Genomic DNA, 144,179 nt, shown 5'->3' with positions numbered 1-144,179 from the left:
TCGGCAACAGACAAACCAACCTCCTGTTACAACTAACGAACAAAAGAAACAACAGGAGGAAAGGCAAAAGAAGCTGCAGGCAGAAAAGCAAAGAAAAGAGCAAGCTGAGAGGCAGAAGAAGGAACAGATAGAAAAACAACAAAAGGCGCAGAAGGATCAAGAACAGAGAAAACAGAAGGAGATAGAGGAACAGAGGAAGAAGGAAGAAGAGGAGAGACAAAAGAAAGAACTGGCCGATAGGCAGAAACAGGAATTGGCAGATAGGCGGAAAAAGGAATTGGCAGATAGGCAGAAAAAGGAATTGGCAGATAGGCAGAAAAGGGAGCAAGAAGAGAGACAAAGAAAAGAGTTAGAAGAGCAGAAAAGAAAAGAGTTAGAGGAGCAGCAGAGGTTAGAACAAGAAAAAGAGCGGAGCAAATCCCAGACATAGCAACATAAACAGACCTCCATTGATCCCGAATTGCTTAAACAATGGAACCAATTCGATTCCATTATCAGTGGAAAGGAGGGCTCCAAAGACTCAGGCACCTCTAAGGCAAGCGATGCACCAGATACCACTTCTTCTCAGGTTCTAAGTGGAACCAGCGGCCCACCCATCTCAAACGATGTCGAGGTAATTACTATAGACCCTTCTGATCAAATTGTCCTCCAGGTGGAAGATATTCCTCCCCTAGATGTTTTCTACAGTCCAAGGCATAAAGCCGTTGTTAAGCGCTCAAGGAAGAGACGAAGGCTTGATCAACCTTCTATCTTTCCTGAGCAAATAGTCACGGGCAATGTAGTCTGGAAGGAGGAATTGAACCCCTCCGATGATCTAACCAAGCTATCGCAGTATGCGGGAGCTTATTCTGCAGCAACGATTGATAAGGCATCGGAGGTAAGTCTTCTGTTGAAGACTAAGGACCAGGAGATTTGTGCATTACAAGCAGAAGTAGCCGAGGCGAAAAATAAGGCAGCACAGGTAGAAGAGCAGTTGTTGGCACAACAGCAAGCAAACAATGTATTAACCCAGCAACTGCAGACTGAAAAACAGAGAATCGACCAGAGCGCAATCCAGAAGCAGAAAGAATTGGCGTAGGCATTGGCACAGTTGAGGGCGGCGAATGAGCTGATGATGAAATCAAAAGACTAGCAAATAGCTCAACTATTAGCGTAGCTTGAAGGCATCAAGGGCACCCAGAAAGTGGAAGATTTCAGAGCAGAGGCAGCTCAAATAAATAGCGCATTAATCTCTCAGATTAGACTCTTGTGCCGACAACTAACTGAGGCTGAGCCATTATGTGAAGTATCTACAGCAGTATGTCAGCAGATAGAGAAAGTCAGAAATGAGCTAGATCAAGCCGAAGAAACCATAGCCACATATCTTGATTGGCAAGATATTGATGTGGGGAAGGCAGCGAACTTGCCTAGGATCTATGAGACATACAAGGACATACTCTTCACGGAATGGAACACTCAGGTGATGAAAGCGGAAAGGGCAGCTTCAAGGTGTAAAATGATTGCCAGCAATATGATTGATTTAGTCAACAACACACTCTATTTGGAAAACATGATTTCCCAGTGCACACCTGGAAGCATAACAACAACAAACATGATTGAACAAACAAGTTATCATGACTTGGAGGAAAGGGGAAGGTTAATCGCTGGAGTCAATACTTTAACCTCCGAGGCATATTGGCTCTTTCTAATCAAGCCACACACTCAAAGTTCGGCCCTCAAATGTTTAACAGATGCTCTCGGATGCCTGATCCCCGACATTCAGGATGCCACATATGATGCCCAGCTCACTTCCCGTCTCAACACTCCACCGGAAGTAGAGCCAATGCTGGCGATATGTCAGCTAAGATTTAAAAGCAAAGAGGCCACCTAATGAAGCATTGCCGCCGACTGCCAGATCGCCAAGGAAAATGGAAGAAATACTTATTGATGCCATTTTAATAGCTTTTCAGTTTCTTAGATATTTAGTGTAGCTTAGTATTTATAGACCCTTTCATTGTTTTGGAAAGGGTCGTAAAATTTTGTAATAGACTTAAAGGCTGAAGTTTGCACTATTGTGCTTCAGCCTATATTCTTTTGTGAAACTCGACCGATAGTCCTTAATTTAACGAGAAGGCGGTTTTATACAATTGCGCACTATTGTCTCTTGTTTGGAATGCTTTCTGGTTTGAAGGAAGGACTGCGACATAGCGATTTATATAATGGATTGTTAAGCGGCTTACATGGTAATTTTATCTGCATCCGTGCTCTTTATTATTATATGAATTGCTGTGTTATTATTTTTGCTATTGTTGAATACATGTATGCGCTATAACAGCAAATCTTCATTTCGTTCCACTATTGGATGTTTTGTGATATGCCCTCTCTTTTAATCATGCATGTAGCAATGATATGAATGACAAAGTGTAGTAATTTGCTATTATCGCTCTGCATAACTAATTATGCAGAGCAATCTTAAATGGTTTAAACATCTATGCCTTAGCATTAGAGTCATCTATATGCCTGCCTTAAAGCACAGATTATCAAACGCTACGCTCCAAAAATCGATAAGTCCCGGGATTAGATTATAGTTAGTATATTTCGCCGATAATTTTAGATGTTCGCTTATCACCATCATATATCATAAATCACTCATCTATCCCTTTCACTTATAATTCTTGGGAAACTGGTCCCATTATCCCCAGTCGGAGCCACTATTCCAAACGGAAAAGGAGCTGTACTAAGGTCCGCACCGGGTGGTTTCCCCTTTGTTGTGGCAGCGATTTTCGAGGCCTCAACAGTACCTTACCAAATGGAAAAAACTTATAAAGGAAGATTCATCATGGGAGATAAAATGTTTTCTTCAACAACACCCAACATTGCCTATGCTTTGAGGACAAAGAATTTTTAATGGAGAGGCAATGTTTTATATATATATATATCTATATATATATATATATATATATATATATATATAAGATCCCACCTTACCAACCATCAATAGTATAGAGAAGTAAAGGTCACATTGAATACTATTACTCAATTTTTTTTTTGTTTTGTTTTACTCATAATATGACTAACTTAGCTATCATGTAAAATCATGTTCCTTCAACTATTTCAACGAAAGAATATAACATAAGAAGTCAGGGATAACTTTCCCTTAATATCAAAAAATATATTGACCCAACAACATTTCCAAATTCATCAATTAAAATACTCAATCCCAATTATTAATCTAATGCTTCAATCGTGAGAATTGTATAATGAATGTTGCAACAAGAGAAATTAATGTTACCAATTCATAAGCAACATATTCTTCAAAATGTGTCAAGTAAAACATTGGACCTACATAAATTGGGCATAATAGTTGTTTTCTACAGTCATTGAAGCACAAGAATGCACCCATGAATACATGCAACTCATACAAAACTTATTATGCTCATCTGCAAAAATTCCTACAGAATTAGTCACTGTAAATTTTTTTCCAACAACAACCATTTTTTTATGAAAGCTTTAGATAATAAAAATAACACTTGCCTTATTCTCTATTCACACTTCAACAAATTATTAAATTAAATTTCACATTCATACAAAAACTTGCAGACATAGGAAGCTACATCCATTATATAATATATTCATAAATTTTCTAGTGCATAAAAACTATAGTAAGTAGGACATTTACTCTAGCCATTTGTATGCACAAAAACTACATCCATTGCTTTTGACAAACACTTTGCAAGCATCCAATCTACAAACTACAGTCATTAAGGCCTTTTGACAAACGCTTTGCAAGCATGCAATCTACAACCATTGAGGCTTTTTAACAAATATTTTGCAAACAAATCTGCAGTCATTGAGGCATTTTGTCAAACACTTGGAAGCCACAATATCTTAAGGAAATTTGACATGAATAACAACCTAAAATTAAATTATAATTACTTATGTATTGTCAAAATTCATTTCAAAATCATTTCATCATTATTTTCATTCAATCATTCCTACAAACCCATGGCAAGCATCTTGAACTATTGCAATACATAATGATCGAAATTTACCTCAATGGTTCTCTTTAAAACTCTTGTCATACATCTTGATTTTTTTAACATTGTTATTTGAACAGTTGATCTAATGAATCCTCTTGGTATATTTTAGGTATGCATCCATTTCCTGCTCTGGTAGGCTGCAATTTAACACTTATTCATGAATAATGATAAAAATAATAATAGCATTTCTCATTGACGGATTTTTTCAAACACTTTTCAAAATATCTTGAAACCCTTTCTAAAACACATCTCTAATTGCATGAAACAAAACCATAACTCATGAACTCTTACCCAAGTCCTTTTGAATTTCTTTATTGCCCTTACCTTCAGCAATATTTTTCTTTCCTTTCTCAAACGCTACAATACCAATGTTAGTACAATAGACTACACCAATAATAATTCCATAACATCTTGAGATCTAAACATCCATTCATATAAAACACTCTTAGTCTTCATTTTCAACTATCCAATAAGATTCCAAATAACATAAGCTTAAACAAAAATTAGATTGTTACAATAATTTAAAATTCTACTTTTTTATTTTATGCTCAATCTATACTATAATTTTAGGAGAATAAAAAAAAAAAACCTGAAGAGATATTCAACTCCAATCGCTGAGAATATGATCCATCTTTGATCCCTTAACCAACTCATTTGAACCATCCGGTTTTCCACCTAACCATATCCAGGGAGAACTTCTCCCCCTGGAACCCTCGAGCTGTAAGAGCTCACAAATAGTACCAAAATATAGCAGTAGAGAGATATCCAAGGCAAGTTGAGGAAGATAAGTTTCACTTCCTCCCAACACCACTCATGGTCAGCTCCACCAGGTAGAGCTACATAGTAATTTAGTTTAGGAATTTCAAAATAATTTCAAAATAAATTGGCTAATCTCCAAGTCTCTCACTCTCATAATATTTTTCAAATCTCTCCAACTCTTTGTATCACAATGCACCTCCCTCCCCCCCTAAGTGAGAATACATGAAACACATATATAGGAGGAGTAAAAAATTCTTGTCATAAAGGAGGAGTAATATGCATGCATTGTATTCCATTTAGAGGAGTGTAACTCATGCCGTTAAGGATAGATATGCATGCCTTAGTTAAGGATAGTGTAACTTATGCATGAAAGATAGTGTAAGAGGAATCTTTTATGACATGTATTTAATGAGTGTGTTGACGGGCCAAAATGTACCGCCAACGACTAAGGGGGCTCCCCAATGTGAAGTCCCAATTAGACCTCACACCGTTTGGGATAGGAGCCCCATCCGGTATGTGGGCTCGGTTGCCACCATGAATGTTTTTTGCTCTTGGTTATCAAATGAGAAGGTGCTAGAGTGGGGCAGGAATGAAGTGCTCGGGCAGCGAAACAAAATCAGACCAAGATTGACAAATTGCATAAAGAGGTTTAAACAAGTCACAACAACGATAAGAAGAGATGAATGATGAGGATGATTAGTTAGCTAAAACCCCATCAGACATAATAAACAAGAACATGCCGGAGGTCAATTGCGAAGTAGTTCACAATAGGTCACTGACATGGCAAGGAACAAGTAAACACAGATTCTAAAGCGAAACATACATGCAACCACTATGTATCAGTACATAACATCTCACGTATATGAAAGCACTCATACAGATATGGTGAGGTACCAGACAGCTAATACAACCACCATGAGTCAGCATGGGAATCAATGCAAAGGGAAAAAGAAAACATCTTATTAATATTGCTGCAACTTCAAATACATATCATGCAACTAGTCAATACCCAGTAGTGGAACATGGACTATTCATACCATCGCCCATTGTCAAAACCTTAGCCCTGCTGTAAACCCACTCTCCTAGCTGTTAGTGTTAGTCTTTCCAGCCTTCCTTCAGTGATCAAACATGCTTTTACAAAGTGATTTTGAAGTGTCAAGGTCAAATTTTGTCATTTCAAAGAGTTTTCAAGCAAAATTTGGTCACTAGGCATTAGGTCTAGGGTTTGCTTTAACTCCTTCTAAAGTTGTCAAAATGTCGGTCCATGTCATTATTCAGCTGAGTCTATCATCATTCAAAGGGGTTTTCATTATCATGTCAGTATCTAATGAGTCATTTTACATCTTGTTCATGCTTCAGTTGCGCCCAGGCAAGGTCATTTCCCTCTCCTAGGGTTTTGAAGCCAATTTCTCTTGGACGGTCAAATCATTAGCAAAACTTGTATCCAGATGTTCATACACCTTCCCCTATCCTTCATGTACCTTATTAAACACTTCCCATCACTGAGATCCCCCAAATTCCTCATTTTTGCACAAACCCTAGTTTCTAGCTACAACTTGGCAATTTTCTAGGTTTGGCTTATGTTTTGCCCTTTTGGACCCCTTCCCCTCACTCAATCTCTGAGATTCCACTTTCTCCTGCTTCCTAACATCCCTCCCCACTCCCAAAAATTTCCCCAAGAATTTAGAAGCCCCTTATCCCCTTCATTTCGCTTCATTTCGACAAAATTCCTTGTTTCACACATCGGGACAAGTCGCACTCAAATGATGTTACAGAGCAATAAAAGATGAATTTTGGAAAACTGAGAGAGGTTTTTGTCCATAACATGCCAAAGAAGAAAACCCTCCTTCACTTTTTTCACAGGTGTCATGGTTTTAGAGAAATGTCAAAATTTCAATCGCTAGATCCAAGGAGGTTGGCCAAGGCACTAAAACGACGGAAAAGGCCCGATCCACTCCAAATTTTGGCCAAAGCCTCTTTGACTGAGCATGGAACTAAATAGCTCAGACCCAGCACAAATTCCAAAAAAAATTGAGCATTTTGGGTGCTTTTTGGTTTTTAAGGCAAAAAACAGGTTTTTCCGCTTGACGGGTCTCACCCCCCGCGCGACCCTTTCAATTGGCAACTCTATTTTCAAAAAACTCAGCATTTCTAGATTTGGCATGAAAAGTTACACATGCTCACCCATTTCCAAGAGATTTTATGAAGTTTTGGGCCTCCTGAAAGTCAAAAAACAAGCAAAAAATGACTTTCTGCCACATTTTTGACACACAAAAAGCAGTCTTGGGAGATTGCAATTTTGGAGGGTAAAATGACAACCAAATTCAGAAATTCCAGTTAGGTTGGAAAGTAGACTCATAGACCTTTCCAAAAAGCCTACTCTTGCCTCATTTGGACACCTAAAAGTGCCCCAAAAGTGCTCTCAAATGCGCGTGACCCGTCAGGATTTGGCACGCGACCCGTGAGGCAAATTGCTCAAGATTTCAGCCTACAGCTCAGCAAAACGCAGTTTTGACTATGTTTGACTTTTTGGAGTTGATTTTTATCCTCCTTATTGTAAATGATGTAATTTTATGACACTTTTACACTTATGTATCTCTTCTAGAAGATTCATTCATGAGATAGGTGAAAATTAAATGAATGAATTTGTTTCCTAACTTATAGAGGCAAGTTGTTTTGACTGCCTAGATTTTAGTGCTCAGTTTAGAATTGGTTGAAACAGCTCCTAGAAGGATGAGCTCGACCCCTAGAGGCAAGGAAAGATGTTAGATTGCCTATATTATGTATTCTCTTAGTCATTTTCAGGGGTTGGAGGGTTGGACTCTTGAGGGAGAAGCTCTTATTGTATTATTCACTGTATCTCTGCAATTTTTGGCAAAGGAAGACCAGGGTTTTGCAGTCCTTTTTGGGATTCTTGTGGTCACATGTATTGATGGTGTGTTTCTCTTTGTACTTGTAAGTGTGTTATGTGAATCATTTCCTTACTTTTCTTTCTACAAATTATGCAAATGAAGTGTTAAAGTAGAATTCATGACTGTCATGCTCTGCTTTTAAGTTTGCTTAATATCAATGTTTTCAACTGTTTAAGGGGAATTCAAGGTTATTGCTTGCTCTCCTTAACTCCTCACCAGTCATTCTCATCCATCCATCTCTATCAAAGGCATCAATATTGTTTCCTACCTCGCCCCAAAGAACTCCCTGCGAAAACTGTGTCCAATCCCCGCACCCAAAATTGCCATTCCCCAATTTTCCACCAAAACTTAAAAAATCCCAAATTTAAACCTCTTGATCAGTTTACTAGCCTAAAATCAGTGTTTTCCTATTGTTCATCTCGCCCATTGAAGATCTTTACTGAGATAGACCGGAGAGAGCCCTCTCCTGCCCCGTAGGGCTAGCTACGAGGCTAAGTGGTTTGATGTTGCCTTGAAGTTTACCTTTCTCAGCCTGAGGTGAAATTTCAAGCGCTAACATACTGGCGACCATACTAGGGAGAAAAAAATTGTCTGTGGTTTGATGTGTTTGTTTCATAAGTCTTAGACGGAGCCTGAAGTTATGCCAGGTAGCCTTCGAAACGCTTTTGCTTTGCATTAGCGGAAGTAGATAAACGCTGCTTCAGTCAATCTCCGTGAGCTTGTGAATACAACACTTCATTTGCATTTTACCCCAGTACATGTATCAAGTTCAGATCTGATTGTTGATGGTGGACAACGATCAGACACTTGAAAGGCTGAAATCATTCACTTGGCGACTCTAAATCATTTTCGAGATCAGATCCAAAGACTCCACTGGAGGATGATCCCGACCAGCAAAAACATGAAAGGACAATATGGACAGACCAGGTATTCAAGTTGGAATTTCATCCAAGACATTTTGTTCTTTGTCATAAATTATTTCTTCTCTTTTCCCAAGAATGTCAAGAAGGCTTTGCAAAGTATATTGTATTTGAGAAGAGATCCTCGGCCTGCAGTTGATTCTTTCCCTTTGAAGATTGTGAATACCAAATATTTGCATGCCTTTGAGCTTGATCAAGATCCTTTTTCCAAATTTTGTGATGACCATGATTATAGTCCTCACAGGCTATCTTATTTTGAAATTCGTACCGTGGCACGAGGGTGTTTCAAACCTAGCGTCCCAGGCCAGCCTCAACACGTTGTGTAGCAAAAAAAACATAGGTGTAAGCGGTGACACGATGAGCTGTCTTGTTTCATAGGACTGCAAGGGCAAAGGATATCAGCGTCTAGTGGAATTGGAATCAAATGGCGGGAGCCGCAGACTCGCAATTACAAACGCTATCGGAGAGGGACAGCACCGCCAACTTCAAGAATTTGCACACCAGAGAATAACGCAGCCATGGTCAACGCTGTTATGTATACGCAGTATAACGGTCGTGGAAACTCAACGATGTCATGTATACGCAGAAGAACGCATGTCAAAAGCAACGCAACTACGAAGAGCCGCAGTCATATATGGAATGCAGTCTATACACGCATAGCTGGAGCACTCAGCCGCTGTCCACATGGTAGCCGCATTGATATGTTGACACGTTGTAACCGCAGTCATATATGATACACGCACAGCTGGATCAAGTTGAAAGCTACAGCCAGGTTCATGTCATGTCTTGACACGCTGTTCAGGTATCCGGAATGAAGTGACACGGTCTCGGCATAATGGTTAGTGATCCACGCAACCATACATTGAGATGCACGCTGAACAGTAATACGTTGTATATTCACTGTTAATATAACGCAGTCATGACTTATATACGCTGGCAAATGAATACGTTGGGCATAGAAATTAATACGCAGGCATGGAGACTCAATCATGGGACAGTCATACGCAATCTATGGTGACACTCAACCCTAAGCCGCAGTCTCAAAGGAACAAAGAACAGCAAGCCACAGTCAATAGGAGTTAAGGAGTCATAGATCAGTGGGTCGAAGAGATTTAAGGTATATGAACCCAAGCCGCAATATGGTATATAGAACAGCTGAAAAGGAAGAACCGCAGATAGAGCCGCAAGAACCAAGGCTCATACAAAATATATATACGCTACACTGGGCAATATACGTTGTTCAGGAAACAAACCCTAGCATAACAAGGAGGCCTTACGCAGCATCAATGGAAGAACACGCAGTCATATGTAATACGCTCTCCGAAATCCGCGTACAGTTATACATTATAATGGAAGGACATTATATATGGAACGTTGTTAGCCGCAGCTAATATATATGAAGCCCGCAAGAACAGAACTCAGGTTTCATTTCTAGAATCCACGTACAGGTATACGCTAGAAACACTGCACAGTCAATACGCTAGGAACTCACAGAAATATATATACGCTGGGCAGTTATATAATATATCACGCAGTCAACGTTGGAGACATAAACGCTGTAAAGGTAAATGCAGTCACGTTATATTGCAGTTGTAACATGTTCTCGTCATAATTGTGATGACATCGCAAATCCTACAGGAGTACGGAGAGTACCGTAACACAGTCTCGACATAACCACAATTGACCTCGGTGCAATGAGATATTAGTTACAGTCTCAGTTAAAGATCAGATGCTGCCCTAATTTCTTATCTAAGGATATCAATGATTATCACAGTCTCAGATTGATGAGAAGGAATAGTATCACAACCTCTGCATACTTCCTAAACTCTGCCACAGTCTCAGCATACTAATGGTGAAGAAGATCCACGTGATATCTTTGTATTAGTCTTTGTATTAATCTTGGCAATAACTGATGATCTCTGAGGTGCTGCAAGGATGATGATCCCAACAGCATGATGATGGGCTTGTTGATGAGGAAGCAACAGTGAAGGTCTCAATGATGATGAAGATCATGGGCAGCACAATGATGCATGGAGCATGGACAACATCATGATGAATGTAATCATGAGCATGGGCAGCTTGGTGATGATGACGGTTGCGAATGAGATCATGCAAATGAAGGGTAGCATGATGATGGACATGGGCAGCATGAGATCATGGAAATGAAGGGCAGCATGATGATGGATAAGATCATGGACATGAGCAACGTGGTTAGTGAAGAATGGTGTTGCTGAACGCAAGAATAGGACTATTGTGGAAGCTGCCCGTGCCATGCTATGTGACCAGGGTCTTCCTAAGTTTCTGTGGGGAGAAGCTGCAAATACTGTTGTGTACATTCAAAACCGATGCCCTCATTCCGCTTTGGACTCCAAAACTCCCGAAGAGGTTTTCTCTGGTAAGAAACCTGATGTCTCACATTTTAGAATTTTTGGATGTCCTGTCTATTTTCACGTGCCGAAAGAAAAGAGAAGTAAGCTGGATGCTACTGGGAAGAAAGGAATGTTTGTGGGCTACAGTGAGACTTCTAAGGCATATAGAGTCTATGTACCTGGTCAAAGGGAAGTAGAGATAAGCCATGATGTCACTTTTGACGAGGATGCTTCCCTGAAGAAAGTAGTATATCTTCCTAGATCTGAAGAAAACCGTGAAGAAAGACCTGGAAATCTGGAAGAACCCCAAGATGAGACTATGCCTGATGTTGAAGGGCCAATGGACCCTATTGATCCTTCCCCTTCTCTAGGAAAGAGGCCATCATGGCTTAGGGACACCCTCGAAGATGCTGAGGGTCATGCTGCCCCAAGGGGAACATTCCGAGAAAGCAAGAAGCCGTGTAGATACCAAGGGTATCTAGCTGCCATGAGTACTATTATACAATCTGAACCTGGATCTTTTGAGGAAGCCATCAAGCATCAAGTCTGGAAGGATGCTATGCATGAAGAATATGAGGCTATTATAAAGAATGATGTCTGGGATGTGGTCCCGAGACCGAAGGACAAATCTGTTGTCACCGCTAAATGGCTCTACAAGATTAAACATGGATCTGATGGGAGTGCTGAAAAGTTTAAGGCAAGATTTGTTGCCCGTGGCTTCTCTCAAAAGGAAGGAATTGACTATGACGATATATTTGCACCTGTGGCTCGATATACCACCATCCGATCCATCATAGCCCTTGCTGCTACGCAAGGATGGAGTCTTCATCAGATGGATGTCAAGACCGCTTTTCTGCATGGTGCAATAAAGGAAGAGGTGTATGTAGAACAACCTCTGGGATTTGAAGTTCAAGATCGAGACACTTATGTCTGCAGGTTGAAGAAAGCCCTCTATGGGTTAAAGCAAGCACCCAGAGCTTGGTATGAGAGGATGGATAGTTACTTGATGAAGCTGGGCTTCACTTGAAGCAATGCTGATCCAAACCTTTACTTTAATGTTGAGGAAGGAAAGCCTCTCATTCTAGTGCTGTATGTGGACGACCTCTTCCTGACAGGTGATGACCCTCTCATTCATCAATGTAAGAGGGAGCTTGCTGCTGAGTTCGAGACGAAAGACCTAGGACTGATGCACTATTTCCTAGGCCTGGAGGTCTGGCAGAGACCTGGAGAGATTTTCCTTTCTCAAGGAAAGTATATTGTGAAGCTTCTGGAAAGATTTGGGATGGTGGACTGTAAGTCCGTGTCGACACCAATGGAACTCAACTTTAAGAAGTTGAGTGGCAGCGCTGCAGGGCCTATCTTGGCCAATCCTACTGAGTATCGTCAACTCATAGGAGCTTTGATGTTCTTAGTGAACACCCGTCCGGACATATGTTTTGCAGTGAATACTTTGAGTCAACAGATGGTTGAGCCTCATCATTTTCACTAGGTTGGTGCCAAGAATCTTTTGAGATATCTTCGGGGCACGATAAACCATGGGTTGAGATACACTTCCGGGAGTGTGATACTCCGGGGATATACTGATGCCGATTGGGCTGGCAGTGTGGTGGATCGTAAGAGCACATCTGGATGCTGTTTCAATCTTTGTTCTGCTTCGATCTCATGGATGAGCAGGAAGCAGAAGTCGGTGGCTTTGAGCACCGCGGAGGCCGAATACATTGCTGCTAGTATGGCCTGTTGTGAAGCAGTTTGGTTGAGGAAGCTCTTTAGTGAGATGTTCCAACATGTGCTAGATACCACTGTAATACTCTGTGATAATCAGAGTGGGATTCGTATGACTGAGAATCTTGTGTTCCACGACCGATCCAAGCATATTGATATCAGGTACCACTTTATCCGGGATATGGTACAGCGAGGCGCCGTAAGGCTCGATCATATAGGAACTGATGAGCAGGTCGCGGATATTCTCACTAAGCCCCTGGGGAAGGTCAAGTTCCTAACCTTCCGTGAGAATCTTGGTGTCGTGGAAAGACCCTATGATGTGGGTCCTGTTGGACGATGAGCTCTGGGAGCTCTAGGGGGCTTTGGGGATAACTTCTCGGAGCTATAAGCACTCATAATGCTTCTGCCCCACCCTTGTGATTATTGAGCTGGTTCGCCACTCATTTAATCTGTGCCCCGTATGCATCCTACCCATTGAGTTCAGGGCTCATGGGAAGTACCTCTCATTTGGCCAATGAGGTGTGGAAAAGCTAGAGACTATTAGCAAACACTGATGGACGCATCAGAGATTGCCGTACTCTCTATCTAGGATGGCATGGTCCAACCACTTGATCTGGGATCAAGATTTGTGAGGTCTGGGACCTCTGGACTGATTATGTCAGTCGGGGAATGATGTCTTTGTGACTGACCCACTTCTGTTCTGAAATAAAGAAGCCAGCAAAGCAAGTTTCGGCGGGATGACTCACGATGTTAATTGCACTAATAGATGGAGTTCTCCCTAGTTGAGAGGGAGTGTTAAAATTGGACAACTAGGTCCAAACTCCATGTTCTGATGCTCAAATTAAGAGGCTAATATTTTTGTTGGATTCCTCTTTCTGAGAGGTGTAAAATCCATATAAAAATAGTCTTAATCCGATGAGCAGAACTTATATTTTGAATTTATTATTCTTAATAAATTATATGTGCAAGGTCAACCAGTTTTGTAATGTAGGTTCACATGCCCAACAGATGTGTCACACACCCTCATTGATGGATATATATACAGGAAAAGTTGGAGAGAATTTGAACACAACACAACTCACATCTTCCTCTCTCATCCTAAAAGTACGAGCTACTTGGAGGGTTGTTGTGACACATGCTGGGCTGGCTGACCAAAGGAGACTTTGCTGGTTGAAGCATCCTGTTGACCGCCGAAACGAACACATACATTTTTCTTGTTTCTGATTTGTCTTCTGTAAGATCTGCTTATATGTTCTATCTGCATTTTGCTTATCTACTTGTATGATTGCTGTGAGAAAAGTGAAATTGCTCTTAGCATAGAACATCCACTCATGCAGAGACCTCCAGTAGGGGGAAATTTCAAGCCAAGTGGGCAGAGGGATCACATGCATCCATACCTCCAGGTGGGAGGTGGGGCGATGTGGAGTGATAGTCCCAAGAAGGCTTAAATAGGAGTAGGATCCTTGAGGTACCCAACCTCTTTGATTAGACCTTGCTACGGGAGACCCGACGAGGAGTAGCAGGATTGGATGAGTGGGTAAAGATAGATGCGGATGGAGCGGCAGAGGAGAAATAATGTGGGACAACCATGTTCTCAGCGCAGACAGAGGAGGTCACCTGAGCGATACACTAGTTACATGGCTCTGGTTGGGGATTGTGTAAAGACCGAACCATCTTCCTTCGAGGAAGAAGTGCAACAACCAGTCTGGGTTGATGCTATGGTGGAGGAGTATGACTCCATAGTTCGGAACAATGTTTGGGATGTTGTTCCAAGACCGGAGAACAAGTCAGTGGTGAGTTTCTGATGGCTTTACAAGGTAAAGCAAGTAGTTGATGGTAGTGTGGATAAACATAAGGCAAGGTTTGTTGCCTGTGGTTTCTCACAGGTCGACGAGATCGACTATGATGAGAATTTTGCTCCTGTAGCAAGGTACTCATCTATCAGATCAATGATGGCACTATCAGCACAGATGGGTTGGAAGATCCATCAGATGGATGTGAAGACTGTGTTCCTCAATGGAAAGATTGAGTAAGAGGTGTACATAAAGTAGCCTAAAGGATTTGAGACCTTCGATCATGAGTCACATCTGTGTTGACTCAAGAGAGCGTTGTACGGGCTGAAGCAAGCACCTCGTGCCTGGTACACCAAGATCGATAGCTATTTCACCAGGTTGGGCTTCACAAAAAGAGAAGCGGATGAAAGCCTATACCACATCATGGTAGAAAGTAAGCCATTGATCATTGTTCTTTATGTTGATGATCTGATATTAACAGGTGATGATCAGTTGATCAAGTCTTTCAAGGAGGACCTTGCAAGAGAGTTCGAGATGAAAGACATGGGTCTCATGCACTACTTTCTAGGCATGGAAGTGTGGCAGAAGGATGGGGAAGTGTTTGTGTCTCAAGGCAAGTATGCCAATGAGATACTTAGGAGATTCCACATGGATAAGTGCAAGCCCATGCAGACTCCTCTAGCAGGTAACTGGAGGAAGGAGGATGCTACTTTAGGTGAGGTAGTAGCTGCTACTGTGTATCGACAACTTGTGGGTTCATTGATGTATTTAGTGAACACACGACCAGATTTGTGCTTTACGGTGAACCAGCTGAGTCAAGCTATGGTTCAGCCTACCAAGCTATTTTGGAAGGTAGCAAAGCATGTGCTGAGATACCTTAGAGGCAAATTTCAGTATGGATTATGGTAGTGACGGATAGAGGGAGTGAAGCTTCAGGGATTCATAGATGCAGATTGGGTAGGGAGTCCATCAGATTGGAAGAGCACTTCAGGAGAAATTTTCAACCTTGGTTCAGCTACAGTTTCTTGGTACATCAGGAAACAGAGGTCAATTGCACTTAGCTCAACAGAGGTTGAATACATGGCTTCCAGTCAGGCAGCATGTGAGGCCATTTGGATGCGGAAAATTCTAGTTGCGTTGTTTGATCAGAGGATGGATCCAACTGTGATCTATTGCGATAATCAGAGTTGTATCAAACTCTCTGAGAATCCAGTATTTCATGATAAGTCCAAGCACATCGATATCCAGAATCATCATCTTCGAGACTGTGTGGTGAAGAGGATCATGTTGTTGCAGTATGTTTCGACCGAGGAGAAAGTTGCGATATTTTGACCAAGGCATTGTCAAAATGAAAATTCGAGTTCCACAGAGACAGGATCAGGGTGACAGATAATCCCTTTCTTGTTGAGAGGGAGTGTTGAAAATAGCAACAAGAAATGCTAAATATAGAAGTGCTAAAAATAGAATTTGGGATACATTCCAATTTTAATTAGTCCGTAAATTAAAATTCGAATTTGATCTCAACAGCTGTTTGAAAAATAATTATTTAATTCATCTTGAGTTAATTAGTTAGAGAAAATCAAACAGGAAGCCTATGTGAAGACATGCAACAGTTATCCCTTTTATTCAGGAAGTTATCCCTTAATCAAGGAGATAAGGATGATTTGTATTTGGGTTGTAATTAGTTAGCTTAGTTAACTGATTTAAGTCCAGTTAAATTAGTTCCAAACAATTTGTGGAACTAATTGTGAGTTCAATCAGTTAATGCATGCATGCATGCAACTAGTGTTCTCCAGATAACTGGCTATTCTCTCATAAATAACTCATGCATGTTAGTTCAGTCAGAGACCCAATTGAGATCAGAGGAAGGGACAATGTACTATGAGTTGGAGGAATTTTCCTATATAGGAAACTCATCAATTCAGAAGGAAATATCTCCTTCAAGATTGCGCAGTTATTTCAGAGGTCAGTGTTGTGTGTGACGTGATTATCACACAGGTTGCAACTGGAGGACTCAGGAGAAACTACGCAAGGAAATAGGAGGCTTGGAGGACTGAAGGAAGGCATATGTGTTGTTTATTCTATCTATGAGCAGTAGTGAGGGATTGTACTGAGAGCTGGATAGCTTGAGAGCTAAAGCTTTGGGTAATCCTGAGATATTCCCACTTGTATGATAATACAGATAGCGGGGTTTTTAGCTAAGGCTTTCCCCAGAGTATTCTTCTGTTTTTCATGTGTATGATTTATTCTTCTTTGTTATATGTGTTCCAATTGATCTTTCTCAAATTGATTAAGCTTCCGCAAAGTTTGATAATAGAAGTCGATCAAGTATTTTTCTTTAGTTACATTGCATTATCAGGTGATCTATGGTGAAATTTCTAGAGATCAGCCCTCTCCTAGCGAAGTTATATGGTATTACTTTGGAAAGGAAGTTGAGAATATGGCTTGAAAGTGAAGGTAAGCGGGCTAAAGGCCAAGCGGGTTTTAGAAAGTAGCACTCAACAATAGACCACCTTGTTACGCTTAGGATCATTGTGGAGGAATGTCGCAATGATAAATCCAATCTCTTTTGTTTCTTTGTGGACTTTAGAAAGGCTTTCGATACGGTTCCTATAAAGAACCTTTGGAACATATTAGAAGAGCTAAAGGTTCCTTTTGAGTTGAGAGCTGCCGCTATAAGGTTATACGAGAATGTAATTGCCAAGTTAAAGAGAAATGAGGGGTGGTCGAAAGATATTAAGTGTAATATCAGAGTTAAACAAGGTTGCCCCCTCTCCCCTGCCCTATTGGGCATTTACATCGATAAGCTAGAAGGTTGTTTAAAGGAAGTAGGATGTGCTGGCACGAACTTAGCTGGGATAGTCATTATCCTTCTTCTCTATGCTGACGATATTGTTCTTCTCGCAAGGTGCCCATCTAATCTTGATAAGCAACTTATACTTCTTAAGGATTTCTGCTCTACCATGGGTATGATTGTTAACACTGAAAAAACAAAAGTTATGATTATCAAATCCAAGAAGGACACTTATGCTAATTTTATGTATGACAATAGTAACTTGGAGGAAGTGTCTTCCTACAAGTACCTAGGAATTGATATTCATCACAAGCTCAACTGGAACTATAGCATTGAGAAAAGGATTAATGGGGGATGGAAAGCTTATTTTGGTCTTGAAAATAATTGTAAAATGGAAAACCTCGTAATGTGGGATAGAAAGAAGTTCCTCTTTGAAACTTTAGTCACTTCGGTTATCTTATATGGATGTGAGGTTTGGGGTTGTAGCATCTCTAGATAATCCTGGAGAAAGATTGAGCAAATCCAGAAGCGTTTTATAACGTATAACCTCAAAATTAAAAGCAACACACCCTATCATATTCTCCTTATAGAAGTGAGTCTTTCCCCTATCGAGAGCCTAGCTATGACTAGGCTTATGTTGTACACGCACAAACTCAATAACATAGGAGACCATAGACTTCCTAAGCTAGCTTTAAATTCCAGCCAAAACCACCTAAGGCTCAAACGAGGTTGGTATAAAGACACCAGGGCCTGGTTAAACCATTGGGAGATCGACGAGAATGCTGCATTGCAAAACGTTAATAACATTAAAAATATTGTTACTTCTAAGTTCAAAGAAAAGATGTGGTGTGAGAAATATTTAGCAGCTAAAAGAAAATTAAGATATTATAAGGAGGTCATCAACCCCACCCTAGAAGATCAAAAGTATCTCTCTGTTTTAACTAGCTCAAAGAAGAAAATTAATATGGTCAAGATTGGAACAAGCTCTCATGAGCTCCATAGTGAAACGGGTCATTGCGTAGTTCCTAAAACACAATGGATGGAAAGGTTCTTCCATCTCTATGAGAATACAAACATCGAGGATGAAAATCACTTCCTCTTAGAGTGTCCCGCATACAACCACATTAGATCTCAGTTTCAAAATCTTTGTTGCAATACTGACCTTCCTAGCCTTCTACATTTTCAAAATTACAATGAGCTCGGGAGGCTTCTCTCCAAGCTTTTTTGAGCATAGGAATAAAATCTTAAATCAAACTAAATAATTCGTTTCTTTAGGTCCGATAGACCAAAGTTTGGTATCAGTGGACGTTAACCATCATCATCATCAATCTACGAAAGTTGATATTTTGTTTAAAAAATAATAAATATTAGAAATTAATGTTGATTTTTAAAATTATACAATGATATTGCCATGATATTATTTATTATTATCATTTGGTATAAGATAGTTTTAAAATTGTTGAAATTTTAATGCCTCATTAAAAAGAACACTTCATTTTGATGGTTGATTTTTAGGTTTTTCTTACAATAGGATAAGTTGTCTTAGGCTAAAATTTGAAAAGAGCTATAGTTTTAGCCTTTGAAATAAAAATTACTCTTGGAATAATGAATCTTTCATTTACTTGTTCATTTTTAAAAATTGTTTTAGTCATATAATTTGTCCATAATTTCATGGTTGAAATGTGTTACAAACTTAGGGTTTTTAATTACAAGGTTGAAAATTTGTCAAAATGTTAAGGTGTTTCTGAATTATGATATTTTATCTTTAATGGTATGGTTGAAAACAATTACAATTTCAAGGTTTTTTAGAGTCAAGATATTTTATCTTTAACAACATGGATGGAAATAGTTGGAATTATTAGGATTCGAGACATGATATTTTATTTTTAACATCATGTCCGAGAATTGTTGGAATTTTATATTTTTTCAAGTCCAGATATTTTATCTTTGACTCCATTGCTAAAAATTACTCTTGGAATAATGAATCTTTCATTTACTTGTTTATTTTAAAAAATTATTTTAGTCATATAATTTGTCCATAATTTCATGGTTGGAATGTGTTACAAACTGAAGGTTTTTAATTAGAAAGTTGAAATTTTTTCAAAATGTTAAGGTATTTCGAAATTATGATATTTTATCTTTAATGCTATGGTTGAAAGCAATAAAAATTTCAGGGCTTTTTAGAGTCTAGATATTTTATCTTTAACAACATGGATAGAAATAGTTAGATTTATCATGATTCTGATGAGCCTCATTATTGAGTAATTATATGGGCCTTAATTCATCTCCTAGCTTAGTCAAACCAACTATTCTCACAACTATTGCATACTTTTGATTATATTTTGTTTATGAAATGAGTTATAGTTGGATATTTGGCTTTGTGGTATAATGTGCATGTAATGCAGGAATAAAGGGGTAAAAGCAAAGAAAAATGTAGGTATAAATGATAAAAGCAAAGAACTATGGCAAAGACCTTGGAAAAGACTCGAAAGGGACAAGGGAGAGTAACTATAGGAGGTAAATCCTCCTCATTTACCACCCCTCCATTTGAATATTCCTCCACTAGCTCAGAGTGCAAACAACCATCACTTTGAATACTAGAAGACAACAGAGCAAGTGAAAAGGACAATTTTTTTTTTATCAAATGTATAAGTAGAAGAGGCTTAGGACCTCATTAGGATTCAGACTTCATTTGTAAAACTCTGTTTTATTTCTGAACTGCAAAGACTTGTGAATTTTCTCTGTAATCCATGGTTTCTGTAATAAAGATGAGTTCTGTTTAAGCCAACTCTGAGTTAAACTTCAAGGGCTGAAGCTCTTGGGTTAGGGCCCGACCCAAGCAGCCACAACTCCTCTTTACATTATTGTTATTCTAGCATAGAGTTCTGTTCTGTTTATTTGTTAAGTAGTTTCATGGTTTGTTGATTCATTTGCTTAAGTAGTTTCATGGTTTGCTAATGCATTTTCTCAAGAAGTTTCTAGTTCTGATTCATTTTGTTAAGCAGCTTTCTGGTTCTGTTCATTTATTTGAATAACTTCTCGTTTTTGTTCATCTATTTCAGTAGTTGCATCTACTCTAGGTTACTTTCATTTGTGTTTTTAATTCACAGGTTGGATTAGACGAAAAGATTACTATCAGGTTGTGCGCAGGTGTCTCAGCCTCATCTCCTCCCTCTGGGACCATGACTTGAGGCAGAGACCCTCCAACAACACCAAATACGCAGTCTCTAGTTCTCGCATGGGGTATGGAGTTCGTTGTTTAAGTACAACTAGTTGTTTACTTGCATTGGTTTTAACTGTCATTTTCCTTTGAAACTGCCTCCAGCACATTCCCCCTCCATCGCTTCGTCGTCGTCCGATCACCAAAAAACCTTCACAATCACCATTCGATTCACTATTTTCTTCAACTGCCACCTCGCGTGGAGTCCACCATTCACTTTATGAACTTTAAGTCCCCACCGTCAATCTGCCTTGCCTGATCCGACAGTTGTCGCTTCACCCGATCGCCAACTAGCTTGGCCGATCTCCACCATTGATCAGCCTCGCTCGATCTGACGGCCATTGCGCAATATCGTGTGGATTTTTGTCTGACCGTTATCCACCCGAGAGCATGCACTAAAAGTGGTTTCTCCATGCTACATGTCACCCAGTTAGGCTAATCGTGTGAAATTTTAGAAAACAACTTATAGCTTTGAGGGCACGCAAAATACAACTTACCGCCCTCTAAACTCGCTCCACCATTTCCACAAGTTTCTTTTGCCCACGAACTAATATCCTTTGTTCATCTCTGGCCTTCACCCACATGATAAGATCTTAGCCATTCATCCCTCCTGTTAGCCTCGCCTATCCATCTCTTGACCTCACCAGCGTGATTAAATCTCAGCCATTCATCTCCTTTGTTCCCTTATTCATCCATCCACTCACCTAATCCCTCGCGACATGATCTCCGCCATTCATTTGCCTTACTTCCTTGTTCATCCATCCCTTCACTTAAAACCTTCGCGATAACATCTTAACTGTCCATCCCGTTAGTAACCGTTTTCGCCCATCTACCTACGTAACCTCCTGCGATCAAATCTTCGTCGTTCATTACCTTTCACCCGATTGATCCAACAGTTCTTATGCGTTGTTTCTCCCTCACATCCTCCTTTCACTGATTTCGACCTCCGATAACTTTTTCCACCTAAAACCCTATTTAGCCTAAGTTTCTTTGTTACCTCTTAGTCTAGTTTTAATGTTCTTACTTCTACAACATAGATAATTAGCATTGGTTAATGTTAAATTAGAAATTCTGCTTAGCATAGTTGTTTGATTGATTAAGTTAGGCTATGGTGCAAGTTTAGCATTTCATGTTATTTTCTTCATTACTTCAGTAGAAGTAGCTCTCTCTTAGAATAACGTTTTCTCTCCTTCCATCAAATAATTATAGCTTCTTCTGACTCTATAAATAGTGACAACATGTAGGACCTTCACTTATATTTGTGCATATAGCACTATCAACTCCAAGTTTGTACGAACCCCGGGTTGATAAGTAAAGTTGGTAGCCCTGGGAGTTGCAACATTATTGTTGTAATACCTAGGTTCATCACTTTTTGGCGTCGTTGCCGGCGAGGTGTCAGAGTAGAAGTGATTTCTTCTCTTTTCTTCTATTTTCTAGTTTCAACTTTCTTCCATTAGTTTATTTCCGCACAAGTAATCTGGTTTCTTCCTTTCTTTCAATTGTCATTATCTATTTTCCTTTCCATTCTGCAAGTAGGATTTCAATCATAAAAACAAAAACAAAAATCTCCAAATACCAACCCAACCTCCCATTTGATCATGTGGTGCAGTAAGAGCCACATCACCATTCACTCTTGCAAGTAGAAGAAGAAAATGGCAAAGAATGTAGAAGAAATGGATGGAGATGATGACAATGAGGAAGATCCTCTTGGATTTCCCATTCAAGATACTGATGATAGTGTGTACATAAAGAACATCCCTCCATCTTTTCTTCCAAAATTTCATGGTCTAAGGACAGAGGATCCAGAAACCTTTCTCTTTGAATTTAAAATTATTTGTAGACGTTATGGTTACCTATCAAAAACTCAAAACTTGAGATTGTTTCCAACAACTTTAAAGGATAGAGCTCTTATATGGTTCATGAGTTTAGGGACTAATTCAATAAGATCATGGAATAATATGCAAAAGATATTTCTAGACAAATATAAATATCATGATCTTAAAGAAGAAATATTTAGAATGAATCAAAGAAGAGGAGAGTCTAGAGGATCTAGATAGAGAGGTTCATGGACAATGTTAAGAGGGAAAAACTACATCGTTTAGGATTTGACACACTAAAAACCCCCTTACTTAGAACAATTAGGGATGAATGGATTGATATCCTTAATATCATGAGTAAAGGTGATGTATACCAATTATCATTTGAGGAAATATGTGAAACATGCAAACACATATCAAGAGGAAAAGCAAGAGTAGGTAAATCAGCATCAAGATCAGTAAGTCAAGCTAAACTTGTAAATTTGTTTGATGATTTTAAAGCAGAAATTATTAGCAATCTAACAAAACAAGTAGAAATGTTAAGAATGCAAGATGAAGGAAAAGAAAATGTTGATATTTGTGTTGCAGAATCATAGGATGTTAGACCTTGTCCATCATTACCAAGGTTGAAGAAAGTTCACAAGGAGGACAATGGACCAAGTCCATTGCCAATGCAGCAAGGTTATGTAGCTCCAAGAGGACCATGGTAGCTTATTCAGCCTGATATGATGCAAGAGCCTAATTCAAAATTTTAGGCTTATGCACATCCACCTACAAGTAGTTGGAACACACCTTTTCCTTGGAAACATTGGCCATCACAACCCCAAAACCAATCTTGGCAACAAGGTTGGCAAGGAACTTATGGGAGCCATCCACAATATCCTCAATATCCTCCATACCAAACTCCATGTTATCCTTACCATTCACCTCCACCACAACCACAACCCCATCCACATCCATCTCAAATATACACTCCCACTCAACTACCTGTACCACCATTTCCAAACCCACACATTGAAGTAGCTCAACCCACTTACAATGTTGAGATACAACAATTCCAAACATCTCCTCTTGAGGTCAATAGTATTCACCATAGCTCATGAAGAGTATTGCAAAAAAGAGCTTCTCATGATATCATTGAAGGACAACATAAATAAGAACAAGATTCAAAAGAGAAGATCAAAGAACCATGGGCTGCATTTGATGGAGAGCAGACAGCAAAATCAGAGATTGAGAAAGCTCCCTCATGGTTACCATCAAACCCTCCATACGTTCAAGAGAACACTCATCAAAAAGAGGAAGATCGAAGGTCATGAAAGAAGAAGACATCCAAGATTATCCAAATCAGCAAGAGGACCAGGGATATCACAACCACATTGAAATATGGTTCTAGATAGTCACTAAGTTGCAACATCACTCTCTTCCTCAAATATGCTTGATCCTTTCAAAGTCAAATCATTTGGTCTCTGAAATCTAGGTACATGTCAAAGCATACATTTCAAGTCTCCACATCATCTTGTATGTCATCTTGATGTGCACCTGGCTCCATTGGAAGTATTCTTATACTTGAAAGTTATTTTGTTTTTCAAATAGGGTAGGGTAAAAAAAAGAATAAGAAGATCCCTGGGTGAAAACCTTCCTTGAGGCGCCCAGGGCAAATATCTAGGTTGAAAACCTCTCTGAGGCATCCTAGCCATTTTTCAAAAAAATAATAATAATAAAAGTAAAAAGAAAAAAGACATAATTGTTCTTTGCAAGTGGGTGAGAAAGACAATCAAGGAGAAAAGAGAAGATCCAAAGGGAACGCTGCCTCACATATATTCATCTCCTCCACTCCTTACCATGCATCCCTCCATCAGTTCCATTGTTTTTCACTTCATTGCTTCAATCCAGGTGAAGATTGTGTTTTCTAATAGAATCACCTCATCCATTACCATCATCCCTGCATCCACACACACTCCTACTCCCTCCGTCCATTCATTACATCATCCTCACAGCACCAGCCAGCAACATGATCAAGAAATTCTAAAGGATGCACCAAACATTGCCAAGTGGTAATCTAGGAGCTCCATAGCAGTAGCAACATCAAATCCAGGAGTTCCACAGTAGCAGCAACATCCGATCCAGGAGCTCCACAACAACAACAACAACATCATATCTTCAGTCACAGACACCTGCAAAATCTAATAAACCATCAACAGATAGTAGAGGAGGAAGAAGAATGACTATCAATAGCACCTGTGATCTTTGACAACTGCAGCATGGCATCAAGACCACAGGTAAATATCCCACTCACTCACTCATATGCATCATTTGATCAAAAGTTGTAAAGGTTAAGAGGTAGTTGGTTTATAAGTGAAAAGGTGGCAGAAAGGAAATTCTTTAATAAGTCAAAAGAGAGTGCAACAGTCCATAGATACAATGTTGTTATGGAAACCTTTTGAGAATGCTTGAATAATTAAGATTTGGGGTAGAAACACCAGTTCACCAAAGACTCAGCATACCCTATTTCTTGATGAAATCACTCATATAGTCCAGCAACAAAGTAAAGGAAGGAAATTCCCAACAGTTAGTTCACCATGGGTTGATCAGAATCCTCATTAAGGATGCCCTCCAAAACCTCAGGTTCACTATAAAATGGTCAGTCTTCAGAGACTTACCAGCAGAGGATGACATCAAAACCCTCACCTATGATGTTAATCCTTCTATCAGTGAGGAGGAGGAAAAACAAGAAGAAACTAATACAAAGGAACACGCTGAAACACACGGAGGATGATGCTGAAACGAAGGAAGAAAATGATGGAGATGAGAAAGAACAACAAAAGGAAGAAGATAAGAAAAACGGAGAGGACAACTGTAGAAAAAGGAAAACCAGCTAGCATGTATGGCCAACCTCTCCTTAGAGGCCATCCAATGTCGGATGCCAACTAAATCCTATGTTTTTTTCCTCAGAAAACAATGGCTACAATTCATATTAAAACACTAGCACAAAGGAGCACCATGCCATTTCAGGACTGCAGACAGTTTATTGATCTTTGTGATCAAAGTGCACTAGAAGATAGGGCCAAAATGGTTGAGTTTTACTTGCACAACATGGCCCTCACATACATGAATATTTGGGATCCTAATGCAGAGCTAGGAGATCTACAATTAATGGCTTTGGCATCATGGATGAACCATGAAGAGTCAATGGCTACATAGATGAAAAGAACATTGGCCAGAGAGCAAAATAAACCTCTTTTCATCAGAGTTGAACAATCAAACCCAAGGCCCTAATCAACACCCATAATCTAATTACAAATAACCCTCAGCTAGCAATTAGATAGCTTGCTACTGAAGAGTAAGAAATTTCACATTTTGAGGATATGTTTAGGCTGCTAAGATGATAATATACATGCCTACTGAAGGAGATGGAACACATTGCCACACAGCTTGAAGATTAGAGAATATCACTCCCCTCAAAGGCTGAGAAAAGCACTCAACAGGGCACCTATGTATGAGAAATCAATGCAAAGGTTGAAGGTCAATTGGATGGACCTAAAACTCAATCCACCACTACTCTTAGGGATGCTAGAAGGGAGAAAAGAAGAAGAGGAAAAGAGGTAGTGGGAAGAAGTAGAAAGGAAAGAATGCTTCTGTAAACAAGAAGAAGAGACCACAACAGAAGAATGGGATGTCAAAGAGGCTACCAGAGCCATGAAGGACATGAACGTTTACTAAGTTGCTCAGAGGATGAGCAAGACCTTCAGTAGGGGGGTGATGATGAGCCTCATTATTGAGTAATTATATGGGCCTTAATTGGCCTTAATTCACCTCCTAGCTTAGTCAAACCAACTATTCTCACAACTTATTGCATACTTTTGATTATATTTTGTTTATGAAATGAGTTAGAGTTGGATATTTGGCTTTGTGGTCTAATGTGCATGTAATGCAGGAATAAAGGGGTAAAAGCAAGGAAAAATGCAGGTATAAAGGATAAAAGCAAAGAACTATGGCAAAGACCTTGGAAAAGACTCGAATGGGACAAGGGAGAGTAACTATAGGAGGTAAATCCTCCTCATTTACTACCCCTCCATTCGAATATTCCTCCACCAGCTCGAAGTGCAAACAACCATCACTTTGAAGACTAGAAGACAACTGAGCAAGTGAAAAGGACAGAAAATAGTTTATCAAATGTATAAGTAGAAGAGGCTTAGGACCTCATTAGGATTCAAACTTCATTTGTAAAACTCTATTTTAATTATGAACGTCAAAGACTTGTGAATTTTCTCTGTAATCCATGGTTTCTGTAATAAAGATGAGTTCTATTTAAGCCAACTCTGAGTTAAACTTTGAGGGTTGAAGCTCTTAGCTTAGGGCCCGACCCAAGCAGCCACAGCTCCTCTTTACTGTATTGTTATCCTAGCATAGATTTTTGTTCTTTTTATTTTTTAAGTAGCTTCATGGTTTGCTGATTCATTTGCTTCAGTAGTTTCATGGTTTGCTGATGCATTTGCTCAAGAATTTTCTGGTTCTGATTCATTTGGTTAAGAAACTTTATGGTTCTGTTCATTTATTTGAATAGCTTCCTATTTCTGTTCATCTGTTTCAGTAGTTGCATCTGTTGTAGGTTACTTTCATTTGTGTTTTTAATTCACAGGTTGGATTAGAGGAAAATATTACTATTAGGTTGTGCACAAGTGTCTCGGCCTCATCTCCTCCCTCTAGGACCAAGACTTGAGGCAGAGACCCTCTAGCAACCCCAAAAACATAGTCTCTAGTTCTCGCATGGGCTATGGAGTTCATTGTTTAGAGTAAAGTTAGTTGTTTACCTGCACTGGTTTTCTCTATCATTTTCCTTTGAAACCACCTCCAACACATTCCCCCTCCATCGCTTCCTCGTCATCCGATCACCAACAAACCTTCACAATCACTCTTCGATTCACTATTTTCTTCAGCTACCGCCTCGCATGGAGTCCACCATTCACTTTATGTACTTTAAGTCCCCACCATTGATCTACCTTGCCTAATCCGACAACTATCGCTTCACCCGATCGCAAACTAGCTTGGTCAATCTCCACCGTTGATCAGCCCCACCTGATCCGATGGCCATCACACGACATCGCGTGGATTTCTGTCCAACCGTTATCTGCCTGAGAGCACGTGAGAAAAGTGGTTTCTTCGTGCTACGTGTCACCCAGTTAGGCTAATCGCGTGAAATTTTAGAAAATAGCTTACAACTTTGAAGGCACGCAAAATACAACTTACCGCCCTCTAAACCCACTCCACCATTTCCACACGTTTCTTTTGTTCGCAAACTAATCTCCGTCGTCCATCTCTGGCCTTCACCTGCCCAATAAGATCTTATTCGTTCATCGCTCCTGTTAGCATCGCCCGTCCTTCTCTTAACCTCACCAGAGCGATTAAATCTCATCCATTCATCTCCTTTGTTCCCTTATTCGTCCATCCACTCACCTAATCCCTCGCAACATGATCTTTCGTTCATCTACCTTACTCCCTTGTTCGTCCATCCCTTCACTTAAAACCTTCACGATAAGATCTTAACCGTCCATCCCGTTAGTTACCCTGTTCACCCATCTACCTACGTAACCTCCTGCGATCAAATCTCCGTCGTTCATTACCTTTCACCCGACTGATCCAACAGTTCTTATGCGTTGTTGCTCCCTCACGTCCTCCTTTCACTGATTTCGACCTTTGGTCACTTTTTCCACCTGAAACCCTATTTATCCTAAGTTTCTTCATTACCCCTTAGTCTAGTTTTAATGTTTTTACTTCTGTAACATAGATAATTAGCATTAGGTTAATGTTAAATTATCAATTCTGCTTAGCATAGTTGTTTGATTGATTAAGTTAAGTTATGGTGCAAGTTTAGCATTTCATGTTGTTTTCTTCATTACTGTAGTAGAAGTAGCTCTCTCTTAGAATAAGGTTTGCTCTCCTTCCATCAAAGAATTAAAGCTTCTTCTAACTCTGTAAACAGTGACAACGGGCAGGACCTTCACTTCTACTTGTGCATATAGCACTGTCACCTCCAAGTTTGCACGAACCCCGGGTTGATAAGTAAAGCTGGTAACCCTGGGAGTTGCAGCATTATTGTTGCAATACCTAGGCTCATCAGATTCGAGACATGATAATTTATCTTTAACATCATGTTCGAGAATTGTTGGAATTTTACAGTTTTTCAAAGTCTAGATATTTTCTCTTTAACTCCATTGCTAAAAAATGTCAAAATTGTAAACCGTTTTTTTTGTTATTCTAGAATAAACACTTTTTTTAAGGGTGTTTTTTTCATCCATTTTTCAAAACAAAAATGGTTTTTACTTCCATTTAAAAAAGTGTTGAAAACTTACCCTAAAAAAACATCGTTCTGGCATAAATAATTTTCATTTTGGGTTGTTTTTTCATGTTTTTTTGGGTTTTTTTGGCTCGAGTACCCGTTTTGAGGTAATAGTTCCCATTTGATCGGTAACTATGTTACACCCTCATAAAGTATGACACTATTCCTTCTTCTCTTTAGTTCTTCATCTTGTAGAGTTCTTGTTTTAACGAGATCACTTCTCTTGTAGTGCTTATGGAGAATAATTCTACAAGTTTGTCATATATTTCTTTTGATGTTTCTAATTTTGATACATAGAGAATGAGGAGATCCTTAATGGATTGTACGAGAATCGTTTGAGCCCTTACTTCTCCTTTCATGAATTTTGCATGAGCTTGAGCTTCTTCCTTTAGATGTTTAGTGATTAAGCCCTTAACATGTTCCATATCATTTTCTACGAGGTTCATGTTTGTCCTTTTCTTCCATACAAGAAAGTTTGAAGCCCTAACCAACTTGTTGCTTTCCTTGCAAAAAGACATTTTGGTAGATTATGATGTGGATATTAAAGATAATTAGTTGAGAAGATGTTCTTTGATGACAATCTCTTCAATCTATTTCCTTCTTGAATTTGATGATGATGATAATGATAGAAGATGTCTTCAAAAGTGATTCTTCAAAGAGAGGGAGATCACCTTGGCTCCTTGATGATGATGACAATGCCTTCTCTTGCTTCCCTTGTAAACTTCAAGATGCTTCAAAGTCCTTCCTTTCATGGAGGTGTTTAAGGTCTTCTTCTTTGATGATTTAGTGAGGTTCCCAAGAATGCTTTTAAGTGTAGAATCCTTCTTTGAACGAACTAGGGTTTATAAGCCTCTTCTATTAACTTCCTTCAAGATGATGATGTAATCCTTGACCTTGAAATGCCGTAGAGATGAGAGGAGCATCTTGATGATTTGATGCCTTTAATAATCTTCTAGAACTTCGGTCCTTGAATGTCCTTTGTTGAGTTTCCCTTACTTGACTTGTCACCTTAGCTTTGATACCATGTTGAGAAATCTAGGGGCAACAAGTGTAGGTGGTTTCTCTTTCAATGATAACTGCTTGTGAAGACTTTTTACTTTTCTTAATTAGGTTATTCTTTAGCTTGATAAATATTGTGTTCTCTTCATAAAACAACTACCGAAACATAATTAACAATGAGACAAAATACACAAGATATAGGCGATCAACCAAGGCCAAAACCTCTCCAATCTTGAGAGGAAAACCCACATAATTCTTCTTCTTATAGAATCTTCAATTTACGAATTCTAATAGATATACCCTTAACCAATAACCCCTCCAAGGCCAAGTCAATCATTTCTTCAAGTCAAAGTCAATTTCTTCTTGATATTGTTGAATCTTTGCTTCGTCCTTAACCCTTGGCCTTGCAATCCTATTCTAAAACTTTTGGCATTCTTTCCTGTAATTCTTGACCTCCTGCTATTGGTTTTCATTTTCGCACATGTGACAAGATTAGGGCTCTTTTAGCCCTTTTTCTCTTTCACTAGACTTCGGCTAGTTTCTTAGGGACTTTGGCCTGAAATATAGATCATTTCCTTGCCTTAATTCATTCTTCTTGAGATGACTATATTTCTGATTTGTAGCAGTAAAATGTACCCTAACTTCCTTGTACATCTAGAGAGAAAATAACCCAAAACCAATTCATAAATTCATCCTTTATTCTCTTCCTTCGTCCTTCTCTTCTTTGCTCCCTTTTTTGCTTTTTGTGATCGAGTGTCAAGTGTGAGAAGTGTGTGTTAAACATATATATGGAAGACACATATGATGAATGATAAGCATGAGAATATGTCTATTATTGACATGATATACATTTATAATACATAGGAGTGACCCTTGGTTTCATATTCCAAGTGGTCCCTTGGACTCCCTTTGGTTGTTCAGCTTCCACACCAACCCTTAGAGGATTAGGTGTCCAGCATTCCCCCCCTTAATCTGAAGGGTTATGTATGAGTCCAAGAAGAGCGCTGCAATACAAAAAGTTCAAAAATGCATGGAAACACTAGGCTGATTGTGCTCTATGAAATGTTGGTATCAAGGGAGGTGGTTTAAGGATGACCACCAACGCTAGAATGCTTAGTGCAGTTCTCAGAACTCTTGCAAGTCTGGCAAGAAGTTGAGGTCTTCTGCTAGAGGAAGTGCTCTTGATGTTTTGAAGAGGGAAACCTTCAACCATGAAAGGGAGGTCTCACCCCGCATAAAAGGGAGAACTCAACCTGAAAATGGAGGTCTCAACCAGTGATGGTTTAAGGATTACCACCAACTCTAGAATGCTTAATGCAATTCCTGGAACTATTCCAAAATTGGAAAGAAGCTAAAGTCTTATGCTAGAGGAAGTGTCCCCAATTCTTTGAAGAGGCATCACCAACTGAAGGCATGCTCAGGGGCATCTTTGTGTATGGCTACAACTCTAAATCTGGTATGGTAGGTTGTGGCTTAGTCTCGTTGATGTGGCTTTGAAGCTTGTTGATGACCATCACTTACCCCCCTGTCAGATACAAGGTGAGAAGATGAAGTGATCTCAGCTGCAAGACTTTTCAATATTCGAGAACAAATCTTGTTGTATGAGTGAAATATCTTCTTGGTTGTTGAGGCCCCTTGCCAAGAAGCGATCCATCCAAGATGAATCTTTGTTCTTGCAGGAGGTTTGTTTCTGAAGCATCTATTTGAAGAATGACTGGTTTTATGACAATGCTTACATGGATGAAGATCAAAATAGTGATGTTTCACATGGACAACTCTGTCACAATGTTGGCATTTAACAATCTGTTGTTGTTGTTGTGGAAGAGGAATATAATATGAAAAAGTTGAAGGTAAACTGTTATGAAGAAATCCAGCACTCTAAAACTGGATGGGCTTTGAGTAATCTAGAATATGAAAGGACACGTCCTTTTCATATCCAAGACCAGTTCTGTGATTGTTGTGGACAAGCTCTTCCCAAGGTCTAATGATTGGCTTGGGAAGTGTAGGCTAGACTTCTAGATTTTCATTCACATCTGCTCTTGAATCAGCCTCAACTTTACTGTCTTGATTAGTTTTTGCATGTTGATAGGAGTCAATTTCTGACACAAGAAGAGAATTGTTTTGAAAAGAAACAAGTTCATAATGACAATTACATTGTTATAGCTCATCTTGTTGTAAGTGTGATTCAAGCTGCAAAAATTCAATGTTTTCTTGTGCATATTGTAGACAGGTTCTAATGTCAGCAAGAGTGTCGTTGTTGATGTTTACCATCCTATCAACAATGGAATGAATTAATGTTTTCAACAAGTCCAATGCATCATCAGTTCAATCAATTTCACAATAATTGAAGCAAAAAAAATGGTGTTGGCTTGCACACATAAAAATAGTTCCCACTGCTAAATAGATGTAACTATAGGATGAATAACAAGCTTCTGACTTCTATAGAGATTTGATCAAATGTTGTATCCAAAAACTACAGTTTACATGCAAGGCAGTTCTACTTGGTGACTGCTTCTTCCAATCTTATGATTGCAATTTTTTTTAGGAATGCAAATCTTCTGCCTTCAGTTTACTAGAGCGATGTTGTTCCACTGATGCCCGATAGGAAGGTTTCGTCATAAATAATACACTTTCTCCAGGCCATAACCTAAACAAACCGAACTTTTGAAGGAAATTCTGACATAACCACAGGAAATCACATATGATGTGGTGGTATGCCGAGTTGAACAGGTGGTTGTAGTGGAATGATGACTGGACCGGAGCAACAAAAGCATGGCAGTCGATAGTGTTGTGAGAGGTATTACAGTGGGCAACGGATTTAAAACTGGGAGGATATTCTGACTAGCATATTCAATGCAGAGTCCTCTAGGGATTTGATGTTGAATGCATAATGGAATGACACGGTTCATGTAGTTATTTAATGCGATGTCCAGCGACCACAAAGGCTCCTAAACATGATTAGCATCAGCCTCCGGCTAGGCATTCGTGCCACAATCACAATGCTCCTTGCAGATGCACCATCTCATCACTCGGTCTTCACTGTACTAGCCACACCATGCCAGAATCTTCTCCTTATGATAATGTGCCCAAATAACTCGGAGTCGATTCAAACATGCCGTAAAAAGTGGAGAAGAAAGATTAGTCTGCCAATGCGTTACAAAATTTCAGCGGATTAAACACAAACAACAAAGTTTTGTAAGTAGTTTTCGTGAGCAGAGGAAATGCTTCTGACAGGAGAAGAAATGTCAGAACTAACATGCAGAAAGGCCACTAAACAAAACAAGTGGCTCAAATATGAGCAGGGAAGGAGAATGTCTGCTTTGATACCAGGTTAAACATATACATGGCAGACACATAGGATGAATGATAAGCATGAAGAGTACGTCTATTATTGACATGATATACATTTATAATACATAGGAGTGACCCTTGGTTTCATATTCCAAGTGGTCCCTTCGACTCCCTTTGGATGTTCAACTTCCACACCAACCCTTAGAGGATTAGGTGTCCAACAATGTGTCCTTGAAAGAGGTCAAGTGTTCCCTTATATAGGCTTCTTGTCCATGATTTGATGTCGACTTGCAATTGTCTCTAGGAAGACTTGTTCATTTGATAGGATAACTTGATTCTAACACATTAACAAGGTCTTGGAGGGTCCTTTTGACTTTTTCTTTGATTCAAAAATTTTTCTTACAATATGTAACATGCCCAAATGGATCTTCAATACATAACAATGACTCAATTGACTTTATGACAAACCTACAAGCACTCAATGGTTGCTTGACCTAGAAATAAATTTCCCTTGAGTATGAAACCCATGCCTCAAGAATAACAATAATAAATTTATTTTTCTTATTAAATCATGATTACATATGTCATTATGAAGACCAAACCTAGTTACATATTTCAACAAATATGAAGTTTTAATTCTAGGGTTGGAGCTAGCCAGGAAAATGAAAGTTCAAAGATTATCAGTGTTTGGTGATTCAAAATTAGTGGTGAAACAAGTTAGAAATATTTTTCAAACAAAACATCCCAGATTAAAAGCTTACAGAAATGAGACATGGGATTGTATAGAAAACTATTTCCAACCTTTTAACATTGAATCTATACCAAGAGAGGATAACATGCAAGTAGATTCTTCGGCAGTTTCTGCAAATACTTTCAAAGTTCTAGAATCTTTCCAATTGCAATACCAAATTGAGGTTAAATACAGACCTTTGATCTCTGATAATGTAAAACAATGGCAAGTATTTGAAGATGATGAGAAGTTGAAAAATTTTATGCAAACAATTGAAGAATTTTCTTGCCTACATATTGATGAAGAGAATAATGAAACGGTCACAGAAAATAGTGTTGATTCAGAAATAAACTTCAAACAATAAATAGTTTACCATGATATTACTCAATTATCTAACAATAATATTCCTAACAGATTAGTTCCCCTTGAAATATTGTTTGACCAGAATGATGTTATAAAAACTTTAGTGTTGAATTCATCGCAAAATGACGTCCAAGACTGTAATATTCGTACAAAAAAGTTAAAAACATTAAACTTTCAACAACATTGCCAACGGATATTAAAGACAAATATCTTCAGTTATTCGAGGAATGTAAATATGTTTTTGCATGGAAGTATAAATATTTGAAGACTTATGATACATCTATTATTGAATATAAGATCCCTTTGAAACCAGGGGCTAAACCATTTCAACAGAAATTGAGGAGGATAAATCCAATCATGCTGCTAATAATAGAAAAGGAAGTAAAGAAATTTCTAGATGCAAAAATCATAGTTCCTTTAAGATATTATGTGGATGGCTAATTTGGTTCCTATCAGGAAAAAAATGGAGAAATCAGATTTTGCGTTGACTTTGTGGATCTAAACAAATTGTCATTGAAGGATAAGTATCCACTACCAAAGATGGACCAAGTAAAACCTGATTTCAATGTTAGATGATTTTTTTGGATACAATCAAATATTGGTCAGTAAAGAAGAGAGGGAAAATACAAGTTTTATGACACCATGGGGTACCTTCATGTATGTTAATATGTATTTTGGCCTAATAAATGCAAGGGCAACCTTTCATAGGGCCATGGAGTTGGCATTTGTTGGAAAAGTAAATAAATTCATAGTAATTTACCTTGATGATTTAAATGTATTTTCAGAATTTGATGCAAAACATATAAAACATTTGAAGAAAGTTTTTGAGAGATGTGGAAAGTTTGGGATTTCTCTTAATCCCAAGAAATCAATGTTTGCCTTGAAGGAAAGGAAATTGTTAGGCCATAACATTTCAAAGGAAGGAGTTGATATAGATCCCAAAAGAGTATCAACTATTTAGTTAATCAGTTTGCCAGAACAAAAAAAGAAATTCAAGTATTTTTAGGAAAAATCATTTTCTTGAGAAGGTTTATACCTAACTATGCAGAGATTGTAAAGGATATTACTAATATGCTTAAGAATAGTCATGAAGTTAAGTGGAATGCACAGGCTATATTTTATTTTTTCACAAATCAAAAAGGCACTTTCAAAAGCCCCAGTGCTACCCAGTCTAGATTATTCAAAGTCTTTCAATATTTTCTCTTTTGCATCAGATAGTATAATAGCAACAGTCTTTACAGAAAAATGATGATCATTATGAGAAACCATTTTCTTTCTTTAGTGAAGTTATGAGGGATGCATAATTGAAGTATGATATAATTCAAAAACAAGCTTATGCTTTAGTTCAAGCTTTGAAGTGTTGCATTCTCCAATAATAACTTTGGCACCCATTAATGTAGTAAAAATAGTATTAACTCAATTTAATACAGATGGGAAAAGAGGGAGATGGATAGCCAAAATCTTGGAGTTTGATTTGGATATCAGACCAACAAAGCTAGTAAAAGGACAAGGATTGGCTAAGTTGTTAGCAAAATCAAATTGTAAAGTTCTGGGCATAAATTCAATTATGCAGATTTCAGGTACAATAGAGGAGAAGAACCCACAAGAACCTTCTTCTATTCCACATGAGAAGAATCCATAAGAACCTTCTTCTAGTTCAATACCTCTCCAAATTCCTTTGCATATTGATGAATTTTTTTTATTATCAGACTGGTATAAAGATATTGTACATTTTTTGAGATATTTTGAATATCCTCTTGAGTTCAACAAAAATCAATGTATGTCTCTTAAGCTTAGAGCAATGAAATATTGTATACTTAATGCAAATTTGTATTGGAAGGATCCATTGAATATTATTCTATTATGTTTGACTGAAAGTGAAATAGAGGGTGTAATTGAGCAGTTTCATGAAGGAGTATGTGGAGGCCACTATGCTTGGAAAACAACTACACACAAAATATTGAGAACAAGATTCTATTGGCCTAAATTGTTTGCCCAAGTTGGTTTGAAAGTATGGAGTTGTATTCCTTGTAAAATATTTGCAGGTAAACAAAAATTATAACTCTCCCTCTCATTCCAGTATTGGTAGAAGCTCCTTTCGTACAATGGGGTCTAGATTTTAGTGGTGAAATAATTCATTTTCCCATCAATCAACATAGATGGATCCTGACAGCAACAGAGTATTTCACAAAATGGGTAGAAGCCATCCATGTGAGAAATGCAATTCATTATGTTGTCATGAAATTTATTGAAGAAAACATTTTATCTAGGTTTGGTTGTCCAAGGCAAATAGTTACAGATAATGCTCAAGCTTTCAATTCCATTAAAATGATTGAGTTTTTTCAAAAATACCAAATTTCTTTACATCACTCTACACCATACTATCCACAAGGGAATGGACTAGTAGAGTCATCAAACAAAAGCTTGATTAAAGTTATTAAGAAGGTGTTAGCAAATCATAAAAGAAATTGGGATAGTCATTTGAAGTATGCAGTTTGGGCAAACCAAGTTTCACCCAAAAGATCTACTGGTAAATCTCCATTTCAACTAGTCTATGGTATTAAATCCATTTTTCCTACTCAATTGGTATTCCCGGTCATGAAACTCTTATAAGAAAATTGATGATTTCTAAAAAAGAATTAATCATATTATTGAACTTAATCAAGATAGAGAAGAAGTTCAACACAAACTCCTACAATATCAGGATAAAATGAAAAGTTTATTTGATAGGAGAGCTAGAGAAAGAGATTTTAGACAAGGAGACCTAGTATTAAGATGGGATGCAAGAAGAGAAGAGAAAGGAAAGCATGGGAAATTTGATAATCTTTGATTGGGACCTTTCAAAATAACATAAATCAAAGGAAATAATACTTTCATTCTTCAAAATTTACAGGGAGAATATTACTCATTGCCAATCAATGGGCAATATTTGAAACACTATATTCAATACTGAGCAAATTTCTTTCATTATCATTGTAAATGATCGGTGTGATTTATCTTTTCAGAGCAAGTGTGAATTTCTACAACAATGACTCTATAAAATGAGGAGAAGGCACATGGAGTTGCATGTTCTCTGCATCCCGTAGGGGGAAGTAGTCCCTAAATGGAGCCAATGTTCTAACTTGTTTTTACCTCATGTTTTTATAGACAAAGAAAAAATTTAAAAATGGTATGATAAGATACTTTGTAAATAAGTGGACATCATTTTATAAATGTCCACTTAGGAGTTTTAATTATCACTATTTAAATTTTTAGTTTCCACCCAATAAAAGCGTTGATTAAAAATTGAGTCAGTTTCAACAATGGCGATTAGCTCCGTCGCGATCAAAGGATGAGGATCAATTGCGGGACCCACCACATTCTCGAAGTTTAACCGGGGGTCTACAATTGATCATTTTTTAAAACCATGTGTGGCTATGTGTCATGTGCGTATGCATTGTTGACCCCAACGCCACCCCCACTCCTCTCACCTATACCACTTACCATCATACCCCCCACCCGGGCAAACTTCCTACCGACTAATTGTTTGTCCCTTATTTCCCCGCCATATTTCCACTATCTCTCTGCTAAATTTATGCCGCTAATTTCCTGTTAATGCCACACTCCGCTAAATTGTCCAAAACCAACTCCGTTGCTAAAAATGGAAAGTAATGGTTACATGGTGTATCATTCCCGCTAACGTTTGAATTACCGGTTAGACGCGCCAAACATTAAATTCACTAACGGTAATTCAAATGTTCTCTAAATCCATATCATTCCCTATTTCCCTTATCATTTCATTCATGCTAGTAGTGTTTACAGGAGCGCTTTGAAGCAGAAAAGTTCTAGAATTTCACAATCAATTTTGTCAGGAAGCAAGAATTCACCGAGTATTCATAATCTCTTTCTCTCTTTTTAATTCAAAATGAGTAATCAGAAGGGAAAGAGTAAGGCATTAATTGAGAACCCAATGATTCCCATAGTCCCAAACTTAGATGAATCCCCTTGTAGATGTAGATTTTAAAATCATTGAGCCCAAATGTGAATTTGATTTACTTGAATTACACAATTGGGAATTCTAGAAATATAAAGATGCAAGTGATGAATTTGGTATTTGGGAGTCCATGTTACCCCAGTTTGTTTTTCCTCAGACATACCACTTTCCCGAATTTGTTTCCTGGTGTGAAAATAAATACCTTCCTAGTCAAAAAGTTGTAGTAGCTAGAAATGGAGAAATATTGTTTTATGTCACACCAGAATCTATTCTCCAAGCCTCGCAAGTCAATCCTCCAGCTTCCCAACCTGTTTTTAGTCGAATCCCTAATGGAAATATATCATAAACTAACCTTCTAAGAAAGAACCAACATCTTTGAAGCATTTTTACCAGAGGGAGTCGAATTGCCTCATCAATCCACCCTATTCTACCACTATCTTTCCTAAAATGACCAAACAAATCATTTCCATGCTTTGTTGTTTATTAGGTTATCCAAGTGACAAATGGGTTGATGAATTTGTTCTAGGTTTTCTATTTGTGTTTTCATCTGGGAAGAAGCCTTCAATTTTGTTCAACTTTAGTCAGTATATTTCAGATCAAATTCATGAACAATTTATGAAGTTTAGTGCTGAGAGAGATTTTAAACACTAGTCTGTATTAGTCTATTTGTTTTTATATCACCAAGCTGAGAGATTCAAACTGTCACTCCAAAATTTAGATTCACGGGGAAGGCAACAATCTGTCATCCATTGGACTTCACTGGTCAGAAAGAACTCAGAAGATTATTCATTTAGTGACTTTGTAGACTAGTTTCTTTATTTATCAGTATGTCTTCTCAACAGTGATGCAGTGCCAAGGATATCTTCAAAGATTAAGATGATTCTACATTTGAGTGAGCAATCAAAAGTAAGAGATTGGTACTTATACCAGAAGTTTACAAAGATCAAAATCTATGGTTGTGAACTATCACCTTATAAATTACCTGCATTTCTTCCAATCAGAATATTTTCCTTGGAGTTTATAAGAAAGTCTAAATGTAGATGAAGTACATTTTGTATCTAGGAAACAAAAGGCTCAATTCAAACTGAAACCTCAAATTGGTCCATTTATAGTAAATCAAAGATCAATTGATAAGGAAGCAGAGATTTTATTATCCCAAATGAAGTTCAAACTAAGTTTCAGTTGGACATATGATCCTTTGGGGGTGATCTCATCTATTAGACTTGATCAGAAGTCTGCTCCTTACACTCATTTTTCCAAACTAGAGATTGAAAAATATGCTAATATGGATGTTTGGGAAGAAAATACTTTGCAGGAAATTGAAAAGCAGATCCGCGGTCAAACAACTGTTGAAACACCTAAACCTACAGAAAAGGTATTAAAAAGAATAAGTGAGAACATTTCTCCTGTTGGCTCGAATTCAAAATCAGCAGAATTCATAGTTTTCGAAAGAAGAAAGACAAGTCAAGCAGAGGAGGAACCATCTGAGGCTAGAAACACAGAGGTATCCACTACAGTAAGGGTATCAAACGAGTTTGTTTTCACTCTTCAGCAAATTGAAGAGATAGTCATTGATAGTTTTTATTCCCCTTCTTCTGATGGACATAGTACTTTTCCCAAATTTATAAAAATGAAGAAGAAAAGTGAGATGCTCGAATTTGCCAAATATTATCAATTCTGGAAACAAACCTCATCCACCCATAACGGGCTATTATCTACACTAGATCCCGATAGAGGGCAATTTCAGTTGGCTTTCCTTGAGCCAAAGGTTCCAGTTCCAAAAACAACAAAAGATTATAAGACTTCACTATTTTCTTTTGATACCAAACAAATCCATCCAATAGATCAAATAGATATGCACAAACAAATAGGTGAAATGATCTATTCTACCCTTACAAGTTCTGCTATGGTTGTTTCCAGGTTGCAGACATCCTTGAACAATATACATTCCCAATTGAAATTAGAAAATATGTCTTCCCAATAATGTTAATGCAACTCAAAGAATCATAAAAACAGAAACGCAGATATTCAGTGACTAAGGAAAATATTGAAGTTGCCAACTATAGAGCATCCTAAAGCTCAAGTGGTAGGAGAATTGGAAAAAGAAAAGGAGAACATGTTTAATATGATTGTGGAACAAAATCTTCAGATATAGAAAATGGAGACAGAAATGGAGAAACTTCAAAAAGAGAAAGAACTTTCCAGTGCAGGGATTTCAACGGTGGAAGTAGGGTCAACCAGCGAGGATTCAACAGAACAATTATCAAAAGTAGTGGTTGATTTGTCATTAAGAAATGTGGAGATTGAAAAGTTAAAGGCAACACTATAAAGAGCAGAAGAAAACAAAATAAAAACAAATAATGCATATACTGCTGAAGTGCAGAAAAAATTTAAGCTTATGAAACAGATTGAAAAGTTTCAAGATGAATCAATTAGTACCCAGAATTTGTCAAAAGCAAAGGAACAAATCTGGATAGATATTAATTCAGTCATTTCGTATTTTTGGACCTCTATTGAAATTATTTTTGAATACGAACAACTGGTGAATAAAGAAAAAACAACCATTGAAGAAATCAAAGAGGAATTGGATCACAAGCTTGGCGAAGCAACCAACTTTATTAAAATTTTAAACTAAATAACCAAAGAAGAATTAGAATGGATGGGAATTGAAGACAAAATAAATGTAGTTCTTGAGGTGAGAAATGTGCTAACCAAAAGAAAATTGATGCTACAATTAGAAAACAAATGTGAAACTTGAATAGTCAAATCAAAAAGTTTCGCAAGAAGTTTTATATTCTCCAACAGAAAGGGCTCCCATCATTGAGTGTTGGGACTCTGGACACCACATATCTCCACAATGGTATGATATTGTCCACTTTGGGCCTAAGCCCTTATGGGTTTGTTTTTGGGCTTTACCCTAAAAGGCCTCATACCAATGGAGATATTTGTTCATCCTTATATACCCATGATGCTTCCCACTTCTACCATTTCTAATCAATGTGGGACTTTGTTCGTATACCCAACAATCCTCCCCTCGAACAAAGGACCATCGAGCCTCCCCTCAAACCATCCGCAGGATTCTCCCCTCTCTACCAACCAGGATTCTCCGCTCCAATGCGTTGGAAGCACACGCCTTACATGGTAGCACCACCTGTCTCGAGAGCTTGCTCCATCCCAGGTCAACTCCTCTTCACCGTGTTGGTAGACAAGACACGTCCATGAAGAATCCGGAGCACACCGCCTGTTTAACCGAGCTCATCCACAGGCTTACGGGGGTTCACCATCTTTGTTCGGCATTCCGAGGATTCATCCACTTGGGTAACTTCGAACTTGGCTCTGATACCACTTGTTGGGACTCTGGACACCACATATCTCCACAATGGTATGATATTGTCCACTTTGGGCCTAAGCCCTTATGGGTTTGTTTTTGGGCTTTACCCCAAAAGGCCTCATACCAATGGAGATATTTGTTCATCCTTATATACCCATGATCCTTCCCACTTCTACCATTTCTAATCAATGTGGGACTTTGTTCGTATACCCAACATTGAGGGATTCTCACGGTCAACTAATGAAGCAGGAGGATTATCAAAAAATGTTAATTGATATAGTAGTAAATAAATCAATGTTTGCTAAAGTAAAAGGAATTCTCGGCGGTCATAGTTTGTTACAATACTTCGCAGACGATTTTTCTTATTTTACGTAAAGTTCATCACTTTTTTGTTACCAAGCCAACTTTTAAAAAGTATATGAGGTAGATGAGGCTTATAGGAAAGTAACAAAATTTTCATGTCCAAATGATGATTGGTGGGATAAGTTCCTTGAATTTATCAAGTAAACATAACACAAATTTGGAGGCAGGATTTGGGCAAACAACATGAGCAAAATCAACAAAGCCAAATTTAAAGCCAACAATTAGAAACAAGAGCCTCCAATAGTGTGAAAACTCCACTAAATCAGTTCCAGAATTTCAATTTTGAGTTATATTAATTAGATGATTTGGATAAAAATTTATTTTTCATGTAAAAGATTATAATACATTAGATATTTTGAGAATACTCTATATATACTTTGTAATTCAAAGTAAGAAGGGTTGGGACTTTGAGAGAACAAAAGACATTATTGTAATTTTGACATTTTGAAGATAATCAAAGGCTTATGGCTTCAGTTATTAGCAGCATGTGTGTTTATGTGAGTTTTCCTTGTGTAATCATTGATCTTATTCTTTATATGTCTGAGGTAGAATATAAGTACTGGGTAAGGCTAGGTCAAGTTTTGATCTCCCTAGTAGCCTTTGCAAAGTTATTATCTTTACTAAGATCAACTAATTGGACAATTTGTTTAAATTAGTACCTTGCATCATAAAATTATTGTCTTTTTTCATCTCTCAAATATATAAGTGTTAGCTATAGAAATTTTTCTATACGCCTCTGATTTATTTGATAATGCAAATATTCAGGAAGGATATTTAGTTATCAAATATCTTCTTTTTCATCTATCACAAACATTTAAAGATTGTATGTTGTTAGTACTGGAATCAACAATTTGAGAAATCTTTGGAATCTCTGGATAATATACATGTGAATGGACTAAGTCATTGATCATCCATTTAAATAAATCCTCATTTAGATGTTTTTGCACAGTTCCCGAGCCTAGAATTGTCTACAAAGAAACAACACTTGTCGAGTTTCTAGGAGGGAATTTGGAGGCAGGAGTTATTATCCTGGTTTTGTACAACATTGGTTTTTGATTGGTCAAATCAAGTAAGATGCATGGAATTGAAAGTGTTCAACGGTAACAAATATTGCTACTCAGTGACGGTTGACATGACTAGGTGTAACCCCTTCTCTATCATGCTTACTACCAAGACACATAACAAAAGGTGATTGATTTAGTCCATCGGACATACAATGTCTCATAGACAGAGAAATCAACAAAATTTGGCATTTACACCCTGCTATCCATTTTTATTCTCACCAAACAAACGTAGATTTTAACACACTACCCCCCCCCCCCCCCCCTTCTCCCCCCCCAACTATGCATGCTCCAATTTGAATCTTGCTTGCCCTCTAACGCAAAGGTGTCTCCTCTCAAGCTTCAATGATAACCTAATATGAAGAGCCTAAGCATATAGTTTAGATAAAGTGTGGCTTAACATGATTGTGCTCCTACTACCCTAGTGGTAGGTATGATCTTTGTGAGATAAACCGCTACCAATAAGGTCATGGCATTAGCATGTGCTCTTTAAGGCAGGGTTTGAAGGGTCGGCTAGTTGGCCAATGTAAGACTTGCCACATGAACAAGGAATTTGGTAAACACCAGATCTTAGCAAGGGATCAAATTTGCCTTCGTTGAATGAAAAACTTGTTTAAGAGTTTTATGGGGTTTAAAGATGGTTTTAATATTCCTTTTTGCTAAAATCTTAGCGATAAGATTAGTGGTTCCTTTTATGTAAGGAAGAGAGACTTGGCCTAAGGGGGGAGAGGAACTAGAGTGTTTGGATTTAGGATTAGAAATGGCTTGGAAAGCTTTAGTAATCTAAGAGGAGGTGTAGCCATTAGCTTTGAATGCTTAAATTAGGTGGGCTTTTTCAAAGAAAAGGAACCGGGGAGAAAAAAATTTGAGGGCTTGAGAGATAAGACTTTTAAGAACAATAGATTTCTGGGAAGGGTGGTGGTGAGACTGTGCATGAAGATAATGGTCAGTGTGGGTATTTTTTATGTAGACTTGATGGGTAAGAGATTTAGTAGGTAACTGGTTGACAAGAACATCTAAGAAATGAAGGGAATTATTAAATGCAGTTTCCATATTGAATTGAATATGAGGGGAGATGTTGTTAAGATGGGAAAGGAAGGCATTGAAAAAAGGAAGTCGTGTTGCTAAATGATGAAAGTGTCATCCACAAATCGAAACCAACTAAATTCCTCTCCTCTTTCCCTGATAGTTTTCCTCCCCTTTTTTCCTTTATGGTTATCCTTTTCATTCTTGATTTCTCATTCATATCTTAATTTAATAATTTAATATATTAAATGCACCCCTTTCTTAATGTACTTTTGATCTTAGATCCTAATGATAATTAAATAGATTTCTTCTCTTTCGGACCTTTAATCTTGGAATCTAATAATTATTTCTTTTCATATTTAGAACATTTAATTCCAATTCATTTAATATTTTGACCCTTTATTCTAGTCATCATCTAATTATTTATTTAATTAATTAATTTCATCTCTCTAATGGTCATCTAACTATCATTTAATTAATTTATAATATTTCTCTAACGGTTGCTTAGTAGAATTATCTATATAAAGGACTCTTTCGCACTTGCTTATACATCACATAGCTTACTAGTCCGTAATGATGGGTGGAGTTCGACCTGAAACATTGGACAAACTAACTATTATACACAATTCTCTTCTAAAATTATGTCCAAAAAAAATTTGTCAATACAATAATATATATAAATAAATTTTTAGGAAATATTTTATTTATTTAATTAATTTTAAAAAGATTTTTATTTAAAATATTGTTAAAAAATACTACAATTTAATTTAAACATATATATAACATTGTTATATATATATATATATATATATATATATATATATATATATATATATATATGGGTTGTAAATATCATTTTGGGAAGTATGGATGCTCCACATATATATATATATATATAGGTTGCAAATATTATTTGAGACATATGGACGCTTGTGGATGGTAATAAATAGCTTATACATGATTGCTTTGGGAGTGCAACTCATGCACATTTAGAATGTAATTTTCACCCTTATGAATGAAAGTTACAATTTTTTCTTCGTGTGTATATATGTGTGTGTAGGGGGGATGTAATGTCATTCCCCTAAACTTTGACACCGTCAAAATAAAATAAAATAAAAATATCCCTTTGTTAAAACAAAATTTCTACATTATTATTTTTTTAATTAATTTTTGTTGGGTAATTAAGGTAAATTTGAAACTAAAATAAAAATAACATTGTTAAAATAAAAATTCTACCTTTTTGTTTGAGTAGTTAAGATAAACTTGACTTGGTCAAGTTATTGGTGGTTTTTGAGCTCTAGGTTTTTTTTCAGAAAGAAAAGCTTTAATATTATATTGAGGCAATATATACAGCATATGCTTGTTGAGCACACATGGAGAGAGTAGACTGCCTCTGTGGAAGAAGCAGATGAACCCCAAAGAAGGAAAAAGATAGTTAAACAAGATAAGTGCATAATTGTCTCATGGAAGAACACATATAGCCCATACCACACTGCCATACAAAACTGCCAAAACAAATATATCGGCATAATGACCATCAACAAATTATCTCATGTGGAAGGTATTCATGTGGAATATACCCTATTTAAAGGGGAGAATTAAACCAGCGCCTGGAGCGATCAGGGCTCTTGAGATGCAAATATCTTAAAATGCAAAAGGATTTGATCCCTCTCGATGCTTGGTAGATATGGGTTTAAGATGGATCTAGGCTGGTATCTTTCATATGAGGACTATACATGTATTGTTAATATTCATGTACATCATGTTACTTGCAAGAATTGAACCTGGGTGGGGAGGATTCCATTTCTTCCTCCCAACCACTAGAAATAACACCAATTGACTACCTTATTTACAAGTATATATATAAAATTTTAAGAAATTTCAATTTAATAAAATTTGGAAAATATTTTATTTATGTAATTAAGTTAAAAACCATATATATATATATATATATATAACCTTCTAAACAAGAGGTTATATGATGAATTAAAAGTTTTAGATTAGCTAGTCACTAGAGAAACCCGACCATATCCAAAAATGTACCCATATAAGAAAGGCAAAAAACAAAAAGCTAACCATAGATACAAAATTCAAAATACATATATTGATAGTCGAGCCTTCAAGGACATGAGAGAAAGACAAATAAACTAAAAACTAATAAACTGAAAACATGATTATATTTAATAGACTAAGAGGAAGGCTCTGACTCTGATGTTGCAGCGTGGATTGACTCCTTGTTGCTACCCAGTGAGCAACCAATAGTAGGGGGATGCCAAAATACTTGTCGATACACTCCAATCAGTGCTCTAGGTCTATCTTATGTCAATGTAAGTGTTCCATGGAGAGGAGGTGGTCCTCTTTGTTCTCGTGTGGGTCCAGTAAGACTTTTCCGAGTAGAAACTTCATGTGCCAATAAAGGTCCACTATGTACATATATTGATTATATTGTCCACGTGTGTGACCTATATCAAGCAACCCAATAAGCCAATTATGCCAATACCTTTGCGTTCGAAAGGAAAAACTACTAGTTGACTCCTTCCCTTTTGGCACGTAAGAGTTCTTCCTTAATAGGAGGCGGGGTGAGTTTCTAAAAACATGACATCGAGTCTTCGGGTCTAAGTTATGTCTATGTATTGCCTCGATTGTTGCACTCTTGATAGTCCACTGCCCCCTGATAGACACAAGCTCTCTAACGAGGCATGGTGCCAACAAGAGGAGGAGAGTTGGGCCAAAGAGCGAGGGGGGTATCAAAGAAGAAATGGTGGTGCGCAAGGGTTGAGATATCTATAAGAAAGCGTAGCCAAAAAAGTGTTTAGGACAAAAGGAAGCGAATAAACAAGGGCTAGACTAACCAATGATTTGTCAAGAAATGATGGGTCCAAAGAGGAGCACCGCAAATATCAAAGGGCCAAGAGAGAGTGAGGTACCAACAAAAATGAAAGGGCACAACGACCGGCAAGTAGAAAATAGAAACAAAGACCTCAACAAAAGCAAGATTCAAGGCAAAATCACCAATAGATTACGGACCAAGAAATAACCAAAGGGTGAAAGAATCAGCTTGCCATAGAGTGAGGTCATCTTGCTATTGATATAGTGTCCCACTGCATCATAATGCCCAAGTTGAGTCTAAGAAACTAGATAAGTCTTTGTCCACAACCCTGCCGAGAGTCAATTTGAATTTGCAAAGGGAACTGGGAGGGGAAAGTGCTAGTACCATGGACCAAAGCTCCTTAACGAGTTGGCATTTCTTTCCTTAAATCTCGCTAGGAACCCTAGAGTGCCAAAGAGTTGCGTACAAGGAGCAAAGGAGTGGGCAACGTCGAGCTGACAAACGAGGATCTGGATCCTTCTATAAGATAAATATGAGTTTCGAATATCTCAGATTAGCTATTTGAAATGCCCAAGCCTTGTCAGAGAGCCTTTTGACCAAGGTTGCCTTCGGGTTTGGAGCATTGAATTGCCAAGACCTCAACATTAAATCCCATTATTAATGGAAGCAATTTTCAACCAATCGCACAAGGTGAGCAGGTCAGGTGATCAAGGGTAGAGATTATTTGCCAGAGCATATGGATTTGACAAAGGTATCAAGATCCGAGGTGGTGGTGGATTTGAAGAGAGCCAAAACAACAAATGAAAGGTGTCATCAATGTCGTAATATCACTGCATGTTTAAACAATCAAGGAAGCATGCTACCATGTCCCCTGATCACATGGCCAAGGGGGACAACGGCTGACCACATCCTACTTGCACCCTCTCGTGTGCAAAACACCCCACCCACAGTGATTTAATATTATTATTTAATATATATATATATATATATATAATTTAAACATATAAAAATAATCATATAATATCGTCTAAATAACAAATAGAATCCACACTCATCTAAATTACTAATTACTTTTATCTACCTCGTTTACAATTTAATTTTTATATAGAAAAAAACAAATAATACATTTTAAAACACACCTTTAAATGATTTGATTTTATAATTAGGCATTGTAACTATTTTAAAAATTAAAATAAATAAATAAATGTAAAATACAAAATAAAAGAAACCGAGTTTCAAAATTTTAAGGGGAATAGTTTACTATGCAATCCATTTGGTAGATAAACTAGTTATTTTCCAATAAATTTGTATTAACTTATTATAGATATATTGATTTTTATAGATTTTTCTATTCATATTAAAATATATAAATTTGATATCCCTAATAAGGGTGCTTTTCAAGACTAATGAGATTAGGGGACAAGTCAGCCACCACACAGCAAAAAACTCATTAAATACCAAGCGTGGTGTGGTTGGCCCCATGCATGCTTAAGTATGCTATTAATAATGGTATTGGAAATTTGATATCCCTAATAAGGGTGCTTTTCAAGACTAATGAGATTAGGGGACAAGTCAACCACCACACAGCAAAGAACTCATTAAATACCAAGCGTGGTGTGGTTGGCCCCATGCATGCTTAAGTATGCTATCAATAATGGTATTGGGTTAATATCGTTTCTGAGGAAGAGGTGCCTTTAGGCCGATGCACTTGCTTGCATAAATGGAGAGAAAGGGAAAGGCCAAGTCCCCCGCTGTAGAAGCCCTGGTTGGGGAAAAATTGGAGTACCAAGACATTTATCAACACCCAATTACTACTATTTCTAGACATCCTTGCCGAGTTTCTAGGAGGGAATTTGGAGGGAGGAATTATTATCTTTGTTCTGTATCGCATTGGTTGGGCGGTAGAGACCGAGTTGGAAAGTGAGCTCTTGGATACTGGACAAAGATAGTACGAGGTGGTTGTATCTATGGCGTAGACCACAACTCCTTGGGCATCCCTCATCTCCTCAGTGCTTCTAATTGAATAGTATCCCTTTAGGTCGTGCGCTCGATGTCTGGAATTGTCTTCTAGCTCTGGGTAACTTGCAACCTTTTACAACTCTATGTCATTTATCTTTGGGTTTTCTATCTGAGCCCTGGTGCAGGTTTGGGGTGATTATTGCTTGGTCTCTGGTTATATTACTTTTATTTCAATTGTACTTTTGAGTCTAGCACTCCCCCCTTGTTGCGAGCCTTTTGTTTTGTATCCTTCCACTCACTTCATTTGGTGTTATTTTATTTTTTTTGGTCTCTCTCCTGGCCTCGTGGCTCACCTTGACTCGCTCGTCTATTCGACCCCTTACCCTGCATCTGGCTAGGACTAGCCAGCTCAATCATTCTCAAGTCTTTGTCAAGTTTTATCCCTGTGCAACTCATTGGTATTGCCTACTCTTGTTGGATATGAAACAACAAAGAATTCATTGTAGACAAGGTAAGGTTGATCGTAGTCCCCAGGGTCGTAACCGAGCCCAATATCAGGCTCAAGAGGGTACTACAAACTATCACTCAATCGCCCCCCTAGAAACTAGGAATGAAATTAGCCAATTGGAATCCATTGCAGCCATAGAGAGACAAGCTTTTTTTGACACCGAAATCCTAGAGGGTATTTCCACTTGGATTCCTAACCCTGGTCAATTAGGGGAAGAAGGGAGCAATACTTTCATGCGTTATCTCCATATTGGCAGATGATGACCTTGTTGGGCAGGGTTCTGAAGGATAAACAAGAAGAAAGATATAATATCTTTGCCAGTCTGAAAGATGTCAAACAAGTCCAAAGGAAACATAGGGTATGTTTAGAAAGAATGGATACGCAGTTGGCCCATATCGAGTGCCATCTTCATTGTGATCCTGCTCCTCCAATGCCAAATACCCAACACTAGTTACCTCTGAATCCTTATTTTCAGCTTGTTAGCTTTCAATTTTTCCTTTTACAACACTATAGTGGATACTTTAATCATGTTAGAACTGTTAAAACTATTAAGAGTTTGGGACAAGCTACTCAATTGGTAGGTGATAAAAAATATCATATATATATATATATTAATTTAAAAATAGAATAAATTTAATTATTAATTTTTTTCATGTATTTATAAATTTAGGTGAAATTTTATCATTATTCGAGTTTGAGGAACACCTACAATTACATCAAAATATAATAAAGCACATCAAATTATAACAAAGCAGGTATAAGCAGCTGCTAATTTCACTTGTTTATTTATTTACTTATGCAAACATGAGAAAAATGTCTATGAATGTCATCGGGTTCAATATGCACTCCCATATAACAGTGTATAACATAGACATCTACCATTGTTTCTCCACTTACTTTGAATTCCCTTTTTCCATCGTTGTTAGCTTTAAACATTTCTGAACAAGAGATCTGAGTGGAGCCATGTACTGGATGCAATCATTGTTGATCTCCAATCTAATCCCGAAGGATCTCAATTGCCAGAAAACTAGAAAATCTACGTTGAAATTATTTTACCTTATATTCATGTTGTCACTGTATAGAACAGTCCAGGTCTGTGCTAACAAATATGGTTGATTCAGAGGAATCAAAATTTGCGGATCATGCATACTGGATCACATGTTATATGCCGCAATTTCAAACACTGGAAACCTCATTCAACCGGGGACATGCCCTGCTGAATGATAAGTTCATGATGGAACAAGACGACATCGGCACAGTTGAGGGGTAATCATTTTTGCAATTTGCCAAGCATTTGTACTTATCCTGCATAAATAGAATGTTTAGATTTGATGAGTTGATTATTATGTGCAATGAAGACCTGCTTGAAAGCATCTGATAAATCTATATCTCTTGGCTAATCTTGGCAATTCTGATGACCCTGTTGAAGTAAGATGAGAGCTCTTTACTGCAGATCAATTCCTCTGTTTGAAACTGGCTAGCCTTGGCCGAGATATATCTGAAATTGGCAGCTAAAGATAGTTTGTTGCTGAATTCCATATTAAGATCATTTGGACGTGATCTGGAACCATTTTCAAACCTAGAGGTTAAGGTGAGGGTCAAAAAGTATATTCTAAATAGAGATAGAATTTCCTCCCAAGATAAATCATTTTCTGTTTCAAGATGCATGTTTTAGAGGGCTATAGTGGCACACAATTTCTCACAATCATCCATCATCCCCGTTGCTTCTGTATACAACCAATCTTACATGTTAAAAACCGTCCATACTCCCATGCTATAATTGTAGGATCAATTAGTTTATCTATTTCCCTTTTCTCTGGAGGATGCAATACCTGCCCACATGGAGACTGCCTTGTTGAGTTCAATGATCCTCCCAAGAAGGAAAGAGATGGAACGTAATAGAAGATTCAGGAGTTTAAGTTGTTCCAGTATCCTGTGTACCATCTGTTAAAAACCCCATATAACCATCCAAAAATTGTTTATATTCTTTACTTACAGCAACTGAAAGATCAAGCTCCCCGAGACTTTGAAGACCATTAATTAAAACTTTAAATGTGTATTCATCTATCTTACATCCTAATTGCTTCATTAGATCATAGGTCTCCATGGCATTTTGAGGCAGGCCCACTCGTAGAAAGGTAGTAAGAAGGTGGGTGAAAGCCTTTGTATCAGGTTGAAAGCCTTCTTTCTCCAATTCAGCAAAAAGTGGCTTGATTTCTTCAATTTGGTTATTTCTTTTCAGCGTTGTTATCATAGAAGCGTAAAGGGACAAATCTGGTTTGTACCACACTTCCTTGCGCACAACATCAAATACCTGAAGCAAGGGGAAGAAAAGAAAAGATTAGCAGTTACCTTGAAATTTGAATTACACACACACAGGGATGTATATGGGTATGAATGTAATATTTATTTTGTGTGTTTTAACCTTGTACAGTTAATTGCTGCAAACAGATTCTTAATAAAAAAGAAAAGATGCAATGCACAAACGCACACATTAACATAGAGATTTTTTTGAAAACCAAACTGGGAAAACCAAAAAGATTTTTCAGTATATTTCTTCTTTACAGTATTACAATATAATGTAGTCTAACTAATAAACGTTTTGTCCCTTTTCTGGGCATTGTATCTGCTCAACTTTGCCTAAAATCCCATGGAGAATTTTTAGAATCGTAAGTTTGGGTTGTAAGTTTGGGTTGTGCAATCTACAGAATCTGAGTGCCCTAAGGGTTATTCAGGCACTGAATCCATTTATGCATTCAAAACCACATTTTAAACAAGAAATCACCATCTCGCTCAAAATTGTATCAAAAGGCCAAAATGCCTATTAATTATTGTGCCTTACAATACAATATGCATATCCCACTGCATCTATAAATTGCTAATCCATTTACCCTAGTTTATAATACAACCATAGTTAGTCGAAATTACAAAACCATGGGTTAAACCACCATGTACACAAAACCACTTAAATCGAAAATCGTGTGCTGAAAAGTTAAAAACCACCAAAATGGACACAATAAACCACCCATTAATTTTTTTGGGGGCGCTACTTGCAACCGCCCTCCCCCCGAACAAGGGGGGTTGCTGCCCCCCTTGTGATTCCCCCATTGTGCCCGATGCAACATATGCTCTGTGGAGGTAATTGTGCAAAGAATATAACATATAACCAACATTCTCCCACGTGTTTTCTTTACATACAGGGGGTCACAAGAGTACATGATCAACAATCCAAGGGAATATTATCTATTATTTCTCTACACCAATAGAAATTCTTAATGCTCAAATTTTTTTTTAATGTGTCTACAACATTCTTCAAAGTGTCGACTTTTACTAGTAGCACCTTCTTGTCTTCAATCATATCTCTCACAAAATGATATTGAACATAAATATGCTTTGTCTTAAAATGATAAGCTAGGTTCTTTGCTAGGAAAATTGTGTTTTGACTATCACAATCTACCTTTACAACTTGTACTTGTTACGACAAAATTTAGCAACCTGGTGCTAGGTTGCATTAGAACCCTAGCAATGACGGGATCCACCATCACCATCAGCTCAATAGTGAATTCCCCTGATGTTTTTTGGGCAGATGTTAGCCCCACAAGGGAGGCTTCCCCAACAAGCTTTAGAGGTTAGATGACTAGGGGGTAGTAAGCCAAATGGCTCTCTAAGGAGCTTGTTAATTAACACCCAAGAATAATCCTCGGTAATGTATGGCTCTGGGTCAAAGGACAATAGCTTGAGTGGCAACTAGCGGGTTTAATTCCCCCTCCACCTGGGTTCTATTCTTCGGAGTCATGTTAACCTGTGCAGAAAAAATTTGTACAAGTTGAACATTTGTGTTGAGAAAAAATCCTATAGACCCAAAAGGGCAAGAATCTTTGAATATCTTGAAATTGAGGTGAATAGTGGCAATCGATGTGATTTGATCCTAAGTCTTGCCCAAATTAATCCTTTGAAGTTACCAATTCACCAATCATTGTTAAAAAAAATAATGTATGGCTCCTAGTGAAATGAAGTAGAGAGGTCAAAGAACTAATGGCTCAAGATAGGCCTTGGAGATGCTCAAATAGATTTCCAAACATATGCTACTTCGAAATTTGAATTTAATTATTTACAAAAAGTATAAAACGATGGAGAATGGAGGATCAATGCCTTAACTCATTTATGAATTCTTGGGCATATGCAATCAAGGAAAGAGTAAGTCAATTGTTGAAGACCCTTGGATGGAGTGGGAAAGAGAGAAAGGTAACTTCTTGTTCCAACCCTAGCAAACTTCCAAACCATGAGATTTAAGGTCAATGAATGTTGAAGATAGTTTCCTTAATGGATACTTGAAAACAAATTTTGCATATGGAGGAATCATACTTCATAAAAAAAATATAGCATTTATCAAGAAGGCCCAATCTAACAGTTTTACTCACAATAAAATAACATTACTCATCCAACCATCACTTCTCCAATCCAAAGAAAGTTCATCCATATAAAATATATCTTCGCCAAGACAATTCACTTCACTTGAAATATCCACAAGCCAAAATTTAGGAGGAATAATTGTAGAAATTTCAGATTGTTATGGGATTTCTCCCCCAAAACTCCATGAAAAAATGAGAGGAAGTGCACCTCAAGTGTTCAATTTTCCTCTAAATAAAATAAATTTCTAAGCTAAAATCTCATAAATTCACCAAAGGAGGGGCAAAAGGCCTTCTCTACAAATTAATTAATCTAAATTAATATTTAATGGGGTTTCTAATGCCACATGTACAAAATTTAGGGGCTCAACCCTTAAAAGCTTACCCTTCACAAATGAAGGGCAAAAAGAGGGTGTTGGTGCAGTTTCCAGCCTCCAAAGCAATGTTGCACGAAGCGGGGACGAAACGGGCACGTTTTTTCGAAGCAGGGACGCGCAAGCGTCATTTTCCAAAAATCTAGGAAGCGAAGCGTCTCGGAAGCGTCTACAATATATATATATATAGATAATATTTTTTTACATTTATATTAAAAAAACCATCCAAAATACCAAATTAGTTGTAGAAGACATGAAAACATGCATATTTTTACATAAATCAAGATAGATATGGCATCCATTGTACATCAATGATTAATTATTCCAGCATCAACCATCTACAATCTAGATTCCTCTTCTCTTGTCTAGTGTTTGCCTCTACTTCAATTCTATCGAGATTTCAGTCAACATTGCCTAATTTTGATCAAACAGCTTAATCCAAGCCTTATAATATGGTAGAGAAAGCTTAACATGCCTGATCAATGATTTTGGCTTGAGTGAAGGGTACATAATTGCTAAAGCCATGACAAAGGAGTTCAACAATCAATAACACCAACACTGGGGTACATATAGGGCTTGTTGCTCTTGATTAAATGCCAATCACATGCCCTCATACATGATATAATCCAATGAAACGCCACAAACCCATTGATCCTGACCACTATTAAATCTGCTGAATTTTGAATGGGATATGAAATTCTATTTTCTCCATATGAAGTTTGATGAGGTTGGAACCACTATCAAACATTCTGGGGCATTTCATGGTAATGTTAAAGATTTAAGTAAAAGGATGGAAATGAAAGATAAATGAGAATGTCACTTTTACTTTAAGAATTTAACATTACCATTAGGGAGCATCTAGGAAGTGTCTAAGGAGCATCAAGGGGCACCTTGGGAGTATTTGAAAAGTATAGTTCCTCACAGAACAGTTCGGAATTTCCAAAAACAAAAAAGCCCCGCAAAACTGTCCACCTTCTCTCGGATCTTCTCGCGATCCACGGTGGATACACATCCTAACCTCCACAGATCCGCACCCGATCCTTTCCAGATCCGCGGATCGGGAAATAGGAACTGCGGATCGGGCAGTAGGAGCCGCAGATCGAGCCCCCACGAATCCAATTTTGCAGGAACCGCTAAAAAAGGAGGAACCGCAGATCCAATTTTTTGATCCGCAATTCCACCGAAGGATCAGTGGTGGATCCGTACGGGGTGTGGATCTGCCTTTGGATCCTTGGGGGGGAATAGTTCCTTTAACACTGCTCCAAAGGCCCTTCAACAACAAAACTTCTTTCATATGTCATCCACCAACCCTAAGCAACCTCTAATGTGGGCATGCAAGCCCCCAAGTGGGCACAAGGGCCTTCCAATTCATACTTTAGCTCCAATAATCTTCAATTAGCTTTCTAGTCCTTGCTAAGAAACCCTCAAAGCAAGAATGCAAACCCCAAACTTCCACCATTAGCCCTTTAAAAACCTCCAAAATCCTTCTCTAGGGGGACGAGTGGGCTCCAAAAAATAATATTTCGCCTTCAAAGCTTCCAAATGAGGGATGGAAACTCTTATTGAATTCCTCCCATGATGGGCATAGGGTTGCTCCCATAACCATATCAACAACAAAGGCCGGCCCTAATTCCAACTTCATTTAAATTATAAAACATTTAAACTCAAAACAACAGACAAAGCAACCTTAATTGTATAGTCCAACGCATATGCATATGTATACATTTACAAAGTTTGATTTACTCTTCTAAGGCCAATGTGTCTCTCTGTAACCCATTGGTCACTCTACTCAAGAACTAGGCCACACCCCCTGATACTGGAGATGAGTAGTTCAAAAGTATGCCCTTGCTTTTTATGAAAGAAAACAAGCCTGCCTTGGAAATTCGCTGCCATGCTACAAGAGGAGGCCGACCTTAGTTTCATAAGTTATCAGTATCTATTCTAGAACCCTGTAATTTCAGTCTACTGCTTAGGCTGAGTGTCCTCGGTCTAATAGTACCTCTGATTTGCTGATAGCACTGCAACTGCTAGTCGAAGCCTGTATGTATATTCTGTATTTTTCATTGAAGATATCCAAGTTGTGCGACCACTGCTTACAGGGAACCAACATTTGTACAAAGGGTGCAATGGGCCAATTCTCAATTTAACCTTCCTATACATGGCTCCACAAACCATTTTACTACACAACCTTCTACCTACATCATTTTGTTTCTTTGGTATGTTTATTCTGCTTCAAATTTGCCCAAAGTACATTATAATACTGCATACTATGCATGTACAAACATCACCAAAGTCTTTGTAATATTAGGGTACTACCTTTATAATTAAATTATGTGTCATCTACTCATCTTTCTTGTTCAATTGAGTTTGCGGGAGTCTTATTTTGGTTGTGTGAGGTTGTATTTGCAAATATCTATGATTGGAATAATGATCACATGGTCGGTTGCCACTATAGGCATCTTAGTGAAGCTGTTGCAGATCAATCACTTCAGAGCTCCAAAATATCATTATTGGCATGCAAGTTTAATCCTTTGCTCCTGGAAGACCATTGTTGGCATTCCATCTTGGGTGATGGCTAACGATGGGGGTAGATCTTAGGTGAGGTTTTTGTCCTGTTGTTGTTCTGTATTTTTGAGGTTGAGGGAGTAAACACATAAGACGACATCAAAACCACTTTGGAAGCTGGGATCTAGCCCTGACAACTTCAGAAAGGGATCTCTCTGTAAAATTTAGCTATGTTTTATGTGAATTTTAGACTAGTTATGACTGTACTGATTGTTTTCTATTGGATGCCTAGTTGATTAAATTGTTATAATTCCATTGGGCTATGGAGTCTATAGATTAACTGGATCTGTGTCAAACTTTGAAGGAGTTTCACAAGGCAAGTTAGGTTGCACTAGTTGGATCTTTCAGAATTATAAACGGATTATGAAACATAAGAAATGTAAGATTCAAAACAAACTAAGGAGAAATGAAGGATTCCTTAATTTGACTTCAGCAGAAAACATATAAATTACTAACAGCCAGAATAGGGTGTTTTGTTATGTGATTAAGCTTTTTAGAAATGACAGAGAAAAGAAACAATGATTAAACACATGAACGGGAAAAAAACATCATCAATTCGTACACCACATGAATACTGTGAAGAATGTCCTTGTATTATTGATGCTTCCAGCAACTTGAAAAATTACAATTTGCATAGGAAATTATATTCAATAATCAACACGTAATACTTCAAACAATGAAGTATTTATAGAAATAATTACAAAATGATTTACAAAATCGTTGTCTCAACTGACAGTGTATTATTGGCATTATCCTAAAAAATAAAATTGATCTTTTGGAGAATCATAGGCAAGGTGGATAGCTGCATGAAGAGGTGGCTCTGTTTTGAAGGATTCGGTTGCTGAATCAGCCTATAACTATGTTGTGTTGGCTGATATTCTTACTGCATTCGAGTTGCTTTTTAATCCAATAAATCACATAGTTTCTCCCACCTTTTTTCATCTAGAATGGTTAACTTGATTACCCTTTGGTAAATCTCATCAACCTCAGTATACTTTGCAAATGTTGGCTTTACTGTGAAGATATGTTTTACCTCATGCTGGATAAAAAAGTCATTTCCCATTGTCTCTAAGAATGCTCTAGCTATCATGCTGCCTTTTATACCACTGAATATTGCTTTTGGTCACTTCCTTCATCTTCATAACATAATCTTCTTGAGTAATCAGTTTGTCATTAATCACATATATGTTGGGAAATCCCTTCTGAATTAATGTTTCAATCCTATTGACGAATTTGTTCACTCCCAACTCCAGTGTTTCACTTTTCTCTTCTAATTGAGTAATGAGATTTCTCTTAGTTAAAACCTTCTTGACTTCCAAGATGGTGGCAATCCTGTCACTAATTCCTAACTCTTCAAGTTCATACTTATTCTTTGAATTCAGGAATTTGATGATGTTGGAAGCTTTTGTAGGCATGTCTCCCAACTTTTCCCTTACTTCAACAATGGTTTCAGTGGCCTTTTGTATCAGTTCTTTCTGTTCAAAAATGATTTGGATGCATGGCCAAATCTCATTCATGGAGTCCAAAATACCCATCCAAATGGTTTCCTTGGCTTGGGCCAAGGTTTGACCAATTGATGTATCCTTCTCCACCCTCTATAACCTCTCTAGCAACCTTTGTGACTTCTGTACTTCAACCAAATGAGAAGCTTCAATTCTAGCTTTCTATTCTTGCAGAGCTTTGAGCTGCCCATGCAACTTATTAATTTCTTCTAACTGGATTGACATATTTTCCAGTGTCTTTGTCACCTGTTCAACACTTGTAGTTTGAGTTGAAGAAGTTGTTGCAGTTGTTGTTCCTGTAGTTGGGATTTGAGTGATGGGTATAGCATCCAAGGGGACTATGGCTACCCTTTGACTCTGTTCTTTCTCTTTGATCATTTTCTCCATTTCTATCTCCATCTGTTTGATCTGAACATTCTGCTCTATGATTAACTTCATCATGTTAGCCTTCCGCGTCTCATTTTCTTCAATATCTTTAGTCAAGGTATCGTCTATGGCTGGCAATTTCAACTGCTTTCTCAATGCTGCAATGTCAGCATTTTTCTTCTTGATGATTTCCTCTACAGAATTTATATCTTTAGGATCATATCCTATCTTGACTACTAAATCTTCCAAGGATTTGATCCTATTGTCCTTTGCTAAAGAAGATAACTTTTCCATTTTTAACTGGGACTAAATGTTTGCATATGAAACCTGCAGCTTTGACAATGACATGGCATTATTAGTTAAGGTAGAGGAAATCATCTCACCAGTGTGCTTATGCATCTCCATTTGATCAATGGGATAAATATCTTTGGTGCTAAATTCAAATGTTGTTCTCCTATAATCTGCTGGTGTCTTAGGATGTGGAATTTGGGCCTCAAGGAAGACCATCTGCATCTTTCTTTGCTCTGTATCAAAAACTGATAATAATATGCTTTGTGAACTAGAAGTTTGCTTCCAAAACTGAGTGTAGGTGTTGTTCTTAAGAATTTCATTCTCAAGTTTGATCTCCTGGTACCTGTCAATTTTTTTTCCTTTTCTCCTTGGACATCCTGCAAAGCTAGCTCTGTTTCTTTTTGACCATGTGATATTGAAGGTCCAGTAGGAGATGTAACAAACTTGCTGCTTGTAGATGGTGTTTCTCCAATTATGATGGCAACTTGACCTTCTACCTCCTTTTCTATACCTATCCTAGGAGTCCTCTTAGCTCTTTTCCTGTAACTGATTCTGAAATCCTTGGCCTCACTACTTGTTGTTGACGACGATCCCTCCTCTCTCTCTCTTTTACTTATTTTCTCTTGAGGAGTGGGAGTCTGTAAATTTGAAGTAGAAAACAATTGCTCTTCAGCTTCTTGTAATGTATTCTTTGCCCATTCTGACTAGTTCACATATTTCTCTATCTTAGGCCTTGGGGTATGGATATATGGAGTAGTTTTGTTTTCTACTCTCAGCTTAGAAATGATACCCCAAGGGTCATAAGACCATGTGAAACTCAAGTTAAATTTCATTTCTTTAAGGATTTTATCTGCTTCTTCTCCTGTTGACTTGGTGTTGCATATGAAAGGGCCCACTTGTGCCTTTATCCGAAACTGGGACTTCTTCTTTGCCACCACAAAGTGAATATCATCTGAATTTAGCATTTGTCTGATATATTCAAGGGAAAAAATCCTCATGGGGAGGTATTTTGGGAGCTTGTATGGTGCTAACTCGCATCCATAAACTCTGATTTCAATGTAATTCTAGTATAAATATCAGTCTCCAATCCTGGCCTGATCTGTCAAATGTAGAATCCTCTTGATGTCTTCACTGATTCTAGGTTCTGCTAAGCTGCTTAAGATACTCATAGTTGGGTGAACAAACTCTTCAATGCACTATTTATAAGAGAATTCTTGTTGCTCTTTCATCACTAAAGAAGTCCAAAATATTACAGGTTGTCATTTTCCCTCTTCATCTAGCTTCTGCATGGAAAAACTGAACTTGTTGTTAGTATATTCTGACACATGGGCAATAGTTAAGTATAACTTGGTCTAGTGTAGAGTTAGGTAAAGTGTGTTTCTTTACTATGTACTTTTGTAACTTACAATCTGACGGTCACTATATGTTCTAGACATGAAGTGATCTGACGGTTCATTCTCTCCTCAGTATTATCAACGCTTGATTCGTGACTTAACACCCGATTGGTCCATGATATCTATTTAAAGAGCATGGAGGGTCATTTGTAGGGTGACCGTTCATGAGAGAAGCTTATGTAAATTTTCTTTCTTTTATTAATGAATTGCCTGAAGTGGTCGCGTTGGCTCAAGCCGTGGACTGTTTCCCTCTTTGAGGGTTTTAACCACGTTAAGAACACTGGGGTATTGATCTATGATCTGTTTGTGAGCAATGTCCTTTGGTGTTCTATCTGAGGAACTTACCCTGTAAATTCCTACATGGTATCAAAGCTATTTGAGGGCCGCATTCGTTGGCGATCCAAAACGGAAGCTGGTACAACTGCATCCGACTGTCGTTTCCTAGATCTATTGTTTCTGACCACTTTCGGGCCGAGAGGATTGCTCTATTATGTTAGGAGCATCTGTTTCAGTGAGGAACCCCTTTTGTTTCATGCGAAAAGGTTTCTAGTAGCCCTAACTACGTCATTTTTAAGATCTGGAGGTATACAGTATTTATTTGCAGTTTTAGTTATTTATCTATCTGTTTATTTCGGTTTATTTATCTCTCTGCTTTATATTACCAGATCTACCTTTCATTTCTACGTATGCTCTTTGCCCCACGACTCTGTGCGATCTGGGCAAATCAGAAACAGGAAGGAAGGATTTTTCTCATGCATATGCTCTTTTCCGTCGCGCCTTAGTGTGATCTCGGAAAATCAGAAGCATTGAGGAAAATATTTAGTTTCCGATGAAAGCTAACTTCAAGCCATAAGGTTTGGGTTTTTTTGTATGTCCGTGTTGGGTTGTGTGGTTTTTTGTTTTGTAGGCAAAAAGAGTTTTTTCAAGTAAGCATGCACCTCAAAGCTTCAGTGGCTAATAAAAAAAACCCACTTCCTCTTTTCCAAAAATTACTAACCCTTTAAACTAGTTCACTTGGTCCAAAGTTACTTTATGAGAATAGAGGTCTTGAGTTCAAGTCTTTTTTTTGTTGAGTTACTTTTTCAAAAAGCACATGTAACTTATGTTTTAAAATTACTTTATGTAAAAGTGTTCTCACCCATTATAAAAAGTGAGTCACTTATAATTCTAAAGTCTTTTTATCTTTTATTTAAGTTACAATTTAGTGGGTAGCTCATAAAGTACCATTGTAAAATTGACTTTCACTTATTTATAAAAGTGGATCACATAAAATCTTTTTTTAAAGTGAGCTAATTAGATTAAGTTTGGAAAGGGGGAGGTGGGGGGAGGGCAGTGGGGGATTTTTTTTAAAAATCCAACATTATCATTCACTTCCGCACATTCATGCACTTCATCGGCATCTTCAACAACTTTTCTTCAAAAAGCCATAACAACTTCATCTAGAGGTCGTTTTCAGAGTCGTTTCTTTTTTAATCGGCCTAATTTTTTGAGATCTTTCCATTGGAACACTTCATTTCGGCATCTACAGCTTCAGTTTTTGTTAAAATGTAAAGTCCATGCCAAGTTATTCTTGACAACACCAACTACTTCTAATGGTGGTCCTACATTGTGGATTTACTTAGAAGTAAAGGTCTTTACAAAATAGCCTCAGGCCAAGAAACTAAACCTAAAGATGAAGATAAGGCAGCTAAATGGGAAAATAGACAAGATCAAGCACGTGGGTTGATAGGGATGTCTATTTCTCCAGACTTTAGATTCCATATCGCAGAACTTGATACCCCTAATGAAGCAATGAAACGACTCACTAAAGTTATTAGAATTAAAAATGAAATTAGAGCCCATCAACTCGAAAATGAGTTGCTTACGTTGGACCCCAATAATTTTTCTTCCATTGAAGATTTTTTGTCCAAGTTCAAGACCCTTAGAATTCTCTTGGAAGGTGTTAAGGTTAATAAAGAAGATGGTAGCCTTATCTATTCCATTCTTACTAAGTTGGGACCAGCCTACTCTGTGTTTGTTCCCACCTTCCATTTTATTAGAGAAGCATTTATTTTTCAAGGACAAGGCTACAAATCCCCATCTTTTGATGTCTTTTGTGATTCTTTAATAATAGAACAAGAAAAACTCTTACATCTTGGTCTTTTTAATCTTGGAAACTCTTCTAAGAAAGCCTTAGCCGCCCAGCAGCAACCAAATTCAAAGAATCCTAAGAAGCAGTATCCTAAAAAGAATGGTCCTAAACCAAACAAGGGTCCTAAGCAATTTTAGTCTCAAATTGAAAAATCAATTCAACAAAATGATAAGGCAAATAAAAGCAAAAGGAAGAACACTGATAAACATTGCAACTTTTGTAATCAAGATGGCCACTTAGAATCCAAATGCTTTAAGAAGATGGAAGCCTTGGAAGCAACAATGAAGAAGCATAACATCCATTTGGAGCACTCTTCAAATTCAACTTCATCTTCAGGAATTGCACTTTCTGCATGTGGTTGTTAAGCATCTCGGTCTAGTTATGCACTAAATGTATCTTCTTCTTCTCATTCTCATGAGTGGCTCATTGATTCTGGAGCTTCTTATCACATGGTCAAAAACAAAGTCATGTTTTCTTCTTTAAATGATTGTAACACCAAAAATATATATGTTGGTGATGATAGATCTCTTAGTGTTGTAGGGACTAGAACTATTCATCTAGAAAATGGTCAATTTAATGATGTATTATGTGTTCCAACCTTATCCTGCAACCTTCTATCTGTATATCAAATAACTCATTCAGGTGAAGGTAAAATCGTTGAATTCTCACTTCATGATGTTGTAATTAAGGACCTAAGAGATCCTAGATAGATTTTAGCCACTAGCATTGCTGATGATTCTACAAGGTTGTATAAGTTTAACAACTTTGGGTCATCACTCTTCCCTTGATATTTGTTGCTCATAATGATGAAGTAAGCACACTTTGGCATGAGCGATTTGGTCACTTAAACTATTGCTCTCTTCAAAATCTATGTAAAGAAAACATGGTGACAGGTCTTCCTATGGTATCTTGCAGAAATGGTGTTTGTTTCAGATGTGTACTCAGAAAACATCATCGGGATAGTTTTGAAAAACGTGCCTCTTGGCACGCCTCAACCCCTTTACAGCCTGTGCATAGTGATTTATGTGGTCCACTTCCAGTTTCATTCTCTAGCTACAAGTATTTCTTAACTTTCAGATGATTTCTCTAGACGCATTTGGGTATACTTCTTAAAACTCAAGAGTGAAGTATTTAATATGTTCTTGGCCTTTAAGGTCTTTGTTGAGAAACAATCTGGACATCAACTTCTTAAGCTAAGATCTGATAATGGCGGAGAATATGTTAACAACAAATTCATCAACTTTTGCACCGAGCATGGAATTCAAATGCAACATATTGTTCCATATACTCCACAACAAAATGGTGTAGCTGAAAAGAAGAATCGCACCTTAAAAGAAATGGCTAATTGTATGCTTCTTAGTCTTAGTTTTTGGGCAGAAGCAATTAACTGTGCAAATTACATAGTAAATCTCACTCCTACTAAGGTTTTAAAGAATATCACTCCAGAAGAAGCATGGAGCTCAATTAAACTAGATGTAAGTCACTTTCGTGTTTTTGAAAGTGAAACATGGGCCCATATTCCCGATGAGAACCTAAGAGTGAAAAATGTATTTTTGTTGGATATTCTGAAGATGTCAAAGGATATAGACTTATTCCACTCAAGTCCAAAAATGTTATCATTAGAAGAGATGTAAAGTTTGTTGAAAATATACAGGCCTACGAGCCTAGTTCGGCGGATGTGCCACCTCTCTCTATCCCTTATACTTCTGAAAATATTTCTTCTTCAGATGATGACAGTGAGGATGACAATCCTCCCCCACTTTCTCAAGATCCTCCTTCAACTCCTCAGCTTCCAAAATGGGTTCGTGCTACTCGGGATGCAACAGGTGCTCTTGCACGTGATCCTACAGATTAGCGAACGTTCTCCGTTCGATAGAGCCTCTTCTTTACTAGCTCAAGCTTCAGCGAATTATGATCTTGACACCTTTGCAGCAGCTTCAAGCCATCCAGATTGGGATGCCGCTATGAATGAAGAATATCGTTCATTATTGGCAAATGATACATGGGATCTTGTTCCTCTTCCAAAGGGACGAAAACTTGTTATATGCAAATGGGTTTACAGAACCAAGTTTGGACCATATGGAAAAGTTGATAAACATAAATCTCGTCTTGTTGCTAAGGGATTTTCACAAGTTGAAGGCATTGACTATAATGAAACCTTCTCCCCTGTTGCCAAAATGAACTCTATCCGCCTTGTTCGTTCTCTTGCTGCCTCTTTGGGATGTTAAATCTGCCTTCTTGCATGGAGACTTGCACGAAGAAATCTATATGGAACAACCTCCTGGCTTTATACAAACAGAATCCAGCCTTGTATGTCGACTTAATAAAACCCTTTATGGTCTCAAGCAAGCCCCTCGAGCTTGGTATGCCAAAATGGATAGCTTTCTTTTAGATACTGGCTTTTCTAGGTGTCATTCTGACAATACTGTCTACACCAAGAAAGTGGGTAAGTCTCTTATCATTCTTGTGCTTTATGTTGATGATCCTATCCTTACTGGTAGTGATCCCAACCTTATAAACCAAGTGAAGTCTAGCCTTCAAAAGTAGTTTGAAATGACAGACTTAGGACACTTGCATTATTTTCTTGGTCTTCAAGTCTTGCAATCCAAGGAAGGTATTTCCCTTTCCTAGTCCAAGTATGTCTGTGATCTTCTACGCCACTTTCACATGGAAGATTATAAGCCAACCCCTTCTCCCTTTCAGTCTGGAGCCAAACTTTCAGTCACTTGTACTTCCCCTGAAGTTGATGCTACCTTATATGGTCATCTTGTAGGAAAACTTTTGTATCTGACCCATACCCGTCCTGACCTTTCCTTTGATGTTGGCCTTATTGCCCGATTTATGCAAAACCCACATAAAAGTCATTGGAAAGCAGCTAAAAGAATACTTCGTTATGTTCGAGGTACAATTCAGTTTGGGATTCATTATAGTGCAGAAGCATCTCCTCTATTGGTTGGTTTCACTGATTCCGATTGGGCTGGTGACCCTGATGATCGGAATTCTACTGCAAGTTATGTGTTCACTCTTGGTTCTAGACCTATTACATGGGCTTGCAAGAAAAAAAGTGCCATTTCTCTTTCTTTAGTAGAAGCACAGTATCATGGTGCCGTAGAAGCTAGTAAGGAAGCCCTGTGGCTTCGTCAGAACCTGTCAGAGTTTGGCTTTCAGCAACAACATGCGACTACACTTTGGTGTGATAATCAAAGTGCCATTCAACTATGCAAAGATCTAGTCCAACATCAGCACAGCAAACAAATTGAACTACACATGCACTTCATCAAAAAGCTCATTCATGACCATGTTCTTGAAGTGCAATATTGTTCAACCGATGATCAAGTTGTAGACATCTTTATAAAGGCTCTCACAGAGGCGAAGTTTACTAAACTTCGATTTATGGTTGGAGTTCAGGAAGTTGTCACTAAGGGGCATTCGACTACACTTTGGTGTGATAATTAAAGTGCCATTCAACTATGAAAAGATCTAGTCCAACATCAGCGCAACAAACACATTGAACTACACATGCACTTCATCAGAAAGCTCATTCATGACCATGTTCTTGAAGTGCAATATTGTTCAACCGATGATCAAGTTGCAGACATCTTTACAAAGGCTCTCAAAGAGACGAAGTTTACTAAACTTCAATTTATGGTTGGAGTTCAGGAAGTTGTCACTAAGGGGGGATAGGCTCTAATGCCTCCTTCCTTCTCCTATTGTGTCATATTTGTACATCCTTCAATCCTATCCCAAGTTGTTTTTAAGGGGGATGTTAGGATATTCCGACACATAGGAAATAGTTAAGTATAACTTGGTCTAGTGTAGAGTTAGGTAAAGTGTGTTTCTTTACTATGTACTTTTGTAACTTACAATCCGACGGTCACGATATGTTCTAGACATGAAGTGATCTGATGGTTCATTCTCTCCTCGGTATTACCGACATTTGATCCATGGCTTAGCACCCAATTGTACCATGATTATATTTAAATAGCATGGAAGGTCATTTGTAGGGTGATCGTTCATGAGACAAGCTTATGTAAATTTTCTTTATTTTATTAATAAATTGCCTGAAGTGGCTGCGTTGGCTCAGGTCGTGGATTGTTTCTCTCTTTGAGGGTTTTAATCACGTCAAGAATACTGGTGTATTAATCTGCGATCTATTTGTGAGCAGTGTCCTTTGGTGTTCTATTTGAGGAACTTACCCTGTAAATTTCTACATCTGTTTGTTTGATAATATAGAAACATATAAACTAAAATTGAAGTGTACTTAAACACTTGTTCTGTTGGAAATTTAAGAAACTGCTCATGGATGTTATCAGCCAAGAATTGACTGAAATTAAACAAAATAGATGGTTTTCTATCTGTGGAAAAGATGGAAAGGAAGCCTAGAATGGGTTCATCTACCCACTAATCAGAATAATAACCCAAAATGTATGAAATTATGGTTATGATCTGTTTAGCTTGATCAGGGAAGATTGAGGAAGGGTATGGAGGATTCTTCTTTGGCAATTGGGCATTTTTTGGTAAGAAGATATCAAAAATCTTGGCTCTTCTGGCAAAATCAAGCTTCTGATAGAGTTCTGTGAGGGCTTCTAAGGAAAATGGGGCATTGTTTTCCACAGGGGGAGCTAGCATCATCTGGTTAATAGATTGGGCAGTGATTGAAAAAAGGATCTCACCAGATGGGGTCATAATGGCTCTTTGGCTGGGAACATAGCAGGCTTGGCATTTCCTGGTGAATTCAGGGGCATGGAAAGTTAGAGGGAAAATATAGTGAGGAAGATTGGACTCCCAGAGTCTAATTTCATCTGTTTTATCAGCATGTTTATCCTCCAGCCAACAGTAAAGATCCAACAATTCACAGTCACATTATGTCTCACTGATCCTGTAATCCCTATCAACTAATGGAATATGGTCTAAGTCTATAGATGGAGGGATTAATGGATTAACATGGTTCTCTTGGTTCTTGCTCTTTGGAGGCATAATTAGATCTGTGAATATCAATGGTGATGGAAGGAAAAGCTTACCGGGAACAAATTTCAAGTTGTGAGCCATCAGGGGAGGGGAGACCGAATGCTGATAATTTGAACTGCTTCAACAAATCTTTTGAAACTGGGTTGTTTAGCAGAAAACCTGTGAATTATAGAGAATATGTGAATGAAAGGGGCAATGAAGATGGTTCAAGGTTTTTAAAAGTGGGAGTGACATGTTTCATTGGAGGGTGGAGCAGGACCGTTGAAGGTTGAATGGTTACCCGAGAGGGAAAATTAAATACTCAAAGTTATTTTTCCGGGAAAACATTTAATTGGGCAACAGCTAGAAGACGTGGCGCGCAAGGATTGGTGGAGGTGTCGGGTAGGGACACGGTAAAGGGATGAGGAAAAAAACGATTTTCAGAGGGGTAGGAGGCAATATGTGGTATCGGCTAGGGGGTGCGAAACGCAGAGAGGAAGCCACGTAGTGATGGGGCTTGACAAAGAATACCGTCTTTTCGGACCCCCCGCCCCGACGGTAAAGCTAGGATGGAGAGGGGGGGCCGAAAATAAATGAGTGTTGTTGATCCGAAAGGTAGGAGGATCCCAATGCGTTTGATTGTGGCACCTTTAACCATAAACGACAAAAAGATTTTTGTCCATATGCGTCTCTTTGATAATGCTTTTGAAACTTAGGATAATATTTGGGATATAAAACATGTCATGAATATACATTATCCCATCGTGCCTCTTTCTTTTTACAATGTCATTGAGACTTGGGATAAGGGGCAAATAAATAAATTTGTCAGAACCAAGCTATTTCTACCCACCCTTTAACTAAGCTAACATTTTTTATTTTTCTAAAGGGGTGGCATTAGACTAGCAAACCCATAATTATTTTCTTTTGTGGAAAATAAAAAAACTACTTAAATCGTATCACTTATTTCTCTTATTGATTCAGACTAAACAGTTAAACCAATGTCATTTTCTACCTAACTACTGATTTACCAAAATCAAATTGTTTGGCAAATCTTTATTCTCTAATCTAATTTACAAAAATTCAAACATGTTTAACCATGATTACACTGTATGATTAAACAAATAACTAGTCATTGTGGCAATTTAAACAAGCTGCACACAACCTTTATTTATCAATCATGAAGAAAACTATCTATCAATACTAGCATTTAAATTTGCAACATTTTTTAGTATTATTTTCTTTTTGCTTTTCTTTCTTTGATGGGGTTCTATCTTTTATTCTTTTTTTTCAATGTTTTTTTGTTTTCCCTTCCGTTTAAACCCTCTTTTCATTTTTATTCTATTTTCTTTTGGAAATCATTTGCAGATTGACAATTATTTACAATATGAGTTTTCTGAGATAAAATATTCAATCACCTTGAGATCCTATAAATTATAGGACCCTAACATGTCCAAGCACTTTAATTTTCCTACCCATCTTTTGCATTTTGCATATTCTTTCATTTGTGGCTATATATGCTTTTATATTTCTTTCCACTGAATCAACCTCTTAAGGAAAAAAAAGTTGGGTCCTTGTTCAGAAAAGAGGATAGAGGATGCTAGTATTCGTGACAAATGATCATCAACCCAAAAAATTGAGTTGGACACAAGCGACTAATGAAAAGTGATAAGTGTGAATTACTCTAAACACGCTATATCACTCGGTGCATCCTATTTGTGCTCCTCTTGAACAGTGGAATGACCTCAAGGAAGGTCACACAGGACTAGGGGCAAGGGATAACCTCTCAAGTGAAGTGTGGGAACAAGGATACAATCAAGAGATATTAATCATCCAACTCGGCTTGTGATTCATATTAGAATGCCCTTAATATTAAATGAAAACACATGATTACAAAAATTATTAGTGCACATTATAATAGATAACTCGTCTCCCATTAAGAAGCATGCTAGATGGAAGAATAACACTAACCAAACATTATGTGGAGAGCTCTGAGTTGGAAAAGTAACTTAGTTCGGTCTTCGTATTTATCTTTGTACATGTAACAAAAGAAAAAGAAGAAAAAGATTTATGTTATTATTATTTCTTTAGTAAAGCACATTCTTCATGCTTCTAGGTTTTTGTTGAGTCAAAGAATTAAATTTGAGTCAAAGTCCATTTGGAATCTTTGTAAGAAAAAGAAAAAGAATTTTGTTAAGTCAAAAAGAGTCAAATTGACCTCCATAAGACCAAGTCAGCCCTCCATATGGTCAAGTTGGCCTGCTCAACAGATGTGACCCTTCATAGTGATGAAAACTATATATTGATGTAAATCCTCCACCAAAAAGATAAAATTTGTGGATATTTTGAGGCAAGACAAATAAGTCTTCTGAGGCAAAAATGTGTGTTTTTTCTCTGTGAAGTAGGATCAAAAGATGTGAAAATTCCCTGTGGCATAGATCTGCAAGAGGTATGAAGTTTCTCTGTGGAGCAGGATCACAAAAGGGAAGGAAGTTCATGGAGTTTTTCTGTATGAAATTTCTGTAAAGTTATGTGATTTATAGTAGACTACCTCTATGATGTGCGAACTACAAGAGGATTATGAAGACTATAAAATGCGAGCTAGGGAATGAAGAGGCATCTTTGAGGGACAAGGCATCATGTGACAAATTAGCTAGTCTTATTGACAGAGAATGGAGGGTTGACTAGGGGATGTTATGGAGGTACTTGTCTTGGTCTTGGTCTTGGATATCTCATTTGATCTGATTCTATAAGAAGAGGATTGTTTGGGTTTTCCCCAATTGCGAGGTTTTTCCCTAGCGTGGAGCCTATATCTCCACAATAAGCCAACAAAGTTCACAAGTAATTATCAATGTAAGGGGAATCAATCGTAATCTCCAATTACCTTGATTTTCCAACATGGTATCAGAGCTAAGGTTACTGGAAGATAGTTTGGAGATCACTTTTTGTTGGCATTTTGCTTAGAAGATATTCTTATCAACAAGTTCATCATTGTTGAAGCAGTCATCACTCCCTTTGAAGAAGATCATTATCATAAGTCTGTAACACCCAGCTAAAGAAGGTATGAAAAGAAGGTCAAAAGCAATGTGAAGACATTATGACAGAAGATATGATCCTGTGGAAGCCATCTGAACTTATACTTCTCAATAAAGACAGTTTCAGTAACATCTTCTATTCTGAATAAAAGCTATAGTATCTCTCTAAAATCCGGACCTGTGACAGCGAAGATCCTAACATACTGTGACAAGCATCCAACTATTACTATGGTATATAAATAATGAAGAATCTGAACTTTAAGGCATTGTAATTATGAGACCCGAAGTGTGTGGATAGAATTGAATGAAGTATGAACAACCTAGTACCATATGTGAAGATTCCACAACAGGAATCCCTACTACAACAACTGATGATATTACTCTTATTTGTTAAATTCCTTTAAACAAATTACTTGTAGTTTCCTACGACAAATATCGTAATACATATACTATAGCCTTCACTTAATTAAATATTGTGCGGAAACAAGAGATTGAGCAAGAAAGAAAATACAACATAATAGACACCATTAATTTTGAACAAAAGTCCCCGAAAAAACCCAATGTGGGAAAACCAGTGCAGCAGTTGTGAGGGTTTATTATTATTAAGCAGTAGCAAATTCTGAATACATCTCTGAATACCTCTCGGGTTATTCAGTTACAGAGAGAAACATTGGCAGAAAGATTTGTGAGATTGCCTCACGCAATCACTTAGAAAAGATCCGAACACTGGATGAAGTGCCTCTGGCAGACCATATGTTGCCTCTGCGTAGTCCTCACGCAGACCCTGCGTCAACCTCTCTAGGCACTGCGTCACCCAGTTTGTTGATCGATTTACTGCCTGAAGTCTTTGCTTTCAGCCTCCCGATCTCACACCCACACCCCAGCGCCCGACTTCTAAAACTGACTCTGCCCAGCAAAATCTCATATTCTCTCTCACCCTCTGTGCTACCTCTACGTGGCCCTTCATGGCCCTATGTCAGCCTCTGCATCTGGGCTACTAGATCACTCTCTGCTTCTCTTTGTTGATGATTCTCCGACTGAGAAAATCTCTCTCTCTCCGGATGCTATCCCTGCCCCTCAACTGCAAGAAATATACTCAATCAAAATTTCCTCCCGAGAACTTCTCACTTCAGAAATTTGATCTCTTGATCTCTCGTGTTTTCCAAATGACCCTCAAGCTCCCTTGAATAATCTTCTCGTTGACATTCAATGGCCCAGATTAAAAGCTAATAAATGGCTAAGATCATTTTAGCTTGATCCTCGTCTTCTTTTAGAAGTTACACCCACAATTAGATTAATACCCATTAATATTTTAATTTTCCTAAATTTAGACTTAGGAACTCCATTAAAAATATTAATTATTTAAAAAAAATTATTTCTAGGTGGAATTTCCCAAAACGCTTTCTGGGTTCTTTGGAATAAATGTGCCCAAGCCTCCCTGCAAAATTTGAGGATTAGGGCAAATCTGATGCTACCCAAAATCAACACCATACTCAAAGGCTATAATGGAAAATAGGTAAAGATTAAGAAAAGGAGGGCGAGTTATACATCCAAGTGTTGAGAAATCTAGGGCAACAAGTATTGGTTGATTTCTCTACTTATGATAATTGTTTGTGAATTCCTTTTACTTCTTAGATTAGAATCTTCTTTTGCTTATATTATTATAGTGTTCTACTTCATCAAACAACTACCAATGCATAAACCATAAGAGACAAGAGACACAAAATATAGGCTATCAGCCAAGGCCAAAACCTCTCCCACTTGAGAGGAAAACCCAAACAAATTCTTCTTCTTATAGAGACTTCAATTGACGAATACCAAGACCAAGACCCTTGACCTATTTTGCCTCTCTAAGACCAAGACACAAAGCTTTGATGAGATTCCTTCTTGAATCAACCTTGATGCAATTTCCTCCTACTTTGGTCAATGCAAGTCAAACTGTCAGCGCTTCTGAAATTTTCGGTCTCTTCCACAGATCTGCAACTCTCGACCTATCTGTACCCTTGTAATTTACACGTGTGGGCTATTTGGAGATATCTTCCTTCTTCGCTTGACTAGGATACTCAATCTTGTGACCTTGGCTAGTATTTATGCTGATATAGAGATCTTCTTCTTGTCTTCTTTGCTGACTGTGGAAACCCTACTGCAGAGCCCTTAATACAAGTCACACGTGTGAATAAAAGTAACCAAAAACAGTGCCAAAATAAGCTCAGATTATCCTCCTTCCCATGCTGGATAAGAGACTTCTATCTCTCTTTCTCGCACTTCCTGATGTACTTCAGATGCAAAACCAAATTCTGTGTCTAGGATGAAAGTCAAGCTGCCTATAAATAGTAGTTTGTCCATGTAAATTAGCCGACATGACTTAGGCCAACATGCCTTTTGGAGATCATCTTAATTTCAACTTGAGCCGACTTGATGCAAATGCTTGTGCTTGGTCTTGGAGGGCTACTTGACATTTCTATTGACTCATATACAAATATAATATGCCCAAGAAGGGTCCTTCATACATGACATTGACTTTTATGACTAGATGACAAAAACCTAAAAGTTCACAATGGGAACCTTAACTAAAATAAAATCTCTTGATAATGAAACGCATGAATCAAGTGCTACAAAAATAAATTTATTTTCTTCTTTTCATCAATTACATAAAAATCACAATTATATATGTCATTATGAAGACCGAACCTAGTCACACTTTTCAACACCAAGTGTGTATCTCTCTCAGTGTTTTAAAAATCAGTGGGTTAGCAAGCCCACCGGGTCAAACTGGCTTAAAAACCTAGTTTTGTCCTAAACCGGCGAGTTTATTGACAGGGCAACTATGACCCCCGTAAAATGCATTTTTGTGAGTTTTGAAGCTGTTTTAAGGGAAATTTGGGGTTGTTTTGCTCCAAAAATAGTCCCTCCAAGAAAAACATGCCTACCCTCTCATTTTCCTGACACATCTTAACCTTAACAATGTTGGCAATTAATGGTAATGTTAAATTCTTAAAGTAAAAGTGACATTTCCTTTAATTTTCATTTTCATCCTTTTACTTAAATTTTTAACATTACCATGAAATGACTCAGGATGTTTGAGAGTGGTTTCGACCTCATTGGATTTCATATGGAGAAACTAGAATTTTAGATTTCACTCAAAATTCAACAGACTTAATGGTTTTCAGGATTTCATGGTTTGGGGGTTTGCAATGTTTCCATTTGATTCTATCATGCGTGAGGGTATGAGATTGGCATTTGATCAAGAGCATGAAGCCCTTTAAGAACCTTGATCGTGGTGGCATTGATTGTTGAACTTTGTTGATGTTGGTGGTACTGATTGTTGAACTCCTCTACCATGGCCTTAACAAGAATGCACCCTTCACTCAAAGGAAAACAATTGGTTAGGCATGCTAATCTTTTTCTACCACATTATAAGGTTGAGGAGATGAACCCTTCACTCAAACCAAAATCATTGGTTAGGCATGTTAAACCTTTTCAATTTCTATCATGTTATAAGGTTGAGCAATCCAAGTCTAAAGACTTTGAACTAGATGATGTTCATGTATCTCTTGTTGATGATGCTTATGTATTTCTAGTAGCGTTGGATCAATGATGAGTTTCATGAGTGACCATGTTGATCAGTGATTTGTAGTTTTGATGTCTATTTTTGCTACTACTACTAAAGTTGTAGAGGAGTTTTAGGAGTCCTCGAACTCGGAGGCATATTATTTATGTGCTCATGTTGATGATCTCTTGTCTAGTAGTGGTGATGAGTTTGATCATGATGAGGAGTGATCATGTTGTTGATGAGGAGTGGCAAGACAAGCGAGTCTTCTGAGGCAAAAGGGTGGATTTTTCTCTGTGAAGCACGATCAAAAGAAGATGCGAAAATTCCCTTTGGCATAGAGATCTGCAAGAGGTACAAAGTTTCTCTGTGGAGCAGGATCACAAAAGGGTAGGAAGTTTGTGGAGTTTTTTTGTAGCAAATTTCTATGAAGCTATGCGAGTTATAGCAGACTACCTCTATGACATGCAAACTACAAGAGGATTATGAAAACTATAAAATGCTAGCTACAAGAAGGAGGAAGCATCTCTGAGGGACAAGGCATCATGTGACAGAATAGCTAATCTTATTGATAGAGAATGGAGCTTTGACTTGGGGATCTTATAGACGTATTTGTCTTGGTCTTGGTCTTGGATATCTCATTTGATTTGATTCTATAAGAAGAGGATTGTTCGGGTTTTCCCCAATTGTGGGGTTTTGCCCTGGCGTGGAGCCTATATCTTGTGTTTATTGTCTCTTGTGATCTTCATGTTTATATATCGGTAATTGCTTGATGAAGAAAAATATCACAAATAATTTAATAAGAAGCCAACAAAGTTCACAAGTAATTATCAATGTAAGGGGAATCAATCGTAACTCTGATTTTCCGACACTTTGAGGCATAGCTAACTATGAATCATCCATTGGGGTGTTGGCTGGCAAGTTGATCAAATAGGAGAAAAAATTTATCCTAAGGATTAACCACTTGGGGTGGATAATAACCACCTAGTGAGGTTTTGCACAAGGTGCAAGATTTCATTGTAATAGGCCTCATTGCCATTCTTGTAACGAAGGTTGGCAGTGGAAACTTGAAAGAGGAATTTTGGAAACTTCACCAAGAATTAAATTCAAGAAACAATGAGATGGAAGCACAAAGATTCTTGCTAAGCCAAATGGAAGAACAAGATATTGAAGGAGATGATGGGGCACATGAGAGGTTAACTTTTAGCCTCCAACAAAGCCACAACATCAAAGCAAGGAGAAGACAAGCATAAAGGAACATGAGAAGCTTTTCCATGTGAAGATTCAAATCAAGAAATTTGTGGTGATTGCCATTGTTGATCTGGGAAGCCAAAAGAACATAATTTTGGAGGCATTGGTCCAAAAGTTGGCGACAAAAATTGAGAAATTCCCAAAACCTTACCCATTGGGATGGCTTCAAAAGGATGTTGGATTGCAAATTGTTGACACCTAATCCGAAACGGATGAGGTGAAGTCGGACAGTCATCTAGAAGATGAACTGATCCGTTTTGTATTTGTATAAATAATAATAGTTGAATGAATAATACTCACTCAGTTGCTTTGCGCTCATTGTTCTGAGCCAACCTGGCCTGACATGGTATCAGAGCACAGGTCCCCGGTTCCAGAAATAGCGTGCTGCCTCTGCTCCCTGGCGCACCAGCGCTGCATACGCTCTCTCAATGACCTGACATCTGCTCCCTTCTGACATCGCTGCATTCATTGCGTTGAGAACCGTTCCAGCAAGAGAAGACCTGCGTTTATGGTTTTTGAAGAAACTGAGACTGCTGAGACTGCGCCCTCTACTGAGGGATTCCTGACATGGGTACTGCGCCCTGAGTTGATGCGTTCTTTCTCCGGAACGCTGGGTTGAAGCTCCGTTACCTATGCAAACAGAGGTATCGTTTTTTTTTGTGCTGTGGACTGCGTTTTCTGGTATGATTGGTTGAATATCTTCATGAAATATGGTGAATGCCGTGAGCATGGTTTTATAACTCCGGTAGTTTAGAGCTCTGAGGGTCCGTGCCTTTGCTGCGTAATTATTTACTGGGAAATTATTTGCTGGCACTGCTACACCAATTTTTTTTGATAACAAAGACCAGTGAAAGCCATTTTCTTGTCACCGTGGAGCTGCGTTTTTTTAAAGAGACTGTTCTAGCTGCGTTTTTTTAAAGAGACTGTTCTAGCTGCGTTTTTTAAGACTGTTCTATGATGTGGGTATTCTAGAGACAGCATGATATATGCTGATGGAAATTGATATATATCGCTGTTCTAATTGATAGCTAACCTGGCAAGCATACCGCCTTGTGAAACCTACACCGTCAGCGAATAAAATCAGATCATCGCCATCACTGCGTTGATGTATTTCAATAGAAGACTGTGTGTATTGAAACCTGACTGTGTGTATTCATCACTGCGTTGATGTATTCCAATTGAAGACTGTGTGTATTGACTGCGTTTTTTTTTGGTATCATATTTCTTCTCTCGGTTCATTCAGTGCGCGCAGTTTTGAATGGTGCATGGTTATGCGTTGGTAAATTGAAAGTACATGAGCCAATTTTTTTTAAAGGTCGTGATATACAGTGATATATATATGTGAGAAATATATGAGCGCCTTTTTTACAGTGATATACATTGATTTGTATGGGAGAAATGATATGTATATGAGCGCCTTTTTTAAGAAACAGTGATATACATTGATATGTTTGTGAGCAGTGACATATATATATGCGCCCTCTTTGTGTTCAGCAGTGATATATGTAACCAGTCATATATGTGAGCGCTATTTTTTTTTGAAATATTGATATATGGAAAAGCAGTGAGCGCCTTTAATTTTTTGTTAAACAGTAATACAGTCATATATGTGAGCAGTGTTTGAGCAGTGAACAGTGTATTGAGCACCCTTGTTTTGTTGAACAATGATATGTGAGCAGTGATATACTGTTGGAATGATAGAAGAAAATAAAATTGCATAAGGCAATCATATAAGGATTTTTTTTCTTCTCAAACAGAAGTGTTTTTTGGCAGAGATTTTTTTTTTCACAGAATGCATTCAATCATTTCTATGGTCGGAATAGTTCTCACTAGCAAGGAGAACTATTCTGAATGGTCCCGGATGGTAAAACACACCCTTATCTACAATGAGCTGTGGAAAGGTGTGTGTGTCGGAGAAGAAGACAGAGACCCTGTGCAGCCCACATCAGACAAAGAACTCGCCATTTGGGAAAACAAGAACAGCAAAGCCTTTGCATTGATCGCAGCATCTGTCAATGAGGAAGTAAGTCGTCATATTTCCTGCTATTCCACTGCTTTTGAAGCTATACAAAAGCTGAAAGAACTCTATGATACACATTCTGCACTTGAAGTTGTTCAGCTCATGATTAAACTCTTCACTCTTGAACTGAAAAATAATGATCCTCTTGCTCTTGCATCTGAAATAAAGTCTATAATGCATGATATAAAATCCACTAAGGTTGAGCTGGATATCTCTCTTATTGCCTTTCTCAAAGCACTCTATCCTACCTACTCCAATTATCTTGAGTCTTTACAAGCAAATGGAAACCTTAAAGATATAACCTTTGACTCTCTTGTGAAAAAGTTTGCTGAAAGAGAGAAAGCCTTTGGAAAGAAAACAGTCCTTGAATCTTCTGAAGAGACTGTTTGCCTTGCTCACAAAGAAAAGCATCGTGCTCAAGATTCTGCAAGAGGAAGAGGTGGACGAAGAGGAAGAGGAAGATACTTCAGAGGCAGGGGGGGCAGACATTCTCAAGCAGAAAAGGCAGATCTGCATTGCATTCGCTGCAAACGAAATGGATCACATGATGCTTCTACATGCAAGCTACCATGGGACAAAGTTGAGCAGAGAAGAAATCAGCAGAAAGGTAAAACTGATGACTCAGACAAAGGTAAAGCACCCGAATCTGCACACTATATTGAGGCACAATGTAATATTGGAGTAAATGAAGATTTGTTTAATGCTTCACTTGCTTCTTCGAAAAATGACTGGTTGCTTGATTCAGGAGCAACCTGTCATATGACTCATAGGAGAGATTTCTTTGAAGATTTCACTAACAATGTTGATGGAGCAGTATACTTTGCAGATCAGTCAAAAATCAAGCCATCAGGGCTTGGCACAATCAGGCTTAAACTGCCTGGTCTTCCAGACTTTCTTCTGGATCATGTTCTATATCTCCCACAGCTGAAGAGAAACTTGCTGTCCCTGGTTCACATCCGCCAGCAAGGTCACTCCATTCACATGTTTGATGGCAAGCTTGAGGTAAGAAAGGCATCTGACCACTCACTTGTCATGAGGGGTATAGAAGAAGAAAGACTCCTTAAACTGCAAGGAACCTCTGCTCATGCACAGCATTTCTCATATATTTCTCATCATGAAGAAGGTGCACTTCCATCAAGTTTATTATGGCATGCTAGATTTGGACATTTAAACTATGATAGTCTCCGATTGTTGAAGAAAAATGGTGTTGCTGGTTTGCCTACAATTCCTAGAAAACATAAACAATGTGATGCTTGCATTCTAGGAAAGCATAGCAAACAGTCTTTTCATGATTCACATTCAAGAGCACATAGGAAGCTTGAACTTATTCATTCAGATTTATGTGGTCCAATGCCTGTTCCTTCTGCAAATGGAAATAAATATATCATGACATTTATTGATGATTACACCAGAATGTGTTGGGTTTACTTATTGAAGAACAAATCTGATGCTTTTCAAACATTTAAGAATTTTCATAAGTGGATTGAAAATGATGCACAATCTCATATTGGGTCTATTCGCACTGATAATGGAAAAGAATATACATCAAATGAATTTGAACACTATCTTCGCCAACATGGGATTAAACATCAAACAACTGTGCCTTATAATCCTCAACAGAATGGTGTAGCTGAAAGAATGAACAGAACAATTTTGAATATGGTACGATCTATGCTTTTCTTCAAAAATGTAAAGACAATGTTTTGGGCTGATGCTGTTCTATGTGCTGCATATATAAAGAATAGATGTCCATCTAGTACTATAAGAAACAAGACTCCTTATGAATTGTGGTATGGACATGTTCCTTCGGTAAAACATCTCAGGATATTTGGTTCCACCTGTTATGCTTTAATACCAAAGGTACATAGAAACAAACTTGGTGCAAGAAGTCGTAAGTGTATCTTCCTGGGGTATTCAAACACATCTAAAGCATACCGCCTTTATGATGAAGTAAATAAAAAGTTTGTTTTATCTAGAGATGTCATTTTTCTTGAATCATCCAAATCTGACAATGTTGTTGAGCGGCAACTTGATCGCTTGGATAGATTCACAAAACCGAAATCATTTCAAGAGTTTGATAATCAGATTCCACATCTTGAAGGGGGGATTCCTATACTAGATCAACATGTGGAATCTTCTTCTGAAGAACAATCTCCCCTGCATGACACTCCAACAACGGATGATGCTTTAAGTGATGTAATTGATAGAATTGGGAGACTCAATCTTGATTCAGACCCAACTCAATCAACAGAACAGCGTGGACCATCTCAGAAAGGTCCCCCAAAGTGGCTGACAAAGACACTTGAAAGTGTTCATCCTGATGAAATTGGAAAAACAGGAACCCGAAATTCAAACCGACAAGATGGAGGTGATGTAGATAACTCTAATTCACCTGTTGATATGGATGTTACTTATGATTGTGAATTGAACTTGTCTACAGATTTTGAACCAACTTCCTTCAAAGAAGCTGCTTCTCATGATGAATGGAAAGAAGCGATGCAGAAGGAGTATGATGCCCTCATAAAGAATGGCACTTGGAAGCTGGTTGATCCTCCATTTGGAACCAAACCAATTGGCTGCAAGTGGGTCTACGAGAACAAGTACACAGCTGATGGCTCACTTGACAAGCACAAAGCTAGGCTTGTGGCAAAAGGTTTTGCACAGAAGGAAGGGGTCGATTATGAGGAAACTTTTGCTCCCACAGCAAAATGGGCCACCATCCGGACACTCTTTGCACTAGCTGCTCAGAACGGTTGGAAAGTCCATCAAATGGATGTAAAAACTGCATTCTTGAATGGAGATCTAAAAGAGAATGTTTTTATGTCCCAGCCTGAAGGATTTGCTGTGAAAGGACATGAACACAAAGTATGCAAACTTGTGAAGTCCTTGTATGGCCTCAAACAAGCACCACGAGCCTGGTATGAAAAACTAACTGAGCATCTTCTGAAACTCAACTTCAAACATTTTGATCTTGATGATGCAACTTTATTTGTCAAGAAAGTTGGCAAAACAGTTGTATATCTTGTGGTATATGTAGATGATCTTTTAATGACAGGGAACAATGAAAGCTATATTGCATCCATAAAGAAAGAATTAGGAAAATTTTTTGAAATGACTGATTTGGGCTATGTTCATTACTATCTTGGCATTGAAGTAACCCAACATCCAAAGTCCATATTTCTTTCTCAAAAGAAATACATTGGAGATTTGTTATACAGATTTGGCATGACAGAGTGCAATCCCCTTTCTACTCCAATGGAACAAAACTTGAAGCTCACATCTACTGAAGGAAAGGAATTTGAGGATGCAACAAGGTATAGACAGCTTGTAGGAAGTCTCATCTACCTCACTACTACCAGACCAGACATTTCATTTGTTGTTGGAATCCTCTCCAGGTTTATGCAAAAGCCTTGTGAGGGACATTGGTCTGCTGCAAAAAGAGTTCTAAGGTACTTGAAGGGAACTCAAGACCTTGGAATCAAGTATACACAGGTGGACGACTTCAACTTGATTGGATACTCTGATTCAGACTTCGATGGAGACAAAGAAACTGGGGTATCTACTTCAGGATATGCTATGAGTCTTGGATCAGGAGCTGTCTCCTGGAGATCACGCAAACAATCAGTACCAGCAGATTCCACAACAGAAGCAGAATACGTGGCAGCAGCTGAAGCAACGAAAGAAATTGTGTGGCTCAGGAAAATTCTTGAAGATTTGCAAGTAAAACAAATACAATCTACTCCACTCATGATTGATAACACATCTGCAATAAAGTTGGCCAAGAATCCAAAATTCCATGATCGTACTAAGCACATCAATACTAAATATCATCTGATCCGACATCATGTTGAGGCCAAAACAATCCATCTCCGTCATTGTTCCACAAACGAGCAAATTGCAGACATCTTCACCAAAGCGCTTGGAAGAGAAAAGCTTGAAAGATTCAGAACGATGCTTGGACTCACCAACATCCCTTCAGATTAAGGGGGGGAATGTTGACACCTAATCCGAAACGGATGAGGTGAAGTCGGACAGTCATCTAGAAGATGAACTGATCCGTTTTGTATTTGTATAAATAATAATAGTTGAATGAATAATACTCACTCAGTTGCTTTGCGCTCATTGATTTCTGAGCCAACCTGGCCTGACACAAATAGCCCACTAATGCAAATTCAAGTTTGCCATTTCAGCCTATTATTTTGATGAATTGGAATGTGATGTGTTGTGCCTGACAACATATCTGTGAAGTAATTATCATCAATCCGTACTCGTGGGATGAAAATGTCATTTTTCTCTTAAGAGAGCACAATTACAGAATGCTCAGGGATGGAATAGTCAAAACCATACCTGATCAATGCCTATAAAGGGAAGAAGAAAATTTCCCCAATGATAGCAAATGAAGCCAAGAGGTCAATGAATAAAGAAACTTGCAATGAAAGTAGTGAAGCCACAAGGTAATGATGTTCTAGATGCAAAGTGTTTGAACAACATGTTGCCTCTAAAGGAAGAGGTAGAACAAGGAATAAAAGTGTTGTCAGTCCAAATAGAGTTTTTTGTGGGGACAAAACCCCCTAAATTCTAATCCATAATGAATAGGAAAAAGGTGGGTAAGTGTCGTGTTAGCAACACTAATTGGGGATAACCACCTTGCCAACAAACCTGCAGTTTGAGACTAGTTTTGGGGATCAAGGAGGAAACCCTCATGGAGAAAAGGAAGAGTCTTTCATCCAGGAAGGAGACAAAGGGTTCACGGCAAGATGTTGTGGGAAGCCAAAACAAAATCGCAGATTAGGCCAAATTAGGCTACTCAGTAACCATTAATCTTTTTTAATAATATTGATTTCCTTTGGTGGTGGAATTTTTATACTTCATCTGGGTTTTCTCCACTTAAACATTTGTTCTTTGTTTGTGGATCTCTTCTATTTCTTTCCACTATATATGTGTGTGTATTCTCTCAGAATTTGGGTATTAAAGTATTGCTTCCAGAAACTCAATATTATTGCTCTGTTTATACCTATGTTGCAGGGAACACTGGTCCCAAGGGCATTTTAGGCCAGAAGCGAAACTGAAATGCGGAAATGTGTTTGGTACGGCCTGGAAACGCGTTTTTGGTCATATTGGCATGTTTCACATCGGGGAAACATGGCTAGTACAACTAAAAATGAGTTTCCAAGTCGTACAACGACGTTTCCACTTCAAGTATTGTTTTTTCCCCAAAAAAATAGTTTTTTTGCTTTTAATTTTCAGCAGATGATTTGGAGTGCAAAGTTTCCAGCTACGACATTCTTGGTTTTTGGCTCAGCTACAACCATATTTCTCATCTTTTTTGGCATTTTGGGGTAAGCTTCAGCGACGAAAAATTAATTTCGGTAAGAAGCATTCATTTTCTTAGTTTTTTCCTACTATTTCTTCTATTTTTCGAGGTTTTATGCTTTCAAATATATGAAAAACGTTTTTTCTTTACAAATTTGTTTTTTTAATTGTTTTTTGTAGCAATGGCTTCCAACTAAGGTGCAAGTTCAAGCCCCAGGTCCAACCCAAGGGTTGAATATTATCCTCTTTGGAGGCATGTTCAGAAGCTTCAAAAATGTGGAGGTGGTGTCTCATGGGAATGGCGACATAATCTTTGCATAATTCATATAAGGGCTCCTACGCAAGAGTGAAGGCACATCTTTTGCATGGAGGAAGACAAGGGATTGCAAGTTGCAAAAAAACAACAAACCCATTGGCAAGGAGGGCATATCAAGAGAGCAAGGTGATGTGGATGGAATTAAAAGAAGGCGTGATGAGCTTAGTCAAGCTGCTCCTCAAGCTCCACCTAACATTGAGCAAAGGATTGTAGTTGAAGCAAAGAAGAGGAGAGACAGTGCCACTCAACAACATGAACAACCACCATCCAAAAATACCAAAGGGGCATCCTCTTTAGTTCAAGATAGCAGAATTGCTAAATTGGTGAATGTGCAAGCGAGAGGAAGAAACTGATTCCATAGTGGCTAGGTGCATCTATGCATGTGGTATCCCATTCAATGTTGTTCGCTCTCCTTACTGGCTCTCCTTACCGGCAAGATATGATAAGGGCAATTAACAAAGCTCCTCAAGGGTACAAGGGGCCCAACTATGAGAAAGTCAGAACTCAGCTTCTCAAAAATGAGGAGCTTGTGGAGGATATCTTATCACCAATTCGTTCTTCCTGGAGTAGCTTTGTGGTTACCATAGTCTCAGATGGATGGACAGATACAAGGCGCAGATCATTGATAAATATCATTGCCACTTCCCCCAAAGGAGCAATTTTTTTAAAGGCGGAACACTGCTCAGGAGAGGTAAAAGATGCACAATTCATTGCTAATGTTATTATAAAATCTATTGAACAAATAGGGCCTACCAGGGTGGTGCAAGTTATCATGGATAATGCACCAATTTGCAAAGCTGCAGGTTTAATTATTGAGGGGAGGTATGACCACATCTTTTGGACACCCTGCATTGTCCATAATCTGAATTTGATCTTAGAGGAGATCGACAACAAAGTTCCATGGATAAAGGAAATCACAGGGGAAGCAAGGGAGATTGTTAAATTCATCACCAACCACCACCAATCTCAGGCAATATTTCGAGAGTACTCCAAATTGTAGTTGTTAAAAGTTGCCAAGACAAGATATGCCTCAAACTTCTTGATATTGCACCGCCTTGTTGAGGTTAAGAAAGCATTAGTTTCTATGGTGGTGAGTCAACTTTGGGTTGAATAGAGACAAGTAGATTAAGAGCGGGGATATATTGTGCGTAGATTGTGCCTTGATGAGGATTGGCGGAGTAAGATAGATTTCTTGCTAAAGTTCACAACCCCTGCATTTGAGCTTCTTCGAAATGCTAACACTAACCAACCTTTCTTAGGAGAGGTATATGATGGCATGGAGTCCATGGTTGAGAAAACTATGGACATCATTTCACAAGAGTCTCCATAGCTTTTGTTCGCTGATGATCATTTCGCTGATTTAGTCAAGAAAATCATTGTTGATAGGTGGAAAAATTTCAATTTTCAACACTCTGTTGCACACTTTAGCACATGCCTTGAACCCCAAATTTTATGATGAGGAGCTTATTGCTCAAAGCAATGGGAAGAGGAAGGCATCCCATAAGGATAGAGAGGTGACTAATGGGGTGAAAAAAGCCCTTATGAGAATATTCCTATCTCATCTTAACAGGGAGGTAAAGGAAGAATTTGTCAGTTTTGCTGCAGGATTAGATGATTATTCAAATATATAAGCTTTGGAGGAGCGAAGCACCATGAATCCAGTTAGGTGGTGGATTTGTCATGGAGCAAATGGTGTACATTTGCAAAACTTTGCCATTCGTGTGCTTTCACAAGTGGCAAGCTCTTCATCAAAAGAAAGGAATTGGAGCACATATGGTTTTATTCATTCTGTGAAGAGCAACATGTTGGGCTCACAGAAGGCAGAGAATCTTGTTTATGTACACCAACCTTTGATTTGCATCTCATAGAGGTCCACCATATAGCAGTGGTCCTTCTAAAGAATGGGATGTGGATCCAGAAAGTCATGATTTGGATCTCTCTCATGCTGCCCTGAATATTGAGGTCCAGCCTGAAAGTGGAATTGACCCATCATCTTCTTCAACACCACCATCCACTGTTGAGCATGCTTTTGCTTCTACTTTTTATGAGGATTAGTTTTTTGTCTTTATAGTAGTTGCAACCTCATAGACTTTATTGTACTTGCAGCCCCATATATATATATATATAATAGACACTGATTTTGATATTTGGATATAATAAAGGTTGATTTTGGATATTCCGATATTGCTATTTTCATTATGTGATCATTCATGAGTAAATGTGATGTAGCTTTAATCATAATGTTTAAACTTTAAATGTAATAAATTATAATGTATCATGTATGCTTTATGATTGCACATAACATTTCTTAAATGTCCTAATATATAAATATATATATATATATATATTGTGTTTCCCCGTTTCCAAAATTTGGGGTGTCGCGTTTCGTAGCCGTGCCCGTTTCGAAAACTCATACTCGTTTCCCTGTATCGTGCAGTTTAGGTTTATGCTTTGTTCAGTGTTTATTTTTGCTCCGACACACCTGCTCAATACGATAGCAGGCATAAGGAAAATCAGGAAAGCATTGGAGACTCAATATCTGATATCTCAGAAAATTCAGAAACTATTTTGTTTCAAATTTTCAAAATCTCGTAAATTCAAATCATCTGTCAATGAATTAATGTACAGCAATAGGTTGTTGAGGCAGCCCCTAAAATATTATTCATGAAGTGCATAAATTTAATCAAGTCTGTTCAGAAATGTATAATTTATCAGAATTTGCAGCAGGATAAGTAAAGCTCACAAATAAGCAAGATATTGCTATTGTGAATAACGTTGTGGATATCATTATTAGCCTTTAGGTGATCACAATATCATGCTCTGTTTGTGATATAATAAAAAAGTTAACAGATCATTCAGGAAGAAAGCAAACAAAGGGTTCAGAGTAGGATGCTGTGGGAAGCCAAAACAGAGTGGCAGAGACAAGAAGATCAGAGGGTTTACAGCAGGTTGCTGTAGCCAATCCACAATTCAAAGAGAGAAGATAAACAGAGATGGAGTTCCCATGACTTCTGAAGGGGGCTTATGTCTGTCTAGAGGCAATGACAACAGACAAATTTTCTAGAACCCTGAAATAGGCTACTCGGTAACCATTAGTCGTTACTCTTTTTTTATGATACTGATTTCCTTTGGTGGTGCAGTTTTTATACTTCAAGAGGTTTTCTCCACTTAAAAACTTGTTCTTTGTCTGCGAACCTCCTGTATTTCTTTGCATTATATATATATAGTCTCAGAATTTGGGTATTGAGGTATCACTTCTAGAAACTACGTAACAGAGATGGAGTTCCCATGACTTCTGAAGGGGACTTATGTCTGTCTAGAGGCAATGACAACAGACATTTTCTAGAACCCTGAAATAGGCTACTCAGTAACCATTAGTTGTTACTCTTTTTTTATGATACTGATTTCCTTTGGTGGTGGAGTTTTTATACTTCAAGAGGGTTTTCTCCACTTAAAAACTTGTTCTTTGTCTGCGAACCTCCTGTATTTCTTTGCATTATATATATATATATATATATATATATAATCTCAGAATTTGGGTATTGAGGTATCACTTCTAGAAACTACGTATTATTTCTCTGTTTATACTCTGTTTGATGTTTATTTTTTGCTCTGACATGCCTGCTAAAAATAGTAGTAGGAATCAGAAAAATCAGGGAAACACTAAAGGCTCAATCTCTGATCTCTCAGAAAAGTCAGTCTATTTTGTTTCCAATTTTTGAAATCTGGATATTTCAGATCATCTGTCAAGGAATTAATGTACAGCAATGGGTTGTTGAAGCAGCCCCTAAAATATTCTTGAAGTGCATGATTTTGATCAAATTTGTTCAGATATATATAAGTTATCACAATTTGTAGCAGGATAAGTAAAGCTCACAATATATATATATATATATATATATATATATACATATATATATATAGTAAGGTCGTGGATTTCATTATTAGGTGGTCACAATATCATGCTATTTTTGTGATATAATAGCAAAATTAACAGATCTCAACCAAAACAATCATAACTAGCTTCTATGGCTATACAGATCTGAGACAAAAGCGACTAGTCTGGGCAAGTCCTTAATAAGTTAAAACTACTTAATAAGCTAATTGGAATATTATAAAGTTGCAATGGAGAAACTTCCAGATCCACATATTTGCATGAGATATGTGAGGTGCATTCGACAGCAAGGGTGGGGGTAGGGAACTGAGGTGATCCATCAACTCTTCATGTGTGTGTGTCCATGCAACAATACATTTAATATAGCAATGGTCCACCAAGTTTTTGGGACAGAGGGGCGCAGGAATGGGGAGATGCACCGGGGAGGGGGGCGGGATGTGGGAGCACCCTGGTATTTTAGGGAAATTTAGGGGGAACAGGGGGGCATCGGGATACACACACACACAGATATACACATGATTCAAATTCAACAATGAAATACATTAATTCATACATCATAAATAATTTCAATGAAATAGAAATAGTAAAATATTGTATACATTGATTTAAATTCATCATCCATTATTCTAGAATCTGATTAGTACTAAGCAAAATAGTAGATAGTAAAGTCTTTAGTAGATATTAAAGTCTGAAGGCTGGCATAGTAAATTGAAATTACTCAAACTCAAAAATATAAAAGGTGACGAGTGAAAGACTTGGTCTAAGGTCTTCAATATCTAGAGTCAAGATTGAAAAGTTAAAACTAAATATGTGTTGAAGTTTTGGTAGCTTTGGAAGGTTTTCTACATACGCTTGGTGTCTTATCATGTAGATTTTTGATCGCCTCTTTAGGTGCTTGCTTGGTGGAGTAAGTGATATTATGATTTCTTTCCTAATGTTAATTTGAGAAAGGTATAATAATTAATCTAATTAACTCTTGTGGACTATTAGAACAAAATTCTAAGAATAAATGATAAAATTATTTAAGTGACTCAGATATAATCTCAACCACTGATCTCAAGTGAGACTATGGATTCAATCCTAACCATTGATCACTTAGGAGATTAGGTTTAGGAATTTTGGCTTAATGAAATTATTAAAATAAGCCTGCCAGGTGAAGATATACACAAGTGGAGGAAGTGATTTTCTCTAGAGCGAGAGGCTCAACTAGATTGAAGAGAAGTGAGGAGAAGTGTAGCGGGAAATTTTACGAGAAATTCAAAGAGACCAAGTTTAGGAAAGGAGGTTGAGTTGCTAAAGCGGAGGCCAAAATATCTAGAGTCATCGATTTCTCAAGTGCACAGGGGCCATACGATGTTAGAAGGAAGGGGACCGATTTGCTAGTGAGACAAGTCTACTTTCTCCAAGGCCGAGTTTCTTCACGAGGGTCGATTTCCAGGGGCCAAATTCCTTGAGGCTGATTTTCCCAGTGGGGCTGAGTTTCCAAGTGCCCAACAACTGTATTTTTCTATGTATTCTCTGTGGGTCTAACCCAAAAAAATTCCCGAGAAATTTAATGAAGGAAGATTGTGTTGGGTGCAAATTTGTTGTTATGGTGTGATTGCTATCTTCATTTTATTTATGCTGCATTTTAAGTTAATATTCCAATGTATTTATTTTCCGGCAAATTTAGAAATATTTTAGATAAATATTTATGGGGGTTTTATTAAATTGTCGAAGTAAAATAAATCAGATATGGTATGAGAAAAATTAGCATGGTATCAGAGCAATAAAAACTCTGTGGGAGAGATTAAATATCACAACGGTTTTACAACAGCGAATTATTCTAGGGTAGCAGAATTTTTTATTTTGCAGCAGGAGTTCAGTGTCTAAAGTTGATATAATAATATGACATCATCAAGTCTAAGATATGAAGACAAGTTGGAGGGGGTTGCAAACTTCAGTCCACGGAAGTAGTGATCACTCTTGTCTTAATGGAAAATGGTTTGTGAGAAATTGCAAACCAAGTGATTCAGGTTCCACAGAATGCTACCGAAGAGGTTGAACATAAGTTGAAAGATATAAAAGCCATCAGCATCATTTTGGATGGTGTGAAGGATCAAATAATCCCTCACACAACAAAGAAAGGTTCAGCCTATCAAATGTGGTTGGCCTTGGCTAAGTTGTACCAGACTGTTAATTTGGCAGCTCAGTGACAAATTCCAACCATGGGATGAGATTCCTCTTTTCAAGAGGACCAATTTTGACTATTGAAGCACTCAATTTGGACAAAGGAAAGTGTATTTTTGAATGAAAGCCCACATGTGCATATTTGATCATGTCAGCCCTAAAGCAAATTGGACATCCTTGGAAGGCTATAAATACAAGTGACCTCAACCTCATTTGGACATGATCATGAGACATTCTTCTATTCTCTTCTTTGGTTGGCTCGCACAAGTCTGAGGCAAGTTCGTGGCTAAGTTACACAATACAGGGAAATGGATATGAGTTTTGGAAACGGGCACGGGTACGAAATGTGAGCCCCCCAAATTTGGAAACATGGAAATGCGATATATATATATATATATATATATATATATATATATATATATTAAGACATTTAAGAAATGTTATGTGCATCATAAAGCATACATGATACATTATAATTTATTACATTTAAAGTTTAAACATTATGATTAAATTTATATCACATTTATTCATGAATGATCACATAATGAAAATAGCAATATCGGAATATCCAAAATCAGCCTTTAATATATATCCAAATATCAAAATCAGGCTTTATTATATATATGAGGTTGCAAGTACAATAAAGACTATGAGGCTACAAGTACTATAGAGACAAAAGACTAATCCTCATCAAAAATAGAAGCAGAAGCATGCTCAATAGTGGATGGTAGTGCTAAAGAAGATGATGGGCCAATTCCACTTCCAGGCTGGACCTCAATATTGAGGGAAGCAAGAGAGAGATCCAAATCAGGACTTTTTGAATCCACATCCCATTCTTTAGAAGAACCATTGCTATATTTTGGACCCCTACGAGATGCAAGGTGAAGGTTGGAGTGCACATAAACAATCTTCTGCCTTCTGCAAGCCCAACCAGTTGAGCTTCAGAGAATGAAAAAAACCATAGGTACTCCAATTCCTTTTCGCTGATGAAGAGCTTGCCACTTGTGTAAGAACACGAATGGCAAGGTTTTGCAACTGTACACCATTTGCTCCATGACAAATACACCACCTAACTGGATTCATGGTGCTTCGCTCCTCCAAAGATGATATATCTAAATAATCATCTAATCCTGCAACAAAACTAGCAAATTCTTCTTTTACCTCCCTGTGTAAATGAGATGGAAATATTCTCATAATGGCTTTTTTGAATTTTCATCCCATTAGCCACCTCTCTATCCTTATGGGGTGCCTTCCTCTTCCCATTGCTTTGAGCAATGAGCTCCTCATCATAAAATTTGGGGTTCAAGGCAAGTGCTAAATTGTGCAATGGAGTGTTGAAATTGTTCCACCCATCAACAATGCTTTTCTTGACTAAATCAACAAAATGATCATCAACAAACAAAAGTTGTGGAGACTCTTTTGAAATGATTTCCATAGTTTTCTCAACCATGGAATCCATGCCATCATATACCTCTCTCAAGAAAGGTTGGTCAGTGTCAACATTCTGAAGAAGCTCAAATGCAGGGGTTATGAACTTTAGCAAGAAATCTATCTTGCTCCACCAGTCCTCATCAAGGCACAATCTACACACCATATATCCTCGCTCTGAATCTACTTCTCTCCACTCAACCCAAAGTTGACTCACCACCATAGAAACTAATGCTTGCTTAACCTCAACAAGGCGACGCAACATCAGGAAGTCTGAGGCATATCTTGTCTCAGCACCTTTTAACAGCTCCAATTTGGAGTACTCTCAAAATATTGCCTGAGATTGGTGGTGGTTGGTGACGAATTTAACAATCTCCCTTGCTTCCCATGTGATTTCTTTTATCCATGGAACTTTGTTGTCGATCTCTTCTAAGATCAGATTCAGATTATGGACAATGCAGGGTGTCCAAAAGATGTGGTCATACCTCCCCTCAATAATTAAACCTGCAACTTTGCAAACTGATGCATTATTCGTGATAACTTGCACCACCCTGTTAGGCGCTAATTGATCAATAGATTTTATAATAACATCAGCAATGAATTGTGCATCTTTTACCTCTCCTGAGCAATCTTCCGCCTTTAAAAACATTGCTCCTTTGGGGGAAGTGGCAATGATATTTATCAATGGTCTACGCCTTGTATTTATCCATGCATTTGAGACTATGGTAACCCCATAACTACTCCAAGAAGAACGAATTGGTGATAAGATATCCTCCACAAGCTCCTTCTCATTTTTGAGAAGCTGAGTGTTGACTTTCTCATAGTTGGGCCCCTTGTACAATTAAGGAGCTTTGTTAATTGCCTTTATCATATCTTGCCAGTAAGGAGAGCGAACAACATTGAATGGGATACCACATGCATAGATGCACCTAGCCACTCTGGAATCAGTTTCTTCTCTCGCTTGCACATTCACCAATTTAGCAATTTTGCTATCTTGAACTGAAGTGGATGCCCCTCTGGTATTTTTGGATGGTGGTTGTTCATGTTGTTGAGTGGCACTGACTCTCCTCTTCCTTGCTTCAACTACAATCCTTGGCTCAATGTTAGGTGGAGCTTGAGGAGTAGCTTGACTAAGCTCATCATGCCTTCTTTTAATTCCATCCACCTCATCTTGCTCTCTTTGATATGCCCTCCTTGCCAATGGGTCTGTTGTTTTTGTGCAACTTGCAATCCCCTATCCTCCTCCATGCAAAAGATGTGCCTTCACTCTTGGGTAGGAGTCCTTATACGAATTATGCAAAGATTACATCGTCATTCCCATGAGACACCACCTCCATATTTTTGAAGCTTTTGAACATGTCTCCAAAGAGGATAATATTCAGCCCTTAGGTTGGACTTGGGGCTTGAAGTTGCACCTTGGTTGGATGCCAATGCTGCTAAAAAAAAAAAATTTGTAAAGAAAAAAGTTTTTCATATATTTGGAAGCATAAACCCTCGAAAAATAGAAGAAATAGTAGAAGAAACTAAGAAAATGAATGCTTCTCACCCAAAATGCCAGAAAAGACGAGAAATATGGTTGTAGCTGAGCCAAAAACCAAGAATGTCATAACTGGAAACTTTGCACTCCAATACTTAAAGTGGAAACGTTGTCATACGGCCTGGGAACTCGTTTCCAACCATATTGGCCACGTTTCCCCAACGTGAAACGTGCCAGTACGGCCAAAAACGCGTTTCCATGCCGTACCAAATGCATTTCCGCGTTTTAGTATCGATTCTAGCCTGAAATGCCCTTGGGACCAGTGTCTCCTGCAACATAGGTTCGCGAGATTGTTTGGCACAAGTCCGAAATTGTAGGGTCTAAAGCTCGCATCTATGTTTTTAGGGTTTTGGGTCTTAGCCGCAGGCATGTCATGGAGAAATTTCAACCAAAGTCTTTCAGCCACATGCATGACACATCTTCCGAGCAATTGGAACCTAAAAGTTGAATTTTTCAGTTGTCTGAAGTTTATGCCCGTTGATCGTAGAGTTCGGTAGTTGACTACAAACAGTGATAGTTGACTAAAGGTTCCTAAATCAGGGTTTTTGGATTATTGGCATTGTTGGATTCATCTCATTGATATTGTCTAATTGATTTTGCTGGACAAGTTTATGGTTGTTGATATGGATCATTGTACTTTCTCTTGCTGAATCATTCAATGAAAATCTAATAAGAAGAAGAATTTGAAAGGGTTTTCCCCATAGTGGGTTTTGCCCTGGTCTCTCTATGTGTAAATGATTTTCTTCTACGTTCTTTTACGTTCCATTGCACTGATGATGATATTATTCTTTCTACATAGTTGCATATGTTGTTGAATAATGATGTAAATCCGAACCATGATATGACGCTATAGGGTGAATTTAAATATGGAAATAATGAAATGCAATTATCAAAGCAAAGAACAATATAGCCCTAAGAAAAATTAACACGGAATCAGAGTTGGGCTGAAGAAAAGTCGTGGAGATCACCCCTAGGATGACATCATCGATGGAAGCAAGAGAATATGGAGGAGACCTAAAAGAATACTAGGGTTTGAAGGAAACTCTAGGCAATTTTGGTTATTAGGGTTTGATGGATATTATGGGGATAAGGTTTGGGAGAAATGTTGGTTTATGGCAAAGATTTAAATATGCAATTTAGAAACCCTAGCATGACGATGTGAAGATGTTCAAGCACTTGCGACAGATTTGTTGAAGCCTTAGATGGGATAGTCTCAATTAGGTTTTGGTTATTAATGAAGTTGGTTGAAATATTGAAGGCATTATTGTCATACAGATAATGGATGGTCATGACTCTTGAATGTTGGTTCAAGAGGGATTTGATCTCCTCTTGTTAAAAGATAAGTACCTTTTAGATTTATGTTACCTCTTTGTGATTCTATTCTTGTCTGAGTTTATTGCTTTGATTATTACTTATACTTCCTGCATGTATATATGAGTGTTTGGATACTTCTAACCTCTTGATGAGATGTGATAAGTGGATCATTCTTGAGGATCATATGAGATGCATGAAAAGGTGGATCATTCTTGAGGATCATATGAGATGCACGAAAAGATGACTAGTGTGGGAAGAGAAGAGCTACAATTGCCAATGACAAGGAAGTTGACAAAGTGCTCCCACCGCCAATGTCAAATAAGAAGGTGCATGGGTATTTGAATACTACAAGGGATGTATGATGTATTGTTTCAATGTTATGTTTCAGTTGCAATATTGGATGGCAAAGTAAGCCCCAAGGTATGATGAGTATATCACATTCATAAATGGCTCATGCATTCATATGAAAGGGAGTTTTATGATGAGATGGTGCACTTGGTATTGGACAAGTATCTAACATTCTATTAAGTCATTGTAAAACTACTTAGAAACATTGATTTTTGATATATTGGAATTTGTTATACTTGATATTTGGCATTTTAGACATAATGGATTTCTTGATCTTATAAAGAAGGCTGGCACATTGATTCTTATATACGGTAGCTAGATATTATCGATGATAGAAGTATAACAATGAGATTGATATTCAGGGTCCTTTTGTTGACCGTGGTTAGGTTTTGATGAGATTAATAATCATAACATATGGTAAAATTGAATGTCTTGGCTTGATGGATTGAATTAAATGACAAAGAAGTGATGTAGTGATTATGATCTTTAAACTATGATGATACACCTGTCAGTTGCACTAATCATATGACTCTAACCCTTGATGGAAATTTGATGTCATGTTCATATGAAAAGATGAAGTAGTTGATACTAACATGTTATGACCATGATGAATATATGTGTTAGAACCTAATATAGTTTGATTTTATGATCTAACAGTTCTATTGATGCATGACAGTATTATAGATAGGTTGATGACTTGAATAATAATGGTTGAAGGGGCTATTCACTAAGAGGAAGAAACTCTTCATAAGGTCCCTACAACTATTTTCATTTGCATTAAATGTATAGAAAATTCTTTAGTGTTTAAGTATGATTTCTGAACATGAATAGACAAATATTTGATATTGCTGGTCTACAACAAGTTTTGCTGAGAAGAGAAGGGTTTTCCTTAGTCTAAACCCTAACCGCAAATAAGCAAGCATAAGAGTGGTTGTAGCCTCTCAACCGCACAAAAGAAAGCCTATGGGTGCGATTATGCTTGAAGGTCACAAATTTGAAGCTTTATGCATAAAATCAGGAATGCACCAACAATATGGCAGTCCTTCAGATATGGAGCAGACGTCAAAAAGCTCTATGAGCAAGGAATGTGTTGACTAAACTTGTGTTTTTAGGTGACCGAAATATGCATATCAATATGTCATTTTGATTTAATCATCGACGCTAGTGTTTGATAACAATTTCAAAGATTTAGCATGTTGGCTTGGATGATTGATGATGCTTGAGAATTTTGACATGATGCTTGATAGTTCATAAGTATGCTTTAGAACATTGACATGATGCTTCATATGTTCTTGACTTGTGGATTGATTGAATTCACAGAGATGACAAATTAGGGTTTTTACTCAGACTAATGATTTGACTTGATATTTGATGATTTGCCTTGATGACAGTACTATGTGGGCATTGTGACTTTCAGTGAGATTAATGTTGGCATTGATTCTCTATATTAACTTCATTGGATTGAGCACATTGGTTGTAGTACAAATTGTTGAAGTATGCAGTAATCTCACAATGAATGGATGGAACTTATATGACTCATTCTTGGTATATGCATGAAACTTATATGACTTGTCCTTGATATATCCATTCATATTTAGTGGTAGAAATGATTCATGGCACATGCTATGATCATAAGGATGGCTTGATAAAGTTATATTGGATAATGCTTGATAAAAGGTTGTTGTAACTTGGTATTTGGATGAGACTTCCACCTAACATTTGGTCTAAAAAGTTTGTCATAGAGATATTGGAAGAAACTTTTATGGTTTTGATATTAGTTTTGATCTAGCATTGCATATTATTGATTGGTGTAAGGCCGAGCATATTGGTTTGGTCAAGTTTTATGTTGGCAGAGGGCATTGTATGAAGCAAGCTCCCCGAGCTTGGTATGCACACATTGATAGTTATCTAGTAAAGCCAGGAAGATGTGTTGATCCAAACCTCTACTTCAAAAGTGGTCCAAGGTATGACATTGATTTTGGTTTTATATGCTGATGGTTTATTCTTGACAGGTAATAAGCCTCTAATGATCAAAGTAAGAGGGAGTTGGCCTTTGAAGTTCAAAATGAAGAATCATGGCATGATGAATTACATTCTGAAGTTAGGAAAAGAAAAATCTATTTTATGAAGCTATTAAAGAAAGCATAAACACGAATCCTTCGACACTCTGATTGAATTTTAAGAAGTTATGAAGAGATATTCTTGAACCTGACTTCGCAACCAATTGTTGATTGAAGCATTGATGTTCCTCTAATGATCAAGGGTAAGAGGGAGTTGGCCTCTGAAGTTTAAAATGAAGAACCATGGCATGATGAATTACATTATGAAGTTAGGAAAAGAAAAATCTATATTGTGAAGCTATTAAAGAAAGTAGAAACACGAATTCTTGGACACTCTAATTGAATTTTAAGAAGTTATGAAGAGATATTGTTGAACCTGACTTGGCAACCAATAGTTGATTGAAGCATTGATGTTCCATGTGAACACTCGTCCGTGTATATATATATATATATATGTTTTGCATGAAACCTAATTGAGCTGCTTCATACACATTGAGTTACCGTCGAACACCCTTAGAGATATTTGCATGGGACAATCAATTTTTGGCCTGAGATATTCATCCTGCAATATGTGACTATATGGATGCACTGATGTTGATTAGGATCGTGATTGATGGTATAAGCACATCTGTGTGCTGCCTTAGTATGAGATCTGCCATGATAATTTGGATGAGAAGTCCGTAGCTTTAAGCACGACCAAGGTTGAGTACGATGTTGTTAGCATGGCTAGTTGTGAGGCAGAACGTAGAATCTCTTTGGAGACCTATTTGAGTAGGCTCTGAGTATGACAAGGATACATTGAGATAATAGAGTGGGATCCGATTGGCAGAGAATCAAGTATATAGCTAGCACTGAGATCTCTTCATATATTGAGTCAATGTTTCTGTAAGGGACAAGCTTAGGCTTGTGATTGCCGCCTCCATGAGAGGGAGGATGAATAAATTATCGTTTTTATGATATATATAATTATGATATGACATTTGATTTGATTGTGACATGATGATTAAGCAGGTACCATATATAAGCATGATGTACAAAGAGCATGACTGATTGAGAACATTGAGCTAGCTCTCCCCCCCGGCCTTGTCTGAGCTCCCGGGTTGAGGAATTAAGATGGAGGGCTCCTGGGATTGAGGGATTTTGGACAATAGGGTTGTAGATGTTGCTCCCCTATCTGTTACCCATAGGATGTGTGTGATCCTTGTCTATTTTGACAAGTCGGGTATCACCCCCTATCTTGGTTTATGCAGAGTATACCCCAGGTGGCATCATACCCACAAGCTGGGCTTGTTGGGATTGCTGCTCCTTGTCTGACCAACGGGTTGAGAGAGTACTTAGGGGTGTACAACCCAAGCTGATTGTGATGCAAGTGTTCTACCACACGACTATTGAGTGTCATTGTTGGGAAGATCAGTGGGCAATAGGATGTGCTCCCCTATATCACCTATTGCTCAATATGGGATTGAAGATGTTTTGCTCCCCCATGAGATTTCTTTCCAAGTTGAGATGTGCTCCCTGATATGGTTCTGAGTTGACTAAGTTTGCCGATGTGGTTCCAGGTTGAGTAGGGCTCCCTGAGGATAAGCTCTCTGATGTTTCCTGGGTGGTAGCATTGGGCTCCCCGCTGACAGTGACTCCGCGTGGTAGCAGTGGCTCCCTGATGACTAGAGGGTGGTAGCATAGGTTCCCCTCCAATATCAAATTCGTCTTCTTTAAGATTCGAGAATGTTCAACATGTGAGCAGGGGCAATCAAGAGATAAGCATGAATAAGCAAGAGATGAGCAAAGATGAGTAGTGATGACAAGATACTTGAGATTGGAGATGATTTGATGATAGGATTCTTGCGACGATTACATGATGTAGTTGGAATTTCTCCCTCGTTGAGAGGGAGTGTTAATTTGGCAACTCGGTGACAAATTCCAACCATGGGATGAGATTCTTCTTTTCGAGAGGACCAATTTTGACTACTAAAGCACTCAATTTGGATAAGGGAAGGCATATTTTTTAATTAAATCTCACATGTGTATATTTGATCAAGTTGGCCCTAAAGCAAATTGGACATCCCTGGAAGGCATAAATACAAGTGACCTCAACATGATCATGAGACATTCTTCTATTCTCTTTTTTGGTTTGCCTCGCACAGGTCTGAGGCAAGTTAGCGAAGATTGGTTGGCACATGTCTGAAGTTGTAGGGTCTAAAGCTCACATCTCTATTTTTAGGGTTTTGCATCTCAGCTACAGGCATGTCATGGAAAAAGTTTGTCTACAACCCCAAGTAAGTCAAGGACAAATTTCGACCAAAGCCTTTCAGCTGCAAGCATGACACATCTTCCCTACGACTGGAACCTAAAGGTTGAATTTTTCAGTTGACCGAAGTTTTTTCCCGTTAACCGTAGAGTTCGCAGTTGACTACAGGTACCTGAATCAGGGTTTTGGATTATTGGCATTGTTGGATTCATCTTATGGATATTGTCTAGTTGATTTCGTTGGATAGGTTTATGGTTGCTGAGATGGATCATTATATTTTCTCTTGCTGAATCATTCAATGGCAATCTAATAAGAAGAAGAATTTGAAAGGGTTTTCCCCATAGCGGTTTTTTTCCCTAGTCTCCGACCAATCCTGGTGTCTCTATGTGTGAATGTTTTTTTTCTATCGTTCCTTTATGTTCCACTGCATTGATGATGATATTGTTCTTTCTACATAGTTGCATATGTTGTTGAATAATGATGTAAATCTGAATAATGATATGATGCTATAGGGTGAATTTAAATATGCAAATAATGAAATGCAATTATCAAAGCAAAGAACAAAATAGCCCTAAGAAAAATTAACATAGAGTGACAACTAGAATAGAAATATGGTGCTAAGAAAGAAGATTAATAGCATCAAGATGAATAGATCTAAGTTTGTGGCCTCATACTTCACAAGGATTCAACAAGTTCATGATGAACTTTTAGTTGCTGGCAAAGAGGTGGCTAAGGTGGATTTTGTCAAAGTAGCATTGAAAGGGCGTACCAAGTAGTGGGCTACATTTGTGATAGGTATCATAGTAAGAAATAAATTTCCTGATTGGGCTAGATTGTGGGATGATTTCACCCAAAAGAAGTTTAGGGAGGAATCCATAACTGGTGGACAACACAAAGGTGGAGATGTGGAGACCTTGCCCTTGTTGGTCAAGAAAAGAGGGGCAAGAGTAAAGCCAAGCAAAGTCATAGTGGAGGAGCATCTTCACAAGGAAAGAAAGACATGAGCAAACTCAAGTGCTTTGCATGTCACAAATTCAATGATTATGCCAAACAGTGTCCAAACAAGAAGAAAGGCAGGAGAAAAGCAACACTAATTGTATCTGCATAGATGGATGAGTTTCCTGACAAATTCAAGAAGAAATTTGTTCTAGTGTCTTGTCTTTCTAGCACCATTACAAGAGGGGTGTGGTTTGTGGACAGTGGAGCATCTCGTCACATGATAGGATCTTGTGATATCTTCACCAGTATGGCCAAGGAGAACAAAGATCTACATGTGGAGCTTGGTGACAACACCAGGTATGCAGTAGAGGGCATTGGCAACATATAGTTCCAACTAGACTCAGGGAGTCTTATGGAGGTGAAGGAGGTAATGTATGTACCTGGGTTGGAGAAAAATTTACTCTAAATTTTGACCATGGAGGACAAAGGACTTGAAGTCAGTTTCATGGGAGGTGAGGTAGTTGTCAAGCTGAAAGGTGCTAATCTTAGGTGACATGAGTTATAGGTAGCAAGTATATTAATCTATATCTGCTAAGAGGACATCCAATGAAAGCCCTGTACATAGCAATGACAAACAAAGTGAGATCTGACATAGGAGGATGAGACATCTACATTACAGGGCTCTACCATTGTTATGGGAGATAGTCACTAGTTTTTCGGAATTCAATATAGAGCATAATGATTTGTGTAAAGGGTGTGCACTTGGCAAGTAGGCCAAGGCAACATTTCTTAGCAGTGAGACCAAGTCCAAAGGTGTGTTGGATTTGGTGAATTCCGACGTCTATGGTCCTATGTCAGTGGAGTTTATCTCGAGGGAGCAGTTATTTTGCGACATTCATAGATGACTATTCTAGGACATGGATTTACTTCCTAAAGACCAAGGATGAGGTCTTCGGTTAGTTTCAAGAGTTCAAAGCTCTTGTGGGGAACTAAGTCAAGAAGAAGATCAAGACCATGAGACCAAACAATGGGGGCGAGTATACCTCCAACAAGTTTAAGGATTTTTACAAGTAGGAATCAAAAGAACTGACAGTGCGATCCAATCCACAACAAAATGGAGTGGCAAAGAGGAAGAATAGGAGTATAGTCAGAGCAGCGAAGGCCATGATCCATGATCAAGATCAGCCTATGTTCTTATGGGCAAAGGCATGTAATACGACTGTATTTTTGCATAATAGGAGTCCCTACAAGGAAATGGAGGACATGACTCCTGAGGAGGATTTTACGTGAGTAAAACCAGAGATGTGTCATTTTCGCATCTTCAATAGTCCAGTGTATGTCCACATTCCTTCAGAGAAGAGGACTAAACTGGAGCCCTCATTAGAGAGGGGCATTTTTGTTGGATATAGTGAGACTTCAAAGGCCTATAGGGTCTACATTCCAGGATAGAGGAAGATAATGGTCAAGAGGGATGTTAGATTTGAGGAGGGTGTTACCTTTAGGAGTTTGCATGGGACATATCCAACAACGGTAGAGGACCAGGAGCGAGAGGCTTCGAAGGTTGAGCAGGGACCAACAACACCACCAACAGGAGCACAACCTTCAGATCAGGAGGAGGAGCGAGATGTTCCTTTGAGCTCTACAAGGAGAAAGTCGGGATAGGCCGAACAAACCTTTAGGGATCCAAATGAGCATGTGCAGGCTCCCAGCAGGACCTTTAGGAAGAGTAGACCACTAACCAGATTTTGCAGTTATTTGGCCGTGATGAGCAGCATCAGTGAGTCTGAGCCTTCTACTTTTAAGTAAGCAACAAATTAGTAAGTTTGGAGGGATGCCATGGTGGAAGAGTATAGTTACATCATGAGGAACGATGTTTGGGACATAGTACCGAGGCCTAAGGGGGTGCTGGTGGTCGCTTCTCAATGGATCTATAAGATCAAGCATGTAGTTGATGGCAGTGTCAAGAAGTCTAAAGTGAGGTTTGTGGTGGTTCTCCCAAAAGGAGGGGGTGGACTACGAGGAGACATTTGCACCTATTGCCACACATGCATCTACTACGGTAGTCATGTCTATTGACTTAGAGATGAGGTGGAGGATACATCAGATGGATGTGAAGACTGCTTTCCTTAATGGGTTCATTGAGGAAGAGGTGTATATTGAGCAACCTTGTGGATTTAAGGTGCATGGGAGGGAGTCTCATGTATGCAGATTAAAGAAGGCCTTATACAGAGTCCATACTTAAACAGGCACCTCATGCATGGTACTCCAAGATTGATGGGTACCTACTTGGATTGAACTTCACCAAGAGTGAGGTGGACTCAAACTTGTACTATGTACTTATTGAGGGTGAGCCACTCAACTTCGTCCTCTATATTGATGATCTCTTCTTGATGGGATCGAAAAGGCTCACTGCAATGTGCAAGGAGGAACTTGCTTTCTAGTTCGAGATGAAGGATATTTATTATTGGGCTCATGAACCACTTCTTGGGATTGGAGTTGTGGAAGCATGTTAAATTGGCAACTAGGGCCAAACTCCATGTGCGTCAGTTTATTTATGGCAGTTGATAATTTCATTGCATCCCTCTCGTCGAGAGGTGTAGGAATGATCCAAAGATCATCCGATTCCGATAAGTATTTATGGGGATATGAATTTATCTCGATTAAGTAATTATTATCAAGCCGACCATCACTTGAGTAGGCTCAGAAGCCCAATAGACGTGTCTATTCATCTCCTACACGTTCTAGTATAAATATAAGAAGATTGGATGTCATTTGGACACAATTCTTGAGTGATCTCCTCCTCTCCACGTCTTGGGTTTTTGGAGAAGGAGTGAGACACCAAGAGAAACTCATGTTGGCCCAAAAGATGATGCCTTATCTACGCAGTCATGAAAACCTACTAACGCAAATCATGGGGCACTTACACGCTGTAACATAAATGGTGACCGCACATAATGGTGTAGCCACAGTCAACACATGGTAGCCGTAGTCACAGTCCTGAGGCGATTGAAGGTGAATGAAACCGCAGCAAGGTCAATGAAACGTTGTCATACGCAGCATCGCAATTCATACATATACATGGAATACATTACAATAAAACGTTGTCATACACAGCAATTCTATATATATACGCATCAGCAAATATACCACGCAATCCTATTATACGCATATGGAATATGGAACGTGGAACGCAATCACATAAATATGGACAGTCAGGACACAGTCATATTAGGGACGCATATATATATATATATATATATATATATACGCTTCACGCTAGACCGTCATATATATGGAACGACAGACAGTCAGGATGCAGTCATATTATGGGATGCAGAGATATTATATGGAATGTAGATAAATATATATAACATGCAGTCATGACAATATAATATATCATGCAGGGTAGCCGCAGTAACATCAAGGGTATACGCTGTGTATGGAAGTCAAGGCAACACATAAGTATTGAACACAGTCAAGGCAGCAAGGTAAGGAACACATTGGAATGCAGTCATATACTTCATGAAGGAACGCAGTCATATATATCTGCTGTGTATGGAATACAGGACAGTCATATCCCTGATTCACACAGCTAATACGGAAAACAACGAGACTACATGGAGTATTGTGTGGAACTATAGCCTAGCTGCTTTGCTAGGCTGCAAGCCATAGCAAGCAGCTAAGGCTGATATGTATATGAACTCCATAATGAAGCAATAGAAAGATAACATGATGGGCAGCATTATGAGCAGCATGATGGGCAGCATTATGAGCAGCATGGTGTATGATATAATGTGCATGGGCAACACAATGATGCATGGAGCATGGGCAACAGCGTGATGTATGAGATCATGAGCAGCATGATGATGCATGATGGTGCTACACGGTAAGGTGCAGCAAATGGATGAGATGCAGCATGATGATAGGTGAAGGAGTCACCTTGGAGAATCAGTTGAAGTAGAATGTCTTCAACTGATCTCATCGTTATACGAAATGATCTATGCTAGATCTAAATAATTCAAAGTGTTGACTTCTGTTGTAAATGTACTATCTCTCTCTCTCTTTCTTTGCTCAACTTTGAAGAACATAAAAGAAGAATTGATCAAGGGTTTCCCCACACATTGTGGGGTTTGTCCTGGCTGGCACCACATCTTGTGTCCTCTTGTCTTGGCTTGTCTTCTGCGATTTATATTTATGTTCTATCTGCAGTTTATCTTAATGTTGATGTGATTGCTAACTGTGAAAATTTAAATAAATTGCTCTAGCATAGAACATACCTAAAATTAACATGGGATCAGAGCTGAGGTGAAGACAATGCCCAAGCAAGAGCGAAAGAGCAATCACCAAAGACAGTTGGGACAAGACAAAAGGATCAATGAGTTCCTCATAATTCACCCAGGGTGAAGTCGAAGCAGAGAATATTATCAGAATGGCGCAGAGGACGTTTCTGATGGCCCATCTAAAGATCACTTCATTGGGAAGTTTGGATCTAAGGATGGAAGGAAAGGCAGATGTATTGGTTATAAGTTCGGCCCTTATGCGAAGGAGTGTCCGAATGACAGAGATGGAGGTCATCAAGGACACGGCCGACTCTTCAAGGAAGCAAGGAACCCCGGGAATGGAAGTCGAAAATTTTAAGGTGGCATTCGTCGATGGAAAGGTACGTGTTTGAAAATAGAATTTTCAAAAGATGCTTTTGAGTTCAAGGTTGTATTAATTACATGAAGTCCACTAGGGACCATGTCCATTGACACATAGCACCGGAGGTCTGTAAGTCGGATGGTGACATGGAAGCCTGAATTCAAAAAGAGCATGAAAGTACATGTTTGAGATGTACCAAAGGAAAATCTTACAAGGGAACCATTGCCCTCATGTAGCAGGTCCACAGGTTTGAAATAACCCGTGGAGTTTGAGATCAATGAACGAGAATCTCATGTATACAAGTGGAAGAAAAGCCCTCTATGGCTTGAAGCAAAACACCCCGGGCGTAGTATGAGAGGACTGATAGCTGTTTGATGAAGCTGAGATTCACTAAGGAGTGAAACCAATCCAAACCATTATCCGAAGGTTGTGGATGATAGACCTCTCATACCGGCACCTTATGTGGACGAACTATTTCTGACAGTTGCAGACCCTCTCATTTGCAGAAGTAAGAGGGAGTTGAATTCCGGACATATGTTTTGCAGTTAGCACGGGGAGCTCATATTTGGGTTGAGCCTCACTGGATTGGTGCCAAGAATCTTTTGAGATGTCTTCAAGGCACAATCTCTCATGGATTGAGATACACTGCTGGAAATATGAAAACTGCATGATTATTCGAATGTTGACTGGGCAGGCAATGTGGAGGATCACTAGAACACTTCTTAGTGCTAGTTCTCTTTGGATTCTGCTTCTATATCATGGATGAGCAGGAAACAGAAATCGGTTGTTATAAGTACTGCCGAGACTGGATACATGACTACAAGTATGACCTCGTATGAAGTTGCCTGGTTATGGAAACTCTTCAGTGAGTACACATGATGAATACCATTGCGATTCTCTCTAACAACCAGAGGTGGGATTTGATTCTTGAGGAATCTCCTATTCGATTATTCCTCCAGCAGATAGACATCACATACTACGTTATCTAGTATACGGTAAGTCGATGAGCAAGGAGGCTCCATCGCACTGAGATGATGTACAGGTCGCTAAAGCCCCGGGGGAAAGATCAAATTTGTGATTTTTCCGAACGACTTGGAGTCGTCAAGAGACCCTTGTACAAGGGTCCTACATGTTGCATACATTGAGCTTTGGGAGCTCTGGGGCCTTGCGGTTCTTACTAGAGCAACGTACGACCACAGAGTGACTCACCCTCCCCTGGTGGTGCACACTGGGACAAGATGATTCGCTCTCTTGTGGGACAAGATGATTCGCTCTCTTGTGGAACAAGATGATTCGCTCTCCTGTGTAGTAGGATGATTAGTTCTCCTGTGAGGTCTGGATGATGTGTTCTCCATGACAAATGTAGCAGGATGATTAGTTCTCCTATGAGGCCTGGATGATGTGTTCTCCATGGCGATTGTAGCAGGATGATTAGTTCTCCTGTGAGGACGAGATTGATTAAGTTCTCCTGTCGAGGCATCCTACCCATGCAGTCTGGGACTCATGGGAAGTACCTCTCATCTGATCAATGAGCAGGGAAATGAAGATAGGGACCATAGTAGTACCGATGGACGCATCGCTGTATCTACCGTACTCCCTACGTTAGGATGACCTTAATTGATCTGGGATCAATGATACTGGTCTGGGACCAGTGGTAGGAGTTGTACCTACTATGACGCTGACTTCGGGTCAGTTGAGACTGGTTTGGGACCAGTGGTACATACTCTAAGACTGACTTCGTGTCAGTACAGGACTAGTCTGGGACCAACGAGAGTGGTACATACTATGACGCTGACTTCGGGTCGATTGAGACTGGTCTCGGACCAGTAGTACACTCTTTGAGCCTGCGATATTGTTCTGGGACCAGTGGTAGGAGTTGTACCTACTATGACACTGACTTCAGGTCGGTTGAGATTGGTCTAGGACCAGTGGTACATACTTTGAGACTGACATCGTGTTAGTGCAGGACTGGTCTGGGACCAGTGAGAGTGGTACATACTATGACGCTGACTTTGGGTCAGTTGAGACTGGTCTGGGACCAGTGGTACGCACTCTGAGACTGACTTCGGGTCAGTAGAGAATGGTATGAGACATTCTCGATCAATTCTTCTTCTTCATAGTTCAGTAGAGCAGAGCAGAGCTGAGCAAAGCAGAGCCAGCAGAGTTGAGCAAAGCAGAGCCAACAAAGCTGAGCAAAGCAGAGCCAGCAGAGCAAAACAAAGCGGAGTTGAGCAGAGTAGAGCAGAGCCAGCAGGGCCAGTAGAGCTGAGCAAAGCAGAGCTGGGCAGAGCAGTGCAGGGCACTTATGGCAGAGATAGTACAGTCGGACTTAAGGATCACCGGATGGAGTTCTCCCTAGTTGAGAGGAAGTGTTAAATTGACAACTAGGGCCAAACTCCAGGTGGGTCAGCTTATTTATGGCAGCTGATATTTTTATTGGATCCCTCTCGTCGAGAGGTGTAGGATTGATCCAAAGATCATCCGATTTCGATAAGTATTTATGGAGATATGAATTTATCTCGATTAAGTAATTATGATCAAGCCGACCATCACTTGAGTAGGCTCAGAAGCCCAATAATGTGTCTATTCATCTCCTACACGTTTTAGTATAAATATAAGAAGATTGGATATCATTTGGACACAATTCTTGAGTGATCTCCTCCTCTCCACGTCTTGGGTTTTTGGAGGAGTGAGACACCAAGAGAAACTCACGTTGACCCAAAAGATGATGCCTTATCTACGCAGTCATGAAAACCTACCAATGCAAATCATGGGGCACTTACACGCTATAACATAAATGGTGACCGCACATAATGGTGTAGCCACAGTCAACGCATGGTAGCGCAGGTGTAGCCACAGTCACAGTCCTGAGGTGATTGAAGGTGAATGAAGCCGCAATAAGGTCAATGAAACACTGTCATATGCAGTATCACAGGTCATACATATACATGGAATACGTTACAATAAAACGCTGTCATACACAGCAATTCTATATATATACGCATCAGCAAATATACCACGCAGTCCTATTATACGCATATGGAATATGGAACGTGGAACGTAGTTATATTATATATATATATGCTTCACGCTAGAGGCAAACAATAAGGGCGCAGTCATATGCGTCCGCTAGAGGCAAACAATAAGGGCGCAGTCATATTAGGGACGCATATCTATATATATATATATATATATATATATATACGCTTCACGCTAGACCGTCATATATATGGAATGGCAAACAGTCAGGACGCAGTCATATTATGGGACACAAAGATATTATATGGAACGCAGATAAATATATATAACACGCATAGCAATGCCCTACTCTACACGCAATCGTGACAATATAATATATCACGCAGGGTAGGCACAATAACGTCAAGGGTATATGCTGTGTATGGAAGTCAAGGTAGCACATAAGTATTGAACGCAGTCAAGGCAGCAAGGTAAGGAACACATTGGAACGCAGTCATATACTTCATGATGGAACGCAATCATATATATATGTTGTGTATGGAATACAGGACAATCATATCCCTGATTCACACAGCTAATATGGAAAACAACGAGACTGCGTGGAGTATTGCGTGGAACTATAGCCTAGCTGCTTTGCTAGGCTGCAAGCCATAGCAAGCAGCTAAGGCTGATATGTATATGAACTCCATAATGAAGCAACAGAAAGATAACATGATGGGCAGCATTATGAGCAGCATGGTGTATGATATAATGTGCATGGGCAGCACAATGATTCATGGAGCATGGGTAGCAACGTGATTTATGAGATCATGAGCAGCATGATGATGCATAATGTAGCATGATGGTGCTACACTGGTAAGGTGCAGCAAATGGATGAGATGCAGCATAATGATAGGTGAAGGAGTCACCTTGGAGAATCAATTGAAGCAAAATGTCTTCAATTGATCTCATCATTATACGAAATGATCTATGCTAGATCTAAATAAGTCAAAGTGTTGACTTCTGTTGTAAATGTACTATCTCTCTCTCTCTCTTTCTCTGCTCAACTTTGAAGAACATAAAAGAAGAATTGATCAAGGGTTTCCCCAAACATTGTGGGGTTTGTCTTGGCTGGTGCCCCATCTTGTGTCCTCTTGTCTTAGCTTGTCTTCTGCGATTTATATTTGTGTTCTATCTGCAGTTTATCTTAATGATGATGTCATTGCTAACTGTGAAAATTTAAATAAATTGCTCTAGCATAGAACATACCTAAAATTAACATGGGATCAAAGCTGAGGCGAAGACAATGCCCAAGCAAGAGTGGAAGAGCAATCACCAAAGACAGTTGGGACAAGACAGAAGGATCAATGGGTTCCTCATAATTCACCCAGGGTGAAGTCAAAGCAGAGAATATTATCAGAATGGCGCAGCGGAAGTTTCTGATGGCCCATCTAAAGATCACTTCATTGGGAAGTTTGGATCTAAGGATGGAAGGAAAGGTAGATGTCTTGGTTATAAGTTCGGCCCTTATGCGAAGGAGTGTCCAAATGACAGAGATGGAGGTCATCAAGGACACGACCAACTCTTCAAGGAAGCAAGGAACCCCAGGAATGGAAGTCAAAAATTTTAAGGTGGCATTCGTCGATGGAAAGGTACATGTTTGAAAATAGAATTTTCAAAAGATCATTTTGAGTTCAAGGTTGTATTAATTACATGAAGTCCACTAGGGACCATGTCCATTGACACATAGCACCGGAGGTCTGTAAGTCAGATGGTGACATGGAAGCCTGAATTCAAAAAGAGCATGAAAGTACATGTCTGAGATGTACCAAAGGAAAATCTTACAAGGGGACCATTGCCCTCATGTAGCAGGTCCACAGGTTTGAAACAACCTGTGGAGTTTGAGATCAATGAACAAGAATCTCATGTATACAGGTGGAAGAAAAACCCTCTATGGCTTGAAGCAAAACACCCCGGGCGTAGTACGAGAGGACTAATAGCTGTTTGATGAAGCTAAGACTCACTAAGGAGTGAAACCGATCCAAACCATTATTCGAAGGTTGTGGATGATAGACCTCTCATACCGGCACCTTATGCAGACGAACTATTTCTGACAGTTGCAGACCCTCTCATTTGCAGAAGTAAGAGGGAGTTGAATTCTGGACATATGTTTTGCAGTGAGCACGGGGATATCATATTTGGGTTGAGCCTCATTGGATTGGTGCCAAGAATCTTCTGAGATGTCTTCAGGGCACAATCTCTCATGGATTGAGATACACTGCCGGAAATATGAAAACTACATGATTATTCGAATGTTGACTGGGCAGGCAGTGTGGAGGATCACTAGAACACTTCTCAGTGTTGGTTCTCTTTGGATTTGCTTCTATATCATGGATAAGCAAGAAACAGAAATTGGTTGTTATAAGTACTGCCTATACCTGATACATAACTACGAGTATGACCTCGTATGAAGTTGCCTGGTTGTGGAAACTCTTCAGTGAGTACACATGATGAATACCACTGTGATTCTCTGTAACAACCAGAGGTGGGATTTGATTATTGAGGAATCCCAATTCGATGATTCCTCCAGTAGATAGACATCAAATACTACCTTATCTAGTATATGGTAAGTCGATGAGCAAGGAGGCTCCATCGCACTAAGATGATGTATAGGTCGCTAAAGCCCGGGGGGAAAGATCAAATCTGTGATTTTCCCGAACGACTTGGAGTCGTCAAGAGACCCTTGTACAAGGATCCTGCATGTTGCATACATTGAGCTCTGGGAGCTCTGGGGGCTTGCAATTCTTACTGGAGCAACATACGACCACAGGGTGACTCGCCCTCCCCTAGTGGTGCGCACTGGGACAAGATGATTCACTCTCTTGTGGGACAAGATGATTAGCTCTCTTGTGGAATAGGATGATTCACTCTCTTGTGGAATAGGATGATTCGCTCTCCTGTGTAGCAAGATGATTAGTTCTCCTATGAGGTCTGGATGATGTGTTCTCCATGACAAATGTAGCAGGATGATTAGTTCTCCTATGAGGCCTGGATGATGTGTTCTCCATGACGATTGTAGCAAGATGATTAGTTCTCCTGTGAGGACGGGATTGATTAAGTTCTCCTGTCGAGGCATCCTACCCATGCAGTCTGGGACTCATGGGAAGTACCTCTCATCTGATCAATGATCAAGGAAATGAAGATAGCGACCATAGTAGTACCAATGGACGCATCGCTATATCTACCGTACTCCCTACGCTAGGATGACCTTCATCTGGGATCAATGATATTGGTTTGGGACCAGTGGTAGGAGTTGTACCTACTATGATGCTGACTTCGGGTCAGTTGAGACTGGTCTAGGACCAGTGGTACATACTCTGAGACTGACTTCGTGTCAGTGCAGGACTGGTCTAGGACCAGTGAGAGTGGTACATACTATGACGCTAACTTCGGGTCGGTTGAGACTGGTCTGGGACCAGCAGTACACTCTCTGAGCCTGCGATACTGGTCTGGGACCAGTGGTAGGTGTTGTACCTACTATGACACTGACTTCGGGTCGGTTGAGACTGGTCTGGGACCAGTGGTACAACTCTGAGACTGACTTCGTGTCAGTGTAGGACTGGTCTGGGACCAGTGAGAGTGATACATACTATGACGTTGACTTTGGGTCAGTTGAGACTGGTTTGGGACCAGTGGTATGCATTCTGAGACTGACTTCGGGTTAGTGGAGAATGGTATGAGACATTCTCGTTCAATTCTTCTTCTTCATAGTTCAGCAAAGCCAGCAAAGTTGAGTAGAGCAGAGCTAGTAGAGTTGAGCAAAGCAGAGCAGAGCCAACAGAGCCAGCAAAGCTGAGCAGAGCAGAGCCAGCAGAGTTGAGCAGAGTAGAGCCAGCAGAGCTGAGCAGAGTGAGCAGAGCTGAGCAGCGCAGAGGCAACAGAGCTGAGCAACGCAGAGGCAGCAGAGCAGAGCAGAGCCAACAGAGTTGGGCAGAGCAGTGCAGGGCACTTATGGCAGAGATAGTACAGTCAGACTTATGGATCACCGGATGGAGTTCTCCCTAGTTGAGAAGGAGTGTTAAATTGGAAACTAGGGCCAAACTCCAGGTGGGTCAGCTTATTTATGGCAGCTGATATTTTTATTGGATCCCTCTCGTCGAGAGGTGTAGGATTGATCTAAAGATCATCCAATTCTGATAAGTATTTATGGAGATATGCATTTATCTCGATTAAGTAATTATTATCAAGCCGACCATCACTTGAGTAGGCTCAGAAGCCCAATAGACGTGTCTATTCATCTCCTACACGTTCTAGTATAAATATAAGAAGATTGGATGTCATTTGGACACAATTCTTGAGTGATCTCCTCCTCTCCACGTCTTGGGTTTTTGGAGGAGTGAGACACCAAGAGAAACTCATGTTGGCCCAAAAGATGATGCCTTATCTACGCAGTCATGAAAACCTACCAACGCAGATCATGGGGCACTTACACGCTGTAACATAAATGGTGACCGCACATAATGGTGTAGCCACAATCAACACATGGTAGCCGCAGTCACAGTCTTGAGGTGATTGAAGGTGAATGAAGCAGCAGCAAGGTCAATGAAATGTTGTCATACGCAGCATCGCAGGTCATACATATACATGGAATACGTTACAATAAAATGCTATCATACACAACAATTCTATATATATACGCATCAACAAATATACCACGCAGTCCTATTATACGCACACGGAATATGGAACGTGGAACACAGTCACATAAATATGGACAGTCGGGACGCAGTTATATTATGGATGCATATATATATATATATATATATATATATATATATATATATATATATATATGCTTCACACTAGAGGCAGTCATATTAGGGTGTATATATATATATATATATATATATATATATATATGCTTCACGTTAGAGGCAGTCATATTAGGGACGCATATATATATATATATATATATATATATATGCTTCATGCTAGACCGTCATATATATGGAACGGCAGACAGTTAGGACGCAGTCATATTATGGGACACAGAGATATTATATGGAACACAGATAAATATATATAACACGCAGTGATGACAATATATAACACGCATAGCAATGCCCTACTCTACACACAGTCATGACAATATAATATATCACGCAGGGTAGCCACAGTAACGTCAAGGGTATACGTTGTGTATGGAAGTCAAGGCAACACATAAGTATTGAACGCAGTCAAGGCAGCAAGGTAAGGAACACATTGGAATGCAGTCATATACTTCATGATGGAACGCAGTCATATATATATGTTGTGTATGGACTACAGGACAGTCATATCCCTGATTCACACAGCTAATACGGAAAACAACGAGACTGCGTGGAGTATTGCGTGGAACTATAGCCTAGCTGCTTTGCTAGGCTGCAAGACATAGCAAGCAACTAAGGTTGATATGTATATGAACTCCATAATGAAGCAACAGAAAGATAACATGATGGGAAGCATTATGAGCAGCATGGTGTATGATATAATGTGCATGGGCAACACAATGATGCATGGAGCATTGGCAGCAACATGATGTATGAGATCATGAGCAGCATGATGATGCATGATGCAGCATGATGGTGCTATACGGTAAGGTGCAGCAAATGGATGAGATGCAACATGATGATAGGTGAAGGAGTCACCTTAGAGAATCAGTTGAAGCAGAATGTCTTCAATTGATCTCATCATTATACGAACTGATCTATGCTAGATCTAAATAAGTCAAAGTGTTGACTTCTGTTGTAAATGTACTATCTCTCTCTCTCTCTTTCTCTGTTAAACTTTGAAGAACATAATAGAAGAATTGATCAAGGGTTTCCCCACACATTGTGGGGTTTGTCCTGGCTGGCGCCACATCTTGTGTCCTCTTGTCTTGGCTTGTCTTCTGCGATTTATATTTATGTTCTATCTGCAGTTTATCTTAATGCTAGTGTGATTGCTAACTGTGAAAATTTAAATAAATTGCTCTAGCATAGAACATACATAAAATTAATAAAGCAGCTAGGAGAGATTTTCCTAGGGAGGGAAAGTATGCAGTTGAGATTCTGAGGAGATTCAGGATGGAGGATTGCAAGTTGATATCTACACCTATGATCACCACCTTGAGGAAGTTAAGTGCTTCCAAGGGTGAGTTGGTGGATCCCACTTTGTATAGATGGTTGATCGGGTCCTTGATGTATTTGGTCGACATTAGGCCAGAAATTTGCTTTGCAGCGAACACACTAAGCCAGTTTATGGTGGAGTCAAGGAGGGTTCATTGGGTTGGCAGCAAAGCATGTGCTTAGGTATCTTCGTGGTACAATAGAGTCTGGACAAAGATATGTCAGAGTTGGTGGAGTGCAGTTCTAGGGCTACACAGATTTTGATTGGAAAGGGAGTGTAATGCACGAGAAATCTACTTCTGAATGTTGTTTGAGCTTGGTATGAGGTATGATCTCATGATATAGCAAGAAGCAACACTCAGTGGCACTTAGCTTTGCAGAGGTAGAGTACATGGCAGTGAGTCTAGTAAGTTGTGAGGCCATATGGCTTCGCAAGATGCTCACAAAATTATTTGGTCTTGAGATGTGTCCAACTATGATTCACTATGACAATCAGAGTTGCATTAAGCTCTTTGAGAATCCAATGTTTCATGATAGGTTCAAGCATATAGAAATCTTATACCACTTCATCAGAAGTCAAGGTCTAGAGAGGTGTTGTGAGATTGCAATACATCTCCATAGAGGGGCAAATAGCAGATATTCTCACCAAGCCTCTAGTAAAGGGAAGTTTGTGTTTTACAGAGACATGATGAGGATGGTGGAGAATCCCTTCTTTGCTAGGAGGGAGAGTGTTGAAATTTTTGTAGTTTTGGAAGGTCTTCTACATAGGGTTGGTGTCTTAGCATGTAAAATATATTTGATTGCCTCTTTGGGTGCTTGCTTGGTGGAGTAAGTGATATTATGATTTCTTCCCTAAGGTTAACTTAAGAAAAGTACAATAATTAGTATAATTAATTATTGTGGGCTATTAGGCCAAAGTTCTAAGGATAAATGATAAAATTATTTAAATGATTTAGATATAATCGCAACTGTTGTTCTCAAGTGAGGCTTAGGATATAATCCTAGCCGTTAATCATTTAGGAGATTGGAATTAAGGATTTTGGCTTAATTAAATTATAAAATAAACCTAAGGGAGAGGTGACAATACACACAAGTGGAAAAAGTGATTTTTTCTAGAGCAAGAGGTTCAACTCAGTGTTGTTAAAATCGCGATAAAATCGCGATTTAATGAAAAAATCGCGATTTTTTCATCTTGCCGATCAAATCGCGATTTTTATACGAAAAAATCGCCTACTTTTTTTTTGTCGATTTTTACTGAAAAAATCGCGCTTTTTTCAAAAAATCGCGATTTTTTCGAAAAAAGCGCGATTTTTAACGAAAAAATCGTGGGGGCTCAGGACAGCATAGTTTTATAACTTTTTTTGGGTTTTTTCATGCAATGTTTTTTGAAAGAAACAAATAATTTTGGAGTGGGGTAGCTTAATGATCAAGTCTAGGCCCTAGTATGGATATGCTATTCATGGTAATGTTAAATTCTTAAAGTAAAAGTGACATTCTCCAAGTAATGTAATCTTCATTTTCATCCTTTTACTTAAATTTTTAACATTACCATGAAATGACTCAGGATGTTTGAGAGTGGTTCCAGCCTCATTGGATTTCATATGGAGAAAGTAGAATTTTAGATTTCATTTAAAATCCAGCCGACTTATCAGTTTTTCAGGATTTCAGGATTGGGAGATTGTAATGTTTCCAGGTGACACCACCTGCCCGGGCTACCCCTGCCACCAGTAGAGGACGTGGTCTACCTCCTATAGTTCCTACTTCTAGTTCTTCAACGTCTAGAGCACATCAGACTCCACTGCCATTTCCACCTGCACGGGCACCAGCATCTACATCTAGAGGGAAAGGGAAAGCTGTGGCATTTTCTCGCAAGAGGGGCAGAGGAAATCAATAGGATTAGACTTTCATTTTATTGTATATGATATTATGACATGATGAGATACATTATCATATTTTTTGTTGATATTTTGAGGCTGAGTTGGGACTCAGGAGTCAGGACTTACTATTCAGGACATGATTCAATGTTATGTGTGATTTTAGCGCTAGAAATGATATTAAACATCTTATATGTTAGTTTTTTTATCATATTTATGTGTCAATGTATTTATTTTATGTTGTAGATGGTTTAGATATTAAAAAAATTGAAAAAAAATGAAAAAAAATGAATATTTTTGTGCCAAACGCTTTTTTCCCGCTTTTTTCCGCTTTTTTCCCGCTTTTGCCGATTTTTTTCGCATTTTTCCCGGCGCCGATTTAATCCCGATCGCGCTTTTAACAACATTGGAACTTCAACTAGACTGAAGAGAAGTGAGGAGAAGTGCGACAGGTCAGGAGAAATTGGAGGTTGAGTTCAAGAATGATGGAGGTTGGGTTGCTAAAGAGGAGGGTCGAATTGTGTAACAGGTCAAAATATCCAGAGAGGTTGATTTCTCAAGTGCACAAGGGTCGTACAAGGAGAGAAGGAAGGGAACCAATTTGCTAGTGAGACAGGCCTAATTTCTCCACGACCAAGTTTTTTCAGGAGGATTGGTATCCAGGGGTCGAATTCCTTGAGGCCGACTTCCCTAGTGAAATTGAGTTTCCAGGTGCCCAACAACTATATTCTTCTATGTATTCTATGTGGGTCTAACCCAAAAAAATTCCAAAGAAGTTTAATTAAGGAAGATTGTGTTGAGTGAAAATTTGCTATTGTGGTGTGATTGATATATTCAAATAGTTTTTAATTTTTGGCAAATTAAAAACTATTTGAGATAAATATTTTTTGGGGTTTTAATAAATTATTGAAGTGAAATAAATCAGATTTGGTATGAGAAAAATTAACAAAATGAACAATAGACAATGAACCAATGTTATTATAATCGGACCAATGATAAAAATGTTCAACCCCAAAACTGGGAACTAGAAAAAAAACAAACCAAAAAATCGGTCAATAAAAAGTACATAAATATTCAGATTTTGAAAAAAAATGTGAATATTTATGTGCATCCATATGGATCCAAACATTATACACAAATATGCAAAGTTTCTCATATGGCAAAGATGCATATAAAAAAATAGCACCAAGTGCAATCCATATTTGAATAAAAAAAACATCAACAAAGAGCTCTAGATGGCCTCTATTGTCCAAAAAAATTCATGTTACAACAAATAACTACATATCATCAAAATCATTGTGTATATTAGGATCCTCATCATCAATAATACACTCTAAGCATTAAAATAAAATAGAAAAAACTTAACATGTAAAGTCAAGATTTTGTTTGAGTAATTAGTACAATTTTACTAGGGTCATGGCAAGGAGTTCAATAATCAATGTCACCAACATTGAGGTACAAAAAGGGCTTGGTCCTCTTGATTGAATGCTAGTCCCATACTTGCTGATTTTTCAAGACCTTCTAATCTGATAATTACTTTTAATGATTTCTTAATTTAATTCTTCTTGTGTCATGTTCTTCATTAAGCAATTACGCAAAAGATCTCAACAATACAAACAATAATGACAGTAAGATCATAAAGAGACAACCAAACACAAGAGACAAAAAATTTTACCCTGGGAAAACCCTAACTAGGGAAAAACCCAACAACCTTTTCTTAGAGAAATTATTCAATTCAACAAGAGATACAATCTTATCTTTCCAGTCAAAACAAGGTCAAACTAACCACAGACAACCCCAGGTCAAACAGAGATAAACTTGGCCCGCTAAGATAGCCTCATAAATTTGGTCAGTTGTGCCTTAGAGATTCCAGTCTGCCTCAAAGAACTCGGCCTGTTATCTCTCTCTTTCCTTTGCATGAACAGAAGAATATGTATATGAAAAATGAGTGATTTGAATTGGTGTCCAAATGAGGAAAATGGGTTGCCTTTATATAGTAAATTAATGAGCCTAAATAGGTGTGTCAAAGGGTCAGGCCAACTTGAACCTTTGGGGCTGGCCAACTTGATCTTGGAGGCAAGAATAATTTGAATTTCAAAAATTCAATTTTCCTCTTTTGAAGTCGACTTGAATTGTACATTTATGTTTATCTTTTCTTTCATATTTTCAGGGCTAAATCAGTTTATGAAAAATGACCAAAGCTACAAAAAATCAACAATACCCTCATAGATGATAGAATCCAAACGAAACTTTTGCAATCCGCGAATCCTAAAATCCTAAAAACTGTTAAGTCTGTTGAATTTTGAGTAGGATCTAAAATTCTACTTTCTCCATATGAAATCCAATTAGGCCATGACCACTCTCAAACATCCTGAGTCATTTAATGGTAATGTTAAAAATGTAAGTAAAAGTGAAAGTAGCATTCTCCTTTATCTTTCAATTTCATCCTTTTACTTTAAATTCTTAAACATTACAATTAATTACATAGTATTAATAAGGGCTTCCCCACTCACAAATTATTGTTTTCAAGAAAATTTAGGAGGACACACCCAACCCTTTTTGAGGGGAGATGCCCACAAGCACCCCTTTGGGGAAATGCACCCTCCACATTAGGGAAGCATTTTCCACTGTGTCTCGCCGAATTTCCCCATAAGCATAATGTGGGGAAACATTTCCCCTAGCATCCCCCTGTCCTAGACGCCAGGGAAACGTGGGGAGCACACCCCCACCTTGGGAGATGCATCCCCGTGAAACACTAGAATATAGATGGTGTATTGGAGATGGATAGAAGCACATGCCATTGTAAAGCCTGGTCTGATAGTGTATTGGGTCTATCGAATATGAACACTACTACATAGTACATACCCATCTAAAAGTGGGTCTGATATGCACCTAAGGTTGCAGTGATAGAGTGAATCTAGATGGTATACTGGGTGCATAGAATATGGATACTAGAACATACCTACATAAACCTGGTCTGATACATACCCCGTGATTGCAGACCAAGATTGAATCTAGACCATGCTTTGGGTGTATTGAGTATAGACACTGGCACATACCCATCAAAGCGCAGGGCTCATATAAACCTCGACATTGCAGACTTGGATTAGTCTACATGGTGTGTTGAACATATTGATTAAAGACTCTAGTAAAGGCCCATTAAGCAGGGGTCCGATATACACCTCGAGGTTGACAACTTGCTAAATTGAATATAAATTTGGCCATATTGAATATAATGGACATTAGCATATACTCATCTAAACCTAGGTCCAATATACACGTCAAGGTTACAAATATGAATTGAAAGGTATATTGAATATGGACACTACCACATACCCAACCCCAGGTCTGATTACGATCTACACCTGTAGGATATGATGCTTGAAGATGTATACCTCGAGGTTCTTATTAGACTCGGGTCATCTCGAAACCTATATTAGACCCAGCTCAAGACTGGTATATGCTAGTACTTAGTAATGAAAACTAAATTAAAGGGAGAAGAGAAATACCCTCAGAGCCAAATGGCATTCATTTTGTCTTTGAAGTTCTTTAAGCACGGCCAAGATATCCACCTTCACTAGTCGAGAAACTCTCGTTTCAATAATCTTCTCAATCTTATCCGGGTCACCTTTGGCCCTTTTCATGGCCTGCACTGCTTGGATTGTGTCATTGTTGAGAACTCTTCCTCTCCATAAGGGTCCCCGGCTTTGGCTTGCTCTTAAACTACATACATTCTGCCTTCGTTTCCACCACTGCAAACCCCCAATCCTTCCAGAAACTTCCACCAACCTTTCTCCCGTCTCGAAACCCTGATCTTTCTCCTTGCCTTTATAGAGCCAAACCGAGGGCCCTGCACGGGTTTGACATGAGAACCTTGTAAGATACCCGAGCGTGCCCATTGCTGGGCAACAAAATTCGATACGAACTCGCCCTCACTTCAGCTGATGATCAAAGGACATACGAATGACACAAAATATGGTGTCGGTTAGGAGATAAGAAGCGTAAATTATGCACACGTCACAGGTCAGAACGCCAACCATTGCCTAGCAATCAAATGAAACATTATTCATTCATTTGAGCTACACAGCCTTTGACTGAAGCGCATACATGGTAGAACTACGTTGACCTTGATGTTTAATCTTGTAAGATTATCATAAGAAATTCAATAACACAGTAAAGTTTATTGCAAATGTGTGGCTCAGCTCGCTCGCTCTCTCTTTCTTTCTTTTTCCCATGTTAAGTTTAGTTTATTAAGTTTTAATGTTTTCATCGAAATTATACAAATTTTAGTTTGTTCAATAAAATATAATAATTTATGGAACAACTTGTATTCCAACTCTTTATAAACACATTTTATTATTTATTATTTTTTTAATAATTTAAAATTAATATTTTAATTTTTTTTTTAAATCCATTAAAGAATATTAAATAAATTTATTATTATCTTTTTTATTATTTATTAAATTTTTAATAAATTAGCATGGATTTATATTTAATTATAGATCTTAGTGCTTGGGATTAAATATTTCAAGATATAAATTTATGAGTGTAAAATTTAAACAAATATTTATATTTTAAAAATTTTGATTTCTCTGGACTTTGGGTAGATATTTGTTAGCTTTTAGTTAACATTAACCAGAAAAAATATTTTAAAAAAAGTCATTTCCTCTTTAAGTTAGACTATGTTTTTAATGTCAATTTTTATTCAATTTCTAATATATTAATTTTAGTGTGCAATGATCAAAAAATAATTAAAAATACAGGATAAAATCAATGCATGTACATTGAGGTCAACATGTTGATTGCACTGTACATGATAATTGTAGAGATGTTGTAATGCCTGTAAACACTTTGATTCGGTCAAAACAAAATAAAAATAAAACAAAAAACCTTACCTTAGAATAAAAATAAATAAAAAACTTCAAATTAGAACAATAATAAAATAAAAAAATCAATGTTATTATTATTTTTTTAGGAGTAATTTTTCAGTGTCACTTTTTGGTGTTCCCTGCATATTATCTGACCAAAAAATTGATGGCACAATCTTGATTTGTATTATTTAAACTAGTTTTTTGACTGCATATGTGGATTAAACACCCTCAAACTCTTTAGAACACTTAGATTGTGAAGATCACCTATCAAACTTATAATTTCGGTGAATCTCTATCATATTTTAGACAAAGTAGATGGAAAATAAACCAAAAAAATTTCCAATTCCTCACACTTAAAAGACTACTAGTTTTGTTATAGAAATATGGAGATGTTCTTCTGTGGGCTTTGGCTGGACAGATTCGGCCAATCACATTTTTAGATTTTCGTTCTCCTCTGTCCAATCAATTTTTATCACGTGACTCGTGTTATCCAGGTCCGACTCAGGTTCCAGTTCAGGTTCGACTCCATGCTGGAGCTGATACTTTGTCCGCCCACATTTAGTCTATACATGGCTGATCCTTTGCCCGCCCACATTTCGCCTATAAATGGTCTGCAGAACATCGGTTCGCCGCTTCTCACCCACGATAATAGCTTTATCGGTTTTGGAATTTTCTCAAAATTATTTCAATGTAAAAGGTATGCTCATCTTGACAATTTTTGGTAGGAGTTAACTGTTTTAGGAGCCCAAAATTATCAGTATTGTTGTGCTGCAGCTACCCTTAAAATTCTTCATTCTGGGATCTAGACTTGCGCGGAGTTAGATTCTAACCCTTCTTCTAAAAAGAAGAAGCTTTGCTTATGATCTGTAATATAAAATCTATGTGGGGGATTTGAATTGAATTGAAGAAGATTCAATCCAAAATGTACAGTGACAAATGCCCTTTCTGCAGTCTGGAAGTGGGCATCTATGCCTCCTTGCTGGGGATGCGGATTTGCTATGCAGTGAACAGTGTTCGTGTAGGGAAGGAGTTATCAAATGGGTTGAACCCTCAGTCCTTCATTGTTTATTCCAACACATTGGGGTACTGGTGCTTACACCATTTGCCCTCTTTCTTGAAAAGTATGTATGTGGGCATTTTCTTTGTAAGTTTGCAATGCTGAATATTGTTTTAATTTCTTAACATTTCAAATCCATGGTTTCATCTGAGGAATGCAGGAGGAAGCGACCAAAAAAATTGAGTCTACCTCTGTTTGGACAGTTCTTTCTGCTGTCTCTTGGGAGGTAAGTTGAGTATTTGAAGTCCACATTTTGCTATATAAACCGAATAGGTATAAGATTCTCCTAAAGATTTTGTTACAATGTCTCTGCATTTCAAGCGTTCTTGCTCATGGGATTGAAGGATATGTCCCTGCATTCGCTTCGACAATGCCCAATTTGGTTCCCACCAATATTTTCGTCATGGCATGGAATTTGTGGTTGGTATTCGTGTTTCTAACTCATTTGTTCTCCTATTTTTTTTTTTTTCTCCGTAAAAACTAGCTAAGTCATATATTAACTGTACAAGTAAAAATTACAGACTGTAAGACGAGTTTTCCAGGGCCTCTGGTAGCACCCTGGGAACCATGACCAAAATTCTGAAGGCTCCCACGCAGGGAAAGCCTTATCAAAACCATTCAGACCATGCTCGACACTAAAAGCTCCCACGCAGGGGCAGCGCCGGATCAAATTTGCAAAAACAGTTCTAGAAATCAACGGACTCCCAGTGGAGCCACAGAAAGAGGACCCAACACATTACTGCCCATGCAGGGGCTAACTGCCAAAAGGGACTGACTCAACAACCAGATAGAAGTGAGCAAGACAGAAGCGCTCAACGTGGACCAATTGAAATTAAGATCAGACCAGAGACAAGGCTTAATTACATATGGCGACGATGCAAGCATCAGCTGCCAGCAAGCAAAACGAAAATGCAAGAGAGAAGTACCCGCGTCTGCGTCTGCGTTAATCCTTGTGATGAGTTGAAGATGAAGGAAGGGTCGCGAAATAGGCTCATTTGTTCTCCTATTACTCACTATAAATTTTCCCATAAATTTACAGATTTCAGAAATTAAACGTCCTCTACCTTCCCATGGGCTTATAAGTTTCGGAAATTAAATAGCCTGCCTTACAGATTTTAGAAATTAAACACTCGACTATGTGCATGATTGTTTCCAAAGATTAGACAGTTCTTGCTAATGAGGAAACAAAACTAAACTGGAAACAATACTCTTGCATTCACTAAAGAAGCAGAAATTATAACAATAGAAAACCCCTTTAATGTGCAGGCTGAGACAGTGAAGAAGTATCCGGCCCCATTATCCCAATCATCGATTCCTGCCATTCTAGGCTCCATTCAAACTGTTGTCCTAATAACGATTCTGGACAGATGAATCAAACCAGCATTATGGTTACTAGATAGGAGCGGGATCTTCACTATAGTCTTTGCATTAAGTCTAGATTTTGATCCTCTTTCCCACCTTTTAACATCCCCCAGTAACGTAATCTGAGAATGAGAATGCAAGACCTTGTTGTTGATTTATTAAGGATTTAATTTCACAGGGAATCAACTGCAATGGACTCGGACTTGCATTGCAATTGTGGTGTATGCAGAAACGAGGGCCTGTATTCGTCGCAATATTCAGCCCAGTGTCTACTGTGCTCTAAGTAATCTTATCATCTTTGTTTATGGGAGACACTGCATCTGGGAAGGTAGGTGGTTAGGTTTTTAAATTTTCAATGAATATGCAATCTTATTGATTATATGCATATCTGGGTTGTAGAGGCTTCTGCAATGCTGAAATTTTTATTTCAATATTTTTTTCTGAGTCTTACATATATCTTAGCGACCAGGAAAGTACTGTGTTTACAAATTAAGAAAATAATTTCATTAAGTGTTTGGTTGGCATATTGTAACAGTATGATGGGTGTACTACTTATATTTGTTGGTCTTTACCTTGTTCTATGGAGCAAATCCCCAGGCAGTGTTACTCACATCAAAATATCTTCATAGAAAAAGGAGGATTTACACATCACAAAAGAATAATAACATCACCATCTTTTTTCTCTATATACCAGTCTAGATCTATCTCAACTCCGGATCTATCAAGCACTTAGAAGGATCAAATTTCTCCAGGAGTAAACTTTTCTTCAAGTATTCCTCGAGATATTTGATCCCTCTTGGCGCTTGATAGATTCAGAGTTGAAATGGATCTAAGCTGGTTTTTAAATAGAGCTGACACTAAATTAAAAATGTTAAATGTTAAACATTACATTTACATGTTTAGGTTTTTATGTGAGATCTACCTCATAATAGTTTGTTTACATTTACATTTATATTTAGGTTTTTATGTGAGATCTACCCCATAATGAGTTGTTTACATTTACATTTATGTTTACGTTTTTATGTGAGATTTATCTTATACTAGACTGTAGAGCCCTCTCAACACAATCACAAAAATACAACAACATCACCATTTTTTTCTTCCCAAATATCAGATGTGAAAATACCTCCTCAACGTTGACCACTGCCGATCTCCAAATAAATGCTTTTATATATAATTGTAATGTCACTCACCAACAATATATTTCCGTGGATATGTAAGACCTGGTTTGATCTTTTGCCTCTGTACACAAGACACTTGTTTGATCTCTCGGTTAAGGATTTATACATATGCGTGGAAGATGGTTTTTTTTTTAACAATTCTATTAAGATATATTTTAATGGACAAATACTAACATAATTACATAAAATGGGGTTGATATGATGCGTATATGTCATAATCTTAACTAGACTTCTACGAAACATTTTAAACACCCGTTACCTTTGTAAAGTTTATAGTGATAGAACTCAACAGAATTGGGTTGATATCATGCTTATACGTCATAATCTTAACTGGACTTTTGTTAATTCCACTGTTTTTTTGGGGGCCTGGAAATTACAAGGATCAATATCAAAATTAGTAACAACAACAACAAATTCAATCCCAATTTTAAAACCAATCCCCATCTGTTTGATGGATTTTGTAACCATGGACAACAGGCACAATTTTTTTTTATTCTTTCAGGGAAAAAATTGAATTTTTCATTAATTAAGGTTTGTAATTACCTAAGATTTGTTTAATGTGTTTCTTCCCACCAAGTGCCCATTTTCAGAACATAAAATAAGGGAAACAATATAATATGAAACCTTTATCTATGGAATTTCACGTTGACTGCTAAACTATTTAGAATCGGATTATGATAGATCCAAATATTAGAACCCAAAAATAGAATATTGACTTTTGTCCAATCAAAATAACAAAATAGCCCTGAGTCCCCAACTATAAATAAATGACAAAAAAAGTAACTACTTTTGTATATCTAATTGGTTATCCCTCAAGATGGGTTTAAGAATGATCTTCCCAAATTTTCTATTCCTTTGGTGTACCTTTGCACCTTTAGGGGCAATTGCTAGTTTAATTTTTGTTGAGTACTTGAGGTAAACTTGACTTGGTCAAGTTATTGGTGGCTTTTGAGCTCCAAATTTATGAGAACCCATGGTATTCATATGGAATATAGTCTATTTAAAAGGGGGAATTAAACCGGCCTAAATCTACCTTAACTCAATCAAATCTTTTGAGATGCAAACTTCTTTTAGAGTGAAAAGAGATTCGATCCCTCTCGGCCCTTGGAGTTAAGATGGATCTAAATTGATTTCTTTTTCAAATTAAGAAAGTAAAACTCATAACCTCTCTATCTTAAAAGAGAAAAATTATGAGAACTAATTTTTAAAAAAATTATATGTCATATGTTTATACAATAACATTTTATTTATATACCACTCTAAATTCTAACACCACTTAAAAATTAATGTAATTTTAAAAATCAATTATTATTCCTACATAAATTATCTAGTGTTAATGAGATCAAAAGAAATTATTTTCTTTTTCATTTTCTTTTTTCTACTAGCATATTCATGATTTGTGGGACTAGTATGTGGTCTAAGAAACCACATACTAAGTTGTCAAAATCACTGAGGTACTACACTAACTCTTAAAATGGAAGGATTTTCTTTTCTCCTTCCAACTACCATGAATTTCAAAACTTGACTACCTTACAAACCAAGCCCTCAAAATCTAATTGTGCAAACTAGATTTGACAATGACATTTAAATTTTTGGAAAGTAAGATTTAAACCAATATTGTGAAAGAATATTGTATATTTTAACATTGAAATAAGAGTTATAATGTTACAAATGGAAGTCGGCAATAGAGGTAATCATACAAAGACACATCCATTTTTTGTGGCTTTTAGTGATTAATTATTCGTGATTTTTGTATGTCATTAATGGTTGGTGTTTTCATTTTAATTGATAAAAGTTTTCGTTGCCCATTTAGATATTCTTTTAAGGCTGGAAATATTTTTCTTTTATTTTTAGTTATATAATTAAAATGAGTTTATATTAGGGTGCTCATACAAAGTTATCATCCTCAAAAGTGCTAATGGAATCAATATGAACAAACTCCCGCAAGAATGTGCACACATTCCTAAGTGGATGTCTTTGGAATCATCAAAACCACTAGCTCAAACACAACACTAGTGCCATGAAGGCAAGGGGCAAGAAAATGTATGCAATCATAAGAACACATGAGTGCTCCTAGGAATGTGTATGTGTACCTATTGGGTAGTTTTTAAGGGCCAGAACCCCATTTCCTCTCTAAATTGCAAACACAGTGACCACATGGTGCATTTTTCAGGATGATTGAGGAAACTAAGGGCAGATTAAGAGGGAAAAGTGAGGAAATCACTCACAAAGTCTATGAATTTGATCTTCAAAGCATTCCAGGTAAGGATTTTAATGAAAATTCAATATTAGTTTTTGTTTTATTTCAAAAATCGGAATAAAATATAGAAAATGGTCTATAAGATGCATGCAACTATTAGAAATACTGAGAAGGGAGGGGGGGTGAATCAATATTTCTTTCAATTGTGTTATAATGGCAAGTAAAGTTTATCACAAATTACACCAGAACACAAAATGTAGAATCAGAAAATAATTTTATTAGTAGAAAATAGTGAGGACTCCAATCATCTACAACAATTCAGGGTCCGACCAGTACAACAAAATTCTAACTTCTTCGAGGCTCCAACCCTAAATGAGGACTCCAATCCTCAAATATAAATCCAAGCTCCATCTTGGTCTCTCACAAGGCTCCAACCTTGTATAAGGACTCCAATCCTTTATTTCATAAATCCAAGCTCCAACCTTGTATGAGGACTCCAATCCTCTATTTCGCAAATCCAAGCTCCAACCTAGTCTATATGAGGACTCCAATCCTCCTAGGCTCCAACCCTTCCAAAATTTTGCAACTCAATTACTGATGAATCAAGGTATTGCTTCACAATGTCTTCTTAGAATTGCTTCAAGATGGCTTCAATGAATGGTCCAGTTTTTGTTTAATGGCTACTCTAAAATCCCTTCACAAATTAGCTAAAAAAGAACATGCTTCAAATGCTTGCTTCATGAAGTCTTCAGGATTTGTTCCAAAAAAAAATTCATGGTCTTCTACAAGTTTGTCTGAAAGATGCTCCAAGTCCGCTTCAAGGTCAACTAAATCTGCTTTACACAAGCTTCAAGGTTTGTTAGAAAAACTTCAATGTTTGCTCTAGATTGTCTTTTGTGTCAAATCCTTCAAATCACCTTCAACAAATGGTCAATAAGGATGCTCAAAAGTTGTTATAGAAGGACTTCAAACTCTGCTCAAGACTGCTTTAATGTCTTCACCAAAACCTTCAATTATGCTCTAAAAAGGTGTCTTTGAGATTGCTTAAAGATCTGCCTTAAAATAAGCTTTAAGCCTGCAACAATCACAGGACCAAGTCTGTGTAATACCCCTATTGTGTTGCTTTAAAGGCATGACTACTTTTAGACTTTTGAATTATTATGGACTTAATGGCTATGGAAGCCAAGATTGAATTAGTTGATTATGTAATTAAATTTTATTTTATTAAATTAATAAATGAGATTGCTTCAAAATGTTCTAGAAAGAGATCTAGATTATTAAATACTTATTTCCAATGTATAAAAAGTTGTTAGTGGTTAAGTCCACATGGTAGACCTTCCCAAAAGTTCTCCAAAAAATCCCAAGGAGAAGTTATTAAATAAATTAGCATAATTTGGGAACCTAAGTGATTGGAAAATACATTTAAGGTGGCAAGAAAATTTGAAATAAAAATTATGGCAACAAGGAGCTCTACCACTCACAACTATAAAGAATGAAGTGTTGCCGCTCCTAACCTCCCACAACCTACAAGGTTGACACCACAACAACTAGAGGAAAAAAGAGCAAAAGGGATTTGTTATAGTTGTGATAGAAAATACACTAAAGGTCCTAACTATGCTGAGAAGAAATTATTTTACATAGATTATGAAGAGGAGGAAGAAAATGAATAAGAAACATTAAAAGAAGATATACACCAAGAACCGACCCTAGGGTTAAAAAAGAAGAAATGAATATGACCATATATTGTAATGCATTGGCGGGAATTACCACTCCTCAAACTCTCAATGTAGAAGGATATATCAAGAAGAAAAATGAATAATGCTAATTGATTCAAGTAGTACCCATTATTTTATTCATTGTAAGATAACCAAGGATTTGAATTGCTTTCTATATCCAACACTAGTGTGTCAAGTGATGGTTGCAGATGGATGAACTATTAATTTCTTAGGGAAGTGCCATAGTATCAATATAACCATGGGAGAATATGTATTGAATAGTCGAATGCTTGCCATTCCAATGTATGGTGTTGATCTTGTATTAGGAGTCAAATGGTTACATATATGGGGATCGTAGCTTTTAATTTTCAATAACTTTCCTTGAAATTTTTTTGGGAATGAAAGGAAATTGAATTAAAGAGTCTTTGACAATCATTCAAAGGTATTTGAGATTCCCAAAGGTCTCCCACTTAATCATGATTATGATCATGCTATTCACTTGATTCCAGGAAGTGTTCCACCAAATATCAGACCTTACAAATATCCATACGCCCATAAGAGTGAAATTGAATGTATGGTTACAAAAATTCTAGAGGTAGGTATAATTCAACCTAAAAAAGTTATTTCTCTTCCCTAGTAGTATTGCTGCACAAGAAGGACGGATCATGGTGCATGTTTCTAGATTATAGAGAGCTCCACAAGCTCACTATCAAAGATAAATTTCACATTTATGTCATTGATGAATTGCTGGATGAACTACATGGAGCAATTTATTTCACTAAGATGGATCTTCATTCAGGATAACATCAAATTATAATGAAGAAAAAATACATTCTGAAAACAAAATTTACTAATGCACCTTCCACAAATCAAGGTTTAATGAATTCCAATTTCAAACCCTTCCTTAGAAAAATTGTGTTAGTATTTTTTGATGATATACTAATATACAATAGGTCTTGCAAAGATTGTGTTCAACATGTTGACATGGTGCTCAAACTATTGGAGGAGAAATAATCATACGCAAAACCATCCAAATGTTTCTTTGGGGTACAAGAAGTGGAATATTTGGGTCATATTGTGTCTCATGAGGGTGTTAAGGTAGACCCTAACAAAATTAAAGCCATCAAGGAATGGAAAATCCCAACAACCTTAAGGCATCTTCGAGGATTTCTCAGGTTGACAGGGTATTATCACAAGTTTGTTAAGAATTATGGGAAAATAACAACACCTCTAACAACATTACTGAATAAAGATGCATTTTTTTGGACTCTAGAAGCAACTAAGGCCTTTGAACATCTTAAAGAGGCAATGTGCTGAGCTCTAGTCTTAGCTACACCATACTTCACAAAAACCTTTTATTATGGAATGTAACACCTTAGTAAATGACATTGGGTTTGTTTTAATGCAAGAGGGAATACCTATTTCTTTTGAAAGTCATTCAATCAAGGGAAAGTATTTACACAAACTTATTTATGAGAAAGAAATGTTGGGAATACTACATGCCCTGATGCAATGGTGCCCTTACCAAACAGGAAGACACTTAAAGGTAAAAATAGATCATGAGAGTCTTAAATACTTCTTGGAACAAATATTATCTTTAGAAGAGAAACAAAAATAGGTCGCAAAGATGTTGGGTTATGACATTGAAATTATCTACAAAAAATGGAAGCAAAAAAATGTTGTTGCAGATGCACTCTCAAGAAGAGATGAGGATGTGGAGGCATTTCTCCATGATATTTCTATTATCCAACCTGATTGGATAATTGAAGCAAGGGATGAATGAAAGAATGATTAAGAGGTGTGGAAACTCATTCAAAAGTTGCAGTAAGACCCGAGTGCATCTGATACATTTTTGTGGAAAAATTATTCACTATGGTACAAAGATTGCTTATATCTATGTAAGAACTCCCAAATCAAATAAATGGTTCTTTTGGAATTGCACACCTCTCCTATAGGAGGGAACTCAGGATTTTTAAAAATTACTATATGGTCAAGAAGGAATTTTTTTTGGATGGCCTATATGGTATTTAGAATTTTGTGGCAGAATGATTGGTTTTCCAACAAAATAAAGTAGAGACAATTAAGACCTCATGTCTTTTACAAACATTAGCCATTCCAAGTCAGCGTTGGGAGGAGGTTTTAATGGATTTTATCATTGGTTTAAAAAAGTATGAAGAAAAGGGTGTTATCATGGTGGTAGTTGATAGACTTACTAAGTATGCACACTTTTGTGCATTATCTCATATTTTCAAAGCCAATACATTTGTCATTGCATTTGTGGAAATAATTCAAAATCTACATGGAAACCCAAAGATTATTGTAAGCGATAGAGATCCCATTTTCACTGGAAATTTTTGGACAAAAATATTTTCTTGTCTTGGTACTCAATTAGCTCATAACTCATCTTATCATTCTCAATTCAATGGACAAATTGAGACAATGAACAAATGTTTGGAAGGATATTTTTGTTTCTTTGTATATGATAAACAAACACAATGGGTCAAGTGGTTACCTCTAGAAGAATGGTGGTATAACACTTCCTTCCATACCAAATGACCCCATTCATGGCGCTTTATGGATATCATCCACCATCTATCACATCGTCTTTAAGAGACAATTTTAAGTTCAAGCAATGGAATATCACAATGAGCATCAACAAAAATTTCTCCAACTCTTAAAGGATAACATAACTCTGGTGCAAAATCGAATGAAACAATAGGCATATTAACATCGCAATGAAAGAAGTTTTGATGTGGGTGATTGGGTATTTTTATGGCTACAACCATACAAACAAATGCCTTTCAAGCAAGCTAACAAGAATAATAAATTATCACCCAAGTATTATGGCCCTTATAAGGTGTTGCAAAAGGTTGGTACTATGGAATATAAATTGGAGCTGCCTGCATCTTCATGTGTGCACTTAGTTTTCCATGTTTCATGCGTAAATAAGGTTATAGGTGATCCAAGTGGATCCAAGAGTAGAAGTGCCTTGAAAATAACTCAAAAATAAAAATATCAGATGGAAGTGAAACTAGGCCATATCGTAGTGCTTGTCACCCCTATTCCAACGGTGCAAATGACACTCAAATCCGAGTTCGTATGTTCAAGTTATAGTTGGTCAAAGTTTCGGTCAAACTTGGCCAAGTGGTAGTCACTAACGAGGCAACAATTTGGCAAATTCCCAACGCACGAAATCTAGTGGTCGGAATAGGCAAATTTTTCTCCTACCCAGTTTGTGTTACACTAGTCCAAATACCAGAAAAGAGCTTGGTAATGGACATTGTAGTAGCATACATACCTCCTAAGTATGGAATGTTGCTCTCTAGATCCTGGGGAGCAAAATTACAAGGCACTTTACAAATGGATATGACTTATGCTACAATTCCAGTGTTTGGTCAACCAAGAAGATTATATAGGGAAACACTAATGAAGTACATGGTTAGTAGTCAAGACAAACCCAACAATTACCCCCTGTATTCAATACATTCAAACATGGATTCATTTATCTTATACAATAATGAATGTGTAGAAAATGAAGTTTCACCCTTAGAAGCTAAAATCAATGATACAGAGGAAATAAAATTAGATACTGAAGAAAAAGATGTAGAGGGAGAGGCTCTTTGGAATATGAATTTCGATGGGGCTATGAGTAAGGATGGAGTAGGGCAGGTGTTTTCATTGTAAACTCATCCACAAATATGGCAAAGGGACATGGTTACAAACACAATTTTCAGTGCACTAATAACATAACTGAATATGAAGCACTGATCTTAGGGCTGCAAATTTTAAAGAGATTAAGAGAAAAAGCTAATAATCAATCAAATTAAGGGTGAATATGCTGCTAAACACCCTAGACTAAGAGCCTCTAAAAATGTTGTTTTAGATTTTTTGCAATGGTTTTTTGAATATGATTTGTCTGTTATTCCTAGAGGCCAACATATTTTAGTTGTTGCCTTGGCTGTTTCAGCCAACACTTGCAAAATGCCTTTTCATTCCAATAGGAAATATGTGGTGGAAGTGAAATATAGGCCAACTTTTACTGATAATGTAAGATATTGGCAGGTTTTCGGTAATGATAAATAAATAGAGAAATTTTTACAAATGAAAGATAAATTTGAGTCTGTAAATATTGATATTGAAAATGATATAGATGAAAATGAAAAAGAAATAGTGGTTAATGAAATTGATGATACTCAAAAAGAACTTGAGGTTCTGCAATTAAAAGACAATGTGCTACCAAGAGGATTGGTACGATTGGAAGAGATTTTTGACTTTGATGATGTAACCAAGAAGCCAAAAATAGCACCTGTAGGAGCTGATGTAGAGGACTATAACATAGGCACTGCAGAGAACCCCAACATTGTCAAACTGTCAAAATCCCTGCCTCCTAAAGAAAAACAAAAATACATTGAGATTTTTAAAGAATTCACTAATGTGTTTTCCTATAGCTATGAAGACTTAAAATATTATGATACAAGTATCATTCAACACACCATTCCCATCAGGGAAGATCAAAAGCCTTTTAAACAGAAATTGAGGAGAATAAACCCAGTTTTACTGCCTTTGATAGAAAAGGAAGTCAAGAAACTTTTCGATGCAAAGATCATTGTACCCCTTAGATTTTCAAAATGGGTCTCAAATCTAGTACCTACTAGGAAGAAAACAGGTGAAATTAGGTTGTGTATATTTTAGAAATCTTAACAAGGTTTCTCTGAAAGATAACTATCCCCTTCCTAAAATGGATCACATCCTACAAAAGGTAGTTGGCTCCAACAGAATCTCACTGCTGGATGGTTTCTCAGGATACAACCAGGTTCTGGTTCATCCTGAAGATCAACACAAGACAACATTTACTACACCATGGGGCACTTTTATGTATGTAAAAATGCCTTTTGGCCTTATGAATGTTGGGGCCACTTTCCAAAGAGAAATGGACATAGCCTTTGCTGATGAAATTGACAGATTCATTGTGATTTACCTAGATGATATAACTATGTTTTCAAAGATAGATGAAGAACACTTGCTGCATTTAAGAAGAGTTTTTGAAAAGTGCAGAAAATATGGTATCTCCTTAAACCCTAAGAAAACTATTTTTGGTTTAGAGGAGGGAAAACTTCTAGGTCATATCATTTCTAAAGAAGGTATTAGAATTGATCCTAACAGAGTCGAAGCCATACTGAAAATTGACCCTCCCAAAAACAAGAAAGAATTTCAATCCTTCATTGGTAGGATAATTTTTCTCAGAAGATTTATTCCTAACTTGGCTGAAATCTTAAGATCCATTACAAATATGTTAAAGAAAGACATGGAAATAAAATGGAATATTGAAGCCAAGAAATCCTTTAGTGAAGTAAAGTTAGCTTTAACTACTGCTCCTGTTTTGATAAGCCCTGACTTTACAAAGGATTTCATTATTTTTTCTTTTGCATTTGAGCATACTATTGCAATTGTTTTATTGCAGAAAAACAGTGAAGGCCATGAACAACCCATAGCTTTTTTCAGCAGAGCTCTGAGGGATGCATCTCTGAAGTACAACATCATGGAGAAACAAGCCTTTTCTTTGGTAAAGGCATTAAAGGATTTTAGAGTGTACATCCTACATTCTCATATCATTGCATTTGTCCCAAGTGTTGTGGTAAAAGATATTCTTACACAGACTGACCCAGATGGAAGAAGAGGGAAATGGATTGTTGTAATCCTAGAGTATGACATTGAGATCAAACCAACCAAGCTCATCAAAGGTCAGGGATTGGCAAAGCTAATGGCTGAGTCCAATTTTCATGCACTAGATATCAATTATATTGCTGCATTGGATGAACAGGAAGAGATGGCGACTCCACAGGTGTCTGAGACCTTTGCTACTTCACCATGGCATGTCGGCATTATCTTTGTACTACAAAAATTACAAGCTCCTCCTGGTTTAACCAAAACAAAAGCTAGGTTTCTTAAAATTAAAGCTATGAAATTCTATATTTTAGATCAAAATGTATATTGGAAATATGGTGGAGGTATTTTACTAAACTGTTTACTGAAAGATGAAGCAAACAGGGTCATGGAAGAGTTTCATCAAGGAGACTGTGGAGGCCATTTGTATTGGAAAACCACAACCAACAAAATCCTAAGGGTTGGCTTTTACTGGCCTACCTTGTTTGCAGACATGCATAAGAAAGTCACCACTTTCCACTAGTGTCAAATCTTTGAAGGCAAGAGAAAGCTTTTGCCTTTACCATTGAAACCCATTTCAGTTGAAACTCCTTTTCAGAAGTGGGGCCTGGATTTCATTGGTGAAATCCATCCCAGCTCCTCAGGCCAACATAGATGGATCTTAACAACCATTGATTACTTTACCAAGTGGATTGAGGCTATCCCAACCAAGCAAGCCACAGATACTGTCATTATCCAATTTTTAGAAGGTAACATTCTGTCTAGGTTTGGATGCCCCCATAATATTATCACTAACAATGTTGTTTCCTTTAAGTCAAAGAAAATGGTTGATTTTTGTAACAAATACCACATAATATTAGGACACTCAACTTCCTATTACCCACAAGGAAATGGCTAGTTGAGTCCTCCAACAAGAGTTTAGTCAACATCATCCAAAAGCTACTGCAGGAGAATAAAAAATCCTAGCATAAAATGTTTTTTAATGCCTTGTGGGATGACCAAATTAGCACCAAAAAGTCTATTGGAATGTCTCCATTCCAGTTAGTATATGGAGTTGATGTTGTGTTTCCTGTTTCTCTGGGAGTTCCTGTGTTAAAATTGTTACAAGAATCACAAGTGGAAACTAATGATTTACAAAGAAGGATCAACCAGACCATACAATTGCAACAATCCAGGGAAGAGGTGTATAAAAAAACTCAACTTGTTCAAGACAACATCAAAAAGATCTATGACAGGAGAACAAAAGTAGATGATTTCTAGTTAGGTGACTTGGTGTTAAAGTGGGACTCAAGGAATGAAGACAAAGGAAAGCATGGTAAGTTCGACAGTTTGTGGAAAGGGCCATTAAAATTGAAGCTTTCAGAGGCAATAATGCATTTTTCTTGAAGGACTTGACTGAAGAAGCACTGCCTGGTGGACCTGTCAATGGCAGACTTCTCAAACACTACTTTCCTCAAAGTTAAATCAGTTTCATTTAGAATCATTGTACATATCATTTTACTATTTCTACTGCAAGAATGAGGGTGGCTCACATAAGAAATTGAAGCCTGGAGAGAAGGCCCTAAGCTTCTGATGATTTGTTACCCATATTTATGATTGACAACAGGTGGATCAGATTCAGTTGCAGAATAAAGACAGTTTTCCCAATGGATCAAGGCTACTGATCTACAACATTCTTGACACCTCACAAGGAGGGTTCCATCCCCATTGGAGCCATTGTTAGGGTCCTATATTTCATAGGATGACTTGATTGTAGTTGTAATTTTGTATATGAGATGTTCTAAGTAATCTTCCATTCTGCATATCTATTTTCAAATCAAAAGAGAAAGTGAAGAGAAAAAAAGGGATATAATATATGTGTGTGTGTGAGAATAAAAAATCAAAATATGAAAGAAGAATGAAAATACCCCATAAAAAATATGGATGCAAGAGAGCAAGTCAAAGTGCCACTCAAAAAAAAATAAAAAAATCATTAGAAGTACCTGTTGTGCTAAACAACAACCCCCCATTTCTTATAAAATCTTTATATAAAATTTTAAATAAGAAATGGGTTCCTTTAAATCAACTTAGGTAAAATTTGAGTGTTAATAAGTAGAATCGGTATTAACTCATCATAAGGGAAAACCCTTAGGAAAAGGCTTAAGCTAAATGTGTAACAGTAAAAAAAAATAAAAAATTATTTTCTTAATAGAAAAATATGCTGACAAATAATCTTATATCTATTTTTTCTGTGATCAAGGTTTGCCAGATGACAACAAGGTTGTGGGGACGACTCTCCACCCAACCGTAGACTCAATTGTGCAAGGATTCTGCTACAACTGGCCACCCCCGAGCCTCAATCAACGTACTACTGCCAGTGTTCCTAAGTCTTGGTATACCATTCTCCCAAGAGAATGAAAGATAGAGTCTCGGAATGATAGAATACCTCCCATCCTCCTCACCATCTATTAAATAGAACAAAATATTGGAAGGGGAACCACATGCACACACTCCATGTGTCTGCGTGCAAATTTTTTTCTTGTTTTATTTCTTTACTTTTCTTTTGATTTTTAGCTTTCTTGTTTTATTTTCTTCTTTTTGATAGTTTTCTTGTTTTATTTCTATTTATTCTTATTTAGAGCTTTAATATGGTTATTACTATTTTTATTTTTATTATTTATTTCTTTTTATATCATTTATTATTTAACAGTTATGATTTATTATTTTTATTATTTATTATTAAGTGATTTATTTATTATTATTCATTAATTATTATTTTTGTATTATTTATTATTTATTATTTTTATTATTTTTTATTTATTATTAAGGGGAGGGATATTACATACTCTCCCACTTTAAGGAACTTCGTCCCGAAGTTAAGTTTTTATTATTTATTGTTTTATTTACTTCATGTTGCCAACACCCTCTGCTGAACTAGTATAACCTGCAGGCATCGAAAGTCCCCAACACCCCGGGAAATCTCAAGGAATCTCTGTCCTTTTTCCCACTTTCGGCACCAGGCATAAACCTGACCCAGTCTGTATCTAGTCGAAGGCTGGCCCCAAGGCTCGCGCCTAACTCAGACCTCATCTGCCCCAAGGCAAGCATCCAGTCCGGTACTCAATGACCCCGGGCATTTCGAAAGCTGGCCCACTCCCTCCACAACTACTAAGGCGCACAGCCCCAGGCATCGAAGTCCTTGACATCCCTTCCAGACTTCGGCATCCCAATCCAATACTAGGCACCTAGCCTAGAACATCAGGCACGTGGCCTCCTCAAGATGGTCTCATAGCTCTTCTAGAGCTATCCATCAAGAGCTATACACAAGACAAAGGAACCACTGGCATATGTAGTGTTGATTGAGTTTGTCCCCAGCCCATATGATGTTACTTATTCTCCCTCGTGCGTATGGGCTCGCACAAGATCATCAAATAAACCAGCCCTCTCGGCCCATTGTGGAGTCTTGTCAATCATCATACCTCAACATGCAACCAATGCATTAGCTATACCATCATAGTATCATAGAAATTGCATTCATCATAGTTAATCGCAAATACATGCTTCATCTCATGAAATACTATCATAAGTTATAACATCAACATCAAATACCTATCATCATGTAGTAAATGAATATGTTAATATACCTCGACATAACATCATAATCATAAGGATACATCATCGCTATAAGAACCACATGTGCATCATTATTCCCTTACCATTATACTCAACATCTTAACAGTTAATTAAACTAAACGGAAATCATAGTGTATGTATCATAAAGTTTAAACAATAAAACATGATTTACATTGTCCATAAAAGTATCTGTCTTAGCTAAGGAGCACTATTCACCACACATTTTAATCGAGTAAATAAGGAAAGTCTTGAAAAATAAGAGCTGCATCTTCCCAGGTAGCTGACCCTGGGCTATATTGGTCCCATTGGACTTTGACTTGCTCAAACTCACGGTTCCTGAGTCGACGAACCCGACGGTCCAGTATACAGAATGGTTCGACTTGAAGGGCTCCTTCCTCGGAAACCTGCAATTTTTCAAATTTCAAAACATGGGATGGGTCGGGTACATATTTTCTAAGCATAGAAACATGAAACACATTATGCATCCTTCTTAGATGGAAAGGCAGCTCGAGCTTGTAAGCAACTGGTCCAATCCTCTCTAGGATCGTGAATGGCCCAACAAATCTAGGCGATAGCTTTGTTCCCTTACCCATCCTAAAGGGACTTTTAAAGGGTTTGATTCTAATGAAAACTTGGCTTCCTTCCTCAAAGTTTCTATCAATTCTCTTTGCATCAGCATAACTTTTTTGGCGATCCCTGGCTTCTTTTAGTCTCTGCTTAATTGTGGCCATTTGTTCTTCCATTTCTTGGAGCATTTCAGGTCCCAACATGACTCGGTCCTCTAATCGATCCCAACTTAACGGAGTACGACATGGTCTTCCATACAAGATTTCGAAGGGAGCTGCCTGTATTGAACTGTGGTAACTATTGTTGTAGGCAAACTCTACTAAGGGAAGGTATTTCTCCCATTGGCTTTGTTGATCCATGACATACATTCTTAGCATTTCCTCCAACACTTGGTTTACTCTTTCTGTTTGACCATCTGTCTCTGGGTGATATGCTGTACTAAAATTCAGTTGTGTTCCCATAGATTGTAATAGACTTTTCCAAAATCTGGAAGTAAAACGTGCGTCTCTATCAGATATTATCTTTCGTGGTACTCCATGAAGGCGAATTATTTCTTTCAGGAAAATTTGAGCAATAGCTGATGCTTCAAAGGTGGTCTTGACTGGAATGAAGTGAGCACTCTTAGTTAAGTTATCAACCACAACCATAATACAGTCATGTCTCTGGGACGTCATAGGTAAGCCTCAAACAAAATCCATTGAAACAACTTCCCACTTAGTTTCTGGTATATCATGGGGTTGTAAAAGCCCTGCCGGGTGACGATGTTCAGCTTTAACCTGTTGACATTCTAAACATCGAGCCACAAACATTGTTATATCCTTTTTCATTCCTGTCCAGAAAAATAATTGTTTTAAGTCTGCATAGATTTTCTGGACTCCTGGATGTGCAGCATATGGAGCTTGATGGGCTTCCTTGATTATTAAATTCCTAAGATCATCATCTTCTGGGACATAAATCCTACCCTTATATCGTAGCAATCCATCATTTTCTAAGGTGTATTCCTCCCACTTGGTTGCCACAGGTACCTCTTCTTGTAAGGCAAATTTTATTTGCTGGTAATGTGGGTCTCCTACTAGATGATTTAGAATCCAGCTCCTCAAGTCTATCTTTAATGCCAACATTGAATGAAGTCTAGGTCTCCTACTTAAAGCATCTGCCACTTTGTTTTCTTTTCCCTTAATATAGGATATCTTGAAATCATAATCACTAAATATCTCACTCTAGCGTCGTTGTCGAGCATTAAGATCCTTTTGTGTGAAGATATACTCAAGACTTTTATGATCTGTTCTTAACTCAAATTGACGCCCCATTAGATAATGTCTCCACTATTTCAAGGCCATTACAACCGCTGCTAATTCCAAATCATGAGTTGCATAATTGATTTCATGGTTCTTAAGTTTTCGAGAAGCATAAGCGATAACCCCTTCATCTTGCATCAAGACTGCACCTAATCCTTCTTCTGATGCATCCGTGCATACAAGAAAGTCCTTGTCCATGTCAGGTACTTTTAATATTGGGGCCGTTGTTAGTCGATGCTTTAGCTCATTAAATGCTTTCTCACACTCACTTGTCCATTCAAACTTAACCCCTTTCCTTTGGAGGCGGGTGATGGGATTAGATATCTGCGAGAACCTTTCTACAAACCTTCTATAGTAGCCTGCCAATCCCATAAAGCTACGTACTTCCTTGACATTCCGGGGAGAGGGCCAAGTCATTATAGTTTCTATCTTACTGTAATCAACTGCAATGCCTTTGCCACTAATGGTATGGCCTAGATATTGAATTTCTTTCTCAAAGAAGGAACATTTAGAAAGTTTTCCATATAGCTTATGTTCCCTAAGGCATTGTAGTACCAACCTCAAGTGTTCTAGATGCTCTTTCTCATTACGAGAGTAAATGAGGATGTCATCCAAGAAAACTTGGACAAAGCGGTCCAGATATTTTCGGAAGACACTATTCATCAAGTTCATGAAGGCTGCTGGGGCATTAGTCAAACCAAATGGCATAACAATAAACTCATAGTGTCCATAGCGCGTTCTGAATGTCGTTTTAGGTATGTCTTCCTCCTTGATTCTTAGCTGATGATAACCTGACCGTAAGTCTATCTTGGAGAATATTGAAGCTCCTTTTAGTTGGTCAAAGAGGTCATCGATTCGAGGCATGGGGTACCTATTTCGAATGGTGGCCTTGTTTAGATCTCGGTAATCAATACATAACCTAAGAGTTCCATCCTTCTTCTTTACAAAAATTACTGGTGCACCCCAAGGTGACACACTGGGTCTTATAAAACCTTGATCAAGAAGTTCTTTGAGTTGTATACTCAATTCATTAAGCTCTGGAACAGTCATTCGATAAGGTGCTTTGGATATGGGTTCCACTTCTGGTTTCAAGGTTATGGAGAAATCAATTTCTCGAACTGGAGGCAAACCTGGTAACTCTGGAGGAAATACATCTGCAAATTCAGAAAGTAGTGGGTGCAATTTATCCGAGGACTTCTCATTGGTAGGAACCATTTCTACCGCATAAATCTTGCACCCTTTCCTCATACACTTATTAACTTTCTTGGCTGATATGAGGCGTAATGTAACACCACGTCTAATCCCTTTTATTACCTTAGTTTCTCCTTGGTCATTTTTTATGAGGACTGTCTTATTATAACAATCCAGTATAGCTTGATGGGGTTCAAGCCAATCCATTCCCACGATTAAGTCATATGTTCCGAGAGTTGTACTATATAGATTCATCTTGGTATCACACCCCCCAATGTTAACACTACAATCTCTTACCATTGACCCTACTGATTGCTGAGAGCCTGATGCCATTTCAACCATTCTAAAGTTACTTTGCTCATGAGCTGTCAATCCACATCTAAGTATTGTTGAAGGTGAAATAAAACTATCAGTAGCACCTGGATCAATTAACACAGATAGAGGAATGTTATTGATCATACCTGCAGATTCTACTACAGTAGCTTGGTGCTCAGCCTGGCGATGGTTTGTAGCTGCATGAATTCGATGTGGGTTTTGTGGTCTTTCTCCTTTTGCTTTGTATTCCTGTTGTTTAATCCCTGTTTGATAGCTTGGACAATCTTTTCTATAATGTGGACCTTTACAATGCCAACATTCTACTTGTGCCTGCTTCTCACGTTGTACTTGTCCTTGGTCACCAAATCTTCTACTCCTCCCATTAATCAAGTAGGGTTGACCCTTACGTCCTCTTGGAGGCGGTCGAGAAGTTGCGCTAGCGATCCGAGAAATAGTGTTTTGTCTTCCCTGGAATCTATATGGCTGCCCCCCTGGTTTATTCAGCCTCATTGTGGAATGCTCCTTTCCTGAACTTTCATCAACTACCATTTGTTTCTTCATATTGATTTTCCTCAAGACTTGTTTGGCTAAACTAGTGGTTGTTGCCATAGTGGTGGGTTTCCACATGGCGACTTCTGCTCGGACTAAGGGGTCGAGTCCATGTAAGAATCTTTCAGCTTGACGTCTATCATCAGCCATATAGTCCACGTGATGGACCAACGAATAAAATTCAGCTTCATAGTCCTCGATAGATCTACCATTCTGTCGTACTTCATGGAAAGCTCCTACTTGTTGGTGTTTGTACTCCTCTGATAGGTACCTAGTTCGGAAGGCTTCCTCAAACATTTCCCATGTAACTTGTACTGGGGTGACTTGCATCTTCGTTTCTTCATTTACCCACCATAATAAGGCATCTCCTTTTAGTAGACTCATTGATATCTGGGCTTTTTCCGTAGAAGTGTATGCCTTAAAACTAAGTGCTCTTTTGACAGCCATTACCCATGCTTCCGCTTTTGAACCCCCTTCTAGACCCGTAAACTCTGGTAATTTGGATTTTTGGACTTCTTTCATAATATCAAGTGTTGCTTGTCCATCTTTGACATTGAGTTGAGAATTTAGATCTTGTCTATGTTTTTGTTCCAATTCCTTTTGCACATTTCCTTGATCTCGTCCTTGGCTTGAGACCCACGCCTTAAAGATATTGGTCATTTCTCCAAGGGAATGTAATATAGCTTGCTCAACCAAGGTTCCTATCTCTGAAGTGGCGGGAGGTGGTGTTTCTACTCCAAGGTTGTTTCGGGTTTGTCTTCGACGTTTAGGAGCCATGATCTACCCTGTAATATTCAGTGGATTTATTCATTACCTTTATGCCAAAAGCTACAATAAATTTAGAATATGTTTGAATTTTAAAATATACATTTAGTTACTCAATTGAAGTATAATACTTAAAGCATAGTTTATCACAAATTTCGAAAAAAAAACATGGAGTTTATCATAAAACTTAGAGAATTGGATCCATGTAAAATAAAACAAAATTCGAATGAGTAAAGCATTATATGTCACAATAATATTAATTCTGCAGATTCATGACTTTAAGTATCTGTTTTAAAATACGTGTAAGAAAATTTATGAATCAAGCATAAAAATATTCCACACCATAAAGAAAAGACACTGCCACCCGACCCAGAACTGGATCGGATGACTGGGAAGGTTATTCCTCCCCACCAAAAAAAAATAATCATTTTATTAATTATATGGTCTGCCTGCAAGCGCACCTGCGAAGGCAACACCATTTTGAATCCCTTAAATTACAATACATTTAGCCATAGAATTGCCTGCATAATACAGAAGATTGTAAACTTGTGGCCATTGCTCTGGATTAAACGGCTGTAACGATATACTATCCAACCTGCACGGTACTTGATTTCTCTCCGTTCCTGGGACAGGGCACATATTTCACAGCAACAATGTATGCAACAATCACTGAATGGTTGTTCTGGCAAACTGTACTTTGCTCGAAATTTCGTTCGGTTTACAAACGAATATAAGCATTGTACTCAGACGAGGCTCAATAACAAATAAATAGTGTTGTATACACAACAACTTGACCGTCCATCTGCAATTTTCGCAATCTGCCCAAAGGTAATACATGGACATAAACATGTGATGCAACAGGTAGGCCAATCGTCAGCACAGCGCCAAGGGGCGGAAGACCAATAGGACGGCCGCACTAGCATAGTATGAGGATGTGGAACCTCAGCAATGTAGGAATTATTAGACTCGTCATCGTTCAGAGAAGAACTGTTGAAACTGGTTGCATTGCGGGGACTATCAAAATGTAGAACGCGCACTGTGGAAGCATCAGGGTTACTGCATATTATAGCAGGACGCTAACTATATCGGGAGAGATTCCTGCCCATGAATATGGCCGCGACCAAATGGTTTCGAAGCCCTGGAAGCATCTGTCGGGGAGACGAGAAGAAATACGTGGCAGCGAACTTCATCAAGACTTCCAAGGTTGCAATTTAGCAGAAAAAATACGTGTAGACTGTGCAGCACAAAAAATTCTTTATGTTTTTATCCTTGGGAAGACATACATCTGTTCCTGGTACTTCCAAAACTCGCGAATTTATTCGAAGGAAAGGTGCGAAGGAGAAGGAAATAGGTTAAAATCGAAATCACAGTTTATTTTTAGAAAAGGGTAAATCTCCAACCCTTCGGAAAAACAAAAACCTTAGTAGATGTTCAAAAAAAGGTATAACCCCAAAACTTTGTCTAACAAGGTTCAGGCAGAATATCTGCTACGATCTTTGACACACTGAACTCTTCACACTGAATGAAGACGGCATGAAAACAACCATGGAATTAACAATTCGTTGTTTGTGGATGGTTGGGTGACTGCTGAATATGAGAAATGAAAAAAATTTTATTAGTGGTCCATTCATACATTCAATCAAAAGCAGAGGTCTCGAGATCGAACTCGTTGTCTGTGGTGCGTATACGATTTGATGGTTTGGCGAGAAGGCGCAGGGCAAGAGAACACTAAAGATCCTGTGCTCCTATCGCAATGGGACTGATAATATCTACGCTCGACCTCTTGAGGGAATCAGAAGCCGCCCTTCGGCCCCAAAATCAATCCAATCTCAATAGAGCAGCCTGAGGGGCCGGGCTTTAGAGTTGAGGGTCATATGGTGGAGTGGGCTAATTGGAAATTCCATATTGGTTTCGATTTGAGAGCGGGCCCTGTTATCTCTACAGCAGACGTGTTCGATGAAGAGCAGGGGAAATTCAGAAGTGTGATGTACAGAGGTTTTGTGTCGGAGATGTTTACATATATGGATGCCGGGGAGTACGGTTTGGGGTTAAGCGCGTCTTCGCTCGAGCCACTCAACGATTGTCCTCGAAATGCTTATTATATGGATGCATTCTACGCAGGAGGCGATGGAAAACCAATAAATATCTGAGGCGATGGAAAACCAATAAATATCTGAACTAGAAGGTGGGCCGAAAAAAATGAAAAATGCTGGACGGTCTGTTATTAGCCCCTTCACCTGGGTTCGACTCGCATTGGTCTATGGAGACTAAGGATGATGAAAAGATGATAAATGAGAAGAACAAAAGCTTGATGAACAAAATCGCATATCCAAAAACTTGATGAACAAAATTGCATCCAAATTTGCAAGATTGGAGGATTGGGCATAATATGAAACAATCCTCGGTGAACATTGTTAAACATCTAGTATTGTAACAAGAATTGTTCTCAACACATACTAGTAATATTGTAGATGGATAGTCAAGCATAATTCTAGAAATGCCTCCGTGACATGAATGATCATACAAGCAAGATATTTAATCCTCACGATCAGTCAAATAATTCCATATAAAACAAAATAAAGAAAGGGACACCAAGAATATATGATGAGCATTGAAAACGCTTGAAATACTGTACTATATATGCAAAGCATAATATACCAAAGTTTATTTTATCATACACATACTTGTTCACTGATGGATAAATCTCAAGAAAAAAAAATATGCGGCCTCCTGGAAGTAACCATCCTGTGACTTCAAAACAAGTTAAGTTAAAAATTCCAACAAAATAATTTTTTTTCTAAGATGCCCATAGGCCCTAAGGTTGAGCCAAAGCTCCGATACCATATGTAACAGTAAAAATAAAATAAAATATTTTCTTAATAGAAAAATATGCTGACAAATAATCTTATATCTATTTTACCTGTGATCAAGGTTTGCTAGATGACAACAAGGTTGTGGGGACGACTCTCCACCCAAACGTAGGCTCAATTGTGCAAGGATTCTGCTACAACTGGCCACCCCCGAGCCTCAATCAACGTACTACTACCAGTGTTCCTAAGTCTTGGTATACCATTCTCCCAAGAAAATGAAAGATAGAGTCTCGGAATGATAGAATACCTCCCATCCTCCTTACCATCTATTAAATAGAACAAAACATTGGAAGGGGAACCACATGCACACACTCCATGTGTCTGCATGCAACTTTTTTTCTTGTTTTATTTCTTTACTTTTCTTTTGATTTTTAGCTTTCTTGTTTTATTTTCTTCTTTTTGATAGTTTTCTTGTTTTATTTCTATTTATTCTTATTTAGAGCTTTAATATGGTTATTACTATTTTTATTTTTATTATTTTTATTATTTATTTCTTTTTATATCATTTATTATTTAACAGTTATGATTTATTATTTTTATGATTTATTATTAAGTGATTTATTTATTATTATTCATTAATTATTATTTTTGTATTATTTATTATTTATTATTTTTATTATTTATTATTTATTATTAAGGGGAGGGATATTACAAAATGAATTATTATAAAAGCCTTTTGAATGAAAATAAAGCGTGACTTTTAAAATATTATAAAACTCTTTGTTATTGCGATAAAGTGATTGGAAGATCGCATATCGCAAAGACAAAGGAAACATACGCAAAAGCCACGAAGACCCTTATCCATTCTCTCCGATCCGAAAAGGCAATCGCAATCGGGAATCGGAGAA

General features: G+C 38.0%; 2 protein-coding genes across 2 annotated transcripts; both read right to left on the bottom strand.

Annotated features, from left to right (window-relative positions):
• Positions 1–49,854: 49,854 nt before the first annotated feature.
• Positions 49,855–118,147, bottom strand: LOC149256635 (pentatricopeptide repeat-containing protein At1g62350-like). Its single transcript, XM_089460806.1, has 2 exons — positions 117,624–118,147; positions 49,855–51,410 (listed from the first exon to the last, which is right to left on the bottom strand). The coding sequence occupies exons 1-2, from the start codon at positions 118,011–118,013 to the stop codon at positions 51,012–51,014; spliced, it is 789 nt and encodes a 262-aa protein (XP_089316932.1). The 5' UTR covers positions 118,014–118,147; the 3' UTR covers positions 49,855–51,011.
• A 19,521-nt stretch (positions 118,148–137,668) lies between these two features.
• Positions 137,669–140,473, bottom strand: LOC149256634 (uncharacterized). Its single transcript, XM_089455422.1, has 2 exons — positions 138,634–140,473; positions 137,669–138,318 (listed from the first exon to the last, which is right to left on the bottom strand). The coding sequence occupies exons 1-2, from the start codon at positions 140,471–140,473 to the stop codon at positions 137,669–137,671; spliced, it is 2,490 nt and encodes an 829-aa protein (XP_089311548.1).
• Between the last annotated feature and the right edge of the window lie 3,706 nt (positions 140,474–144,179).

The sequence above is a fragment of the Pinus tabuliformis genome, chromosome 7 (genome assembly GCF_031772625.1).
Source record: "Pinus tabuliformis cultivar Carrire ecotype Pingquan chromosome 7, CPIR1, whole genome shotgun sequence".
NCBI classification, from domain to species: Eukaryota; Viridiplantae; Streptophyta; class Pinopsida; order Pinales; family Pinaceae; genus Pinus; species Pinus tabuliformis.
Note: the sequence above shows the minus strand (reverse complement) of the source record. Positions and strands in the feature narration are given on the sequence as shown.

Coding starts and splice junctions, on each gene's coding strand:
- LOC149256634 (XM_089455422.1), bottom strand. CDS start 140,473: ATGGCTCCTAAACGTCGAAGACAAACCCGAAACAACCTTGGAGTAGAA. Junction 138,319..138,633: donor CAAAGAACTTCTTGATCAAG/GTTTTATAAGAC, acceptor ATGCCCCAGCAG/CCTTCATGAACTTGATGAAT.
- LOC149256635 (XM_089460806.1), bottom strand. CDS start 118,013: ATGGGCACGCTCGGGTATCTTACAAGGTTCTCATGTCAAACCCGTGCA. Junction 51,411..117,623: donor AATGCCATTTGGCTCTGAGG/GTATTTCTCTTC, acceptor CCCTTGCTTCAG/GTATTTGATGTTGTGCGCAA.